This window comes from Desmodus rotundus, chromosome 7 (genome assembly GCF_022682495.2).
Source record: "Desmodus rotundus isolate HL8 chromosome 7, HLdesRot8A.1, whole genome shotgun sequence".
In the NCBI taxonomy this organism is placed as follows: Eukaryota; Metazoa; Chordata; class Mammalia; order Chiroptera; family Phyllostomidae; genus Desmodus; species Desmodus rotundus.
In genome coordinates, this window is record NC_071393.1 from 19,194,053 (window position 1) to 19,315,948 (window position 121,896).

The 121,896-nt window shown below is 53.2% G+C and overlaps 5 protein-coding genes, 1 long non-coding RNA gene and 1 gene segment (V, D, J or C); 3 read left to right on the forward strand and 4 right to left on the reverse strand.

The window, feature by feature from the left end:
• Positions 1–1,334: 1,334 nt before the first annotated feature.
• On the reverse strand, positions 1,335–2,201 carry LOC112301958 (ras-related protein Ral-A). Its single transcript, XM_045192902.2, has one exon. It carries the CDS (start codon positions 1,953–1,955, stop codon positions 1,335–1,337), a length of 621 nt encoding a protein of 206 aa, XP_045048837.1. The 5' UTR covers positions 1,956–2,201.
• A 3,097-nt stretch (positions 2,202–5,298) lies between these two features.
• Positions 5,299–13,588, reverse strand: LOC112301931 (immunoglobulin lambda constant 1-like). The segment is given in 3 exon segments: positions 5,299–5,709; positions 7,148–7,263; positions 13,229–13,588. Coding segments are annotated over 3 exon segments (639 nt in total).
• Positions 13,589–19,529: 5,941 nt separating this feature from the next.
• LOC112301748 (immunoglobulin iota chain) lies at positions 19,530–20,127 on the reverse strand. The gene is made up of 2 exons (XM_024557215.3): positions 20,027–20,127; positions 19,530–19,942 (listed from the first exon to the last, which is right to left on the reverse strand). Exons 1-2 carry the CDS (start codon positions 20,070–20,072, stop codon positions 19,530–19,532), a joined length of 459 nt encoding a protein of 152 aa, XP_024412983.2. The 5' UTR covers positions 20,073–20,127.
• A 6,558-nt stretch (positions 20,128–26,685) lies between these two features.
• On the forward strand, positions 26,686–60,572 carry TOP3B (DNA topoisomerase III beta). 9 transcript variants are annotated; one of them, XM_071221905.1, is made up of 24 exons: positions 26,747–26,861; positions 32,101–32,198; positions 32,686–32,847; positions 34,060–34,191; positions 35,508–35,614; positions 36,222–36,296; positions 37,681–37,877; positions 38,340–38,496; positions 39,262–39,375; positions 41,096–41,186; positions 42,565–42,719; positions 42,876–42,981; positions 43,688–43,834; positions 43,949–44,122; positions 45,857–45,985; positions 46,460–46,609; positions 46,992–47,092; positions 47,793–47,994; positions 49,020–49,385; positions 57,959–58,076; positions 58,448–58,562; positions 59,012–59,196; positions 59,599–59,643; positions 60,244–60,572. In XM_071221905.1, exons 3-22 carry the CDS (start codon positions 32,778–32,780, stop codon positions 59,027–59,029), a joined length of 2,724 nt encoding a protein of 907 aa, XP_071078006.1. In that variant the 5' UTR covers positions 26,747–26,861; positions 32,101–32,198; positions 32,686–32,777; the 3' UTR covers positions 59,030–59,196; positions 59,599–59,643; positions 60,244–60,572. The 9 variants fall into 9 exon arrangements, with proteins under 9 accessions (XP_045048805.2, XP_053784590.1, XP_071078008.1 ...); XM_071221906.1 differs by lacking the exon at positions 26,747–26,861 and adding an exon at positions 27,147–27,259; XM_045192870.2 differs by lacking the exon at positions 32,101–32,198 and having other exon boundaries at positions 26,686–26,822.
• Positions 60,573–80,575: 20,003 nt separating this feature from the next.
• PPM1F (protein phosphatase, Mg2+/Mn2+ dependent 1F) lies at positions 80,576–111,045 on the forward strand. 3 transcript variants are annotated; one of them, XM_053928321.1, is made up of 8 exons: positions 80,576–80,702; positions 86,655–86,902; positions 92,134–92,282; positions 100,534–100,736; positions 101,325–101,513; positions 103,227–103,370; positions 105,713–105,806; positions 107,024–111,045. In XM_053928321.1, exons 2-8 carry the CDS (start codon positions 86,706–86,708, stop codon positions 107,431–107,433), a joined length of 1,386 nt encoding a protein of 461 aa, XP_053784296.1. In that variant the 5' UTR covers positions 80,576–80,702; positions 86,655–86,705; the 3' UTR covers positions 107,434–111,045. The 3 variants fall into 3 exon arrangements, with proteins under 3 accessions (XP_053784296.1, XP_053784297.1, XP_024413215.2); XM_024557447.4 differs by lacking the exon at positions 80,576–80,702 and adding an exon at positions 81,525–81,731; XM_053928322.1 differs by lacking the exons at positions 86,655–86,902; positions 92,134–92,282 and having other exon boundaries at positions 80,586–80,702.
• On the reverse strand, positions 89,456–94,063 carry LOC123479429 (uncharacterized). The gene is made up of 3 exons (XR_006655043.2): positions 93,736–94,063; positions 93,378–93,506; positions 89,456–91,569 (listed from the first exon to the last, which is right to left on the reverse strand). It is a non-coding gene; the product is annotated as an uncharacterized lncRNA (long non-coding RNA).
• Positions 96,119–97,342, forward strand: LOC112301670 (cardiolipin synthase (CMP-forming)). Its single transcript, XM_045192772.3, has one exon. The coding sequence runs from the start codon at positions 96,337–96,339 to the stop codon at positions 97,048–97,050; it is 714 nt and encodes a 237-aa protein (XP_045048707.2). The 5' UTR covers positions 96,119–96,336; the 3' UTR covers positions 97,051–97,342.
• Positions 111,046–121,896: the final 10,851 nt, after the last annotated feature.

Here is a 121,896-nt window from a genome sequence, read left to right on the forward strand (position 1 = left end):
TAGTCAGTGAACATGTTCTCAGGGGAGGATCAAGAACTAAAAAATAAAAATAAAAAAGAACCAGAGTATGGCACACACTTTATATTTGGACAGCCTCCTAACAGACAGATATTTCTCAAGAACCTTCTACACAGAAGTTGTACTCCATCCTAGACATATGTGGCCAGCACGCGCTGGGCGATGGCCATGGAGCCAGTGAGGACACACCCAGAATGCTGCCCCGGAGTGTTTTTCGGTCTCTACATGAAGGCTTGTTCAAAAATTTCCATGTAAGTTTCACTGCTTCTCTGAATCAGTCACCAGGTAATTAATGCAGGTTCACAGGTGACTTGCTCTCAATTGAACTCTATGCAACAATCATACTAATAACTTTTCTTCAATATTTTGCATGATAATCATTTTAAAAGGGGGTAGAGTTTAACTATCGTGTTCACAATTGTCACTTTCAAGGCAGTAGAAGACCAAGACATTTAAAAATGATGTAAACTTTCAGCTTTACAGTAAACCTGAAGAAGTAGGCTTTCCCGCCCTTCCCCACCGCCCTTCCCCACCGCCCTTCCCCACCGCCCTTCCCCACCGCCCTTCCCCACCGCCCTTCCCCACCGCCAGCTCACCTCCTTAATAGTTTAAGACTGCTCTCGAAATACAAACTCCTATGTTAGGTTTATGACTGTGATAGGCCATTATGAAAGAAGTTTTTTTTCTTTGTATTTTATTTTGCTTTTTTTTAAGTATTTTATTTCTTTATTTTTAGACAGACGGGGAGGGGGAGGGGAAAGTGGGACAGAAATATCAATGTGTGGCTGCCTCTCATGCTCACCCAACTGGGGATCTGGACCTCAACCCAGGCATGTGCCCTGGCTGGGAATCAAACCGGTGACCCTTTGGTTCACAGGCTGGCTCTCAATCCACTGAGCCACACCAGCCAGGGCAAACTTTGCTTCTTGACGAAGGCTTATTAATTTTTTTTTAAGTGAATTTGAGTCCTGGCCAGGTGGCTCAGCTGGTTGGAGCACTGACCCATACCCAAAAGTTTGCGGGTTGATCCCTGGTCGGCTGTCCAGGTGCTTATCAGAGGTAGTGGGTGAATGTTTCTCTCTCTCCCTTCCTCTCTCTTAAAAAAAAAAAAATCAATAAAGATATCCTCAAGCAAGGATTAAAAAGGGAAAAAAGTGAATTTGACTTTCAGTGCAGTTCCAATTCCTGCTTTCAGTGATACATAACAATTTTCTAAATGTTAAAATAATTTCAGTCGATGGAGACTTCAAAGGCGATGCTTATCAATTATATTTATTAGTATGGTCAAGATAACAAAGTAGTTTGGGCTTTGATTATTAAATGCAGAATTTTTCTATTATTTTCTTGACTAAACTTTTCCTCTCCTTTTTCCCTTTCTTTTCTCTGCTGTCTTCCATCTTTCTGGCTCGAATTTCCCTCATCAAATCAAAAAATATCTTGTCAACGTTAGTACGCGTTTCTGCAGATGCTTCAACGTAATTAACATTCCACTGATTGGCTCTGGCTGTCGCCTCTTGTACAGAAACCTGCCTTTCATCTTCTAAATCTGATCTGTTACCAACCAACAGAAACGGAACATTCTCATCTTCTTTAACTCTTAAAATCAGCTCCCTGAGGTCAGCGGTGGCTGCAAAGGATTGCATTTCGGTAACGGAGAAGACACAGAGGAAGCCTTCCCGGGTGCGGATGTAGCTGTCTTTAATTGCCGCGTAGTCCTCCTGCCCAATTGGATCCACGATATCGATCTGCACTTCCTCCCCATCCAGCACCACGTTCTTCCGATAGCTCAGGGCTCGGGTGGGCTCGTAGTCCTGCACGGACTCCCCGTACAGGAACCGGAGAGTCAGAGCGGCCCGGTTCCCACAGCTGCTGCCCGCCACCAAGACTTTGTGTAGGGCCACGGGTTTCTTCCGACCTTTGGACTTTTTGGGGGCCATCCTGAATCACAGAGTTTTCACCAAAGGCTACGCCACCCCGAGCGCCGCCGCGCAGGCTTCGGCCGGAGAGTGCTCGGTCCTGGGCAGCGGGAGCAGGCGGAAGACTCGGGGCGTCCCGCTCACGGGGGTTCTCTCTGTTTTATTTTAAAAGAATCTTTGTATATCTTGTCATAATCAGGAAAAAAATTAAGCTGGCTCCATCTTCGAAAACCAAGCGAAGGGAAACAATGCGTTGCACAAACGCAGGGCGTTGGAGAGACCGTCACTCCAAGCTGCAGGCGGCGCTGCTGGACCCGCTCCTGGCCGACCTGCCGGCGACTCGGCGCGCAGCTGGGTGTGGTCCCTCCGCCAGCGCGCGTGGGTATCCAAGACGCAGCCTAACAACCTGTGTGACGTTCAACAGGTGAGGCTTAAGGGCGCACACAGAGGGGGTAAAACTGTCAGGAAGAATGAAGAGGAGAACTCAGGGACTCCTGAGGACTTGACCACGTTCTGATTCTTAGGTGGTGCATAACGGTTGTTTTGTTACTACTTTTTAAAAATAACTTTACAAATACATTTTTATGGTTATAACTCACAATGAACACAGAAGTGCATTAAAATATTAGCAGTGGCTCTTCTGGGTGAGTATGAGGGGTGAATTTCCCCCCATTTGTTTTTCTGTACTTTCTCCATTATTTACAGTGAGTTGTTATTACTTTAGACAGAAGACCAAGATGAATAAACTATTTAAAAGCAACTCAGAAGACAAGGTGATTCTCCTTCACATTGAGCTGACACCTGTGTCCACAGAGCTTATTTACACCCTCTTGCCTCCGCCTGGGCCTGGAATTTGGGGGCCCTGGAGGCACCCCAAACCTTCCTGCCAGAGCGGCTCAGAGATAGAAGAGAAATCTGTCCCAGGCCTAGATCTTTCCTTCCTGGATTAGCCCCTTCAGGTCCTTTGGCTTACAAACTATTGAGTATACAGCACTGAGTGAACCCTAATACAGACCATGACCTTCAGGAGACAATGTGTGCTGTTCACCAAGTGTAACAAACGCACCACTCCTGGGGGAGACTGATAACAGGGGGGCTGTGCATCGGTGAGGGGCGCAGGGCGTGCATGGGAACTCATCATGTTCCTCTCAATTTTGCTGCAAACCCAAACTGCTCTAAAAAAAAAAAAGTGTTTAAAAAATCAACTGAGCCCTGGCCGGGTGACTCGGTTGGGGCATCGTCCTGTAGACCAAAAGGTTGTGAGTTCAATCCCTGGTCAGGGCACATACCTAGGTTGCAGGTTTGATCCCTGGTTGGGGTGTGAACAGTGTCTGTCTGTCTCCCTTCCTCACTAAAATCAATAAAAATATGTCCTTGAGTGAGGATTAAAAAAAATCAATTGACTATAAATCTATGGGTTTTTTTTTCCTGGACCCTCAAGTTTATTATGTTGATAGGTTTTTAAATTGAGAAGTGTGAGTCCTCCAAGTTTGTTCTTTTTCAAGATTTTTTGGGCTATTCAGGGCTTTTTCGGCTACTTCCATATAAAATTTAGGATCAGCGTGGAGACTGGGCAGAAATAAGCCCCTTTTGGGTCCAGCCAGTTCATGACCTTACGAGGACAAAAAAGAACAGCTCCCGTGGCTCTGACAGCAATAGCAAAACAAAGGGGCAGGTGACAGGACATCCCATGGCTGAGGAGCCTGGCCCCTGCTGCACCTGTGTCCTAGGGGCTGAGACACAAAACCTTGCTCTTCATCCTAACCAGTGACGCTGAGAAGCTGCCACCTGACAGCCTCCCAGGGAGGCTGCAGACAGGAGCGAGGGGGAGATGCCTGGAGCATCTCAGACCTCCGATTCCCAGACCTGTAAGAGAATAAATAAATGTGTGTTGTTTTGAGCCGCTTCGTTTTCGCCGCGATATGTTAACATTAGGTGCAGGAAACTGAGGAAGGAGTCAAGGGAGAGACTCACCCAGGACCTCAGCGTGGTCCCTCCATAGCCCTCACCCACAGTAACATGTGCCTGACCGGCTTCCACTGCCCCAACCCCCTTCAACCCCCCCCCCCCCCGCAGAGTGTTGTAGAGAAGCCCAGGGACCCAGCATGAGGGCTGGGGTGACACCCTTCATTCTCAGAGAGATACCGGGAACCTCACAGCCTCACAAAGTCACCATAGGGGACCTGGTTTCCCCCCTGACGTCCACAATCAGATGGACATGGTTTCCGATGATTAACGCCCCAAGGTAGATGGTAGGTGCCTTTCTGGGCCGCATACCTGAGGTATCCCACCTCCCTTTGCTCCGATGTGACAGAGCTGGGCCATGAGTGGGGGAGCAGCTCAGGGGTCCCAGGATACCCAAGGGGGTTCCAGAAGGGGTGGAGTGTCCTCAGATGTGTGATGGGTGCAGGATGGTGTGATTTTGTGGGTCCCCGTTGGGTCCAGGGGGAAAGGTTACCTGGCTAGGTCACCCTGAAGCAAATTAGAGGACTTTCACTATGTAACACCCCCTCCCCCGGTGGTGGTGACCTGGTGGTGAAGAAGACTGTGACATGGAGGGCTCCCTGTGCAGTGGCAGCTGTAGCCAGCTCATGCTCATTGCCATGTCCTGAGGCTGCAGAGCAAGTCACCTGTGTGTGTGTCAGAGCCCGATTCCTGTCAATGCTGACGACTTAGGGAAAACTCATGCCCACTTTTAATTGTGATGCAAGATGCCTGAGACACCAATTTTCCTCCAGCAAAGGCTTTGTTTAATCTCAGAGACATTATGAGGCACCTCCTTCCCTCCTTGCTTTGGTTCCTGGGGAGCTCAGAACTTGACTGTGTCAGAGTTTATCTCAGCCTCCCAGCGGGCATTTCCTGTCTTCCTCCTAGTCCTCTCACACCTCTGAACCTGACCTTGGGTGAGGAATTGAGGTAGGTCCCGGATTGAAGAGCCTTCAAAACTGATCCTGCTGCAGTGTCCTGGACCCTGTGGGTGGTCCAGCCTGAGAGAGTGACAGGGAGTTGGGGGTGGGGGGTGAGGTCCTGGAGCAGAGGGATTCCCAACCAGGGCAGGGAGGTAGGGCTTATCTGGAGGTCACCGGCCATGCCAGCTCCAACCAGGAAGGAGGGACATTGTGGGCTGGAGGAGGAACTGGTGGAAGGAGAGGGCAGGGGGACTGAATGGTGACTAGACTCCTTATGTCCTGGCCACTTTCCTGGGAGGTGTCTCGGGAAACTTTCCTGCCGGGCACCGAGGATTCTCCCATCCCACCCTGTGACCCAGGAGAGGTCACAAATGAAATATGAGACGAGAAAAAAATGAGCAGAGAGCATGATTTCTGATCGACAATGAGAACATTTTTGAGAGTTGGTAGGGTGCAGGGAGCAGGGCTAGAGATGACTAAGGTGGGAGGGTCTTCCCTCCCAGAGGTCCTCAGGCTCTAACCCCCGAGGGTGGGCGGCTTAGGGTCCTAGGAACACTCTGAGGGGACCACTGTCTTCTCCACGGTGCTGCCTTCGTGCGTCACGTGGCAGCTGTACTGGCTGGCAGATTTCCACTTGCTGGCCGACATGCTCAGGTAGCTGCTGGCCGCATACTTGTTGTTGCTCTGTTTGGAGGGCTTGGTGGTCTCCACGCCCTGGAAGACGGGGCTGCCATTTTCCTTCCAGGCCACCGTCACGGCTCCGGGGTAGAAGTTGCTGATGAGGCACACCAGTGTGGCCTTGTTGGTGCTGAGCTCCTCAGAGGAGGGCGGGAACAGAGTGACCGAGGGTGTGGACTTGGGCTGACCTGTGGGCGTGAGATGCAGAGGGAGAATCTGAGTGTTGGGCAGCCCCCACCAATCTATAGCTTGTGGCTGGTCCCATGCTGAGCATGCTTGTTCACCTAAGAAACCCTCCCTCCTTTGTCTCCTCCTTTCCACTCACCCACTGGACAGCAGACAGCCCCCAACCTCCCAGAAGCCCTTCCACGTCACCTCTCCCAGGTGACCTGGTCAAGCCCCTCCACCTGTAGCCTCAGTTTTCCCAAGAGGAACCAGGGCAGGCTGTTCCTTCCTTCTCCTGCTCTCCAGAGTGTGAGCGTGGAGTCTGGCCCCAAACCCCCAGGCCCTCAGCCCAGAGCCCGGCCCCCACCTCACCTCATTCTCCTGGAGCCCAGGGCCTCCTCCGTGATCCCGGCCTGACAGCGTGTGCAGAGGCTCTGAGCCCACGCCCAGCACACAGTGGGGCCTGGAGCCCCTGTTGCCCTTGGGCACCCACTTTGCCTCAGCCCGGCCTTAGTTCTCCAAGGGAAAGCTGGGGTCAAATCCTGGGGGCCAAAGCCCGAGGGCCCCTTGTGGCTCTGCCTGCCTCCCTATCCCTCACGCCCTGATCCCGGACCCTTCCCCTCGGCTGCATTTTTGGTTCTGCTCCCTCGGACAATGGACACAGTGGCCACATGGCCACCCCAGCACCTCTGACGACGTCTGACATTGTGGGGCAGCTGTGTAGCTCTGAGCCACCCGTCATTCACTCTCCCTTTATCACCTGAGTCTAATGCACCCTTTGAAGAAGGTACGTGGCTGACCCTTGGACAGGGGTTATGGGCTCCAGGGACAGATGAGTCTCTGCCCTGCGGGACTTGCTCCTTTCTGACCACCCACCTGAGAGGGCCGGGCTTCTGGCCACCTCACCCTGTCACACCTGCGTCTTTGCATCCCCATGTCCTCATGGCCCGGCAGAGGCCCTGAGAGCTTCAGCTGAGAGTGAGCAGGACCCCACTTTCCATGGGCCTCCTCTCAGGCTGACCCTGTGTCTCTGGAGGTTGGGGTCACAGCCCCAGCCTGTCCTCAGCCTCCTGTATGGCTCTCCCAGCTTGGATGAGCACCGAGCCCTCAGCCCAGACACCAGGGGCTCTGGACTGTCCAAGGCCGGGTACATTCAGGACTGGTGGAGAGATATCTGTCCTGGAAGAGAGAAAAGAGCCCCGTTCCTAGGCCAACCTCCCACCCAGGCCCCCGGGACCCAGCTGCATCAAACTGTCAGACTGGAGGTGGCTACTCCTGCCATTGGGTCCTTCTTGCTGGTCACCCCGAGACCAGCCCACCTCCCATGGAGAAAGTGGGGGTCGGTGTGTAAGGCTGGAGGGCAGAGAGAAGCAGCCCACAGAGAGAGAAGAGTGACTTTCCTGAGACAGCAGGCGGGGGGGGGGGGGGGATGTGATAGAAAAGGTGGTGAGAGCCACTTACCTAGGATGATGAGCTCGGTCCCATTGCTGAAGACGTACCATGGTGACTGAGAATTGGACCAAAACCCAGGCCAGCACCTGGGGCCTGCCCCCTGGGAGCCAGTCCTGAGCAGGAACCTGCTGGGCGTGACAGGCGGAGGGAGGGCTGCAGCAGGCAGGACTGTGTCCTGGGGTGGCGCGGGTGGGCGGCCAGGCGCCGAAAGGCCAGGGCATACCTGGGTGAGCTCACACCCAGAGGTGCCCCTGTGTCTGACCCCCTTTCCAAGGCAAGCACCACCCATGCTTTGGAGTCACCTGGTGTGTGACCCCCGAGGTTGTCCTAGTCACCATCAGACCCTCAGTGCTGATGGAGACCCTGAGTCCTGGGTCCCCTCACATGGCCATGTGCTATGGCAGAATGAGTCCCATGGCAGAATGAGTCCTGGGCTAGCTCGGATCTGCCTGACCTCTCCTGGCCTCATTTTAGAGCCTCTGAGGGTTTCTTCCCCGCAGTTTCCCACTGTGCAGCCAGGTGGGCTGCCTCCCTGGGTCCATGGGCACTAGGACATCCCCAAGTCACGGGGGAGATCCCCTCCTCCTTTGTCTCCTCCCCCTTTGTCTCCAGACACACTTTAGTTCTCTCTGTGAAGCCATCTCTGACCTCTCAGACCACTGTCTTTCTGTCCATCCATCCATTCACCCCTCCCTTCATGCACCCATCCATCCCTCCATCCATCCATTTCACCATGGCTCCCTAGCAAGTGTCTGGCAGTAACTGTTTCATGTGCTGAGATGTGGTAGGGCCCCCGGTTCTCATCTCCATCTCTCACCAAAACCTCTCAGTTAAGGCCAACAAGACCCTCTTCACTGTCAAGTGCGAACTTCCCTCCCCAGTCCCTGCTGTCCCTCACGTTTTTGCCGGGTGCAACACAGAGTTGGCTCTCCTTTCCGGTGACTTTCTTCCCCTTGGCACCTGAGACCTCCCGCTCTCTTCCTCCTCCGATTTCCCTGTCTCTGCAGCCCGCACATGGCGGCCGAGCCCTTCTTTGCCATCTTCCCGGACTGAGGGTTCCCACTACTGCCCACGTGGGGAAGCTCGAGTCTATCCAGCTCCAACCAGGCCTTCTCCCTGGCTCAGCCTAAGTTGCCCAGTGACCGTCTGCAGCTGGATGGCCAACAGGAGCCTCAAACTCACCGCGTCCAAATGAGGCTGGCCACCTTTCTCCCACCCCAGCTCTTTTTCTGTCTTCACCTTGTCACATGCAATCCTGAGAGCTTTCACCCCCAGGCACGAGGACAGGCCCATAGGTCGATGAAGTGAAAAGGAGAAACCCTCGCATCTATTATCAGTTGATCTTCTGACGAAGGGGCTAAGGCGGTTCAGAGGGGGCAGTCCTAGTCTCTTCAACAAATGGCACTGGGACACCCGGATGCCCACATACAAGAGCTGGACCTCGACTTCCTACTATATACAAAATTCGCTCAAGATTGATCAAAGACCTAAATGTAAGAGCTAAAACGGTAAAACTCTTAGAAGAAAACTCTTAGAAGATAGGTGTAACTCTTTGTGACCTTCGGTTAGGCAACTGATTCTTAGCTGTGGCACTAACAGTACAAGTAAAAGAAACTCAGATGCATTGGGCTTCACCAGATTCAAAGCTCTGATGCATCAAAGGGCACTAGCAAGAAAGTGAAAAGCCACCCCGCAGAATGGAAGAGATTATTTGCCAATCGTGTCCTACCGGCCACTTCAGAGCTGGTAGGATGGCTACAATTTAAGGAAAAAAGCAAAATAAAAAGCGCTGGAAATGAGGTGGAGAATTGTAACCTTTGTGCATTACTGGTGGGATTGTCAAATGGTGCAGCCGCTGCACAAAAACAGTTTGACCATCCTCAAAATGTTCAACTTACAGTTACCACGTGGCCCAGAAAATCCAGTTAGGCATATGGAAAGTAACCGAAAACAGGTATTCCAACAGAAACTTGTACATGAATTTGATAACAGTACTCTCACAGTAACCCAAAGGTGGAGACAACCCCAGTGTCTATCCGCTGTGAATGGGTGAACAAAATGTGGTCCGTCCATACAGCGGGGAGTTACCCGGTCTTAAAGGGAATACAGTACTGACACGCGCTACAGCATGAACGAACCTAGAAACATGACGCTGTGTTAGGTAAGGCGGACACAGAAGGCTGCGTATTGTGGATCCATGTATATGAAATGTCCAAAATGGGCAAACCCACAGAGACAGAAAGCAGACTCCATGCTTGCCAGGAGCTGGGAGAGGAGGGAATGACGAGTCACAGTTTTGGGGTTTCCTTTTGGGGTGATGAATATATTTTGGAACTAGATAGTGGGGATGGTCATACCACCTTGTCAACGCACTGAATGCCACTGGATCACACACTTTAAAATGGTTGAAATGGCAAATTTTATGTTAAATAAATTTAATCTCAATTCTAAAAAAAACTGAGTGCTGGTGAGGATGCGGGGGAACAAGAACACATTGCTTAAGGGAACGTAAAAGGTACAGCCACTCTGGAAAGCTGTTTGGTAGTTTCTTACAAACTTACGTTTGCCCTGTACTCAATCAAATCCTACCCCTAGGTATTTATCCAAGTGAATAAAAATTTATGTGCAAAAAAACCCCCCAAGAATATAAACATTTACACCAGCTTTATCCATCACTGGGAAGACTGGAAACAACCCAACCAGGCCTCAGTTGGTGATCGGCTCAACAAACTGTGGCCTTCGTCAATGAGACGACACTCGGCGATAAGGAGAAAGAAGCTATTGACAGATGGGACAATTCAAACTAGCCACAAAGGCGCTACACTGAACTAAAGAAGCCAGACTCAAAAGTTCCCACTTGGGATATAAAAGAGGAACAAGCTACGTTACATCCAGCAGTCTGAGAGAACATCCGTAAAATTCTGCTGCGGGGAAAAAAGTGAGTCCCAAAACGTTATACACTGTGCGATCCATTTGTAGAACAATCTCGAAATGACAAGATCAGAAACAAAGACCAAACTGGTAGTTGCCAGAGGATCAGGAGGGGTTGGGAGGGAGGGAAGAGAGCGTGGCTATAAAAAAAGAAGTGGGGGGGCCCTGGCCAGGTGGCTCAGTTGGTTGGAGCGTTGTCCTGTGCACCGGAAATTTTGGGTTCGATCCCTGGTCAGGGCACATACCTAGGTTGCACGTTCAATTTCCGTTTGGGGCATGATGTTTCTCTCTCATGTCAATGTTTACCTCCCTCTCTCTTCTTTCCTCTCTCTCTAAAATCAATGGACATATTCTTGGGTGAGGATGTGAAAAAAAAAAAAAGGAAGTGAGGAGTCTTTGTGCTGAGGGAAAGGTTTTGTACTTTGATGGGATGCATCGATGCCAATGTCCTGGTTGTGATATGTGACTATAGTTTTCTAAGACACTCCCAGTGGGGAAAACTGGGAGAAGGGTACATGGGACCCCCTGTGTTATTACTTACAACTACTCACGTGAATCTACTATGACCTTAAAATAAAAAGTTTAGTTTACAAAAAGGTTATATCCTGCATGATTCCACTTACATGATATTCCGGAGACGGTGAAAATACAGGGTCAGAAAGAGGTCAGTGGGTGCCATAGTTGGGTGGGGAAAGGGATGGACTACGAAGGATCTTAGGGAGATTTAGAGCGGTGGGGGGAGATTTGGGGCGTGGTGGTAGTTACACAACTCTGTGATTTTATAAAACTTGTATAACTTCTACACAAAAAGAGTACATTTTACTGTGTAAATTAAAATAAAATAAAAGTAGAAAAAATGGATAGTATGACATTTGGAACCTGATTTCAAAAAATCTTTGTCTGCCCTGACCAGTGTGGTTCAGTTGGTTGGGCGTCTTCCTACAAAGCGAAATGTCACGGGTTTGATTCCCTGTCAGGACACGTGCTTAGGCTATGGGCCAGGTCCCCAGTAGGGGACATGAGAGAGGCAACTGATCGAAGTTTCTCTGGCACATCGATGTTTCTCTCCCTCTCCCTCCCTTGCCCTCTCTCTAAAAATAAATTTTTTTAAATCTTTAAAAAGTTAATATTGAATGTCCTTAATATCCCCTATCACAAGTATACCATAGATGACTTTACAGTCCCTTATTGTTGGACATTTGGGTTGTCACCACTTCTTCCCACGAACACAAGTATTCAGTTGAAGTTCTGATAATTTCCTCAACATAAATTTCCAAAAGTGGAACTACTTGATTAAAAGGAATGCACATTTTTATGAATCTTGGTACAAGGCACTATTGGTTCTAGAAATTCAGTCTGCCCTGACTGTCCATGAGAGTGCCCATTTGTTCCTGGTCAGCCCTCAGGTAGTCACTTTATACTCATTTGCCAAAATCATAGGATACCTTGCTACCGCATAGACAGCTCCCTCTGCTCCTCTAATCCAGCCTCAAAAAACCCAGAGCCATTTTCCAAGACACAAATTTGACTCTGAGAGTCCCCGGACACGGGACATACTACCCCCAACCCCAACCCCAACCCCACCTCTTCTCCTGGGTCTTCCTCTGCATCCCTCCCTCCAACTCCCAGCCTCGTCTGCATCTGCGCACCTCACTCTCCTCTCGGCTGATGCTGCTCTCTTTGCCTGGTCCCACGACCCACCCGCTTCAGCCCTGTGGGCCACCAGCAGCTTTGTGAGGTGGGTTGCTCTCTCTGTACCCCCTCCTCAGAGGGGCCTCCTCGGCCCTTTCCTGTATGTGCCTCTGTCCTGCAGGCCTCAGGCTGGGTGTGGTTGTCGCTTCACCTGTCCCCCTCTCTGGGGGGACCTTGAGTTGGGGCCAAATCTCGGTCCCCTGGGATCGCAGCCTCAGCCTAAGGCCTGACCCTGACAGGAGCTGCACCTCTCCGTGTGCTTTCCCGGGCCCCAGCCTTGTCCAGCAGTCCCTGAGGGACACTGAGATGCCAGTCCTGACCTGGCACCCACAAGTGCTCACCCACCTCCCTGCTGGACTACTGGTGAACAGAGGATGAGCCCCTCCCACTCCGGCCCTTCATCATGGCAGCCCCAGTATGGCTGGGGCAGGTGCCAGGCTGCAAGGCCCTCATCCAATTGGGGACCCTCACTTTGCGGAAGAGGAAACTGAGGCTGAGAGGTGGACTTGTCAGCCCAGTTTAGGGGCTGGAGATGGGGATCACTGAAGGCCATTGAGCTTGGGCACTGGAGTCTGCACCAGCTGTGTGACCTTGGGCAGTTCGCCTCACCTCTCTGGGCTACTCTCCCCAACTGTAAGTTGGGGATGACAGTGGCACCTGACCTGTGGGGCCATCGAGAGGGAGGTTCTGCTCCTAAAATGATTACTGCCCACAGTGAATGTGCTGTTACATCACTGATTAACATCAATGGTCCAAGATGCTCAGCACTTGGTCCAGGGACGTCCCACCACACACAGAGAGGAGGTGCTGGGGTCACACATCAAGGAGGGACAGGCCAGGGCCCTTGAAAACCCTTGCCCTGGGCTTTTGCCACAGAGGTGTCTGTATCCTGGGTGGGCTCAGACTCTTGGGGGGCCAGTCCCAGGAGGTAGCCCTGCTGAGGAACCTTGGCTCAGGGGCTGGTGACCCGAGGACACCAGGGAAGGAGCCCCCACCACAATTCATCAGCAGAAGAGCATGTGCCCTCGTGCTCCAGAGGGTGATGCCCACTCAGCACAGGGAAGAGTGAGGACGTGTTCTTCAGCTAAGAGAAGGAGGCCTGGACACCCTGGGGCAATAGCACCCGCCATCCATGGGGACGTCCTGCCCCTGCCTCTGTTTCTGCCCCACCCGGAGGACCAGGGGGAGGCACTAGTGTTGGGTGCAAAATTGAAGGGGTGCCAAAAACTCAGTGACTAAGGTGAGTGATATTTTAATACAGTATTAAAGAGCAAGAATCAATGAAAACAGATCCACACTGGACAAAATGCCAGCTCTTTAAATAAAGCCAGAGTCCGCCCAGGGCCCTGCCCTCTGGCAGACTCTCCCTTCTCGTCCCTTTGCCCTCACTGCCACTCCCTGTCCCCCACTTCCAGTTTTGGCTGCAGGGACCCTCCCATCGCCCATATGACTCACTCAGCCCCTTACCTTTCCCACAGGCTCCAAGGGCTGCTGCTTCTTGTTGGGGTTCCAGAGCCTGGAGCCCCGCTCCGAGGTGCTGTCGTAGAGAGCAGGAGGCCATGGGAGGCCACGGCCAGGCCTAGCAGCAGCAGCGGCAGCCAGCACTGCCTGAGGCCGGCGTTCTGGCCCCCACGGGCCTCCTGGCCCACTTGTCCTGTCCTGGGCCTCATCTGCCCTCAGAGTCAAAGGCACCTCTGACTGACCTGCTGGCGTGAGCTTATAGGGTGGGGTTAGGTCAGCAGGTGTCCCTGGTCCCTCTCACTAGCAGTGACTGTCCCAGTGCGCCCAAGCTATGGCCCTGCCATCTCCCGGGGCCTTCTCTGGTCCCTGCCCCCAGTGCCCCGCCCTCTCCAAGGCCATGGTCCTTATTCCTGGGGGTCTCTCCCAGCGGGGCATCTGCCAACTGCCGTGCTGTGGTCTGGATCCAGGGTTCAACTGCTTCCACCACAGCTGCCAGCCTGGCCCTGCCCCTGGGGACCTGTGTCGGGTACACCTGCTCCCACCAAGCGTCCAGTGGGCCAGGCGTCACCTGAGTTCAGCGATGTGGGGCTGGGGCCTCTCTTCTGGCCAGATCTGGGGCCGTAGTGGTGACAGGGGAGGAAGCAGGTGTTAGTTTACCAAAAAGCCAATGTTCAAGTCGTGGAATTGTGATAAAATCATAAAAACGGTGTTCAACGTGCCGTGTCCAGCCCCTCATGGGTCTCCTTTCTCTCTCTCTCTTTCTCCCCACCCTTCACTCTCTCTCTCACACACACACTCATACCCTCACACCCTCACCGATTTTATCCAGCGGTCACCACCACAAGCCCAGTGTCTGGCGCACAGCAGTGGGCCCTGTGCTGTAGTGCGGGGTGGGCAGGGCCAGCGAGGAGGGACTGAATGACCCCATTGGGTGGTGGGTGGTTTGGGGAGGGCCTGGCTCTGCACTGACTTCCCAGGCTTCCTGCCCTCCTCCTGAGGTGGGGCTAGGAGCGCTCGCTGCCTGGCTGCACCGCTCACTCCCAGTACCCTGGTGAGGCTGAAGGTGGGAGATATGGGTGTGAAAGTGCTTTTTAAAATTTTTTTTCTTTTTAGTTTTCTTTGGTTAAAAAAGCGGTGGCCTATTACACATAACATAAAATTTACCGTCTTCATTATTTTTAAGCGTCAGGTCGGCAATTTGAAGCGCATTGCGTTGCTGCGTGACCCTCACCACCGTCTGTCTCCAGAACATGGTCGTCTTGCAAAACTGGAACTCTGCCCCCATTGAACAGCAGCGCCCACCCGCTCTTCCCGCCCCAGCCCCACTCCCCACAACCTGGGGTCTACTTTCTCCACAAGTTTGACCGTTCTGGGGACCTCACATAGGGGAATCATACGATATGTGTCCTTTGAAAATACTTTTTAAACTGGGAAGGGCCCCACACAGAACACATATGGAAAATAACTGTTGTTATTACATTTATGACTGCAATCACCACCAGCAGCAGCTGGCCTATCTGGCGTGGCTTGGGAGAAATCAGTAGCCGTTAAGAAATAAATGAATCCCTGATGATATTTTAACTTCCACTTTTCAAACCTTGAGTTGCAACTCACAGAGGGCTGTGAAATCGATGCAGTCGGTTGCAATCAGCATTTGGCAACAGTGGAGTAGCCCAGGCAGACCGGAGAACGGGGAGGGACGGTGGTGGTTCGTGAGGGTGCGTCACTTATCTGAATACGCAGATATGCTCTGGACGGTGATGGGAAATGTATTTCTTACTGGGAGTGTTGATGGGAACAACTTTTGGAAAATGCCTTGGGACACAGTGGTCCAGGTGTGCATAAGAGCAAAGCTCATGGGCAAACCCACCCTTGCACTTCACAGTTGGATGACCTGAAGCCGATGTTTGACACTACCCTTTGCTTTTACGTCCTCCGCGTCCCTGTCCACACAGGCCCAGTATGTCCCGGGCAGTGCCATCCCATGGCTCGTCCGTCTCTGTGAGGCTCTTCCCAGGGTCCCCTAGAGCGAATTCATGGATGCCACGTGCCCTAGTAGAGGTGGGCCGTCCCAGACATCTCACTGGCATCTATCTAACCCCAGTCATGGGACGCGATAACAGATCAGCTTCCGAATATCGCAGGGTATGGAGGAGCCCCTGGGAGGCCCCTAATCCAGTCCAGGTTCTCCCTCTCGAGGTGCTTAGCCCACTCCTGCCTCTGACTTGGGCTCCTCAAAACTGGGGGCCTGGTGCAGGGTCCATCACAGGGGTCCAAGCTGAGGCCGCTCCATCCCAGAACCCCTGTGTGACATTCACCCGATGCCCAGGGCCTAGAAGCGGTGGTTCCTCTGGGGCGGCCTCAGGTCTTGGAGAGGAGAAGGTGCTGTCTCTAAACTCAGTGACTCCAGCTGCTCCCACCTCCTTGGCCCCTACACCTGCCTCAGTCCCTGGGCAACGGCTGCTGTAGACCACATCCTCCTGTGGTGGCCACAGTCAGAAATCAGTTCTGGCTGGACCCTGGGGACCCTGGAGAGATGGGCTGGGCCTTCCCCGGAGGTACAGCTGCAGCTCTGGCCCGCGCAGGCCTGCTTCCTCTAACCCCCGCACTGAGATGTGCTGAAGGCTGGATTCAGGCCAGGCCAGAGAAGTCTGGGCCTAGCTGTCCCTGGCTCCTCTGTGCCGGGCCCTGGCTCTTCTCTCCTGGAACAGAAGACTGTATCCCTGTCCAGTCACTTCTGCCCTACAGCATGTGGAAGGGCACCCTCACCTCCGCCGCCTGCTGGTCAGTCCCGTGCCCGCTCTCCGTCCCACAGGCTTCAGAGTCTCTGCCTCCAACCACCATGGACCTTCTCTCCCAGGCCATCCCCACAGCAGGCATGTGAACCACCTTCACAAGGTTCCAGGTGCACATTTTCTAGAAAATTCCCGGATCTCAGGGACCTGCTGTATGGCTCCCAAGCCCTCTCTGGGGTAGTTTCTGCAATTTCGGAAGACTCATAACATTCTACAAAGCCCGGAGGTTTCATTTGACGTGAGGGCGGTAGTGGAGCTGCTGTTGTTTCCTGAAGGCCAGTGTGACGGTTAATTTTACGTGTCCCCTTGGCTGGCCACAGCTCCCGTGTTCTGGATGTTTCTGTGAGGGTGTTTTTGGATGGTATTAACATTTCAGTTGGTGGATAGATTAACATTAAGTCAATGCTTTCAGTAAAGCAGATCAGTCTTCCTAACACGGGTGGGCCTTATCCAATCAGTTGAGAGCCTGAGTAGAATAAAGACTGACCTCTCCCCAGCTAGAAGGAATTCAGCAAGCAGACAAACTTAGAGGCTACTTCTGAGTCTCCGCCCTGCAGATATTGGACCCGCACCTCTACAACCACAGGAGCCAGTCCCTTAAAGTACATTTCTCTCTTCCTAAGTACACGTTCACGCACACATGTTATATTGGTTCAGTTTCTCGGGAGAGTCCTGACTCACGCAGCCAGCGACACCATCTTTATACTACGAACACTCCATGGCGTGGCCATCACGATCCTCATTTCACATATGGGGACACTGAAGCTTAGGGCCTTATTTAGTTGTAGTGACTTGCCCATGGTCACAGAGCTGGGAAGGCATAGGAGCCTCCAAAACCAAGGACGTGGAGCATTTTATGGGCTGCAGACATCTTTGTGAATGTAACAGAAGCCACGGGATTTCTCCCCATAAAATTGCTCGCTGTCCCACTCACATGCAATGTTGCCCCTGATTCCTGGGCCCCACAGTTGAGAATACTTGCCTTAGACTTGGAACTTGGAGAGTGGAGGGTGCTTCCCCCAATCCCTGTGGGTCGCTGATGGCTGGCACTGAGCCTGACACACCGCGGCTGCTCAGTAGGGCTTTGGAGAGAGTGTAGGAAGTGCGACCCAGAATTACATCCCAGGCCGGTCTGCCTCCTAGCTTCTTCCCTCCCTCTGTGTCAGTGGCCCCAGCATGAAAAGCTTATAGGCTTCAGGGCTCCTTGGGCTGAAGGTGGCCATGCCTATTATTAGGGGTCTCCAGCCCAGGTCCCTGAGTGTCCTGTTCTAAGGTAAAAGGAACCCCAGGGTGTCAGCTCACCATGACATCACCTACCCTTGATATGGGCCTTGAGGTCCCCCACCTAAGTAACAATAGAACTTCCCTTCCTATGGCTGTCTCCCCTGATGATGGGAGGACCCTTCAAGGCCCAGCACCCAGGCATGGTCAGAGAGGTGTGTCTCCTGCTTTGTCTTCATCAGAAACTGGCGGTGGCCAGACATTTTGCACCATTGATTCGGCGCATGCCTCTGTCTCCACCTGGCTGTCTTAGTCTGCGTTCCCAGCTGCTTTCCAGCTGGTGCTGTGCCCAGGCCTGCGTGGTCTGCTGCTAGGGCCACGTGGGTGCTATGGCGAGAAAACATGGGAGTGAATGGGGCAAGTATATGTTACCAGGCGAGAGAGAGAGAGAGACAGAGAGAGAGAGAGAGAGCTCTTTGTTAGGCTTAGGTTATAGAATCTTGGGCTTGGGAAGGACCAGGAACACTTTCTTTCTTTTAATTGTATTTTTTGTATTACCATTTAACCCCTGTATACTCCCCTCCCCACCAGGCACCCTTTCAAGCCAACCAATCAACTTCTCAAGCTTTCACTGGCTGGTGCTGGATCCTCCCCTAACCAATCCATTTTCTAGCTCTTTCGGGGCTCTGTGTCCCTTGTCCAGTATGATCCTTTTCCCAGTCTAGGTAGCCAGGTCTTCATGGTCCCCATCGTAGTTCTTACCATGCTTGAGCTTATAGTAGAAACACCCCCTCCTCCCCGTACCATTATGGCTTCTACTGGGAGTGTGCCCAGCAGAGGAATTTCCCCTTTATTGTCCTATCCCTCCCCTCAGTAATCTGTAGGGAAGGAACTGGTGGTTCCCTGGGGAGCATGTGAAGCTATAGCGTCCTAGTGAAGCAGGCCCAATATTAGATTCAGCCACTGATGATGGTCAGAGCCCATCAGCAAGCCCAATTTATTAGGCTTGATGTCTGATTCTTTTTGCTCCCATCCTTTGCTAATATCTAGCTACCTATGCTAACAATGGTTTGCCTGGCACCTCTCTGTTTATAGTGTGGCCCACCACCCAGAGGCTCAGGGTGCTGAGCTGTGGGCCAGGGTTGCAGGAACTCGCCTGTTCCCTCTTCACCGAACAAACTGGTGAGGCCACACCCCTCCTGCCTCCAGGTCTTTCCATGGATCCAGAGGTTTAGCATCCCTGGGACCACCAGGCAGGAGGACTTCAGGGTGACCTTGATCACCTCAACAAGCATGGCTTGGTTGAAACCTGGAGGCAGGAACTGAGGTGTTCTCTGGAGCAGAGGTTGAAAAACTGTGGCCCAAGTGCCACATTTGATCCAATCCCATCTGTTTCTATGAATGAAGCTGAAAAGGAATGGCTGTGCGCATTGGTTTACGTATTGTCTGCGGCTGCGTTCATACTGTGAGGACAGAATTCAGTAGTTGAGATGATGATTATATGGCCCAGAAAGACAAATATGTATTCTCTGGCCCTTTACAGAGAATTTATTTGCCAGGTCCGCTCTTCTCCAGCGTGGAAGAGTAAATGCATTTCTCTCACCTAGACCAGTGGTTCTCAGTTAGGGTGATTTTGCCACCCTGGGGACATCTGGCAACACCTGGAGACATTTTCATTGTCGTAACTAGGGGTGGAAAGTTACAGGTATTGGCATTTAGGAGGTATAGGCCAGGGATGCTGCTCAACTTCCTACAGTACCCAGGACAGCACCCCCCCACCACCACAAAAAAAGACCTGTTGGACTCCAAAAATCAAAAGTACCGAGGTGGAGCATCTGCTTTAGACCAATTGCTCGGCTTCCACTCTGCCCCAGAGCCCCAATAAAGGCATTTCTAAGCTGTTTACTCTGGAACTCCTGCAAATAACCAGGTGACAGCAGAGGGTCCTGTTCTTGGCCAGAGCATCTCCCCAAGGTGCTTATGTCAGCCCCCTGCCCGCATAATCCACAAGAGTGAGGCTCCAGCCAGGCAGACCAGGACTGATCAGTCTATTGGGACCTTTGCCCTAGGTTGTCCTACCCATTTTGACCTCACACAGCACAGCTGGGGCCTCCTTGGTATAATTCAGCACACCAGGCAGCCAAGCAACTTCCCAGGACACAAGCAGCTTTAATTCCCCCATCCAACCTCCAACAGGGCCTTGCTGGACACAGAGTGCCCCTTCACTCCGCACAGCCCACAACCCACCCTCCCCCTCCCCCTCTCCGTGGGGATGCAAGCCCTTTCTGTCTTCAGTTCATGGTAAGCGTGTCCTGGGGTTCCTGGGACACCGAAGCAGCAGGCTTCTTTTCTTCCTCCCGTTCCATCTCCATCTTCTCCCTCTCCATGTTCTGGGTCCCCACGGCACAGAAATATATAGCCTCATCCTCAGGCTGAAGCTCGGAGATGCTCAAATACCCTGTGTTCTGGGTCACATCTTTGGATCCAGAGAAGCGTGGGGGAACCTTGGGGCCCCGATTCTTCTCTGAATTGGAGAAGTATCTCAGCAAGAATCTTGGAGGGTGGCCTGGCCTCTGCTGGTACCAGTAGATGCTGTATAAGGTGACGTCATGGTCCCTGCTCAAGGTGCAGGCCAGACGGATTGTGGTTCCGAGGGACGAGGACACAGAAGGTGGCTGATTCAGCACTGGCTGAGGACCACCACCTGGGGACACAGAAGAACATGGACAGCTGGGGTGGGGCGGAGCATGGGGAGAGGCCAGGGGATGCAACTCGGGGGCGTTCTCACCTGTGCAGTGAGTGAGGAGTGCCAGCAGGACAGGAGCCCAGGACATGGTGCGGATGGTCGTGCGGAGCTCTGCCTCCTGAACTGTGCAGCCACAGGTCCTGGGGCTCTCTGGGATCTGGACAGCATCCTCCTCTTCCTCCCTCCCAGGGGTGGAGCCATTGTACACCCAGTTCCAGCCACCACCCTCCCAAACTTCCTTGGGTTCCCAGCATCAGTTAGGGGCTCTTGTCTCGGCCCCATAGAAGCGTTCAGGGAGGAAACACCTGCTGGGAGCTCACAGCCCTGTGCCCAGGAGGCCAGCCTGCCAGCGTGGGTCCCTGAGGGAGAGTGACCTCAGTGTCCCCTTAGGAAACCAAGTCCCACATAAATAAGATTCTTGCCCAAACATACATGCCTGGTGAGCCGGGAAGAGCGGACACACCCTGAGAGTGGGGAAACACCTGCTCGCACAGCAGGACATGCGGGGTCCTGGAGGCGAGTGGGACACTCTGTGCCCTTCCACACTGCTAGCACTCCCCACCTCCACACCTGGAGCAGCCCCCCCCTCCCAGCGTCCTGCGGCCCTACCCCAGCCGCTTTGACCACTCCTCTTCACGAGGGTCTACCAGCCAGGGCGGGGGGAACGGTCGTGGCAGAGATCTGGGGCCCCTCTGGGCCAGACCCTGTGCCTGCAGAGGTTCTGTTTGCCCCACCCCAGCTGCACCCTGCCTGGGTCAGAGCCCATCAGCAAGCACTTCCAGGTGGCCCAGGGCCTGCTCCCTGCTCAGTGCTGCCCACGCTTGGATGGAGACTCCTGCATTTGTCAGGGTTCTCCAGAGAAGCAGAACCAATAGGAGATACATATATACGATACATATAATATTATATAATATATTCTATATTATACAGAATATACTATGCTATAATAATATATTCTATATTACATATATTATAATCCATTATTATATTATCTATAATATAGATACATAAGGAGATATATTATGCACATATGATGAGGCACTGGCTCACATGTGATTATAGGGGCCGAGGAATCCCCTGATTGGCTGTCTGCAGCCTGCAGACCCAGGAAGCCGGCAGTGTACTTCAGGCTGAGTCTGAAGGCCAGGGAACCAAGGAGCCTGTGTTGTCAATCCCAGTCCAAGGGTGGGGGATGACATGGATGTCCCAGCTCAGCAGGCAGACCCAGGGCAAAAAGAGGAGAATTCCTTCTTCCTTCCCCTTTCTGTCTGTTCTTTTCAGGCCTCGCTGGACCACGTGGGGGAGGGCCATCTGCTTTACTGAGTCCACCAGTTCAAATGCTAATCTCATCCCAACACACCCTCACAGACATGCCCGCAGGTTATGTTTAATCTGACCCAATTAATGCAATTAGCCATCATACTCCATTAGCAGGGCCTTCTTCATCACATTCTAGAATTTTCTCACTAAAGCACAGACACACAAGGAAGCCCAGGGAGTCAAGTGGGCCCTCAGATTTCAGGAGGCTCTAAGGCAAGGCCTCTCTGCAGGTGGAGGTAACAAAACAAAACAAAACAAAACAAAGAGCAGTCACTTTAGGATGGGTCAACTGAGCTGCTGTTTCTACTGAGGAGGCATAAACGGAGGCAGCCACGGAGATGAGACTGTGCCTTTAATCATAGACGAGATCCACACCTGCAATATTTCCAGGACAGAGGGTGGGAAAACACCTGGCCGTGACTCAGTCTCCACATGGGGCTGGCGAGTGCCGGCTGGCTTCCTCTGGTGTCTTTGCTGAAGGTCCTTTGGGTCACCAACAGGAGGGACACAATGAGCTCCCAGCCCAAGTGAAGGAAACCCTCTTCCAGGGCAAGAAGTGGAGAAGAAGGGAGTGCCCACCAGCCTCGTGCCCATCCACACCCCGCAGTCACAGAGAAGATATCTTCCATTTGAAAGCAAGACTCCCAGGTGATCTGGGACCATTGCCTCTGCAGGCTGGACCTTGTCCCAGGCTCCTAGGTGGTGGCTGACACTTCACCTGAGCTGCAGAAGTGACCAGTGTGAAGCCATCCTCAGTACCATAGACGGGGTGCTGTGTAGGGAGCAAGAGTGTTATATAACAAACATTCTGGCTGGTCTTCACCCTGGTTGCTAGGAGGGTACCTCTAAAACCTTGGAATTTCCAGAGTGATAGGGGTGTCTATTATTCATCTCAATAGAGGTAGAAAAAGAATTTAGTATCATTTAACACCTAGTGTTTGTAGTAAGAGACGATGTCATTCTCCCCAAATTCATCTACAACAGATTCAATGCAATGCCTATCTATGTCCCAGCTGGCTTCTTTGCAGAAATTAACAAGCTGATCCTAAAATTCTTATGCAAATCTGAGAAACTCAGAATACCCAAAACAGCTTTGGAAAGAAAAAAAAAAAGAACAAAACTGGAAGACTCACTTCCCAGTTTCAAAGTTTACTACATAACTGGAGTAATCAGGTCTGACTAGTATGCCAGTATATCTCTGCTGGTTGGGTTTTTGTCTTTTGTCCTGCAAAGCAAAAAGTCACAGGTTCGATTCTTGGTAGGGGTTAGGTTCCTGGCTGGGGCACATACAAGAGGCAACCAACCAATATTTCTCTCCTCTTTTTCTTCCCTCCGTTCCCCTCTCTCTAAAAATAAATAAAATCTTAAAAAGAAAAGAAAAAGAAAGCTAGAGTAATCAGCCCTGGCCAAGTGGCTCAGTTGGTTGGGGTTCGATCCTCGGTCAGGGTGTATATGGGAGACATCGATGTTTTTTTCTCTCTCCTCTCTCTCCCTTCCTCTCTCTCTAAAATCAACAAAACATATCCTTGGGTGAGGATTAAAATAAAAGAAGAAAGTTAGAGTAAGCAAGACAGTATGGCATAAGGATAGACATTTAGATCAGCGAATAAGATCAAATTAAGAAGAGTCCAGAAACAAATCCTCCCATTCACGATCAGTAGATTTTCAACAAAGTTGCCAAGACAACTCAGTGGGGGAAAGAATACCATTAACATGCATTTCTGGAATGAACCTAACCTGATCGTGACATGTTGTCCTTTTAACATGCTGTTGGATGTGGTTTGCCGAAGTTTAGTTTTGGACTCGGTATATATGTTCATTAGGTGATATAGCTAATCAGTACAGCTGCATTAATTGTCCGCCATGATGGGCAGAGGGGATAAGTAGGGGGATTGGGCAACAGGCTGGAGACTGGACAGGTGGTTGCATTCCCATGCATGTGACCTGAGAAGACTAGAGGGCTGCAGGAGGTGTATTTTGTACAAGGGCAAAGACAGAAATATAAATGTTCAGCTATGAGGAAAAGCCTGAACCTGATAAGTATTTGGAAATCCTCACTACACCTGAGGTCTTGTAAGCTGTTTCTGCCTTCCTGGGTTCTTCAGCCGTATTTGCTTTGATTTTTTTTTTCCCTGCTAGTTTCTTCTCCCTCATTTCTCAGCATCACGGCACAGGGTCAGTGAATCACCTCGGCGCCTACTTCTTCTTACCTCCCAAGTCTGTGTCTTGCAGGCCCCCAGAGACTCCAACCCTCCATTCTCCAAATCCTGGGAGGATGGGGTCCTCTCTGTACCCTAGCACCCCCACAACATGGTCTGAGGAGGGGAATCCCCCTACCCCACCCCTGCCTCCCGCACCCTGGAAGACACAGCTTTGGTCACTGGGAACTCTGAGTGCTCAGGAAGCCAGGAGTTCGTGGTTCAGTTGCCAAACCCTCCGCATCTCTCAGGGACATGCCCACAGCGCCCCCTGCTGCTTCTGAGGAGATGTTATTGAAGCTGCCCACCGACTCCAGCCTTACCCAGCTCGAATCCGCACACAGAGACACACACACCACACAGGGCAAATTCAACACTTGACAGAATAGTTTGAGAGGCAGTACATACTGCGAGGGCAACAGCGGTGCCTGCTGGAGTGTTGGAACTCTTCCTTGTCTTGACCTGAACAATGATAACATGGGTGTTTGCATATGAATGGATCATCAAGTGTGCGTTTGTGATCCTTGCACTTTACCGTTTATAAGTTTTACATCCGCTCTTCCCTCCCCTCCACGGGATTGTGCGTGATAAATGAAGAAAATACTTACATTTTTGGTTCAGTTTTCTGGCCATCTTGGAGAACCTTAGCTTAGAATCACTGTTGTGTATGATTTTAATGGGGGGGGGGGGGAGCCGCTAAAAATCTAGGAAAAGAATGGTCCGTTTTTTGATTGTAGAAAAGCAGAGTCTGAGTCCCGTTAAGGAGCCTGCTGCCTAAGGAAACATCTTTCCTCGTTTCTGGGGAGTACAGACAAAATAAACATAATGAGGAAAGTAATGGACAGCAGCAGAAGCCAGAAGAATGTGAGGGAGGAGCTGAAGCTTGTTTTATGCACCATTCATTGAAAATAGTTTTCTTTACTCTATTGAATTGACTTGGGGCCTTTGTCAGAAATCAACTGCTTTTGTACAGGGTCTGGCACAAATAATGCCCCTTTTTAATTACAAAAAAAAATCACGAGCATGTAATTCTGTAACATAAGAATATCGCACTCAAGCACATCATATGGCATTTTAGGTGAAATGTTCAAATTAAAACTATATACTATTACACCCATATTATTACCCTTGCAACCACACTCAAGCAAGCCTTCCTTCTGCTGGACCCTGTATACGCCTGTCCTTAACTGAAAGTTCTGTTACGTTTTTTCCATCTCTGTCTTTCTCCATATGCCGGCACCACACTGTTCAATGACTGCATTACAGGAAGGGTTGAGATCAGGTCATGTAAGTCTTTCAACTTTGTTCTTCTCTTTTAAATATATAGAATAAACACAGAGAGGGAAAAAACAGATCTGGGGTAAAATTACAAGTCTAGAAGCTAGGTAAAAATAATCTAACACATATGAAAACAAGAGAATAGCCCAAAGTCAAGTACAAATAGTACAGAGTCAAGGAAAATTTCCCACAATTAGAAAAAAACATTAAACCATATACTTGGAGGGAAGCTGTGAACCTGAGAAAACTGATCACAATAACCAACACCAAGATGTAGTTTGGTAAAATTACTGAATTTCAACGGTAGAGAAATATACTATGGGCATCCAGGCAAAAAACAAATCACTTACAAGCGAAAGAATGTCAGATTATCAGACTTTTTGAGAGCAACACTTTACATCAGCAGAAAGTGGAATGACACATTTAAGATATTCAAGGGAAGAATTTGTGAGCCAAGGATTTTAGGTCCAGCCAAAACGATTTCCAAGTATAAAGGCCACAGATGAACTGATACCAACACACCATAGTCAGCCGTGAAGCAGAGATACACAGGGAGCCAGTGTAAATAGCATGTGAGTACAGGAAACACAAAAATGCCAGAATTGGTTTATAAACCATCTTGCTGACAAGAGAGTAAAATTTACCCAGCAGATGATGTGCCATCGCTGTGCTGGAGGAACTGAGGGGTGTGTGCCCCACTTCCCCGGGAGCCTGGAGCTCTGAGCCATGCAGGTTTGACTGCAAGGTCATACGGGTGACAGTTAACAACTAGCCTCGTCCTCGTCTCATCTGGAGCCCAGCAATTGTCAGAAAGGCTGTGTTGCCCAACCTGGAGCCAGAGAACCAAGTCAGGACCCCTGAGAACTGACTATTGCTCTTGTAGATGAGGATTTGCGGGACCAGTCTGGGCACAGCCCCTGATGCTGCTACTGTTTCCTGTGCAGGATATGGTGACAATGTCCTTCCAGGGACCTAACACTGAGGCGGTTGAGGCAGCTGGGGCAGCTGGGTCCTGGAGCTTGGAAAAATAAAGAGAATGAGAAAGCAGTGAGAGGCTCTGTAGCAGTGGTTGAGAACTTGGCTTCTGGAACCAAGCTGCCTAATTTTGAAACCTGGCTCTGCCATTTACATCTGTGTGACCTGTTTCCTTGTGTATCAAATAAGAATGATGATGATGATGATGATGATGATGATGATGATGATGATGATATCTAATTCCTAGTGTTGTAATGAGAATTAAATCTGTTAATAGTAGAAAAGTGCCTAGGCCCTGATGGGTAGCTCATGTGATTAGAGCATCATCTCAATATGCTAAGGTTGCGGGTTCAATGCCCAGTCAGGGCACATACAGGAAGCAACCAATAAATGCATAAATAAATGGAACAACAAAATTGATGTCTCTCTCTCTCACTCCCTCCCCCCTTTCTCTCTTATATCAATTTTTTTTTTAAACAAAAGGAAAATGCCTAGAACCGAGTAAGCACTGGGTGGGTGTTAACTATTAACAAAACCATGGTCCAGTCAATACCCAACCAGACTGAAGAGAGATCCGGGAGCTCTCAGGTGTCTCATGTACCACAACGAGGCACCTGTGCAGACAGTGATAGAAATTATTTCAATTTTCCCATAGCCCTAACGCTGTAACACAAAAAACTACTTTTATTTTCCAATTCATCTTCCAGATATTTAAACCATTCATTCATTCCACAGATGTTTACAGCACTGAAAGAAGCCTGCTATACACATATCTGTAGTTTTAATTATTAACAGCATATACGTTTGCATGCTTATCATCCAGTATTTTCATAATCATTGTACTGATCATTGTCATTATTGCCTCCCCGCGACGGGGTAGAATGCTGAGCACCGCCGGCCCGGAACTGCGCTGCCGGAACGCGCAAATCCAGGAACCCGTGGAGGGAGACGTGCGGGAGCCGGAGGGCAGACGCGGGGACACCAGCAGCTGCAGGACCCGGAAGTAGGGGTTGCCAGTGGCCGCCACGGGAACGCGAGCTGTAGCGGGAGTCGCTGTGGGGCTGAGGGTGAGAGGAAGACGGCGGGTCCCGCGCTGCGCAGCTCAGGCATGTGGGAAGCACGGGCCTTCCTTGGGCATGTTTCCTGAATGCTGCCGCGGGGGGGCGGGGGGGGGGCGGCGGTCCCTGCCACGCTGCTGGGGTTCGAGTCCCGGGCCGGGCTGTTTGAATTCTCTCCGCCTCGTCCCTAGAGGGAATGGACCCTCTACTACCTAGACCCGGGGCTTGTTGTGGGAATCCGGGGAGGTGGTGATGGGCCAGCGTTTAGCCAGGTGTCTGGGCAGAACAGGAGCTGCAGTTAATACTCTTCTTCATCAATCCTCCTGTAGTTCTTTAAGATGGGTGTGTTGTTCGAATCTTGTCACAGGTGAGGACACAGAGGCTCAGGGAGGCCGTCCAGCGGTCGGGCCCGGGTGGAGCCCAGGCCGGCAGGACTCCGCTTCAAGGCAGGTGCCACTCGCACAGCGGAGCCCCCGCTCAGTCTTGAGGGCGTCCAGGCGTTCTCTGAGGTGTCGATGTAGATGAAGGAGAGTACCTTACCTTGAACAAATCGTCTAGACTCCAGGGGCAGTTGTTTCTCGCAGAGGCCTTGTCTTACCTTTTTATCACTCGGCCTTCAGGAACAGGCCGTGGGAAATCAGACCAACGTGGACTTGATGGCCAGTGAGCCCCGGGTTCCGAGAACCTTTGCAAAGGTCATCTGACACTGGTCTGAACCTCATTTTACTCATAGTTTAAAAAATGACCACACTGGCCTTGTAGGGTTGTTGGCAAGACTCAATAAAGTGTTTGTAGCAATAATGCGCCTAGTACAGAGGAGGAGCTTAAGAAATGGTTGTTTCTTTCCCCCTTTTCCGGACTCTACAGGTATTTGGTGAAGTTACCAAGGTGGGAAGTCCTGGGGCTCTAAATGCTGTTCAGACCTTGGCTAGGCCTTCACTGCCCCGGGGTTGTAATCCACGGGGCAAGTCCATGGGGTTGTAAGCACTGGCATGAAAAGACCTTCCCTACAAGCAGCCCCTCCCAGACATGGCATTCCCTTGTGGCGCTGCTGGTGAAAGTTGACGGAGTAATAACAGGCTGGCTAACCTGCCACTCCCTTGCACTTTTGGGCCTTCTAATTACAGCCGCAGTTTGGAGTGTTTGCTGCCAGCACCCCCTTAGCACTTGCTAGGCCCCCTGTTTGATAGGAGGACCAACCTCAGGCTCGGAGCTTTGGCAGGCAACAGAGCAGGACTTGATACACCGTGTAGTTTACCGGAAGGAACCTAGTTCTGGACATTGATTCCGGCCTTTTAGTTCTTCTGAGGCTATACGATTTTCGTTTTTTATAGATATGTAAACTTTTTTTAAAAAAGCAAAACTTGAGTGCATAATAATGTTTCGCCAGTAGGGCATTAGGATGGCATGTAAATGAAATTTACAAGACATTGCTTTCAGCTTTTGTTTCTATTGGCTTCTGTTTTGAGATTGGAGATGTGCCTTAATGGAAAAGCAGAGAAGCCCTAAGATGAATCACAGAAAATTAATCACAGTTAGGACTGCAGAAGTCTTTTAAGAGATGGAAAGAACCTGATGCAGTTTTTTTTTTAAATGTAGCCAGCCCTAGCTGCTGTGGCTCAGTGGATTGAGCCCCAGCCTGTGAACCAAAAGGTTGCCGGTTCGATTCCCAGTCAGGGCACAAGCCTGGGTTGTGAGCCAGGTCCCCAGTTGGGGGCATGCAAGAGGAAACTGATTGATGTATGGCTTACACATCGATGTTTCTCTCCCTCTCTCTCCTTTCCCCCTCTCTAAAAATAAATAAAATCTTTAAAAAAAGTATTCAGCTGGAAGTAAGGAAGCATGAGTTTTACCCCAACTTAATCAACTTCCAGGGTACCTTTGGATAATCCTTCCTGAGCCTTGGTTTGTTTTTCTCCTTGAAATGATTGTACCGGATCATCACCAAGGCCCTTTTCTCAGGATTTCATGATTCTGTATCCTTAAAAGAAGTGATATTTCTCCCTAGTAAAACAGTGATACTCAGACCATTACAAAGTACTTACGCAGTATTGAGGTGTAAACTATTGAACTAGAACATGTGTTTCTTTAGAGCCAGCGCTGCTGAAGACCAGCTTGTGTCAAATGTGAGTTAGAGCTGCACAGTCCGACAGGTGAACAGGTGATCTGAAGTCAGGACCCATGCCGGTGTGCCTTGCTGTGACTGTCCAGGTGTGTCCCTGGTTCCAGATAAATGAGCTCCTTCCTTTGAAGATGCTAGAGCAAAATGCTTCTCCCTAAAGGGCTCTTTAGAGAAGAACCATAGTGATTTACCGAAAAGGGGTTTAGGGTCCTTAGGTATGAGGGGGAATAGTGGAGATATAAGATTTCTAGAACCTTTACTGTATGGGAAAAAAAGAACATTAAGAAGAAGTGTTTGCAATTCTCTTAGAGATCGAAAGCCACTCTTTACTTTTTAGACATCTAAAAGAGTATTTTTTACTATTCACTTTGCAGGTAAAATTACTCATTACTCATATATTCAGTCATTCATTCCGTCAGTATTTTGCCCGTCATTTACTACCGACCATTAGAATGAACAAATAAAACCCCTGTTCTCCTGGAGCTTACTTAAACTCTAGGAAGTGTAAGACACGAACCAACTGAGTGGATGGAGACTGTCAGGTACAGCGCTAAGTGCTAGAGGGAGGTAAAGCAGGGCCGCTCCCCACTGTGGGCTGCCCACAGAGACAGGACAGGGTGAAGGCCTCGTGTGTGGGTTCTAGAACAAACGGGCCTGGGTTCGTTTCCAAGTTCTGCCTGGTCTCTTGAGCTCCAGTGTCCCTGGCCCTTCAGTTCCCCCGTGGTCAGCACAGTGACAGTGCCCACACCTGAGAACACCGGCAGGTGTGTTTTTTTAGGGGGTGGTCAGCGCTATTAGATGTCTGGGGAAAGTGACCCAGGTGGAGGCCTGACGGCAGGAGCAGCCCTGGCGCGCCGGGAGGAAGGGTGGTGTTTGGGGGGATGAGAGGGGGGCTGCGCAGCTGGCAGTGGGCGATGCGGCCTGAGTGGTCCTCAGGTCAGTGAGCTCCTCTGCAGACTCTCCGTGGTGTCCTTCCAGCAGTTTTCAACTTGTTTGTCTCTGGGATGGTGGTGTATTTAAGGGGAGACATCCAAGTGTTTATTTTTAGGAAAAAAGCAAATTGTTGTTTTATTTGGGGCAGCTTTCTTACAAAGAATACTGATTTCACTGAGGTCGTCCAGTGTCTTAGAGCAGGGGCTGGGTTGACAGCCCAAGGTTGACCTTGGGCTGCTTCCCACAGATAGCGAAGGTGTTTTCCTTGGCATCCTTTCTTTCTCTTCCTGGTTTTCTTGTGTCTTTAGTTTTAAATCCATTGTCTTAGTTCTTTTGACCAGTCCCATGTGTCCACAGCACTCAGTGCAGAAGACTCTAGAGGCAGTGTGGTGAGCAGGAGCCCACCCCCCAGGCGAATGCTCTCACCATTTGTGTCCTTCAACTAGTATGGGACCCCCAGATGTACGGCCGCACTCCGTATGCACTGTCATGCACCCAGTTTTCTTCATGTCACTTGCACGGTGACCTGACCCCTATTAGTATTTACCGAGCAGATGCATCCTTCCTGGCCACCCCATGGTGCTCCACTACACGCCATACTTTTGTTTAACGCCTCCCTGTGGGCCTCCACTAGACTGTGTCTAACCTTCTGTTATGAATGATAACGCTGCAGAGAACTCCGCAGCAGTGGTTTCCGACTCAGGTGCTACCAGCCATGCCCTGCCCCTGGGGGCTCAGTGTTCACTGTGGATCATCTTATCAGTGCTGGATCATCTTATCAGTGCCTGCTGCTTGCCAGAAGTTTGCATATTCCTGACTCGCCTTGCTTTCCCCCCTCTCAGGCCTGTTGACTCTACCTTCAGAATCTGCCCAGACTCCAGATGGACCTCGCTACCTCTGCGGCTGCCACTCAAAGCCCAGTCACTCCCTTCTGGCAGAGCTGCCAGAAGGGTTCCTTTAAAACCTGAAGTCAGGTCATCTCCTTCTGTGCTGCCTCCCAGCTCCTTCAGAGCAAACCCCCAGTCTATGGCCGATGCCTGTATTCTACACGCCTGCTCCCTCTTGGCACCGCAGGTCTCCTTGCTCCCCCTCAGGGCTCTGCCCTGGTCCTTCTACTCTTCCCCCAGACACCAAAGGTCTCACTCCTGCCCTGTGCCTCCCACGCCCTGCACTGCTGTGTCCCGCGTGGCCCATAGAGATCCTGCACAAAGGACCAACACGGTGCCGTGTTCCCCGCACCCAGGATGGGGCTGAGCATGTAGTAGGGGCTCAGTAAACACCTGTAGGATAATTGATTTTATTTCTGGAAGGGCAGTTGCTGGGGACGTGCGCTCAGTCTGAGAGCTATCATAGAGGTGGCTCTGACCGATCTTCCACTACCTACGTTTGAGTTTGCCCGTCCCATGCCCTCGCCCATGTGTGTGGCCAGACCTGTGGTCTTTGCTGGTGAGCGGAGCAGAAGCTCATCCTAGCTCTGATGCTTTGATGAGCCTTGTTGGACGTCATATTACAAAGGGCTAATTTCCTCATCACGTGAACAAGTCCTAAAAATAAAACAGCAATCTAGTTGGCAAAAATCAGTAAAAAGTATAAATCAACAGATCACAGAAAAGGAAACCAAATGCTTTTAAACGTGAAGAGGTGTGCTCATGGGCTTTGAAGCCCTTAGGAGTTCTTTTTGAAATACCAAAGTTCATGTTTTCTTTGAGTGTTTTTCTGGTTTCATTTTTTTTACTTAAGTCTTTGCTAGATCTAGAATTTGATTTGGTGAAAATTATAAAGCAAGAGTCTTAACTTTATTTTTCTTCCCAGAAGGTTGCCTAGTTGTGTCAACGAAAGCCTTTTTTTTAAAAATACGTTATTTATCAATGTCAGTGCCATATTTATAATGATTAAAAAGGCAGGGTTCATATGTTTCTTTTCTTCGGCCAACAGGCACTAAATGTCCTGTATGAGGCCCCACTCCAGCTGTTTCAATTGCCAAGAGTGAGCCACTGGTGTGCTAGCAGGGGGAGATGAGGCCGTAACTGACTGTGGCACGGTGTGCAGCGGGCCTTGAGGAGCCGGGGTCAGGAGGACAGGGTTCATCCAGCCAGTGGGAGTGGGAAGAGCTCTTTAAGGAAGAGTTACTGCTTGAACTGGGTCTTTGGGTGGTTGAGCAGCATTCTCCAGGCTTGGAGAAACATCCCAAGCAAAAGGGACAGAAACCTGAAAGTGTGTTTTTTTCTTTAGGTAATGGGGTTCAGTTTAATTGGCCAGAGCATGGCCTGCCAAGCAAGAGGGCTGTGGGGCAGGCGGGAAGGTAACCTGGAACCTGTTGTGAAGGACTGGTGAGCTCTGCTGGGAACTGGAGCCTCTGGTTGTGGGTCAGAAGGCCCTGGGGAGCCCGGCCTGGATGTCTGCCTTTTGAAAGTGTCCCAGGGCTCAGCCAAGGTGGAGGTGCCACTCTCGGTCCCAAGGCGGACACAGAACCATAGCATGGGAGGAGGGCCAAGCATCTTCCCTGCCCTGGCTCTGACCCAGACCCAAAGGCCCCAACATCTTCCTGGCCTGGATTTGGGGAGAAAATTGACCTGAGGTTATAGAGTCACTTCAGCTTCTCCCAGATGAAGCCAAATTCCCAATGTCATCTCTGAGCCAGATCAGTTGTCCTGGGCAGTTATGTGTCTGTCAGATGTGTTCAAGTTTCCTTAATTTATTTTTCTTGCCTGGGCTTTGCCCCCCCCCCCGCCCCCCTGCAGTGAGTTTCCTTGTTAGCAAGTGCGCAGGTTCCATTGGAAGCATTGCTATTTTCTGTGTGTCTCATCCTCTCTTTAGGAGTCGGCGCCGATAGTGGTGTGGGCTGCTGAAAGCCACTCCGGGACTCCTTCCCTGCCTTTTCCCTGCGCCAGAGCCAGCTGTAAGATAAGATGAAGACTGTGCTCATGGTCGCAGAAAAGCCGTCCCTGGCCCAGTCCATCGCCAAAATCCTCTCTCGAGGTAGGGAAGACTGACCCTGGCATCTCTCTGGCTTTGATCTGCAGCCACGGTCATTCCTGTTTCACACATGATTTCTTTCTTTTCCCAAAGTGCGACTCTGGCCCGCTGGGGTAGATGCGGTTCAGGAGAGCAGGCATTCATTGCCTGCTCGTTGGTATTGGTCACTGTGGAATGCGTTTACTGCCCCAGCCAGCATGAGCCAGGGCAGGGCTCCCAGGAGGCGTAGGCACTGTTCATAGCAGAGCAGCAGGTGCAGACAGGCCCCTGTTAGAGTGCGGCGCCGGTCAGGGTTGGTGGTTGCAAACAGCAGCAGCCAGCCCGGTAACTTACACGGAAAGGGAGTTTACTGGAAGGAGGGAGTCACAGCCAGGACCACACCCTGGCCTCAGTCTTACGAGGCCATGCTGCAGGTGTCATCGCCACAAGCACAAGACCCTGGCCCCTACCCTTGACCCCTGACTGCTACAGCTTCTGCCCACAAGCCTCGTGTCACTCAACAGCAGCCACTAAGCTAAGCCTTGGCCATGGCCCTCCCAAGACACCAGAGCCCTGGGGAATGGAACGTCTGCCCCCACCTCCACTCTGGCCACTGGAGTGCTTGGTGCCGCTTGCCTTCCTTTCTCTGAGTTCCCTCCAAATAGGAAGGGTATTTGGATGCTGGGGACCCAGAAATGGGAAAAGTTCACCCTGACCTCCCCTTGGTCCCGAGGGTGAAGGAGGAAGAGATCCTGAGACAAGTGGGCTAAGAAGTCTTGAAGGAGAGGGGAGACCCCAGAAGTGGTGCTTGGTCCCAGGAGCTGAGAACGTTGGGCTGAGGAGCCATCTGTAGGGAGCGTGAGATGACACTGTTGGACTCAGTAGTTAGGGCCTTCCTGGGGACCTCTGAGTAAAGTCGGAGAGAAGGTAGGCAGAAACCAAACTCAGGAGCCAACACAGAAATGCAGAGAAAGAGCCCAAGAGCTTCTTCTCTTGCGAGTTCAGAGGGGGCGCCCCTGGCCCCCAGCCGACGCAGGGCTCTACGAGGTGAGCACACTGTGCTGGCTGGTTACCAGCGGTGTTTCCCTGTGAACCGTGAGACGTCTCAGCACCCAGTTCCCCGCAGTGACCTGAGGATGTCACCACTGACTTCTGTGGGAAGGGGCATTCCGGCCCTCCCAGAGGCAGTGTTGGGCCTGCCGGAGCAGCTGCCACTGTGCTTCCTTCCCCCCGCAGGGAGCATGTCCTCACACAAAGGGCTGAACGGGACGTGCTCGGTACACGAGTACACGGGGACCTTCGCTGGCCAGACGGTCCGCTTCAAGATGACGTCTGTCTGCGGTCACGTGATGACCCTGGATTTCCTGGGTGAGCCCCCCACCCGCCCACCCACCCATCCCATTGAAGGAAGCCCTGCACGGTGCTTCCCAGGGTCCAGCTGGAACTGGGAGCGGGGGGCTCCAGGCAGAAATGTCCAAACCCGTGAGTCCTGACACCAGCAGGTTGGAGAAGTCACTCAGGGTCTCTGGATGAGGCACCCAGACCTCAGGCTTTGGAGGTCACCACCCATGGGCCCCCCTCCCAATGGCACCCTTAGTCACTGCATGCCCCGTGTGCCTTGCTGTGCAGACTGGAGAGGGTGCCCACTGGGTCGGGGCGGCGGGGGAGCTGGTCTGAACAGGTGCTTGGGGGAAGACTGCTGCTCCTGCTGAGTGTCGCTGTTGTCTAGCAGTCACTTGGTGGCTGTCATCATCATCCTCATTTTGTTACTGTCATCCATCACCCTGGAATGGCCAGCATTAGTGACACACTGGGGCGAGGTGCAGGGCAGCGTGGTCAACAAGAATCCGGCCTGGGCTCCGAACCACACTCTGCTGGCTCGCAGGCTGGGGCTGGGCCCGTGACTGGGCCTCCATGCGTCTCTGCTCCTCGGGTGCGGAATGGGTCTTACGACAGTGCCATTCACTTCCCAGGACTGCCTGTGGACTCAGTGGGACGGTGATGGTAGAGTGCGTAGCACAGGGCCAGGCACATAGCAAAGCCCCAGGACTTCCTGCTGCTCAGTGGCAACAGTGACATCGACTCACTTGTGTGTCTGAGCATTCGGACCCTGAGTTTTACCACTAGCCCACAGGTGGGGAGCTGGGATTTGAACTTGGCTCTATCTGACCCGAGTCTTTCAGGCTGCAGGAAATCAGGCCTAAAAGAAAGACAGAGTGCTGAGCATGTGAGCACGAAGTCCTAAGTAGTGAAGTAGGTGGATGTGTCCAACCTGAGGCTCAGAAAGATGGATTCTCCACGGATGTCACCTGAGTGCCTATCACGTGCCCCATCAGGTGCTGGGTCTGGGGAGAGGGTTATGGAATCCAGGCTGGGAGAGAAGACGAAGGCGTGTGTTGTGTGGCTCGGTGCTCAGGCAAAGCGAGCCAGCCCAGGATGGTACTTCTAGCCCCAGGGACCGTCCTGGAAGCAAGGCTAGAGCAGCAGCCCTGCCCCGTGGTGGCTCCCACGGTGGCCGAGGTGTGGTGTCAGCTCCCAGGCCTCTGCTCGCAGGAGGGCTGCTGAAGGGAGGCTGTCTTTGATGGTGGAGGTTGCCCACTACTTGCAAGACAGGACCACAATATGATAGCCACAGGCCACGCTCTGAAGTGCCATTCAGGTGTCATTGTGCCTGGGGTTTACAGGCAAGTACAACAAATGGGACAAAGTGGACCCCGCAGAGCTGTTCAGTCAAGCCCCCACGGAGAAGAAGGAGGCGAACCCCAAGTTGAACATGGTGAAGTTCCTGCAGGTGCGTGGGGCAGGCGGGGCAGAAGCAGGCAGGGAGGCCTTGCTCCAGCCCAACCCTCGGGCAGCCCTCTCAGCCCTCTCTGTGAGCACCCCCAGCTGGCCCACGAGGCACCCTTCAGGCCTGCTCCTCCCTCCCCACTCCCCCACTACACTGTTAGCCCCCAGAATTCTTTTAAAGTAGTTTGGCGGTGGCGGTTCTTTCTAATTTTAAAACAAATGCATGTACATTATGGAAAATTAGGATATATAAATAAGTATAAAGAAGGAAGATTATTTATAATCACAGTACCCAAGACAACCACTATTATTAACATGTAGGGTTATTTTATTTCAGTCCTTTTTCTGTGCAATTTTTGGGATTAAGATCTTACTGCATTTTTAACAGTTTTTTGTCCACAAAACAATACATCTGAACTAAATTCTTCTCTGAGTGGCTAAGCCAGTCTACCTAGATAGTTCCTCTGCTTAGCCTGGCCCCTTCTCTGGGCACCAGGCTTCCTAAACAGCAGGGGGTATGGGGGGGCTGGCTGCTCTGTGGGAGTGCTGTGGGTGGGGACAGCAGGGCGTAGGGCTGTGGCAGGTACGAGTCACCCTGTGCTTTGTGGCAGGTGGAGGGCAAAGGCTGCGACTACATCGTGCTGTGGCTGGACTGCGACAAGGAAGGGGAGAACATCTGCTTCGAGGTGGGGGTGGACCCCACTGTGGTCCTCACTGTTGGCCTTTGCTGCCACCTGCCCCACACCACGCCTGAGCCCAGAGTAGGGAATCAACTACGTTGGATTAAAAGTGCCTTTTATTTTCCTTTATTTTAGAAATTTTCTAGACACTTTAAAATGCGTAGACTGTACTAAGGGCGATGGAGTGTCGCTTCACCTTCTGGGGCACGTTGTGTGGGCGACAGTACGAGGGCAGAATTTGCCAGGTGGATTTGCGTTTCAGAATGGGGCTTTGTCAAGTTGGTTCTCAGCATTTCAGGTCACTCAGCACCTCCCGGGGCCTTAGATCATGCCGGTTGACTCCCAGGAACCTTCCTCATTCCTTTCACTCACCTCATGCTTCTCAGCTTCCGCCTCACGTGTTCTCTCCCCACCCAGGAGGCCCTCCCATACCTGCCTTGGCCTGGGTGCCCTCGCACTGGTTGTGACTACCAGTGTCACCTGGCGCCCCTCAGGCTGTGACTCTATACAGGTCGCCCTCCTGTCTCTGCACCCCTAGCTCCTCACCTGAGGACCGGCATGCCTCCGGGCTCAGGAAGTGCTTCCAGCACAACAGGGGAGCTCAGGGCACCCGGCATTCCAGCACAGCACCCTCAGCAACCTGATTATACTCCATCCCTTCCCCTGCAGGGCCCCCCTCTGCAGGGGGTCTCTGCAGCTGAGGGTGAAGAAGGGTGGTAGCTCATGGAGCTTTCTCCCTTCAGAATCGAAGCCACTTCTTCCCTGTAAAGAAGCTGCATGGCCAGGCTCCAGCATGACTCCCCTCCCACTGCACGGCCTTCTTAGTGAGTCTTGACTCCAGGACCCCTGCTGTGCTTTATCCACGCCCCCCCCCCAGCTACCTGAGCCCCCACAGTGGGGGTCATAGGGCCTTCCCCCTCCTGCCTGTTGCCTTTGCCTCTTCATCCTTTTCCCTGTCTTTTCTCCAGTCTCTTAAAAGTTCCACCCACCCTTCCCAGCACTCTGTCCTCTAGAAGAAAGGGAAATGGATCAAATGGGGTGGATTTGGTGACTCGAGTTCCCTTGTGTCCTTGGCAATAGTATTTCTTGGTTTGGTGAGAATGGAAGGAAGTAGGAGAGAGGGTGGCAGCTCGCAGGGTGGTATAAGAAGGGGGTGTTTGAGTGAATTGGTGGACAAAAGGAAGGAAGCCATGTGGCAGGAGTATGTGGAGAGCCTGAGGCTTCTGGAAGGGGAGAGAGACAGAGGAGGGTCTGGCAATAGTAGAGAGGGGATCACACACACAGCTGGGGAGGCTCGGCCCTGGAGAGGAGTTGGGCCCACAGGTGGGGTGTAGAACGGGAGCTAGAGACCTCGGGAGTCGGAGGGGTCACAGCCAGCCATCTCCCTCAGGTCCTGGATGCCGTGCTACCCGTCATGAATCCCGCCCATGGGGGTGACAAGACAGTGTTCCGGGCCAGGTTCAGCTCCATCACGGACACAGACATCTGCAATGCCATGGCTCGCCTGGGCGAGCCTGACCATAACGAGGCGCTCTCAGTGGATGCCCGGCAGGAGCTGGACCTGCGCATTGGCTGTGCCTTCACCAGGTGCTGGCTGCCCTCCCTTTGGCCAGAGTCCCCGCCCTTGCTGGTCCCCATCCTCGGTCCCCAGCCTGATCAGCATCCTGCAGTTTTCAACATTTTAAAAACCCTGAAGAAAACTGTCTCAACAGACCAGTGCTGAAAAAGCAGTGCGTCTGCCCACACTGCATGCATCTCGAGGAGAGGGCAGAGTGGTGGGGTGTAACAGGGGCTCCTGGCCCAGGATGGTCAGAATGCTCCTTTCCCACTTTCTCTGTTATGTGACACACACACCTCCCTGGCCCCCACGCTGAGCATGTCCTCTGGTCCTGTCTTCTGAGCGGGGAGCAGCCAGCCACCTTGGCCTCCCCGCTGTACCCACCAGCTGGGCCGTCCCGCACTCCCAGCAGCGGTTGACCGTGGTGTCTTGAGCAAACACCTGACTGAAGTGTCTTTCTCTCCCCGCCCCCACCCCACCCCTCCTTCTAGGTTCCAGACTAAGTACTTTCAGGGGAAATACGGTGATTTAGACAGCTCTCTCATCTCCTTCGGGCCGTGTCAAACCCCTACCCTGGGGTTCTGCGTGGAGAGACATGACAGAATCCAGTCCTTCAAGCCGGAGACCTACTGGGTGCTGCAGGCCAAGGTTCTCTTGCCTTCTCTGTTCCCACTGGGTCTCTCCAGGTTTGGGTGTGGGTCTGAGAGTTCCCACCACCACCACCACCATCATCATCATCGCCCTCTAGGCCCCAGAGGCCAAGGGCACAACTGTGGACAGAAGTACGAGAGGGAGGCCAGAGAAGGGTCTGCAGGGTGCCTAGAGAAGGGACCCCAGCTTTTGAGAAGAGGCTAAGGCTCAGCTAGATACATTGAATTTGGATAAACAGGAAGGAACTCAGCTTTGGTGTGTGGGGTGAGGTCATGGCTTGGGGCCATCAGCTGCCACAGTCAGGTCCGAGGACTGCCTTTCAAAACGTTTAAGGTTTTAGAACCCCTTCTCCAATAAAAGTCTCCATGTAAGCTTCTCGTAAAATTTAGAACATAATACAGAGCTGCTTCAGTTGACATAGAGCTGGGGACCCCAGGGTGAGGCCACACCCATTGCTGGTCAGGTGTTAGGATGTGGACAGCGATGGCGTGAGGGACGGAGGCTCTGACACTCCTTAAGGACACATCAGCCTCAGCGTTGGGCTCCTCTCACGAGACCATCTGCCTAATTTCAGGGGGAGACCAGCTGTCAGAGCAGCCTTTGCGGGTGGAGGGGCTGCGTAAGTAAGGCTCTGAGACGTTAGAGCCGAGGCCATTTTCCTCCCAGACAAGGCCCAGCTCCATCTGCCCCAGTTCTCCGCTGGCAACAAATTGACCTGGATACTTTCTCTCCTCCATGCTCCTTTTGTCCTTCTTCCTGCAGGTGAACGCTGATAAAGACAGATCCCTCCTTTTGGACTGGGACCGAGTGCGAGTGTTTGATCGCGAGATTGCGCAGATGTTTTTAAACATGACCAAGCTGGAGAAGGAAGCCCAGGTGGGCCTGCTCCACCCACATCTGTCACCCCTGCCTGGGCTGGGGTAGGAGTGGGATGCTTCTGGCTGGAGGAATAGCTTGTGACCTAGGGTCACATCTTTCTCCTCCTTTCTGAAACACATCTTTTGGAAGGGGCACTCACACACACACACACACACACTCCTACTGAAATAGCTGTGCCCGCCGCAGTAACCGTAGCATGCTGTGTATCTTCTGCGCATCGTGCACCATCCCACTCCCACGACCTACCGGGCTCTTTCCGCGCTTCCGTGTGGCCTTGTGGGCATCATCTCCTTTTGACAGGACTTCATTTCACACAAATGCCCCTTTTCTGTGACGTCCAAAGCTGACAGCTGCAGAGGGCTCTGTGCACAGCCACGACCCACCCAGGGTCACACAGCTAACACAGACGGGTCTGGGACCCCAGCTCCAGTCAGCTTTCGTGGTCTGTGTGGTGCTGCGTTTCTTACTCGGGGTTTTCTGAGTTGGAAGGACGTGCTGCCTGGCCGTTAGGAAGATGGTGACGCCACCTGGCAAGGAGCTGGCTGTGGGAGGATCAGGAGGGTTGGGGGTTGGGTGGCAGGCCCACGGACATTGCAGCAAATGCCATGAGCGGTGACAGCTACCAAAACCACAGAGGTGCCTTCTCTTGTCCCTCTTGAGCCTTCCTTGGGTGCCTTCTTACTCACCTATGCAGTTGACTTGGGCTTCCAGAACTTTCTAAAGCCGCTCCTTGTTGTTATCCTTCACGTTCCTACGGAGATGCCATTGCTACTTCCTCCAGCTCTCACCCTGGCGATCCAGCCTTCTCGGCTGTACGCACACAATTTGGCCTCAGTGTGCAGCCCACATTCGTCTGGCATCGGAAGGCCCTGCCCTGGCCAGGCCTACATGGGATTGGCAGGGGCGAGCTGTTGGAGACGAGCTGTTTGAGTTGTTTCCACCACAGGCAAAGCAGAGTCATCTCTTCTGACAGCTGCCTAATTTAGAGGTTGAAAGAGGTAGCTCACCAGTATTTTATTTAAACCGTGTGGTATTCATAAAAGTTTCAATATAGTTACCAACACTTAAGAATTATGAGATTTCCCATTAAAATCTCGATTTCCAGCTTCTCTTGATGAGGGAGCAGATGCAGCACCACCAGCAGGGCCTGGTGGAGCACTCAGGCCCCCTGGGGGCCAGCCACCCACGGAGATAGCCTGCATCTGGGGCCCGCCTGGCCCACTGCTGTCCCCCGGGCCTCGCTGACACTGGCTCCTGTCTGGTTTTGAATTTGCAACCCATTTTCTCTCTAGATGTATTTTTAATACTGATTTGAGAGAGAGAGAAAAAACATCGCTTTGTTGTTCCACTTATCTCTGCATTCATTGGTTCATTCTTATATGCACCCTGGTTGGGGATCGAACCTACAACCTTGACGAATCAGGACCATGCTCTAACCGACTGAGCAACCAGGCCAGGGCCGCAACCCTTTCTTGCCTCTTCCCCGTTCCTCCAGTTTTTCTGTCTCCCTAGAAAATTCTTTAGGAAATTATCTTTTTTCCTTCCTGGGCCTGAATATTCATTAAGATCTTGAGAGCACTGTGAGGAGTGACTTTGAGAAGCACAGAGACCAAGTCAATGGAAGCAGACCCTTTGCCCATCTGTCCTAATTCTCTCTATTTTGCTGTCTCTCCCCTCCCCCCAACCCCCAAATCACTGAATCTGTTCTGTCTTCTAGGTCGAAGCCACAAGCAGGAAAGAGAAGGCGAAGCAGAGGCCCCTGGCCCTGAACACTGTGGAGATGCTGCGTGTGGCCAGCTCTTCTCTGGGTATGAGAGCGTTTCCCTAAAACCCCCAACAACTTCTTGGAGCAGTCACACCGCACCCCCGTTCAACCCCAGTGTAGTGCCTGGGAGTGCAGGACAACGCTGGCCTTCTTATCTCCGCTAGCATTCTCCCTCTGTGCTTATCTGTGCTACTCGCCCACCTTCTGCGCTCACCTGTGCCAGCACCTCCTCTCCATGCAGTGTCACCTGAGGCTTAGGGGGAATCTGAGCCTTGTACAGATGTAATTTCTCTTAAAATTCCAGTGTGGCAGCAAGTGAAAAACAGGAGAGCGGATTCTATTTCACAAGATTATTGGTTAATACTTAACAGCTTCCTTGAGTTTATGTAGGGAAAACACAGACTATGTCATTTAAAAAAATGTCTGAGGAGCCCCTGCCAGGATTGAACACGTGGAAAGCCATCAGCAGGGCCACCCGCAAGGCAGGCTGTCACGTGCCCCTCAGAGGCATTAAACCATGGAGTTTAATCTCCAGGCACAAACTCTGGTCCAAATCCCAGCTCAGCCCATCTTTCCTTGTCCCGGAGCCTCAATTTCCTCACGAGAAAAGAGGGTGACCATAATTAGTACCATCCCTCTGGGATGTAAGGGTTAAATGGCTGAAATAGCACATCCTAACAATAGCACTGCTAATGATTGTCACTACCCAAGAGGGACATCTGACATCAGGGTCCCAGAGTAGCTTCCCTGCTGCAGCAATGAGGTCAAGACCCATCTCTCCCGCCTGGGACAGGTGAGCCGTAGTCTCTCTGAGCCTTGTTTCTATAATAGCGAGAAGGAGGTTGGGCTGGATAGTTGGTGGCCTCCAGGCATTGGTGGCCCCTCAGTGGCCTTGGGAAACCATGAGCAGTATCTGGACATCATCCAGGGATCCTCAGAGGCAACAATGACATTGAGTGACCAATGGCTGGTGCCAGCCTCTGCTGGTCACAGAGGAGCAGGAAGACGAGCCTGCTCTCAGTGCCCCTGGAATGCTGTGAGGACAGAAATACTCAAGAGGCTCCAAACGGAGGGCATGTGCTAATTCTGCTGCATAGCACACGTCAGCAGGCCCTGAGGCACGGTTATACTTCCATGGCAGAGGGTGAGAAGGCCATGTTCAGTCAGTACAGCTACCAGCATCGTGTGGGTGACGCGGAGCATCCCTGTCCTAGGTCCAGCCTCATAGGTTGAGGACCTCAGCCTTGGATAAGGCACAGGCACTTGGTCAGCAGCTCTGCTCTGGGCCTTGCCTGCTCAGATTCACCGTCACCCTGAAGGAGGCCCTGTTTGCCTTTGGGGGAGCCTGAGGGCCCAGGCCCTGGGCAGGCACCTGGCCGACCCTGGCATTCTGGGCCGGCTGAGCCTCCTGTCTCTCACAGGCATGGGGCCACAACATGCCATGCAGACCGCCGAGCGGCTCTACACCCAAGGCTACATCAGCTACCCACGAACCGAGACTACCCACTACCCCGAGAACTTTGACCTGAAGGGCCCTCTCCGGCAGCAGGCCAACCATCCCTACTGGGCCGAAACGGTGAGCAGAGCCAGGCCCTGGCCCCCTGTACACACCTGTTACCAAGGCTTGGGACCCAGCTCAGGACTGGCCATGTCCAGGACCTGCAGCAGCTCCCTGTAGGTGGGAGGGCAGCCATGCTCATACTTACCCTCGGCTTTGTCTTCTCTCTCTCAGGTGAAGCGGTTGTTAGCAGAAGGTATCAACCGCCCACGGAAAGGTCACGATGCTGGTGACCATCCCCCCATCACCCCCATGAGGTCTGCCACAGAGGCTGAATTAGGTATCAGGTGATCCCCCCACCATTCTCACACTTACACACTCATATTTAAACATACACACTTTAAGCCTGTGGCGAGGGAAGGGCAAGAAGCCACAGTGACGTGGGACCTTTGCATGGCGTCTGGCCCTGTGGGCAATGGGGAGACTCCCTCCAGCCCCAACTGCCCCCGGCTGTGGCAAAGGAGGTCACCTGAACGTTGTGCTCCCTCACCATGGGACAGGACAAGAGTGAAGCTGTGATGGCAGGTGTGCCTGAGTGCAGCATGCAGGCAGCTGCTCGTGGGGACCCTAGAACAGAGGAGATCAGGCGGGAGGTGGGAGGATGAGTTGAGTGGGCAGGTGACTGTGGGCAGAACGGGATGAGACCGAGACAGAGTGACGAGCTCAGTCATTGGGCCGAGGCAGTGCTGGTGGCCATGTGCCGGGAGCAGGCAGAGAAAGGGAGAGCTGTGCAGGTGGAGGCGGGAGGTGGTGGTGGCACACCACTAGAGAGGGTCAGGCCCAGTGCCTGGGTCACAGTCCCACCTGGAAGCAGGGCAGGAGATGGGAGCCATGGCTGTGGGGAACCACCGGGGCACAAGAGACTCTCTTTCCTTGCCATGAGTTTCCTCCTCTGGGGCGCCCTGTGGCTCTGCTACTTGAGCAGGAGCCAGGGGGTCCTCTGAGTCACAGTCCTGGCTGGTGACCCGCATCTGTGCTTACCGCAGGGAGCGAGGCGTGGCGGCTGTATGAGTACATCACCAGGCACTTCATTGCCACGGTTAGCTATGACTGCAAGTACCTGCAGAATACCATTTCCTTCAGGATCGGGCCCGAGCACTTCACCTGCACGGTGAAGACCGTCATCTCCCCAGGTAAGACTGCGGGGCCCAGCTTTGCTCCTCTCCTCCATTCCATAGACGGGCGGCACGCTCTCCACCCGACCGGGGGTGGAGGCCCCGAGTCTGAGGTGGCCCCTGTCTCTCCAGGCTTTACAGAAATCATGCCCTGGCAGAGTGTGCCCCTGGAGGAGAGCCTGCCCCCCTGCCAGCGGGGCGACACCTTCCCTGTGGCCGAGGTGAAGTTGCTGGAGAAGCAGACGAGTCCACCTGACTACCTGACGGAGGCTGAGCTCATCACCCTCATGGAGAAGCACGGCATTGGTAGGTGTGCCCGCCCGGGCCTGAGGGTTCCCATCCCAACCCCGGAGCCCAGGAGGCAGTGCTTCCAGAGCTGCTCAGTGACCCTTCCAGGCCCAGCACCTGGTGACTGGGACCCAGGGAGTGACCGGCTGAGCCAGGCAGGGTGGCAGCAGGCAGTACCGCACCAAGGCATCCGTGTCGGGACCAAGGCTTGCCTATGAAGGCCAAGATGTGCCCTTATGCACACTGACACCCAGGAAGCCAAATGATCCTTTTACAGGAAAAGCACGAAGGTCAGATCAGAGTCCTCCTCAGTCCACACAGCCAACCCGAGTCTGTCCTGGAATCCAGCGACAAGGAAACCAAAATTCATAGGCACTGCTTCCCTGTGAGGGAAGCTTAGAGCCCACCAAGGGCTGGAAGCTCCTGCCCAGCAACCAGGTTTCCGAGCGAAGTCGGCAGCCCAGGGCCGCTTGCCGGCTCAGAGGATAGTTGCTGATGCACGCACCTCACGGGCGAGGTGGTCTCACCCAGTGCCCAGGCCTAGGGGCTGTGACCTGTGTCCTCGCACACTCGAGGCCTTCTCCCCAGGCAGTGTTCATGCTGATGGGCACTGCCCAGTTGCTGATGTGCTATCCCGGGTGACCAGACCCCTCCCAATCGACAGGCTTTGGCGGGTCCTGGGACAATCCAGGTCTCTGTACCTGGGCCTGGCTCCATCACTGACAGTCCTACAGGAGACTGCCAGGGACAGCGTGACCCTTGCAGGAGAGCTAAGCCTACTTCTCCCCAGGGCCTAGGGGCCTATGTGGGTTGTGTCTCGGCAGTCCTCAGCCTAGTGGGAGGTGCGGGCACTGCTTCCTCAGCATTCTCTGCCCCTTCCTATTGACCAAATTGAGTCTGTAGGAGTGAAGAGGGCTCTTGTGACCTTCTGAACCATACAGTGGTCGGGGCTGGTCCTGTCAACCAGGGCCCCCACGGCTCTATAAAAGGGCCTGGCGAGAGCTGCCCCTCAAACCATGGCAAGAATGCAGCAGGGAGCTGGGGAACCCACTGAGCCATGCAGGGGTCCTGGCAGACAGGCAGCAGCAGGCACAGCACCACTCAAAGCGCACCACACAGGGCTCAGTCCCGTCCCCACCTCATCCTGTGAACATGGGACCTCAGCAGGCTCTTTAGCCTCCAAGCATCAGCTCGGGAGGCTCCTCGGCCAGGGGAGCAGTAATGGTATCATCTGGCAGTGCCAGGTACCATCGAAGTCCTTTAGGGAGGTGTGGCCCAGAAATTTGAGCCTGTCCTGGGGCCACAGCACCAGGAAGTGGGCAAAGTAGAGCAGGCTTTGAAGGGGACAATTTGGCAGTGAGTATGTGATCTCCACATTCAGGGGGCTGGGGCTCTGGCTCCAGAATAGGGTTATTGCCACAAGATAGAGGCTGGAGAAGCCAAGGAGGTCTTACTAGATGCGAGGGGCAGGTCGGATGAGCTCTCTGCCCTTGGCAGAGTTCCTTAACTTCTCTGAGCCTCTGTAGAGTGGGAATTAGCACCGGCACGGGGAGCACCACTCTGGGATTTGTATGGCGATTCGCGAATGGTGAATGGCACATGGCACGGTGCCAAGCACAGTGCTGGCCAGAAGCAGCACAGGAGAGGCTAAGAGCCAGGGGCCCATGACTGGAGGGGGTAAAAGGGAGTCCACATTCTGATGAAGAGTGTCGGGCAGGCCAAGAGACACCAGGGCCTTACTGTGCATTGCAGGGACAGACGCCAGCATCCCCGTGCACATCAACAACATCTGTCAGCGCAACTATGTGGTCGTGGAGAGTGGACGTCGGCTCAAGCCCACCAACCTTGGCATTGTCTTGGTGCACGGCTACTATAAGATCGGTGAGTTCAGCCAGCTGGCCAATGCTCCCTGGGCTGCAGCTCCGCCTTTGTCAGTGCAGAGCCTCCCCTAGCAGACCCTGTGGTGAGCCCCAGCTCCCCCTGCAAGGGTGCTGCACTGGCCACCCTAGGACCAGCCCCAGCAGGGGCTTGGAGTGGTGGATGATGTACAGACAAGTGCAAAGGATCCAAAAGGGGAGACAAGGGCTCTTCCCTGCAGACCAGCTACCAGCTAGGCCTGGATCCGTACTGCAGGGCTTGTCTGCTCTGTCCCCTCAAAGCCCCGAGGAGCACAGACATGGCCCCAGGACTGCCAGGAGCAATTGTCCCTGGTGACTCCACCCAGGATTCTTCAGGGTGGGAGATCAGGAAAGGTCTGGGGATTTGGGGTCCAGCCTGGTGCCTTCCAACTCCAGCTGGAGCAACCAGGACCCCTCGGTGGGAACGCTCACAGTGGCGCCCCCCCCCCACCTGCAGATGCGGAGCTGGTGCTCCCCACCATCCGCAGTGCCGTGGAGAAGCAGCTGAACCTGATCGCCCAGGGCAAGGCTGACTACCGCCAGGTCCTAGGCCACACCCTGGATGTCTTCAAACGGAAGTTCCACTACTTCGTTGACTCCATCGCAGGTGAGGTCTGCCTCTTCCCTGCCCCTGGGTCAGAGCTGCCACCACTCAGGGTGCCCAGGGTCTCCAGGTGAGACCAGCCCCCAGATGTGGGCTCCAGGCCTCTGCTGGATGATGGGTCATCACTGGGCTTGTATCAGGACTACAGAGCTAGTGTATTAATACCACACGCAGGGCCCCTGGCTCATCTGACAGACGAGGCTGCAGCTCTGCTCTTCCCATTTCGGACTGGGGCACCCCACCACCCTCAGGGCAGGGGTATATTCCCGCACAGGCCCTCTCCCTCCTGTGGTGGGCTCCCCTCCAGCCCACCCGTTTGCACCTGCCTGGGAGGGGGCTGCTGCAGGCCGGGAGGATGCGACTCTCCTGCACTGCTTGCTTTCAGGCATGGATGAGTTGATGGAGGTGTCCTTTTCACCTCTGGCAGCCACAGGCAAGCCCCTGTCCCGCTGCGGGAAGTGCCACCGTTTCATGAAGTACATTCAGGTAGGTGGTCAGTGAAGGTCTGCCCCTTCTGGCCCATGGTGCCCTTGTGCACAGACACGGGCAAGTCTTGTCCCCTCTGTAGGCCTCCACCTTATCCTCTGTCATACAGTATTCTTTGTTCCAGTTGTCACACAAGCGTGGCTAAGAGGCCTAAGGCAGCCTTGCCAACAAACACCCAGAGTCCCCATGACCCCAAGCACACATAAACTGTCAGGCCACTTACACGCATGTTGCCCACTGTTTCCTATCGGCACATCCCTTGCTGTCACAGGCATTAACATATGTGCTGGGGTTTTAGAGCTGCCTTTATGTGCAGAGCAAGTGTCCTGAGACGGGGCCTGGATCCTCGCCCAAGAGGTTCTTGCCTGGCAGCATGTTACGTGTTATCTATTGCATGTCACGTGACGTGTATCACACATTGCATGTTATATATTCCGTGCATGTGTTGAACAGCATATGCATATGGCACATTACATATTACGTGTCCTGTGTTATATGTGTATTATATGTTAGTATACATTCTCATTATGCATTAGCGTATCTAATTATCTATTACATATTATGTGTTACGTAGGACTTACTGTGTGTTACGTTATCACTCATTGCACTGCATGTATTCTGTGTCATGGGGAGGATGAGGGTGGGCAGGAGGACCCCATGGCCCCAGCAATCCTGTGGCTCTCCCCTGGCATTGCCGCAGGCCAAGCCAAGTCGCCTGCACTGCTCCCACTGTGATGAGACCTACACCCTCCCCCAGAATGGCACCATCAAGCTCTACAAGGAGCTCCGGTGCCCGCTGGATGACTTCGAGCTGGTTCTGTGGTCGTCAGGCTCTCGGGGCAAAAGCTACCCGCTGTGCCCCTATTGCTACAACCACCCGCCCTTCCGGGACATGAAGAAAGGTGAGAACACCTCGCCCCTGGGCCTCAGCTCTCCCTCCCAAGCTGGGCTGCCCTTGTCCCCCTGGGTATCTGTGGTTTCTATCAACACCAGCCCCTGCCTTACATCACACTCGGTATCCCTACCCTGGGCCTTCCCATGCTCCTGGCGCTGAGATAGGAGACCCCCGGTGTCCCTGGGCACTGCTGAGGCGTGAGCCTTACCCTCCACCACTCTCTGTGTTGTCATAGTTGTACAGCTGACTATGGTAAACTCACTCAGGATCAGGGCAGTGGGCATGCTGTGCCCCATTCTGGGCTGTGGCAAGTGAGGACGAGCAGGTGGGAGTGGGCCTTCAGCCGGCACCCACCAGTGCTCTCCATCCTCATGCTTATTCTGGCGAAAGGAGAGCACGTATCCTGGTGGGGCTGAGAGACCGAGCCTGGAGTCTGAAGGGGGTCCAGGACCCAGAGTGCTCACCCTTAGCTGTGCTGTCTCCTTTACACCCCGCACAAGCCTTGGGATGGCATCACCCCATACTACAGACAGGAATAAGACAGCAAGAGTGAGGCATCCACCCACATTCTCAGGGGGCCTGGGAGCCCTCAGGGGTCTCAGTTTATCCCTCCTGACTCAAGCCTCGCCTGTGGGGCAGGCACTGAGACCCTTCCCTGCCTTCCAGCAGCTTCCAGGGCAGCTGATAGCCCCATGTGACCCACGCAAATGAGGTCTACACAGAGCTGCCTGTAACAAGCTGTGGAAGCAAAGTGAAAGGCAGAGGGACTTGCCTGGAGGCCACCGGAAGGCCTTTGGGAAATGATGTGAGCCCAGGGAGCAGGGTGCTCAAAGGGTGAGGGGAGGGGAGTTCAGACAATCAGAGAATGGGAGTGAGCCCAGGCCAGTGCGAGCAACGCCAGGAGGAGCCCTTTCTGCTGGGACGAGGGACACTGGACTGTGAAGCACTGAGGGAGGCCCAGGGTGGAGCTGTGGGGCTGCAGCATGGGGTGAGCAGGGCAGGCGTGCCTCACGGCGGCCCTCTCTCTGCCAGGCATGGGCTGCAATGAGTGCACGCACCCCACCTGCCAGCACTCGCTGAGCATGCTGGGCATCGGCCAGTGTGTGGAGTGCGAGAGCGGTGTGCTGGTGCTGGACCCCACCTCGGGCCCGAAGTGGAAGGTGGCCTGCAACAAGTGCAACGTGGTGGCCCACTGCTTCGAGAACGCCCACCGCGTGCGGGTGTCCTCCGAGACCTGCGGCTCCTGTGAGGCTGCCCTGCTCGACGTGGACTTCAACAAGGCCAAGTCCCCTCTCCTGGGCGACGAGACGCAGCACATGGGCTGTGTCTTCTGCGACCCCGTCTTCCAGGAGCTGGTGGAGCTGAGGCATGCGGCCTCCTGCCACCCCATGCACCGAGGTGGGCCGGGGAGGAGGCAAGGCCGAGGGCGGGGCCGGGGCCGGCGGCCTGCGGGGAAGCCTAGTGCAAGGCGACCAAAGGACAAGATGTCAGCCCTGGCTGCCTACTTCGTATGATGGCCCATCATTCCTCACCCAGGCTCCAAATGGTTGTCCTTCGGGCCACAGATCATTAAAATGCATTTTGGCTTCTCCAGAGCAAGCAGCTGGGGACCTTTTGCTGGTGTCAGGGTTACTGTGTCCTCTCCACCCATCTCCTCATCGCTCCTCCTGTCCCTGTCCCCTTGCCTCTCCCTCCATTCTGCACACCTCCTCCTAGAGGCCTGCTCTTCCCACACCCCAGCAGTGCCTTCAGGGAGGATACCAAGTGTGGAAATGGTAGCTGCGTGCACGGTAGGAGGTGTCCCTGATGCCTGTCAGGAGGGAGGGTGCCACCAGCCTGTCACCCCAGGCAGGTGTCGCGGGAGGGAGACCCGGTGGAGGAGATGGGGCTGGGAGAAGTGCTCTCTGGACCTGGCCCTCGATGCAGCCCACCACTCGGGCTCAGACCCCACGCTCCTGGGTCAGCGGCTCTGAGCAGGGCTGTGTGTGCTGCCTCAGGTGACCCTGACAGTCTCCAGGGCCTGTTGCAGTTTCCGTTGTCAAACAAGCCCTGATTGTCTCAGACGGTACCTTACAGGGGGCAGGGGTGCCAGATGTTGAAAATCGCCTGTAAGCCTTAGTGACCTGTGGCAGCTGGGTGCAAGCGGTAGGCTGCTCGCCCGCCCGCCTGCCTTCCTGCCTGTGCCCCAGCCCGGCCCCGAGAGGAACACTGCTTTGGACAACCACGAGTCCTCTGAGCTTCAGGAATGCCACCCCTGACCTCGTGGTGGTAGGAGCTTGGTAACAGGGCTCTCCAGGCTGTTCGGGAGAGGGACGTTCGCACCAGGCACAGATGAATGTTTCACACAGGGCCACCTGTCTTGGTAGTACGTTCACAGTCACACTAGGACATTAGAGGCTCTGAGAAGAGTCTCCGTGAAGAAACCTGTGGCCCTACCTGTCATTCCACAAAGAGCCGCACCCCCAGGCTGCCTCTCCCTGGAGGCTTCAACGGGCCAACACAGAGTTCCCTGGAACACAGTTCGGGAAACCCCAGACGGTCTCTTGCGAGCAGTCTCCCTGGGAAGCTGAGCTGCAGCACCCTGATCCCGGAGCACTGACGAGGCCACGTCTGCGAGGGGGCCGGGCCCCTGGCACAGGGCTGTGAGTGCTCGGCCGCCCACTTAGGCCCTGTCCCACTGCAGGCTCAGGGCTTTCCCTCCTGGTGTTCCGGCCCCTTGCGGTGAGGCAGCCAGGGTAGAGGCTGGGTGTGGGCTGAGACGGCACACACTGTGCATTAGGCCTCAAGCCCAAACCACCCGTTCTTACCAGGACTCCACGCTGAGGTTTCAGCCTGGGGGCCGGGAGTTCAGTGAAGGATCAAGGTGGTAGCCCTGAAGGTAGAGGGAAGCAGGGCAATTTATTTTTTTGTTGTAAAAATTTCAAACATAAAAGGAGCGTCTGTATACCATTACCCAGCTTCAACCTTGTATTATTCAGATGTGGACCCTAAACACCCTAGCATTTCACTGGTTGTATTTTGACCATAAAGCAGGGAGTTCTTGCCAATGGATAGAGTATGATGGGGTAAAAAAATCAAGAGTTAAGGCCCAGGTCAAGACCTTTCCCTTGACAGTTGGGAGCATGGAGTTGTCCTTAACTGAAACAGGAAAGACTGGCGAAGGGCAAGTGTAGGCAAGAGGCCGAGGGGCTGAGTTTTGGAACTGAAGTATGAGGTGTCTGTCAGAGATGCACGTGGAGTAGCGGGTTGGATGTATGAGTCTGGATTTCAGGGAAGAAGGCTGGGCGTGAGGTACAAATCTAAGGATCACCAGCACAGAAATATTTAAAGCCACAAGACTGGATGAGCTGACCGAGGGAGTGAGTGTAGAGCAAGAAGAGGGAAGGACCAAGGACTCAGCCCTGCATGTATTAATGTGAGAACGTCGGGGAATTGCAAGAATCCAGCAAAGAAGAATGAGGAGTAGCATGAGAGGCAGAAGGAAAATCAAGAGTGCTGTATTAGGGATGGGGAGAAAAAGCATACAACTGTAATTGAATAACAATTTAAAAAAAAAAAAAAACAGTGCTGTATTGGAAGCCAAGTGGAGACATCATCCTAAGACCTGATCCACTGGGTCAGACGCGGGTGAGTCTGCTCGGACGTTCTCCTGACGGCAGTGGCGAATCAGGAGAGACCAGTGGTGACGTTGGCATTCTGGGAAAGTTGGTCTGGATGCTTCTGTGGTGAGGATGGATTGCAGGAGGCAAGAGTAGGCACAAGGAGGCGTGCCAGGACACTGTACCGTGGTCCAGGTGAGAGGCGATGCTGGCCTGGACTTGGATGGAAGCAGTGGAGGTAGAGAGAAGGGGCTGGATTCTAAGTCTCTTTTGGAGGAAGGGTAGACACAGAACTTGGTGACTACAGGTTGGAGATAAGGGACAGGGAGAACACAGGGATGGCTATCAGCTCTCTGGCGTGGGTCCTTGAGTAACTGGTAGAGGGCACCCTTAACAAAGGGGGGAAGATTGAAGGAGAAATGGAACGAGGGGAGATTGAGAAGTGTAATTTTGAATGATGACTTGGAGGTACCCGTGGGTGGTAAGGGAGGTAAGCAGCTCCATGTGAAGACAAATTAGGTTTTCCTCAGCATACAGATGGACCATTGGTGCCTTAGGGAAGGATGATTGTTACCGAGATTAAATGATGGGCGAAGAAAGTGAAACTTAGAGCACCAGATGGGGTGGCCAAAGAGATGGGACAACGCCAGAGAACTTAAAAACCTTGTCCATACTGCCTAATGCTTCTGATAAGTTGAGAAATGTAGATCTGAAAAATACCCAAGACGCCACTCGTGACTAGGGCACATGGGGTCTTACTGGAGAGATGGGAGCGGAAACCAGATTAGGGTAGGTTGGGGAGTAGGTGGGGTCAGAGAAACGGAGACCAGGAGTGCAGCTACCCTTGTACGAAGTTTGTCTTGAAAGGAAGGAGAAAGACAGGGTGTGAGCTAGAGGGGGGTGTAGGATGGGGGGAGTTTATTGTTTGAAATATCGTTTTGAGAAAAACCCGCAACATAACACACTTCAATTTAAACGTGCACACTGACTACCCCCAAATGTAAAGCATTTCTTTTATTTCATAAATTTGCCACTGTTTGGCAGTAGTGCCTGGCCGTCAAGCGGTCCCATATTGCAATGGTTTGAAGAGCCGTGGCAGTTTTGCAAACCCCAGTCCTCCATGACATACGGATCCAAACGCTTGCCATGTGTTTGTGAAGACAGACAGTGAACTTCAGGACGACGCAAAAGTTACTCAGACAATAAGCATTCAGGCCTTCTGTACTGGTTTTTGTTCAGCTTCATGAGCGAGAGTCGAGCAGCTTTCACTTGTTTGATCGCTAATACAGTGGATGGCATTCGCGGGTTTAAAAAGGGAACAGTGAGTTGGTAACATTGGCTTTATGGTTTGTCAACATGTCTCCCAGTTGAGCACGTTTCTATAGGGAGGGAGAAGAGCCAGTGGACAGGAAGGGCTAGGTCTGCAACAGACACACTGTGTCAAGGATACTGTGCATTTTCTTTCTCACCATTATTCCATCTTGTCCAAGGAAAGTATTTTTCTCCTTGATACAAAGTTTGAAAACTTATACATCCACAGCCTTCCATGCTGGCTGTCAGAGATACAGAGCAGGCGGTGAGGACGCAGAGACAACTGATGAATATTTGGAGGCCTACCAGTGAATGGTGAGTTCTGAAAGAGGCTGCGTCCTCTAGCTCACCTTGGGGTCTCCACCCCGAGCTCCATGCTGCACGTATCTCTACAGAGCTCTGAGCAGTCAGTGATAGGTCCAGCAGGGTCACGAGGCCTGAGTCTCCCAGGGGGCCACCCAGCTGAGGCTGTGAGTGTAGCCCCTCGTCCTGTGGGCTGTCTGATCAATAATTGCCCCTGCGTCAGGGGGCTGGGGACGGCAGAGGGGGCTCGCTGCGTGGTGTCAGAAAGAGACTGAGCTGTGGCGCCACAGTCTTGGGCAAGCTTCTCTGAGCTTTAATTTCCTCGTCCTCGGAGTAGAAGGTAAAGGCTCTGTATCCCTTATGTACTGCAGTGTAACAAACCGCCTCAAAGTATTAGTGGTTTAAAACAACACTGTTCAGCTCACCTCTTTGGCGGCAGGCTTGGCTGTGTGTTTGCTCTGCATCTGTGGTCGACTGGAAGGTCATCTCCTCGCTTGGTGATCCAGGATGTCCTCCCTCACGTGTCTGGGGGCTGACGGCTGCTGGCCGGGGTGATGAGGTGCTACTGGGCCCTGAGACTGTCAGCATCCAGCAGGCTAGCCAGGGTTCAACATGGTGGCTGGGCCCCAAGTGCAGCAAGAGAGAACAACCTCTGGCACTTTCCAAGCTTCCGTGTGTGTCACGTGGGCCAACCTCCCAGTGGGCAGAGTAAGTCCCGTGGTCAAGGCTGGAGTCAATGTAGGGGGTGGGACACCACCACAAGGCATAGCTAGATGAAGCAGAATAATTTGCAGGCATTTTGGGGGATATTGCAAAGAGCAATAAGTGACTAAGCAGTCATAAAAAATAATAGCAAACAGTTATTTACACAGAGTGGGGCTGAAAAATATGTTAACGGAGCAATTCTCATATAGAAAGGTGAGGTTCAGAGAACTTCAGTAACTCCAACGGGGTCACACAGCCAACTGGGGGAAGAGCTAAAATGTGCACCCAGGGCCGTCTGATTCCAAAGCTCATGGTCACGGCTGTCATCCTCTGCAGGCTTGCCAGCACATGTTATCCAGTTCCATCTTAATAGGGACTAATCGGAGCTTTAACCTAGGCTGGAAGCCCTGTTTCTCCCTTCTCACCTTTCCCCTGATTGTTCTCAGACAATGAGACTCTGGCCTCATTTTAAGAAGCCAGCTGTCTGCTCAGCTCCTCGTCTGTGTCACAGGGTCAGGGCGATGAAGCCAGGCACAAAGTAGAAACCAGAGATCATTTGTTTAAAAAAATCACCCACTCAGGCCCACAGAGACGGAGTGGAGAGTCTCGACTTCCACCCTCACCAAGCTGTGGTAAGGCACCTCGACCCCTTTGCGGTGGGGAGGCGGCTGGTGGAAGTGTCAAGGCAAAGCGGAGTGGGGGTTGGGACTTTCATCCCTCTCAGATACTCAGCAAATCAGGCCTCCACTCCCTGGTGTCAGCAGAGATCGGGGAGAGCCTGCTTTTGCACCCCGCTTCCAGCAGTGAAGAGGAGGTCCACCCTCTCCCCACTGGGGTGGTGTCAGAGGGGGATTTCTCCACCACCCAATGGCAATGAGGCCATCTCCCTACGGGTGGGGGCAGTGAGGTCACGGGGTTCACTAATAGTGCACGCATACTGTTACCCTTCCCCACCCCCAAGATAGAAATCAAGAGAGGAGACAAAACAGATGCAAGAAGGGTGTTTACTGAAAACAGAGTGGTGGGTGAGGAGGAAGGGAGAGAGCTCCGTGCACCAACGGAGCACACACACTAGTAAAGAACGTGGCTCCCTGGGATGCTACCAGCATCGGGCTGACGTACAGCTCAGTTCCTCACGCAGGCCCAGAGTAGTTTTCCCTGCTTAACACCTTCCCGGCCCAAAGCTGCGACCCCAGTCATGACCCCACTGCAGGTGCGGAGCTCTTTACTTTTCAGGTTCCAGCTGTGGGTTGGTATCCGCTGCGCAAGTGCAGAGCTGAGCTTTTTGCTTTCCAGGAAATCTTTGCTAGCGCCGGCCGGCAGGTGCATGCGAACCAGAGCATGCACAGGGTGGAGCTCTTTGGGGAGTGCCCGAAGAGAACCCTTAAACATATCTAGGAGAGGCTCAAAATAATAAGAATAAGGATAATAACGGCAACAATAATAATTGAACAGCATTCTCCTTCATTTAAGAGAGACTGAGCCTGTTCCAGTTCTGGTCCCTACCATGGATGGGTCACTAGAGACTTTATGGGGAGCTGGAACTCACCCACCCCTCCAATACCAAAGAGACCCTCAGCCCTCAGGGGTTAATAAAGGCCAAATGGGAAACCTAGATATCCATACTCACCTGGCATTGATGAGGCAGGACCCCCTCCCCTTGACCAGTGTTTAAATATGACCCAGAGTCTCCTAACATAATACCCCCAAATGTGCAGGTTTCAGTAAAAATTACTCATCACGCCCTGGCTGGTGTGGCTCAGTTGGTTGGCGCGCCATCCTGTAAACCGAAAAGGCCGCGGGTTTGATTCCCAGCCAGGGCGCATTGACAGGAAATCCAGGCCGGACTCTGCGGCTCACAGTCCGGTCTCCACTGCCCACTGGGCATTTACTGAGTGAATGGTTGTTGATGGTAACCGGGAAAGTCCCGGGTTCAGTGGGTTTCTCTGGCTCTCATCACGGCTTTGTTGCCTATGTTAGAATAACGTGAAGGGCAGAGCTAATTCCCATCTGCCTTTCTGACATCCAGGTCTGCCTCTCACCAACAAATTGCTCAGGCTGTGTAACCCAGTGTCTGAAACGTTTTCCTGAGGGCAGCTCATTATCGTCCAGGTTCTTTCCCCGTAATGAACAGAAATGACTGGCCCACAGTCCTTTCAGCAGGGCCGATGGCCAGGGGACACGTCTGGTTTGGAGCATTCAGCCCCATCAAGGGCAGCAGGCTGGCCCTGGGGGCATCGCGTCGTCAGCTCTGGAGTGACTCCCCGACCCCGTTAGCTGGGCCACAGGAAACTTGAAATAGTTAGGCCTGGCCTCCCACAGGACTGTGAACACTAGACAGCGCTTTCTCACACTTGGTCCATAGACACACGAGATCTTCGCGGGAAAATGAGAACGAGGTTTTACTGCAAAGCATGAGCAAGACAAAAGGGTTACAAGAGGAAAATGGGGAGGAGGGGAGTTGACCTTAAGTGGAGGGGGTGGGGGTCCCACCTGCTCCACTGAACGCAAACTGGCCAAGCGCCTCCATTGTCTTGAGGCCTCTGACCGCTGGGCTTGGACAGCAGTCTCACACCCACCAGCTTTGGGAAGAGGTGCCCGGGCAGGGCTGGGAGTGGGAGGGTATACCTCTGGGCGCCCAGCTGGCAGAGGTCAGGGCTAGAATGTGCTGCACGTAAGCTGGGGCCCAAACGCGGTCCAGCCTGGGAGGAGGGACAGGCACTCCGGCTGCTCCTGGTGGAAGCTGTTCTTTCATGCCGGCATGTGCCTCCTAGACCCCAAGGCAGTGGACTCCCAGCTGAAGGAAAGTGGCTTGGTTGATGGCCCAATAGTTTTCTGTCCAAACAGGTCCTGAGCAAGGACTGAGGGGGCCCTAATGGCAAGGCTCTTCCTCAGAGGCAGAGCAGCGGAGGGTGGAGGCCAGGACGCACGCCCCACTAAAGGCACCCTTGCTGGCAGCGGTGCTGGGCCCTCAAATGGAAGGCAGAGGAGCTCTGCAGGCCTTGGGTGAGACTCAGATGGGGGCTGCGGTGCCTCCAAACACACGGTTGTTCTTAGCGCTGGGCCCCTGGTCCCCACTGGGGTGTTCTGGCAAGGAGGGCTGCAGGCATTCGGGCTCAGTCTTCTCTCGTACAAGTGGTGGGTGCCATGAACCCCACATGTTCCTGCTGCAGTGCTGAGGTCTCCGAGGCGCAGCTGAGATCTGGGGTAGTGGCTGTGCTCCCAAAGCCTGCAGGTGCTGCTGAAACCCAGCCCGAAGTGGGAGGCGCTTGTGCTGCCAAATGTTGAGCAGTCATGCCACCGTTGACTCAGCATCGGTCACAGCCCTGTGTGTCCCAGCGGCTGCTAGGGCACCTGGCAGAACAAAGGCTGTTTTCTGGTTTGGTTTTGTTTTAGAGAAAGAGGAAAGGAGGGAGAGAGAAGCATCGATGTGAAGGAGAAACAACCATCTGCTGTCTCCCATTCCTGCCCCGACCAGGGATCGAACCTGCAACCTTTGGGTGTTTGGGACAACTGTCCAACCAACCGAGCCACACGGCCAGGGCAAGAGTGTTTTTAACACATTCTGAGACTTGGGGCAACAGTGTCCCCAGCAAGCCTCTGGGCCTCCCTTTGTGATCCAGGAATGCACTTTCGGACCAATCCGTGTGATGCCACGAAGGTGTCGCTGATAGTTCTGCCGGTGTTCTTGCTTCTTTCTTGCTTCTGTTGAGCGGCAGTGGACTGTCCAGGTCACTGACCTAACTCAGCTGCTTTTGATGAGCAAGGGTGAACGGAAAAACGGCCAATAGAGCACAGCACGCACACCTCTGCGGCCGGTTCCGGAGCTCTGCTCGCTGACAGGTGCTGTGGGTTTAGGCTGTCTCCAGGGAAGACAAGCCCCCTTTAGAGTGCAGGTGTGGACTTTAAATACAGACATTATGATGTAGAAGTGCAGGACCCATGGCTGTGTTCTCCCCATTGGTTCTTGCCCTTCCAGATCCAACAGTTAAATCTTCTCTGATAACGATCTCTTCTTGCCTGTCCAGCTGTATCTTTTGGAATTTGTTAAAGGTCTCACCGATGCCCCGTGTGAAGACTGCATGGTGGTGAGAGAGTTGGCTCTTCGTATGAGGCTGGATCCAGGAAAAAGGCGGCAAGATTTGCAAAAGTTCATGGACACTGTGCAGGAGTAAGTGCTACTCACTGTCTTTCACCCTCTCTCCTGAAGTCGAGACCTTTGCAGGCCCCTTGGCATCTGTCTCAGATTCTTCAGTTACAAAATGGCAACTGGGGAGAAAATGATATTTGGGGGACAACTCGTTTTGTCATTGCTACCTGAGGGGAGGCGTAGAGAGGGGAGACTCCAAGTGCCTGCACAAGTGTGAGAACAAAGACAAGATTATCTCAGGGTTTTGGGGAGCCTGTCTGTGGCTTCTCCACACTGCGGATGAGCAGTGAGGGAACTTAGATTAGAGGGAAGTTGTCCTGTGTTTTGCAAATGGTTCATTGCTTTTGTTTATTTTCTTGGGTCGCATCATGGGGAAATATTTTAACTTTCAGAGATAAAAATACGCAAAAAGAGCTTCAACTCTGGGCTATCAAATCGGAAACCAAATATTTGTCCTTCTCAGGAAGAATTTTGAAAGAAGGGAGAATTTTCCAGGGAAAAAGAACGGTAAGACAGTTTCACATTATTATGTCGTAGTTGAGTCAAACAAATAGCATGCAAAAAGAAACTAGCTCAGTCGTGCCTAAAACCGTGACTGTTCTCTCTTCTTAGGCTGCTTGGTCTGTCTGAGAGAACAAGCAAAGTTCCCCTAAGAATGCCTGTAAAGTGCTTGGCATGTAGTAAACTCGGCATTACATCACTCTTTGCCTGGCCAAATGACCTTCCAAGTGCACCCTTAAGGGTCAAGTACCTAGAGTCAAAGTCACCCAGAGTAACCCATGATAGAATCCAGGGGTTGTTAAACTATCCTTTAAGGAAAAATATCAAAGTCAGTCATGACGGAAGTTTAAAATTATAATATTTCAGAGGGAAAATAGCACACACTTATAGTGGGAAGCATCTTCGATGATTTTTTTAAGTGATTTTTCATACCATGACTTGGAATTCTTCTCCAGTTTGACTCCCATCCATGATCAGCAAAATGGGCGAGAGAAACAGGAAGCGGACCTTACTCGGTGTGAAGTCACGGCACCGTTGGCTGATCCGCTGTACTAAGAGAAATCATGGAGCGGCCTTTTCCTTAACGCAGCCTTTGGAAAGTCACACCTACCATGGGCGTAGCTGTGGGAGATGCAGAAATGTAAGTAGAGCGGAAATCGCTCCTGATTTAAAAGTCCACAGTGGGACGTTGTCAGCAATGGGAAGGTGGAATAGCGGAAAATACTAATTTGTAGGAATCAGTTGCTCTGTCAAACCTCTGAGAGTCTATACACAAAGTAGTCGAATCTACTCCAGTCAACAACTATGAAAACAGGCTTTTGTGGTTTACGGTCGGTGGCTCTTGGGTCGCAAGATGAGGAAGACGTGACAATTAGGGACTTGATGTGAGGGGTTGGGGTGATACTAAGAACTAGTTCCCAAACGTGTTCCCAAACACCGGACTTGTTTTAAAAATAACCCTTCAACGGAAATGCCTGCCTTGGCACGTGATCTTGTCTTGCTTGGTGTCATGTGTATAAAGTGTTTCCTACATGTTTCACAGCTCACTGCCCTTCGAATATAGACGGTCTGCTTTTCCAGGCTTGAAGTAAGTGATCCAGTCAAATCCCACGTAAGCACCTTAGAAAAGCATGACTCGTCAAGTACACAGATGGTATCTATTTGATGTATGCACAGTCCTCCTTTCTGTTTCTAAAACTGAATTTGGACTTATCTTAGAATTTGAAATGTTGCCATTGGTTTCCTCAACTAGCCAACGAATACAGATTTACCCCTGTACCGAGCTGAATACAGACTTTGCGGTTTTAGCTACTGCTTAATAGCATCATAATATGCTGATTCTTTCCAGTTCGAGGACTTGGGGTTATAGACAAATGTAGGGTAATACGGGTTGTGGGGATGACCACCTTCACCATTTCTCTCCCACTTGTAACCTGCGAAGCCTGCAATCTGTACCTTCCACCATGTGCTCTTCCCTATGCTCAGTATTTTTCTTGGGATTTTTTCCTTTCCTTTCTCCCATCCATTGTCTTTAGCCAAGTTGTGATTATGTTGTATCTGAATCACTAAAGCAATTTCTTTTTTCTTCCTTCTTTGGGTTCTTTCCCCTACTTTGTCTCATATCTAGTTCATCTCACATTCTCCCTTCTTCCTCGAGGATGATCTTTTTTTTAAATTTTATTTTTAGAGAGATGGGAAGAGAAGGAGAAAGAGAGGGAGAGAAACATCAATGTGTGGTTGCCTCTCCTGCACACCCTACTGGGGACCTGGCCTGCAATCCAAGCATGTGTCCTGACTGGGAATCAAACCAGCGACCCCTTGGTTCGCAGGCCCGTGCTCAGTCCATTGAGCTACACCAGCCAGGGCTCCTCAAGGATGATCTTGAAAAGGATCTTTGTTTCTTAATCATGAAACAAGGATATTTCTCCTATTGTCTTCTCCATAAAGCCTAACCTGTCCTCTCCTTGTAGTTTCCACTCAGAAACCTTTGAGACTACTCTGAGGGGTACCTTCTGGGGGCCATACTCATTCACAAATGAAATGTGTTATGTTTGAAATCCTGTTGTACTTACATTTGTGTCTTGCCTTCTGTTACTTGATCAGTGCCTCTCTTCCTTCTCTGGTGGTGTCGCCTTCAACGCTCGGCCAGATCGGGAGGCGTCCCTGGGAATCAGCAGAGTGGCACATTTTAGGGTATTGGGATCAGAGTTGAAGGGACTTGGTAGTTGTTTGAATCATAACCCATTCTCACAACGGGAATTTCTTTTGCTCATTTAGCAGGTCTGCCTGAAAAGCTAAAGATTGCCTTTTTACTTATGGGAATTTCTTTTAAAAAGAAGTCCTTTAACTCGTGAATGAGAATTCGTCCCACTTTTGCTCATTTATTCTAGTTGCACTTTTTAGAACAGTATCTCCTTTTACTCAAGGCAGCCCCTTAAATATTTTATTAATGTTTATTCATTGACTTTTAGAGAAGGAGGGAGGAAGAGGGGGAGAGAGGAAGAAACACCGACTTGTTGCTCCCCTTATTTGTGCACTCATTGGTCGATTCTGGTGTGTGCCCTGACTGGGGATCAAACCCACAACCTTGTCACAGTGGGACGATATCTAACTGACTTACTCGACGATGGCTGATATTCTTGATGTAAGACAAATTTTATGACAAATTTTTTCCCCAGAGCATACACGGACATTTATAAGGACAAAAGTTTCCATCCTTCGAGGAGGTAATTATATACATTTTCCAATTAACAAGTGATCTCCAAAATACACGAAGCAAACCAACAGAACTGAGAAGAGACACAAACCCGTCAACAATAATAGCTGGATGCTTTAATGCTCAATTTTCATTAGTGGAGAGAATCTGTTCTTTCTTGTGATGCTCACACCAGCCCTATGGGATGGGCAGAGTGGGGGGCCATGACCCACATTTTATGGTGCAAGACACTGAAACTTCAATCCGGTGACTTGCCCAGAGTTGTAACCACAGAATTAATCTAAATCGGCCTTGTCCTGTTCCTAATGAGATACTAAGTTGTTTTTCAGAACTAGCAGAACAAGCCCGCCAATCAAGCAATGGGGCAATTAGGCATGCACACTGGAGAAGGAATTCATGGTAGAATTACCTTTGAAGTCACTGAGACAAAATCCAGCAGGACTACATACGAACACCCCTCCACCCCCAATTCAAACATGCCACTCATGAAAAAACATGACTCCCAGGCGCCCGTGCACTAAGCTCTCATTATGTTGAAACAATGTAACTCTGTAGAACATGCACAACCTCCCCAGCTTCTTCCTTTAAATATAGCTCAAAACCCCTCTCTGCGGGAGACAGATTTCAGCCTTGCCTCCTGTCTCCTTGCTGTTCGACTTCGCAGTAGAAACCTTTTTTCAAAATCCAGGGCTAGAGTACTGTCCTCTATATGTGTTGTGCTTGAGGACCTCGCTCGCCATCAGCCACAGCACTGCTGTGGGACGGATCTGAAGCAGGGGCTGTAGGTGGTGCCCTGGGGGCAGAGGGCCCTGAACACCTGGCCATAAGATCATGTCTTGGAGAGATCATGGGCTCTCCTCACTCCCTACATCCTCCTACACCCACGCAGGGTGACAGCGGGTGCCAGGAGCAGATGCCTGGCCCAGGAGAATGGCTCAAATCCTGACCCAACTCCTGCCTCTGTTTCAGTCCTTGGCAGGAGATACCATGCCTGTCCTCCAAATGAAGACTGCCCCCACCCCGCCTTGAAGGACAGGGCATCCAAACCTGTGTCCGTGTGCCCCTCACTAACCACCCTCTTGCCCCCATACTTGATTCTATCAACTGCCTTGCATCGAGACTTCCCATTGGTCAGGTGATCACCTTGAATGACCAGTCATCTGACTCAGAACCCAGGACATTCCAAACCAACCGCCCACGTGACCGTTGCACAAAGAATCAGCTTCGTCTTCAACTGACCAACCCTGGGCAGTGAGCAGTTAACATCAGTCCCTGGGAAAGGCGTCTGCTGGGCTGGCGCTTTGGTGGCTTCGTGGATGAGGTCCACACGCTCCCAGGGCCTCGGTGACGACAGAACTGAGCGGCCGGCACCGAGGCCTGGCTGCGAGGGGGCAGTGGCCGTGCTGGCTCTGAGTGTCCAGAGTCTGTTCTCATCGAAGCCCAGTCTCTGCTGGGCACACCTCAGTCTAACGACTGGCCCCCACTGGTGGTGTTTCCACAGCACCTTCAGTGGAGTGGGCGGTGGGGGATGTTTGTGCTTCTACCTGGTGTTGGGGCAGATGCCCACTTTCATGCTGCAGGGTCACTGCTGGGGACACCAGATTCTCTTAACTTACTCAGATTCTCTTAAATCGTCCTCTTAAACAATTTTCTACTGGACCCTTTGTATGAATCCCTTATGCTATCCTTCTTAAATTCTGAACTATGGTCCTGGACATTGAAAACAGGACAAACTATTGACGCGTTGCTGGCGGGAGGCCATGGCGGGGGGTATTAATTCATCCCCAGGTCATATTTCTGTTCTCCCTGTTCACCAGCTGACTCTGAGCTGGACTTAGAAGAGGGTTGTTAAAATACCCAGCCCCCAGGTTGCGTGGGGACATTAGTTCGATGTGACAATACGGAAAGTCAGCACAGCACAGTGACCGAGCATGGGAGCTGGTATCTGATCACTTGTATCAAATTGTCCTAGAAGCCACATAAACCTAGAAAAGTGCCTTAGCCCCCTCCGCCCTCGGTTCCCTGTTCTGTGACACGGGGCCTCCTTACCAGTATTATGAGGCTAAATACAACAAAATTCAGATAGAGCCTGAAGAAAAGTGTCTGGTTCTTCATAAGTGCTACCTAAGGGTTCAAATGTTAAATGTCTGGAAGAATAAGCATGAAATGTGGTGGCTGCCTCCAGAGAGGACACTCGGGTGGCTCCAGGGCAGGGGAGGGTGGGAAGTTACTTTTCAGTCTGTACATGAGTGTGGTGCTTTGTACCAGCTCATGGGGAGTGTCTGTTGGCTTCCCCTGTGAGCTCCACATGAGCCCTGGGGGCCAGGCAGAGAAGGGGCTGTGACCCATATCTTACGGTGCAGGGCACTAGAATTTAGAGGCATTAACTGACTTGCCTAGTAACACAACACTCATGATGAATGAGAGACAGGAATGTAGTCGGTTCCCTGGGGAAGGTGATCCCTGAACATCTGAGACCTCAAGATCATGCCTGAACCACGGACCCAAAAGCTCTCATCCCTCCCTTTACCACATCCTCCTGCCCCAAGGTTGCCTCCGGGAGGTGGCTGGTACCAGAGAGGTTACCAGACCCGAGAGAAGGGAACATGCCTCACCCACCTCCTGCTTCTACATTTGAATCCCTGACTCCCAGACTATGCAGCTTCCCCAGTCAAAGGCCCTCTAAGTGGTCCGAGCTGTCTAATCTGGTACCCTCCTCCCTCAGCATCTTCATTCTATCAGACGCTCCCTGGTGCTCAAATGACCACCATAAATGACCAGTCATCTGTTTAACTCCCAACTGACTCAGAACCCAGGACATTCCAAACCAACCGCCCACGTGACAGTTGCACAAAGAATTAGCTTCGTCTTCAACTGACCAAGCCTGGGCAGTGAGCAGTTAACATTAGTCCCTGGGAAAGGCGTCTGCCTGGCTGGTGCTTTGGCGGCTTTGTGGATGAGGTCCACACGCCCCCGGGGTCTTGCTGACTGCTGCACTGACCCACACTGCATGGTTCGTGGCAATATGAAATTGCCGTGACCACTGACACTCGGAGGTTTTAAGTGACTTTCCCAGAGTCACAGTGCTGCTGGCAGGTGGTCTGGGGGATGAATGTAGTCAGATCCCTGGGGCCCGAGAGCCCTGGACTTCCCAAGTCCTGTAGATCAAGTCCTGGACTCCTGAACCAAGGGCCACCCTCCCTCCGTTCCCCACACCCTCCTTCCCCAATGCTGCAGGAGGGAGACCGGAGGTGTCGGAGCCAATGGCAGGGCACGCGCCTTGCCCAGCTTCCACCCGTGTGTATTAACTCCAAACCCAAAAGCTATGAAGTTTCCTTAAAGTCCCCTTGAAGAACCAGGGGGTCCAATCTGTGTCCCTACTCCCCCACCACCCTCACACATCAGCACCTCAGGGTCCACGTCCTGGCCTTTCACGCCACTGTGCACAGGACAGCTGTCTAACGAATTCATTAGCTTGGCTTCAGTGACAAACCTTGATAAACAGTGAGTGCTAATTGAAGAGGAAGGCGAGCTGTTGGGCTGGTGCTTGGGTGGGTTCAGGGGTGAAGCTGGCCTGCCCCGCGGTCTGCTGACCACTGACGTGAGCGACCCTCCGAGCAGCCCGGGCTGAGGCCTGGCTGAGCGCAGGCAGCGCCTTTGCGGGACCATGACGGTGCCCCTTCCCTGCTCGCTCCTCCCTCACTGCAATCCAGCATTTACAGACTCCTCCTGCCTCCCCAGACGCTGCTGGGACAGGGGATAGAGACCCCTGTCTTCACAGAGGGACCCCTCCAGTCCCTCTCTGAGAATCATCCAGCCCTGCCAAGCCTCTGTCACCAAATGTTTATTCCACCTGCCCAACGGCACTGTCCCCACCACTCTCCCAGGCAGCACACTGCCACCGAGTGATCCCGCGCACTTGAACCCATAGAAATCCCACCACGGAATCCCGGTTCCTTTCTAACAGTCTCAGGATTTAGACTGCTGGTGTTTGGTTTCAGATTTTGACATTTATACTGGGAGGGTCGACCTGTCATTCCCCTTTCCTGTCAAGTCTATGCGGGTGGTACCCAGATGCCCCGGGTCCAGTGGAAGCAGTGTGGGAGTGCCCCTCTGTGTCTGCTCTCTGGAATACCGTGCCAGAGGCTGGCATTATTTCTGAACTGTTTGGTAGAAATCAGAGGAAGCCACCTGAGCCTGAAGTTGACTTTGGGGAAAAAAAATTTTTTTTTGCATTTCTTGTTTTTTAATTGATCTTTACTTTACTTATTGTAAAGTACCCAAATCTTAAGCATAAAGCTTTATGGCAGGGGTGTCCAACCTTTTGGCATCTCTGGGCCACATTGGAAGAAGGAGAGTTGTCTTGGACCACACATTAAATACCCAAACACTATCAAAAACTGATGAGTAAAAAAAAAGATCCATTCATAATTTTCATGATCACAGATAAGTGAAAAAGTCCTCACATAATAACCCAAATTATTCAATGGCCCTTTGGATAATCTTTAAAAATCCTTGAGCAGGTCCCAAGTTTGCGATCACTAACATAGAAAATGTACCTGTCTTGCCCTGGATGGTGTGGCTCAGCGGACTGAGTGCCAGCCTGCAAACCAAACGATCATTGGTTTGATTCCCAGCCAGGGCACATGCCTGGGTTGTGGGCCCAGCCCCCAGCTGGGGATGTGCAAGAGGCAACTGATCATCTTTCTGTACATCGATGTTTCTCTCCTTCTCTTTCTCCCTCCCCTTCCCTTTCTCTAAAAAATAAATATATATATTTTAAAAACCTATATTTAAAAAAGAAAAGAGGGCAACATAAAACTAGTGGGATGTTTGACTATGTATTTGAGAAACTAGCACATCGATATCTGGTTTGATGGAAGTAGCTGTGATTCTCAGCGAGTTCGCAAGGTGCTCATCAGACAGGTATTTTGGTTCTAATTTTACTCTGAAGGTGTTTCATTCTTAAAAATAGTTGCTCACAAATGCAGATGCTGCCAAATAGTGATGACACAGATAAGGTGTGATTGTGAAGCAAGGGATATTTGTCTCTGGGAAGACAGGACCTATAAAAGTCCAGTAAAGGAGAACCAAGATGGCAGCGTAGGTAGACACACGGCGCCTCCTCGCACAACCAGAACTGACAAAAAATTGAACGGCAAGGAAGTCCGACACCAAGTAGATAAAAAAGAAACATATATCCAGACTGGTAGGAGGGGCAGAGACGGGCACCGGGGTGGAGAGGACTCGCGTGGCCGTGGCGGGACTGAGACTGGCGGAGTGTGGGAAGAACGGGGCAGGCAGTCCGAGCACTAGCAGACCCTGCGGCCACACATTCGCGCAGATAAACCGAGAGGGCCGGACTCGGAGTGGCGGAGAGCGGGACAGGCAGAGTGCGGGTAGCACCCCGAGGCCCCACATTCACGCACAGATAAACTGGACAAACATCAGGGAGCGAAGCAGACCCCATAATTCAGGGCTCCAGCGCAGGGAAATAAAGCCTCAAACCTCTGATTGAAAACGCCCGTGGGGGTTGGGGCGGCAGCAGGAAAGACTCCCAGCCTCACAGGAGAGGTCGTTGGAGAGACCCACAGGGGCCTAGGGTGTGCACAAGCCCACCCACTCGGGAGCCAGCATCAGAGGGGCCCAATTTGACTGTGGGTAGCAGAGGGAGTGGCTGAAATCTGGTGGATAGGGGAGCAGGCGCCATTGCTCCCTCTCGGCCCCTCCCCCACGTACAGCCTCACAGAACAGCAACCAGCATTACCCCGCCCCGGGAACACCTAAGTCTCCGCCACTTTAAGTAACAGACGTGCCAAGACAAAAAAAAAAAAAAAAAAAAAAAAAAATGGCCCACATGACAGAACACTTCAAAGCTCCAGAAAAAATACAACTAAGCGAGAAAGAGAGAGCCAACCTATCGGATGCACAGTTCAAAACACTGATTATTAAGACTCTCACAGAATTGGTTGAATTTGGTCGAAAACTAGATGAAAAAATGAAGGCTATGCCAAGAGAAACAAAGGAAAATGTACAGGGAACCAAGAGTGATGCGAAGGAAACTGGGACTCAAATCAATGGTGTAGACCAGAAGGAAAAAAGAAACATCCAACCAGAAAAGAATGAAGAAACAAGAATTTGGAAAAATGAGGAGAGGCTTAGGAACCTCCAGGACATCTTGAAACATTCCAACATCCGAATTATAGGGGTGCCAGAAGGAGAAGAGGAAGAACAAAAAATTGAAAACTTATTTGAGCAAATAATGAAGGAGAACTTCCCCAGTCTGGCAAAGGAAATAGACTTCCAGGAAGTCCAGGAAGCTCAGAGAGTCCCAAAGAAGCTGGACCCAAGGAGGAACACACCAAGGCACATCCTAATTCCATTAGCCAAGATTAAAGAGAAGGAGAGAATCTTAGAAGCAGCAAGAGAAAAGGACACGGTTACCTACAAAGGGGTTCCCGTAAGACTGTCAGGTGATTTCTCCAAAGAGACCTTACAGGCAAGAAGGGACTGGCAAGAAGTATTCCAAGTCATGCAAGGCAAGGGCCTATATCCAAGATTACTGTATCCAGCAAAGCTATCATTTAGAATGCAAGGGAAGATAAAGTGCTTCTCAGATAAGGTCAAGTTAAAGGAGTTCATCATCACCAAGCCATTATTATATGAAATGTTAAAGGGACTTATCTGAGAAAAAGAAGATAAAAAATATGAACAGTAAAAATGACAGCAAACTCACAGTTATTAACAAACACACCTAAAACCAAAACAAAAGAAAACGAAGCAAACAACTAGAACAGAAACAGAACCACAGAAATGGAGATCACATGGAGGGTTATCAACAGGGGAGGGGGAGGGGGAGAGAGGGGGGAAAGGTACAGAGAATAAATAGCATAAATGATAGGTAGAAAATAGACAGGGGGAGGGTAAGAATAGTATAGGAAATGTAGAAGCCAAAGAACTTATAAGTATGACCCATGGACATGAACTATAGGGGGGGAATGTGGGAGGGAGGAGGTGGGCAGGATGGAGTTGAGTGGAGTGGGGGAAATGGGACAACTGTAATAGCATAAGCAATAAATATATCAAAAAAAGGGGGAAAAAAAGTCCAGTAAAAAGACACGATCAAATTTGTCTCTAAGTTAAATGTCAGGTTGCAGCTCTACACGTTCCATTTGAAAATTGGCAGGTAACATATTTATACCCACTGAAAATGGAGTCATAGATACAGCAAAATATTGATTATCTTCCCAGACATCTTGAAATATGTTTTCAAATTCTTGTATGAAATCACAAAGGAAGGCTGAATATTTTTCACTGTTCACGGGACTGTGTTTAGCCAACGTGTCAAAATGCATAAAATCATTTGCCCTAATTTGAGTTTTCCATAATTTCAGTTTCATTTGGAAACGCTGTTATGGTTTGAAACATGGTATCGATAAGTTGCTTTTCACCTCGAAGACACACATGTAATTCACTTAAATGAGCAGTTAAATCCAACTAAAAATGCTAAACCTTATAAGCCAGTTTTCACTGTGAAGTTCCGGCACAAATTTGCTTTTGGATACCGTAAACGACTTGATAACATGTCGCAAATCATAAAATCTTTTCAACGTTTGGCCTCGACTTAGCCATCTTACTTCGGAAAAGTAAATGAAGTCGCCACAGTCAGCATCACACTTTTAAAGAACTCCTGGAATTGGCGATGATTTAGTCCTTGGCTCTCGTGAAATTCGCAGTCTGGGTGAAGATTTGCGTGGCGTTATCCATTTTTAAAGCTTTTGTGCACACATTTTCTTGATGTTGCGCTAAGTAATAATACCTCATCACACGTGAGTTTGGGGCAGCAACTGCGTCGTCTTCTATTAATTTTGCAAGTCCCTCTCCTTTACCTGCCGTTGCCGGGGCGCCATCAGTAACTACACCAGATATGTTGATGATGGACAAAGGAAGTCACTTTAACATACTTCTCACTGCTTCATGTAAATCTCTTGATTTAGTTGTATCTTTTAATGGCACTTAAAGACGCCATGTCTTCAGTGACATCATATTCGTCACCAATACCTGTGATAAAAGTGGCAAGTTGAGCCATATCTGTAGCATCGGTGCCATCCTCCATCGCCAAAGCATAAAGTTTAAATCAGCAGCTTTTCTCTCCAAACTCCTTTCGATTTTCCAGTTTCTTCAATTCGCCTGGCTATCTTCTGGGGAGACAAGCTGATTTGAGAATATCCCCCTTTTTTCCAGGGCAAATTATATCTGCCACGCTTTCTATACATCACTTAATAAACTCACCATCAGTAAATGGTTTTGATTTTTTTGGCTACTAAATATTGCTACCACTTAAGTAACTTTTATAATGAATGGAATTCGCCTAAGGTGTAACTTTCTGAGAATATTTTTGTTGAGAAGACACTTTTTTCCAGTTCCGCTATTTTGCCCTTATGACACAGTCCTTCGTACACATTGAGTTTGACAGTGTGTTTTTGCACGTAACGCCTTTTCAAATTACACTCTTTGAACACTTGCACGAAATCTCTACAAAGTCAGCAGCGTGTCTTATTTGCCTTGACAAGGAAGGAGTCACCTGTCCACTTTTCATGGAACCGTCTTCCTCCACCTGTAATTTTCCTTTTTTCTCTCGAAACGTGATAGAAGCCATGCCTGGGATTAAAAACTAATAATAACATATAAGGAACTTTATTTACTTTTATTATGAAAGTTAATTGACAGAAAAATAGAAAGCAAGGCATGGGCCCTTCCACAGCCCTCTCTCGGCTGCCCTCGATGCAGGGCGAGGGGTGGGCCGACTGCCAAGAGTGGCAGGCGATGCGTGAGGTGCTACTGAGGTGTGGGAGTACCTTTAATAATCAAATGCGAATGCTTACCTGACTTCTAAATAACATGAAATGGCTAACGTCGCAACAGTAGGTTGAAACATTGTTGGTAAATCGCTGCCTCACTACATCCCCGCGAGCGCACATGGTGTCTGATGATGTCAGGTCTACTGTCTGTGCTGGGAGCCGCACGCCGCAGCAGAAGTGCAGCCACGCAGGCGTGCAGAGAGCAGGAGCGCACGTGCGTTTATTTTACGTGACGTTGAGACACGTCATCGCAAAAACAACTCATCATGTTTTCAGTAAATTTACGATTTTGTGTTGAGCTGCATTCGCAGCCATCCTGGGTTGCGTGCAGCCCATGGGCCGCGGGCTGGGCGCCCCTGCTTTATGGTTTCTTAGAAACATAAACACATTTTTTGCCCACACCCAGTTCAACATTCAGAATGTCTCTAGATTACACAGATAAAATCAGTTACCCCATGTGCATTCCAAGCACAACGATGGCACCTAACTCACTCAATATTAGTGTGACATGCCCCTCCAAGGTGGTGGACGCAGCCAGGGAGCTGGGGAAACCCAAGGAGGGCCTTAGGGGTTGACTGTGGGGGCGGGGCAAGGAAGCAGAGAAACTTCCCAGAAGCACTTGGACTTGGAGGGAAAAACTACTGCCACACAAAGTGTGTGGTTCACTGATGGCTGCCTTTGTTGAGGGTGCCTTCTACATTTGTGTTTTATTTTACATAAGTGTTTACAAAATAAAACTAGTAGGAGATAAACGTTTAACGTAAAAACCTGCAATATTAAATATAAAACATCTCTCTAAACCGAAATCTCTACAATACCACACACAAAATAACCGGCACCAAATTCCCCGACTTGGGAAAGGAGGAGCAGTGAGGCCGCCCCTGATTCTTGGCACATTATCCCATTTAAACTCCCTGACAACGTGTACGCTCCATCCCCGAGATGCCCCAGCTGAGGCCTCCGCCAGCTCACAGCATTCCCAGCTGTCAGGCAGACCCTGCAACATCAGTGCAGGGGGGAAATTGCTGGGCAGGCATAGAGACAGTTAAAGAAGGGCTCTCTGGAGTGGGGACCTTCCTCAGGTTCTAGAAGTGACCTTAGGCCCTGACATCCCCAGGGGTCAGATCCACAAGGCCCTGGAGTCTTTTGGTTGCTCTCAGCTGCAGGAGTTGCTGTCTGCTGAGTGTCTACAAGTGTCCTCCGGGAGCGAGTGAACCTGGGCATTGGCTGGGCAGCCTGCAGGTGGCTGGTTTCCTGGACAGTGGGACTAATGCAGAAAAAAAGGGGGGCTCTAGACTACAAGAAAAAAAATCTGAGCCTCCCCCCTGAGCTCTGTGAGGAGCGGGTCTGATGATACTGATGGGAGTGGCGGCAACGGCCCCTGCACCCCACCCTGGGAGACCCCATGGCGCTCTCCCAGTCAGTCAGGAGACCGTCTCAGTGAAAATGAACAGAGCCCCGGAGCACATGTGTTTTCCCCTGACATCCTCATCCTGCACCTGGGCCTTTCCACTTAAAACCCATTATGCGGTGGTAATAAAAAAAAGTTTTATGGTCTAATGTATTCCAATGTGGAAAGATCACAGAGGACAATGCTGTTTAAAGTGAAATGAAATCAATTATATTTGTTTTATTTACAAATTGGTTGAGATGTGCATCTGGGTGATTTACCCAAGACTTTCAGAACCCACAAAAAAGTAACAAATTGTTATGTTAGAGGAGCCCGGCTTGGGCGAGCGCGGGGTGCACCCCGCAGCGGGTGCAGCCCGCTCGGCTCTGCGATGCGGCTGGGAAGCAGCAGTGTTGTTGCAACAGGCCAGGGTGATCCTTCCTGTTTCCCCCTCCCTAGAGCCCCTTCAGTCCTGGGCTGTGTCGTCAAACTCAAAACACACTTTTCATATTTTGGCGTCTGTCCCTTTAGCCCTCGAGTTGTGCCGCCGCCCATTGCCCATTAGCTGGGCCACAGGACACTGCACGCAGTTGGGTCTGGCCTCCCACACTGCCAAGTGGACTGCTCAGTGCTCTTGTGCACTTGGCCTGCAGACACAGGCACAGGCACTGTATGCAAAGAAACGAGAGCAAGGCTTTATTACAACTTGGGAAGAAGACAAAATTGGGTTCTGGGCAGTACATGAGGAGAGGGGGCGTCCCACCTGCTCCAGGACTGCAGGGAAGCCGGCTGAGAGCCCCTGTACACGGTCCTGAGGCCCCGGACACTGTGATGGGGCACCAGCCTCGAACCACCCAGCTCTGGGGAGAACTGCAGGGCAGGGCCGGGGCTGTGATGCTCTATTTCCGGGCGCCCGGTTTGCTCCTGGATCTCAGAGATCAAGGCTAGGCTTGCATCGTACATCTCAACACCATCCAGCCTGGGAGGACGGTGGGCAGGGCTACTTCTGGAGAAAGCTGTTTTTTTCAGGCCAGCATTTGCTGCTTGGACCTGGAGGAAAATGACTTGGTTGATGGCTAAATGGTTTTGTGATCAGCCCACCCCTGGACAGTTAGGGGTAGGCTGATGCGCGGTGCGCGGGCCGTAACAGCCAGGACCTTGCTTGCTGTGCCCACGGTGGAGGCAGAGCGGCTGGGAGTGGAGGCCAGAAGGGACACACCGCTAGAGGCAGCCTTGCTGGCAGTAGTGCTGGGCCCTCCGCAAGCACCGGGGAAGGCTGCTCTTCTTGTGTGCACCTCTGAGGATGGAACTTTAGGCAGGGACAGCAGTGCCTCCAAACACAGGGTGGTTCTTACTATTGGGGCTCACGATCGCCACGGGGGTGCTCTGATGAGGGCAGCCACAGAGAGTTGTTTTTGCCCAAGCTTCCCCCAGGGCGGCAAGTGGCTGGGGGCCCCGCTTGTTTCTGCAGTCATGCTGAGCACTGCAAAGGCGCAGCTCAGATCTGGGGTAGCTGCTCTGCTTCCAGGGCCCACGGGTGCTGCCCTCACCTCCAACCTGAAGTGGGTGGAGTTTGTGCTGCCCAACTCTGGGTGGTGCTACTGACATTTGGTCCCAGCACTGGCCCCAGCACTGGGCTTGTGGGTGGCAGCTGCAAAGCCAGAGGTAGTGATTTTGCCAGAAGGGACTATAGCTGAGTTGGCAAGCAAAAGCCGGCCAGGTGCTGGCATGGGTACCCAAAGTGGAAGTTGTGGGTGATGAGCCTTCAAGAGTTGCTTGTTCGTTGTTGCCCGAGGCTGGCTGGCCTGGGGCAGAGGATGGGGCCTGGGCTGGGCTGGGGCTGGAGCTGCTTGTTTTCCTCCCTGGAGAGAGCTGTCAGAAGTGCTGGCTCCAAATTGCTGCCCGTCAAGGGCCCCAGCGTCGGTGGCTCCAGGGTTCACGGGAAGTTTCAAAATTGGGGTGGGGCTGCTGAAACTGAGCGCGGGCAGGCTGGTGGCCCCTGTGACAAACACTGAGCAGTTACTCAAAGGTGTCTGAAGGGCCTGTGCAGACGGGGAGCTTCCACTAGAGCTTAGGGGGAGCCCCCGCGAGGAGAGCCTGGGCAGGCAGGATAGCATCCATTAGTGTGACCTCATTGTCAGAGATGGGCTGCGGAAGCAAGCCTGCAGACGTGCTGGTTGAGGAGTCGGCACAGGACGCAGAAGAAACTGGCAGGCTGGTGTAGGGAGGGGCACCAGGAACAGTGCTGGGAGCGGCGTTTGGGAGGAGACAAGCGTATCTACAGACATGGGGTGGGGGACTCCATTCTGGAGGTGCTGGGAGCAGCGGGGAAGGTTAGGACTCTGGTACCTTGGGTTGCAAAGGGCCTCCTTCCCCACCCCCCCTGTTCAGAGGGGGCCCCTAGGTGGGCTTCAATGTGAAGTAGAGAGGGATGTCCAGCAGCTGGAGTGGGCCAGAGAGCAGCTGGGCTTCTGTTTCACTGTCCATGCCTGGTGTCAAGGAGGGAGCGTGGGCAGAGGGGTTTGGGCAGACAAGTCAGCCCTGCCTGATAGCTGGGAGGAAGCAAGGAGACTGGGCTTGGGGGCTCTGACAGGGAGGAGAGGGGGCCAGGTGGGTTGTGCTTCCTGGGAGACAAAGGATGCACAGAGGTGTCCCCTCTGGCAGATTCCAGGATGGCCGCTGGGCCTGGAGAGTCCTGCTTCCTCTTTTCTTTCACCAGCTGTGGATTCACACTGTGGGCTGGAGGGACAGCTGGGGCGGGAGCAGTCCTTGCAGCAGGCAGGGGGAGAACACGAAGGCGCTGGAGCACCACAGCCCGAGATGGCCTCCGTCTCACCCCGCAAAGCACTGTTGATGCGTTGGAACACTGCTTTCTTCGGCGTGTCTTGGACAGTGACTGGGAAACCTAGCTCAGGAGGCACTGGCAGCCTCAGAGGTTCCCCTCGCCTGCGTGGCACTAGAGGAACCCTATGTTTCAGGCCTGAAACTGGCAGAGGCAGATGAACATTTCCTCTCGGATCCTTTCTGCCCACTGGTTGCACCTTCGTCCTTTTCATGCTGGCTATTCCTTTGAGAAAGCTGAGGAAGGAGCCTGTGGGCCCTCCTGGCCCCGTCTTTGAGAACCTCTGAGGTAGCCTGACGTGGCAAGTGGCGCAACCCCTCCTCCTCTGCACTGGCAGGAAACCTCAGGTGAAGCTGTAGGAGCTGGTGATGGCATTTCTTTAGCGACAGGAGCTCGTCACGGAGACCTGGGATTTCTTGTTGCTTGCATCTTCTGGGCTCTGCGTGCAGAGGAATCTCTGCAGAGGCCCAGGTCTGGGCATGAAGAAAGAGGGGCCTCTGTGGATCCCCAAAAGCCTAAATGCTGATTGTGCATCCCAGAGCAATCAGGGCCTCTGCCCTGTGCAGCCTGCGTCTCTAAAACTGTGGGGTCTTCCTCCTGCTTGGCCGTCTCTTCCCCTCTCTCTCCGAGGGCTCTCAGGACGATCTCTTTTGTGCAGTCGTCTGAGAGATACCTTGGACTCATGAACGGCCTGGAGGTCACTGCCTGCTCCTGTGCCACACACAGAGGGTGACTTTGCCCCCTGCAGACATCTTTGAGTTGGGAGAAGAGAGCATCTTTTTCCTTGACGCCTGCAGATTGAGGTAGTAAGGATCCCCAGGAAAAAGCACAGGGTCTGTGGGGTCCTGGAACACAGTCTCAGGAAGGCTGTGACACAGCGTGGAGGCTTACTTGGTGGATGCTTGCAGGATGGGCTGCGAGTAGATGCCAGCCTGAGGACAGCTGGGTGCAGTGGGTGGACCAATGGGAGACTGGGTGGGCAGTGAGCATGATGCTGGCCCCCCATCCCAGGCCTTACCCAGGGCTGAAGGTAGAAGGCAGGGACAGAGCCTGCCCACATAACTGCCCACTGGGCACTTGGGTGACATCTGTGCTGAGGCAGCAAGCTTCCATTGAGCCCCTTCAGCTGCTAACAGGGCGGAAAGCCAAGAGCTCACTGTTGGGCCTGTTGCTGGGATACACTTGGAATGTGCCAGCGAACAATGGGCACCAGTGCTGGAAGCTAGAGGAGGGGGCACCCACAAGGACTCTGGGGGAAGGGCGCACACAAGAGGGCATGTGCAGAGGAGGCCCGAGGACCCAGGGCCAGCAAAGGTGCAGATCCTCTCCAGCCCCCATGGCTTGAGGGCCACGAACATGTTGGCAGAGGCCTCTGCTTCCCTGGGTGGCCCTGCAGCTCTAGCAGAAGTAACTGCAGCGTGAAAGGGCGGAGCAGTTATGTCAAGCTGAAGGGGAAGTCCTGGGAGCAGGGGTGCTTGCTAGCCCAGCCGCTTACACATAGGTGGCAGCTTTAGCATCAGCACCGTGAGTCCTCCTGCCCTCTCCCCTGGGGACACTGGAGGGGAGAAGCGGGGAGAGCCACTAAAATCCAAAAAGTGCTCATGCCACTCAGATCCTGCTTGGGTGACACCTGAAGGTTGGGGGCACACTTACCCCATGACCCTACGATTCCACTTCTAGGCAATTAACCACGAGGAATAAAAGTTCCGTTCTCACAAAAACCTGTGTGTGAATCTTTGAGCCGTTTCATCCACAACTACTAGACAGAGGACGCGAAGTTATCCAACTTGTCTTGAGAGAATTTGTCATTATTTTTCAGGTGTTCTGGGAAGAGCACTAAGTATACAAATTGTTTCGCTGTGTGATTGGAGCAAATATCTGATCCGTTAAGGGAAATGTAGGAGCCTCGCTGGCCATACAGATTCTTTTACCTCCCCCGGTGAATGTCCCCCTCCGAAGCGGTGGAATACTCCGTTTTCCCCCTTCAAGCCACCCGTGTATTCTGCAATGGAAGAGGACAAAATCGGCCATCACCATTTCTGTCACTCTTCCTCTTTGTTCCTGTGGTTCCCAGCTTCCGCGTCATAAAGTCAGGCGTTGCCTTAGCTGGGGTTTCCCTGAAAGAGCGGATGCGACAAGCGCTTGCCTGCGGGTCACCCTAAGGAACAGGTGTGGATGATTGACAAGAAGGAAACATTCCAAGAAATATCGTTAAACTGGGTTTGGTCCCACTGGGGACCCTCTGAGGGGCAGTGTAGAAGGTGCCCCCCTTGACAGCTGGGAGAGGGGAACACGCATTCACTGGCTCCTGTCTCTCCATTGGTCAAGAGTTGCTCCTTGGGGCATCAACTCCCTGGAACGTCCCTGCTTGCCCGAGTACACAATGGCTGAAGGGGTGCTCGCAGAGGTTTCTTACGGGGCGGCAGAGAATAATACCCTGGTGGAGAGCAGGGCTGTTTTCACTGCCGTGGGAAGCGAGATTATCCAAGAAAATGTAAAACATAGCTCTCGGATTTTTCCCATCGCACTGTGCACACCCCTCTGCCAACACTTTCGTGGCCCTCAAGCCCTGGGGGTTGGGGAGGACTTGCGGTTCCGCCCATCAAGAGGTGGGGCCTGGTGTTTCTTCCCCAGAAGCAGGGTGTGGGACTCGCTTGGACCAAGGAGGCATTCCCAAATAGGATGCAAGCAAAGGGTTAAAAAGGGTGTATCTACTGGGACTTGTCCTTTCTCCTGCTACTTTCAGAACCCAGTAACCATGGGCTGAACAAGCTCAGACCAGCCTGTGGGGTAACGAGAAAGACATGACTAAGGCATTTGATGTTCCCACTGATGTTGAGCCAATTGCCAGACATGTGAAAACGGTGCAGACCTCCAGCTTCAGGTGAGCCAGTCCAGACCAGAAAAAGTCCTCAGCCAATTCCCCGAACCAGGAGCAAGTAAACGGGTGCTTGGGGAAGGTTTGTTATGTTGTAAACTAACTGATCCAGCCCATGGCATCTTTTGGACTCCTGGATCCAGCTGTACCTGATGTTGGATATCCATGGGCTCTTCTAGATCATTACGTTCTTTTCATTTTTGCTTAAACTAATTTGAATTGGGTCTCTGTCACTGGCAACAGAAAGGGGCCTTGGTGATCCAAGATTGAATAGCCTGGGCAAACAACAAACAGGATAAATAAATAAAATTACAGTAAATAATACGGTGATAAGTTCTAAGCAGAACAATGAAGCAAGGAAAGAGGTTAAGAGGTGCCATATGTGTGTGGGTAGGTGCGGGGTGTGTCTGTGTGTTTGTAGGTGTTTTTAGGTGTTCAGTCTTAAATAAGGTGGTTAGAAACAGCCTGAAAAGGAGATGTGTAGAAAGGTGAAGGAGGTGAAGAGCGAGCCGTGTGTGTGGCAGAAGGGACGAGGGCAGAGGTCCATGGCGACAGTGTGCCCAGCGGGTTGGAGAAACACCAGCGTGACTGGAGCAGAGCGATAGCGGGGAGGAGGGCAGGGGGAGGTGAGGTCTGAGCGGCACAGGGGGGGCGACTACTGGTGTAAGACCTTTTCGAAGACTTTGACTCTGAATGATGAAATGGGGAGCCGTTGGGGCGTTTGGAGCAGAGGAGGGACATGGTCTGACTTGCGTTTGAGCAGGACCACACTGGCTGCCAGGAAAGACTGCTTTAAAAGCGGAGGGTGTGGGAGAAGGTGAAATGGGAGGTCAGCAGCTGCAAGCTGGCCTGCTCTGAGGGGGACACAGGGCAGAACCGCTGCAGAACCACAGGCCTCCCATCTTTGCAAATGGCTCAGAATGATAGGGCTTGTCTGGCCAGCTGAACTGGCTAGACACAGACAGTTGTCCTTGATAAACCCCATCCCTGTTACCTTCCAACCCTGGTACATGTCGAGACCAAGCGCCCCAGATGTGTTTGCTCAGGGGAATGTAGCCACCCTTCCAGGTCTGCCGGACAGGAGAACGTACCACACACCTGCAGATTTTAGCCCACCCCCCTTTTAACTCCATGCATCAGGCCCTTGAAGACTTGAAGACACCAGTGGCCGAGGGAGACCCCAGGGCCCCCATTAGAAGGCAGCAGTAGACAGGAAGCCAGATGGGCACTGAGATGCAAGTGTCCTGGGATGTTGGGGTGAGGTGTTGCACTTCCTTCCCAAGGTCACAGCTCAGTGATGGTCTGAAAGCCCAAGACCAACACGATGCCCTTTCCACAAGGAGTCTCACAGGGTGTGATGGCATGGGGACTGGGGGAGCTGGAGGAGGGAGGCGTTACAACCACCTGCAGGTGGGGGGGCAGAGTGCGCAGGGTGGGGTTCCGGAACAGGAGACATTTGGGGTGGCAGAGACAAGAGGAAAACCCAGCTCTTTGGGAGCCCCCCTGCTCCTCCACTGAGCAAGGGACACAGCTTTGTGAGAAGCAGAGAGGCTCTGGCTGGTGGGGGGAGGGTAACATTGAGAGATTCCTTTTACAAGTGTGCAAGTCAAGAGCCAGGAGCTGAGGTGTGATGGAATGCAGACAGGGAGGGGTTGGCAGAAACCACAGGGCAGGAGTAAGCTCACAGGCATGTCCTTGGCCCAGCGCCAGTAAGGGGCAAGCTCCTCCCCAAGTGGCAGTGCCTCGCTTTGCCTCATCACCAAGCTGCCAGCCTTGAAGGGAACCTGCTAAAATATGTGGGCCCCGGCCGAGGAGCCCTGTAGATCTGTCAGCTTTCACGGACACCGGACTTTCCAGTGCGGGAGGTCCTGTCCCATGCACCACCCACCTCACCTGCACTGTGGTTCTCAAACTTCACCCTGTGGTTATTCTGTTGCACGTGGTACACTTTGCACCATGGATACACTTTGAGAAACACTGATGCAGGTTCTCACAACAATCCTATGAGATAGGTTGGTTGCTATTGCCCCCATTTTTCTGGTAGGGAGACTGACGCTTGAGAACATTCAGGGTCGCAGTTTATAAGAAGTAGCCTTGGCCTTGCTGACAACAGGAACTAGGGAGGCGTGGGTAGAAGAGTGGGATGAGCCAGCACCCCTTCCACACTGCTTTATCTGCCCAGACACCCCTTCCTTCCAGACTCACCCCGTCCCAGATGGTTTCCTTTCAAATTGGCCAGCTGCTAGTCCTCCAGGTTCCTGGCTTCACCGAAACCTTCCTGTTAGTGAAGCATCCCAGAGACCTTAATTCCTAGGAAGGACACAGGCCGGCGTGTGGACCTGAAGGTCACTTGAGCGGGACCACCGTGGAACTTTTGAGGGCCCTTCCTTCATAAAACATTTTTTAAATAATACATTATAACTGTATTGATATAAAAATGAGTATATTAATATTATAGATTAAAATATTTTCTTTGACCTAAAAGTTCATTTGTTTCTTTTGGTGGTAAAACATCTTTGTGGGGCTCAGTGGTGGCAGACGAGTGGCCCCCAACGATATCTACCTCCTCCTGGCCCCTGTGTGGCAAGGGGGAATCAGGGTTGCAGATGGAATTAAGATTGCGCATCATCTGACTTTAAAATAGGGAGATTTTTGAACAACAGTAAAATAAAATAATAATTAAAAAATAAAATAGGGAGATCATCCCGGGTCCTTTGGGTGGCCCAATGCATCAGAAGGGTCTCCACGTTCCTGGCTCTGACGGTGGAACGGACCACCGGCAAGGAGAGGGGCGGTCTTTAGAAGCTGAAAAGGCGAGGGAACAGGCTCCCGCTGCCGTCAGAAAGGAACGCACCGCTGGCGCCCTGAACTTAGCCCATTGAGTCCTTGCGGACTTCTGACCTCCGAAACTGTTAATAAATTTGTGTGCTCTTCGTGGTAATTGTCAGAGCAGCAATCGGAAACTGATACAGTCCTTAAAAGTATGGTGGTCCGGGCCTCCTTGCCTGATGGATGGCGTGCCCTGGGCAGTCGGGGTGTGCATCCCTGCTCTACCACTTAATGCCTGTTGACTGCACAAGTTGCTTAATTTCTGGGCGCTGTGAGGTAGGGGTTGCTTTCCCCATGTACCCACCCACTCAAGGCTCAAAAAGTGAAGCAAGTCACCAGTAAGCAGGCAGAACCCAGGATGAGGGCCTCTTCTCCACCTGAAACGAAAGAGCCGAAGTCACGAGTCGCAAGGCCGCCAGGGGGCAGCAGAGGCCCGGCCCCACCCCCATACTCCACCCAGCTGAGCCCAACTGCGTCTGCGCGACAGCAGCGCCGGCTGGGGACGGGAAGTGGGCGGGGCCGGCCGGAGTGGCTCGCAGGGCGCTGAGCGGCGGAGTGGCACGTGAGGCCCGCGGGGACGTGGGGGTGCGGAAACCCTTGGAACGGGATTGCGGGGCTGACGGCGCTGGGGTGAGGCTCAAGTGGGGGTCGTGGTTGTTCGAGGGTGAAAAGGGCCGCTGAGGATCCAGAGGCGGCAGGATGGGGGGCTCCGGAGACAGGGAGGCCGGGATGGGGAGACTCAAAGGGTTAGGGGGCCGCGTCGTGGGCTGAAGAGCGGGAGGAGCTGCTGAGGAACCTGAGGCGGGGAATCGGGGGACTGAGGAGCCAAGGGTGCAGAACTGGGAGGCCATTAGCTTGGCGGGGGTGTGGCAGAGCCAAGACCAGGTGTGGACAGAGGGCTAGAGCACAGTGGGTTGCTAAGAGGTGAAGCGTCCCCATTTTCCGGAGTCCGGCCCCTCCCTACCCAGCTCCCCAGGAGCATCTGGGCCGGCCCCACAGCCCATACGCCCACCCCACCAGCCCCTGCACCTTTGCAGGACTGCGTCTCTGTCCAAGTGCCCCCAACCATGGCCCGTGGCCCTCCCCTGAGTGTATTCAAAGTGTTTTAGTTAAAGTCAGTGTGGGGGCTGCGGCAGCTTTAGCGAGACGTGTGTGTGAGATAGAACCTCAGACAGGGAGACCACGGGCTCCACCACTGCAATTGTGTGACCTCGGGCAAGCCCTTTAACCTCTCTGTGCAGTAGGGAGAAATGGCACCTGATTGTAGGGATTTTAATACAGGCCTGACATAGTGGATGGTGATGGACCCGCCCCCCCACCCCCTTCCACCCAGCCAGACCCAGGCCCAGGCCCAGGCCCTGGCTGACACTTATCCTCCTGGCAGTCAAGTTCTGTGGGTGGGGCTCTGCTCCCCTCTTGGGGGATGGACTGTGAGGGCCAGGGCTCTGAGGTCATTTTCGCTCGCTTCTGGCCTTTATGCTCATATCCCGTCTATTGTCAGAGTTCACAGCGGAGGTGGAGCTGATAAGGGCATCTGAAGATCCTGTTTGAGTCCAGCTTCTCCTTAGTGGCGTTGGTTGGGTTGCTCGCCGCCCTTGAGTCTGTTTCCTCATCTGCAGTGTGACTTAACAGCATGTGCTTTCCGCATCGTTGAAAGAGGTAGAGGAAAAGAATGTCGCTTTGAGGGTTGGAAACCTCCACACAAGTTCATGTGTAGAATTCCTTTGAGATAGCGCCTGAAGTCAGCCCTGTCTTTAAAACCTTTCTCTGCTGCCCACCATGTTCCACAGCGTGTTTTAGCTTCCTCTTTGAAGGTTGCAGACCTCGGGCCGCACATCTCAGCCCACACGACGCATGCACACACGCACGGGTGGGTGGAAGGAAGCCAGCACCTCCCCTTTGCCGTCTTGCTTGCCGGCCCGCCATGCACAAACGCCTTGTCAGAACTGGAGAGGACTGGGGTGGGCTCCCTGCCCTCAGGAAGCTTGCAACCTAGAGAGACAGTCAAGCTCGTAAAAAGTGGGCCTTGCACAATAGTGTACCTGTGCTTGATGCCACAAAACTGTGCACTTGAAAATGGGTAGAATGATAATTTGTACGTTATGTATATTTTACCGTAAAAATATATATGTGTTTATATGAGATCTGGAAGCAGTTACAAACTCTCCCAGTAGTTACTCAGAAATATTCCGTTTGCAGGAAGGTTTTTAACAATGAAGACAATACTTTTGTAACAGTGCTGTGGTTTCCTTTTCGAAGGATCACTGTTTTTTTCTTTGCGGGGCTCGCTGAAGATAAGCAGGGCTCAGCAAGTATTTTGTCCAGACCTAGAAAAACGCAGCTGTACAAATAAGCATTAGTTGAGCATATGAGTCAAAACTAGTCAACTAGAGGAAAATACATATTTTAAATGGAGAAAAATGGACTTTTTAAAAGGTGGGTGCCAGCAGAAGTGCACTAGAGCCACAGAAGACAGAGGGCGAGGCTCCAAAGGCGTTACGATTTCAGCAGAGCTTTGATTAAGAGAGGTCTCAGGGCACAATGGAATGCCACCTGTCGGTGAGGCCCAGGAATATGGAGGTGAGGGGCTGTGCCAGGGCAGGGGGCGCAGTAATGAGAAACGGCGCCATGAGAGAGGCCAAATGGGGGCTGGTGACACGTGCAGGGTGGGCGAGGTTTCTGGGCAAGGTTTCCAGCACAGGTAGGAGCCGGTCACTCAACCCTTCTGCTGCGGCCCCCACCTGTAAAGCAGGGATGCCCGCAGGTTGTGGGAGGTGGAAAGCAGTGATCCAGGAAGAGTGCCCAGAGCAGCGACGCACGCGGGGGCCCCTGGCAGATGTTGGCTGGCAGCACTATCCTTCGGCCCCCTGGTTGCCCGCTGATGAACAGTGCAGACGGGCATCATTCCAGGAGCCAGGTTTAGCCAGACTGGTCGAGGCAGGTGGCATTGGGGGCCAGGGGCTCAGTGTTCCTCCCTACTCACCCCAGGTCTTTGGTGACGTGTACAAACTCATGCACAAGTCCCTTACCATCATCCCCAGTTGGGACATCTCTGCACCAGACTCAGTGCCACCTCAACCTGCACCACTTGCTCCTGTTGCCTGCCTGCTGGCCACTGCACCGTTCCGGAGGCTGTCTCCTCAGTTGGTCCTGTGAGAGCTCAGGGCCACAGCACTGTCCCCCAGCCTTCCTGACAGTCTCAGGGCCACCTCTGAGTCCCCCTCTGGGGAATTCCTCCCTCTTGCTGTCTTCAGGCCTTTATCTCTAGGCCCTGGGCTCCCAAGGGCAGGGATTGTTTTGCTCATATCCGTGTGACTCCATCACAGAGTCGGGAGTTTGTTGAAAAAAGGAAGGGCAGGGAAGGAAATTAATCATAAGTCATGAAGCAGCTGGGCCCCAGAGAACGGAAGCTCTGTCCTGGTTCCTCTCCTTGCACCTCGCCGCCTCTAGGTGATGGCGGAAACCAGCCTACTTGGTCTTCAGCAGGCAGGGTGGCCCTGGACCACCCACCTGTCTAGTGAAGGAGGGTGGCGAGTGCAGGCCCTGAGAATACGCCAGCTTGCTCCCCAGGCTGCAGACCAAGCCTGCGCACAAGCACTTGTCACTCCTGTGCTGCCTCAACCCCCAGACCTCCCTCAGCACACATGTCCCACTGCAACTGCCATCCAGGCCCACACCAGACCCTGGACTTGGGGCAGTGGGCACATGACCTCAGCCCCCTGCGTGGTGAGCGGGGACCTGGGCTGCAGTGCAGAGAGGAGGGGCCCCCAACCCCCAGAGGAACTGGCCCACTTTGTGGAGAGGGCGCCCTGACACGGAAAACAGCATCCCAAGGCTGAGAGGCTAGGAGGCTGCCACGTTACAAAATGTCCAGCGGTGCCACCACCAGCAAGTGAGGTCGAAGGTGAAGGGCCTTGAACTCTCTTACTTTATTCTGTGGGCCACGGTTGTGCATTGTGGGGAGGTCAGTGAGCACACTGTCGTTTCACGTGGATCCTGAGATTTCGCTGCCTCTGGAGCATGTGTTTCTGGGCTCAGCATTTCCCAGCCCTACTGGGGCACTCAGTGTTGCTCGAGGCAGCTCTGCATTACTTACAGTTCTCTCCTCTAAGCAACAGGAGACCAGCATGCTTTGGGTTTGAAAGCAGAGGCAGAGGCGGGGAAAAGCGGAGGAGGCCTCTTTCTCTGCCCACGGTGTTCGGGCTTGCTGGGAAATTCTCGTTGTCAGCTTGTTGTTTTCCATGGCTCGATTCTTGTGTTTGTGGGCAGTGGTGCGGCCTCGCTGGCCTCCCCCGCAGCTGACCCTCACCGCCCCACGGGGCTCCCAGCCTTTCCTGATCTCCCCATTTCTCAGTCTCACCCTGGCAGTCATAATGCAATGAGTGGTCTCCCTTCTCTGTGGCACATTCTCGACCTTTTTTGACCTGTTGGCCGTCATGACCTGGGGCGGTGCTGTATTCACTCCTGCTGGTGAGCAAATGGAAGGATAACCATGGACTTAAGTCTGTCCCCCTGTTCTTCTATTACAAGTGGCCCCATTTCTGTATATTTTTGTCTGTGTGTCTACTTTTAAAAATTAACTTTAGATGCCTGTCTCTGCAAGAAGGGAGAGATTTTGTGTGTGTATGGTTTTTAATTGACCATTATTTGCCCTTGGCCCTCGAACCCTTTGCCACCCGACATTTAGCTCTCCCTGTCCCCTTCCCCCTCATGTTTCCATCTTTATTCTTTGAGAAGACTTGCACTAAGTTAGTGCTTGGCGAGGACAGCCCTTCCCCTGGCCGTGCTCTGCCCTGGGCTCTGCAAGCCGCCCTCACCCTCCAACTGCAGCCCCCTGCCTGCAGCTGCCCTTTGGGAAAGTGGACAGCTGTGGTCTTTAGGGACCTAAGACTGACAGTTCTGGAAGATTCTCTCCTGTGGTTCTGTCCTCTCCATTCACCCCTCAGAACCTAGAAGGCCTCAGGTAGGGATGGGCTATGAAAATGCTCCCCCAAATCTCCTAAAACTTGGGGCGTTGCTTGGGCTCTCAAGTCAGTTTGTTACCATCAAGAAACACTTTGTTTCTCGGTGGGATAAATGTGTGGGATTCATTCCTGAAGAAAGTTCCCAGCTGGCTGCTGTGGAGAGGAAGAGAGGAGGGACGAGAGTGAGGGGCCTGTCAGGGGCCCCTGGTGGTGGGAGGTGACTATGTAGGTGTGTGATGTGTGTGTGTTAGGAATGGGGCCTGGAGAGGGCCGGGCTACAGCCCCTGAGTGGAATTGAGGAAGGGTGGGGGGCAGAGGCTAACCCCGAGGGGCACCGAGTGGAAGACCTGTGGGACTGTTTGGGTCGGCAGGGCCGAGCAGGAGGTGGGAGTCCAGCGATGCTGGGGCTGTGAGGGTGTCTGACCGTCAGGGCCTTAGCTAGAGTACAAACTGAGACAGGCAGGCTGAGGAAAAGGGGGCAGGTGTGAGGTGGAGAGGGTGGTCCTGGGCTGGGAGAGAGGAGCTAGAGTCCCACCTTGGGGTGGAGGGTGTGGGTGAGTGACACCTTCTTCCAGTTGTGAGAGAAAGTGGGTTAGGGGAAGGGGGTGATAAGCTTGGGCTCCATAATCCCTCTATGACCTTATCGTCCTTTCTCCGGCAAAGGGCTGCCCCTCTGCAAGCCTCAGCGTTCCCATCTGTGAAATGGGGGCTCCTCCTGGCTCCCAGGGGTGTTTCAGGAAATGCTGAGGGGCTGACAGCAAGTAAGCCCTCTGCCTTCCTAAGCTTGCTGGGAGGAAGAGCCTTTGAGGCTGGAGCTGTGTGCGAGACAGTGGGGTCAGTGGCCTGTGCCATCCACAGTGCCTCTCCTCCAGCCAGGCCCTTGGAGGCCTGGACTCCTCCTGTGGGAGAGGACTTACTAGACTTGACCACATTCGAAACTCCCCTGACTGTTCCGAGTTCCCCCTCTGCTTCCTACTATCTCCACCTTGGGGTACCCCTTACCCTCTGGGGAGCCCTTGCTGCTCCCCCTCTGGTCCATCTCTGAAATAGCCCAGGGCCAGCCCTCTCCTGCACGTGGGCCCTGCCACCATCCTGTCCAGGCCGTTTTCTTCCTTTAACAGGTGACCCTTCTCCCCTCTGGGTACCACTTCTAGGCTCACAGACCTTGTGCCATCACTTCCTTACCTCTTGGATGCCCAGGTCCTGGGTCAAGTTGAGCCCCCTCACCTGCCTCAGTGGCCTGGTCCTAGTGTCTCTCTCCTGCCCACCACTGGCTGCACTGGCTATTACTGTGAGGACCTCACCCACCTTCAGGATATCTAGGCATTTATTTCCTCTCGCTCTGGCTCCTAAAGCCACTTCTCTAGCCTCCCCGACGTCCTCTCTCAGATCAGAACAGCCAGGGTTGTCCCTCTCACTTACTTGGGCCCCCTGAACTGTGTGTGAAGCTGGGTGGCCTTCTGCCCCCAGCCCCAGGCCTGTTGTGTGCCCTACCCTGGCATGTTTGAAGGTGCAGGAGATACCTAGGTGCCAGGCAGCCGGCACTGCAAGGCCCGAAGACCCCACATCAGGGTGCTGAGTGCTCCCTGTTTTTGCTGACCCTCGTGTCTCCCCCTAGTGCAAAGCCTGACTGGAACCCTGGCAGCAGGCCCCTCGGGATGCTCTGGGCATGGCCTCTGGAGCCCCTGAGCAGAGCAGCCAGATGGCAGAGGAGACCCCCAGCTTCCTGGACGAGTTCCTCCGCGACTTCCCAGCCCCACTGAGCCCAGAGAGCCCTTTGCCATGGAAGGTCCCAGGGACAGCGCTGAGCCAGGAGGAGGTGGAGGGCGAGCTGGCCGAGCTGGCGATGGGCTTCCTGAGCAGCAGGTAGGCCTTGTACCCACCGGGAGGGGACAGCACAGGACGGGAGGAAGAGGCATGGCATGTGCTACATGTTGACCTTGAACCTGGCATTTACCCCACACATCCTGCCCTGTGCGGTTTATGTCCACTGCGTGCATCTCTGTGGTAGCGCTGCGTTGGTTTCCCCGAGGTGGCCGCAACAAAGCACCACAGGCAGGGTGGCTTAGAGTCACAGAAAGGAATTGTCTCCGCCCTGGAGGCTGGAAGTCGGAGATCAGCTGTCAGCAGGACCCATTCTCAAACAAAGGCTGTCTAGAAGAATCTGTCCCAGACCTTCCTCTTAGCTTCTGATGTGTCACTGGCCTTCGTGTGCCTTAGCCTGGAGACACACCACTCCAGCCTGGCTTTCCTTGTCACACGGCATCTTCCCATGTGTCTGTCTTCACACAGCATCTGTCTTCCTTGTCTTTCTGTGTGTCTCCTCTTCTTGTAAGGACGCCAGTCCTGCTGGATATGGGGTGCCCCCCGTTCCTGCATTGTGACCTTGCAAAGACCCTAATTCGGAATAAGGTCCCACCGTGAACCACTCGGGTGAGAACTTCAGCGTATCATTTTGTGGGTTAGGAGATTGGCCAAGGCCTCCATTTTGGGGCAGGGCAGGGCCTGGCCATGTGCCCCGCGCACAGGCCACGCCGCCCCGCAAGGAGGTGGTGGTGCTTCCTCCATTTCACAGATGAGGAAGCTGAGACACAGCCGGGGGGAGCGTGACCAGCAGAGAAATTTAGTGAAAGAAAAGGGGAGGCTCATGGCGTGTGGGCTGGCAGGCCACATGGCATTCCTGTGAACCCCATCCTCCCCTGAGGGACCACACCCGTAGTCCCTAGTTACTGCATCACCCCTAAAACCAGGACAAGGCCCTGACCCTCAGTGTGCTTCCTTTTCCACAAGTCAGCTCCAGTCCCCCTCCCCCCAGGCAGAGCTACCCACTCTTTCTTGCCCATGCAGCTGCAGTGTGGGAGCTTGTGTCGCTGAGCACAAAGGCTTCTGGTTGTAGGCCTGCTCCGGGGCCACGTGCATCCCAGCATCCCCCACAGTCCCAGGGCGCCCAGGAGAAACTTCCCAGCAACCACGTCCCTCGGTGGCGATGGCATGTGTGGAGGGGCCTGCCAGCTTGTCTGGCTTTGAGGAAATAATTTCAGAGGCAGATGGCACAGAGCAGGCCTGGGACCTGACGACACTACTTTAGGGGTGCTGGTGGTGTGGGAGACGGGAGGGGAGGGCAAGAGAGGGCTTCCAGAGTTCTGCCTCCTGAGGCCCAGGAGCATGAAGGATGGGAGAGAGCGAGCCAGCCAGGCACAGCAGCCACACTCAGGGGAAAAGGGAACTTGAGGGGCCCAGGACTGCAGTGTCTATCCTCCCAGCAGCCACAGTACCTTCCATCGGGGCTCGGGTCACGGCAGGAAAGGCGGGCCCAGGAGCATTGGCGCTTGTACCAACCAGGGCTGGAGGAGAGTGAGAGCACCCAGCGGACTGCTGTGCCAAGGATGAGGTGTCCGCAGGGGCAGAGAGAAGCCAGATGGGAAAGCCAGCCTGGGCGACAGCAGAGCCCCAGGTGAGCCGGGCCTCCAGGCACGGGGCCCGGCCTAAGAAAGGGGAGTTGCCACCACGTGGGGCCGAGGAGGGGCACCAACTTGAGGGTCAATTCCTAGGTCAAGGAAGGAGAGGACTCAGAGAAGGGACGGGCAGGGAGGGGGAGGATCAAGGATGGTGGGGTAGTTTTGCTTCACAGCAGTGGAAATGGCAGGGAGTGAGGAAGAGGAAGGTAGTCGAGCAGGAGCTGGGGACTACACTCCTGCCCAGAGGGGGGCCTGAGCTGGAGAAGTCAGGAGTTGGTCCTTGGGGTCTGTGGCGTGCAGGGCCTTGGGGCAGGCCCCTCAAGCTCAGTGCAGGGAGAAGCAGGACTTGTTTGAGGTGGAGCGGGGCTTCTCGAGGCCCTGGCAACCTATTAATTAGCAGGATGACAGGGGGCCTGAGACTCTTAGTGACAGAAGAGACCAAGAGTCACAGCCCCAGGCCTCTGTGAGTCCACCTTGAAGTACCTTCAAATGTACCTTAAAGTGTAGTATTTTAAAGTCTTCTATTTGCCAGCCATCTTAGGGGATTTATTTTCAGTTATTTTTGTCCTTTTCCAGTTTTTCTTCCATATGTAGACACGGGTGTTCACGCGGTGTCTACACTGTGCGTGACAGTCGGAGCACCCCACACACACGTGCCTCCGGGCTCTTGCATGGCGGGGGCCCCGAGCATATCGATCCGTGGAGTTTTTTCAGATTGTAATTTTTTTTTAAGTTTTATTTATTTATTTATTTTTAGAGAGGGGAAGGGAGGGAGAAAGAGAGGGAGAGAAACATCAATGTGTGGTTGCCTCTGGCCCCCACTGGGGACCTGGCCCACAACCCAGGCACGTGCCCTGACTGGGAATCGAACCGGCGACCCTTTGGTCTGCAGTCTGCACTCAATCCCCTGAGCTACAGCAGCCAGGGCTGTAACTTGTATCTTTTATGAAACTGTCTGGAAGTCAGATCGCTGAGTTCAAGGGTGTGATGATTTATATCCTATCTCTTCCCTTGTTGTTTGCAGCTCCCTGTCACATCTCAGGTCCCCAAGCCGTGCCTGCCTTACTCTGTATTATTTATATGTGTTTTCATCTCTGCTGCTAAATTGGGAATTCCTTGAAAATCCCCGAGGTGTGTGGGACTAGAGCGTTTATCAGGCTCCCTGGCCTTGTGCACACACCTGTTCCCTTCCCTGCCTCTTCTGGCCACTTTAGGAGCCCTGACTGACGCAAGGCCTGAGTGCCGGGGCGGGGGGTTGGAGAAGGGGGTTGGGCGGTACCCTGGAAGGGGCGGGAGAGGCATCCAGGAAGCAAGCCTGTGGCCCGAAGCCAGGCATTGTGTGGGTCCCCCACAGCGGGAAGCTCGGTGGCCTCAGCAGTGGGACCTCGGAGGGCCTGCAGGAAGGCACAGCGCAACCTCCCCAGGAGCAAGCGGAACAGGTGCCCCTTGTTCCTGCTGTGAGAAGGGAAGACCCGGTGGTGGGCAGGAAATCCCTGAACAGCAGAGGAACTCACTTCTCATGTCTTGGCTGGTTGCTTTTCGAAGACATTCATCCCAGTGGATTCCTAAGACCACCTATAGACGCCACAAATGCCCGGCCCCAAAGGGACCCACCAGGCTCCTGGGCGGTCCTTGTCTTCAGGGCGAAGCCCAGTGTGTCAGCCCAGTGGAGAGGCATGGCCGCCCGCCCCGGGCCTTGGCCCCCAGCCCTCAGGGAAAGGCACATGCGGCTGAGCCCACCTCCCACTGCTGGGGAGGCAGATTTGGGGGTCAGGATCTATTCTAGAAGCCATAGGGGTGCCAGGGGTAACAACCTCTATGCCTAGGGGAGCCAGGGAGGGCTTCCCAGGGACACGGTGTGGGAGCCAGCCCCAAGGCTGCGTGCTGGGCAGGCAGGCCAGAGAGCCCATGGAAGAACACATCTGTGGCAGAATGTTTTTTAATTTAAAAAAAATTATTTAGTTTTTAGACAGAGGGGAAGGGAGGGAGAAAGAAAGGGAGAAAAACATCAATGTGTGGTTGCCTCTCACGTGCCCCTTCTTGGGACCTGGCCCGCAACCCAGGCATGTGCCCCAAAGGGAATCAAACCCGTGACCCTTTGGTTCGCAGGCCAGCGCTCAATCCACTGAGCCATGCCAGCCAGGGCAGTGGCAGAATTTTTTATAGTCCTTCCTCATGGGCCTTGGTCTGTTCACCCTATGACTTCCCAGGAGCTGCCACTTGTCCCTCCATTCCCTCACTCAAGATCCTCATTTCCTCCCTCCATCTGCTTTCCCATTCCTGCCTACGCCAGCCCCCCTGTTCTGCTCTGGGTGGCCTGGCTATGACTTTCAAAGCACTCAACCAAGTCTTGCTTCCCAGAATTGTGCCTGCACAGCCCTGGGCAGCCACCTGTCCAGCTGCTTCCCACCTCCCACCTGCTGTCCACCCAGGCGAGCTCCTTCAGGCTGTCGCCCTCACCCCCATGCATTAGAGGCCCCATCTCCAGACCACATGCCCGTCAGCCCGAGGCCTCTCGACACTCAGCCAGACCTGAGACTCACTAGGGACATGGAACCTGTCTGGTCTCCTGCCTGGCACCTGCTCTGCCCCCTCCTGTCCACCACCAGGCCCTGCCTAGCCAGGGCCTTGGCTTCCTCACAGCTCACCCTTCAATCCACCCTGAGTGGAGAGGCCAGAGAGAAGGCTCTCCCATCATGGCACATCCCTCTTTAAAACACACAGAGGTCAGGACTCCCCAGGGGCCTGACATCTGCACCCCTACCCCCAGCCAGCATCCCCGGTACAAGCTGCTCTGAGGGACCAGGGACCCCGTGGGCCATGCACAGCCCAGCCTTCCAAGTGCAGGCCAAGATTTGTTTCCTGGGGTGGCCATAATGAAGGATCACAGGCTGGGTGTCTTAAACAGCAAAACCGGATTGTCAGATTTCTGGAGGCCGGAAGTCCAAGATCAAGGTGTCAGTATGCCTGGTTCCTTCTGGGGGTCGCTGGCCACCTTTGCTGTAAGTTCATCACTCTCTCGTCTGCCTTCATTCTCCCAGTGTCCTCTGTGGGTGTGTCCATGTCCGAATTCCCCTTTTGAAAAGGAACCGACGTTACTAGGTTAGGGACCCACTCTGCTCTGTGGTGACTTCATCTTAACTAATTGTATCTGCAACCAGCCTGTTTCCAAACAAGGTCACGTCCTGAGGTACTGGGGATTAGAACTGCAACGTATGGGTTTTGAGGGACACAATTCAACCCATAAGCTCCCCCACACCAGAGGTCCCCAGCTGGCATTGGTGACCAGGCACCTGTCATCAGGCTGAACATTGCGCAGTCTGTCTGGCCTGGCCTTGGAGGCCAGTGGACACAACTGACAAGTCTGTGGCACCCCTCCCCACCAGCCTTAGCCCCTATCTGGTGCAGCAGCACCGGCCCCAGTAAATGGTGCCATGTGGACATCGGCTCCCCAAGGACCAGAGGCTGACCTCGTTACGGTCCCACAATGGGGTGCATGTGGTCGTTGCTACCTCCCGGGGGGGGGGTCTCCCTGGGTGGAGGAGGCCCAAGATCTCCCTCTGGAGGGCTCAGGCCAGTGCTGGAGTGTTGGCTTCTGCTGAGGAGCTGGCCCCAGTTCACTTATTATTCCCATCCCAGGAATGCTCCGCCACTACTTGCTTCATCTCTGGCCCATGAAGCAGTTTCCCAGCTGCTGCAGACAGACCTTTCTGAATTCAGGATGTTGCCCAGGCAGGAGGAGGAGGAGGACAACGAGGAAATGGAGGAGCAGAAGGCCCCTGTGACCTGTGAGTTCTCTTTCTTGGGACCCCAGGATTAGCAGGCCCCATACTTGCCAGGCCAGACAAAGGACAGGCCACCAGTGAGCACCAGCGTGGGAGAAGGCAGGGCTCAGCTGGCCTCCCTCTCCTTTCCTGTTTTGCTGGTGGGAAGACAGTTGTGGCAGCATGTGGCCAAGAACCTCAAGGGGGCAACACCATGCACATGTGCTCGTGACGGGCAGATTGAGATGCAATGAAAGCATACGTAGCCTGAAGTCAGCGAGGGGAGCATAGCAGTCACTCACTGGGCTTCAGAACACCCTGGAGGGAATAACGTGTGGCCTGTTTCACAAGGGAGGACCCCAGGCTCCAGACTCTCTGTCACACTTCTGTTCTGCCTCAGCCAACATTGCCGCCCCATGATGACGTTGGAGTTGGGTGGCTGACGTGGGAATGGGCTCCCAGGGCAGCCTTGATGTCCAGCTGGTAGAAAATGCTAGAGCTTGGCCCATGGCCTGGGCCGACCCAACCCCATCAGGTGGAGACTCTGGATTTCCACGAGAGCTTGGAGAGGCAGCCTGCTCCTGGGACGGTGGTCACGTGGCAAGAGGGACCCAGAAATGGAGTGAGCCTCATGCTAAAAAGGCAGGGCTCTCATTTTGCCTGTCTTCCTTTCACTTCCCCAGTAATTCCTTTCTCTCACATCTCATAGAAATGTCACTTCCTGTTGGACCAGAGCTCCATGAGGCAAGCCAGGGTCGCTCAGCTGTGGCCTGTGGCAGAGTGTGTGGTGGGCCCAGGCTAGGCACCAGCGTTCGGTTGCTCCTTGCCTCTGGTGAAAGGTGCAGCTCAGGCCGCACACAGGCAGGGCTGAGGGCCAGCTGGGGTGCAGAAGACAGGCTGGGTCCTGGGGCCCGGCCTGGTCAGCAGGGTAGTGGGAGCCTCGGCAGGTTCCCCTTCCTCTGCCATTTCCTATCTCACTGTGTTACTTTATTATTTTTTCACTGAGATATAATTGATGTATCACATTGTATAACTTTAAGGTATACAATGGGTTGATTTGGTTCATTTATATATTACTTTTGCTAACACCTCCCCTATGTCACTTAATTACAGACATACCTTCGAGATATTGGGGATTCAGTTCCAGGCCACCGCAGTAAAGCATCATAATCTTTTTGCTGGTGGTGGTGGTTGGATGGGGGCAGGGCAGGGGGGTGCCTTGCCTTCAGTTTACAAAAAATGCAGCATCTGTGAAGCACAATACAGTGAAGCATAATAAAACAAGATATTCCTGTATTTCCTACTATCTCAGCATTAGTGGGAGCATTGAAGGCAAAGCAATGAAGAGGCCGGCAAAAGAGGAGAAAAACAAGCAGCCTGCCCCTGCAGTAGGTGCCAGGCCCTTCTGTCCGCGACCCCTGCCCTTTTCCCGGGCTCCCTGTCCTCATTCCCGTATAGCACAGCCTCACGGCCCCACCTGCAAGCCGGAGACAGCAGCTCAGTGACAGGCAGCCCTTGCCTCCGCAAACTCCGCAGGCCTTCATCCCCGCAGGGTAGTGCCCGCCAGCCCCACCCAGCCGGCATCCGGGCAGAATGTTGGCGCCACCTGCTGGCGGGAAGGAGCAGTATAGCGGCAGTACATGGGGGCTCCTGCTCCTGCCCTCGGTGCAGGCCTGGATCAGCTGTCCGTCATGGGAGTGGGACTTAACTAAAGTCTGTCAGTGGGGTGTTACGAGAATCATCACCCAAGGGCAGAGATGTGACTAAGACCTCTGTGTGGCAGGATCAGGTGGAGCCATCAACGGCCCCTCCCCAGTGAGTAGTCCCTGTGGGAGCCAGGAGAGCAGGCGCGCCCTGTGAGCCGCATCAGGAGTGTGTGGGCCAGTGATCCCCCCCAGAGTTAATCATTCTCATTGGTAATTGCCCTTTGCTGGAGCCAGGATTCGAGTTTAAGCACGCCACAGAACAACAGGAGGATGACCTAAGAGAGTGAGGGTGCTCTGTGCCTCCCTGGTTTCTCAGACCTGATAAAACCCAGTTCTCAACAAACGCCTGCATGGCCGCCACATCCCAAGTGTGGTCGCAGCGGCACGTTCTCCACACCCCCGATGGGTGGGTTTCTTCGTAAGCATCTCCCGGGGCTTCCTGCACGCCCAGGCCCTCCATGCCTCCCCTGGCCTTCTTTTCTTCTGCAGCCACTTCCTTCGGCACCAGCTGTTTCTTCTCCAACTCTCCAAATCCTTGAAGGGTAGCCTGGGACACTCCTGAGTCTACCTCGTTTCTAGTTACTTGCCCTGGGCCCCCCCTTAGGTGACTAGCGCTGACTTACCTGTACCTCCACCAGCACCTGGGGCAGCAGGGGTCCTGGGAGGGGTTCGTGCATCAGAATGAACGGAGTCTCTGAGATGTGGCCCCTGAGGGTTCCTTCGGACCTCTTCCTTATTAGTGTTCTCTTTAGAGGCAGGCTTAGGTAGGATTTAAACTTTTTAAAATCTATGTCGCCAGCAGTATTACTTGTTGCTGCGTAACATTGGCCCAAAATTTAGTGGCTTAAAACAGTAAACACTTACCATCCCACAGTTTCTGTGGGTCTGGAATTTGGGAGCAGCTGAACAGGTGGTTCTTGCTCCAGGGTCTCATGACATCAGACAAAGGCCAGTGGGAGCAGAGGCTCCAGTTCCAAGATCGTTCAGTCACACAGCCGATAGCAGGACGCCTCAGTTCCACACCCTGTGGCCTCTCCACAGGGCTGCTCGAGCTTCCTTGTGACGTGTCAGGAGGCTTCCCTCAGAGCCAGCGGCTCACGAGAGGGAGAGAGGGGGGATGAGAAAGACAGGACACGCGAGGGGGAAGCCACAGTGCCTCTTAGGCCCTGGTGTCCAAAGCTGCTCACAGTCACTTTGGTTTTATTCATTAGAAGCAGGTCACCGAGGTACAAAGTTATGTGCTCAGGGGGGAGAATTGAGCTCCCGCCCTTGAAGGGGAAGTATCGAAGGGTGTGAGGACACATAATAAACCATCAGCGGGGCGGACACTTGCAGTGGCAAACTGGGCAGGCACTGAGGAAGTGGACATAAGAAAAGACTTCACCCACGAACCGCCGCCTGCCGGGAGAGAGCCCCCACTGACGTGGCAGCAGCTGCGTGCCTTCCCTGCCTCTTACCTGCCGGGTCCAGGTGGTCGAAAACTTTCTCCCAGACTCATGACTCAACTCTACGTGGAATTTTCATCCTTTTTTTAAACAACATTTTAAAATGATATCAGTGTTCTTCCTTAATGTCGTGGCATAGGCATTTTACACACAAGCTCTGTGAAAGTCCGTTTTCGTTTTTAATTAAACTTTGTTTGAGAGAACAATGGCCTCACATGCAGCTACGAGAAATAACACACTGGGATCCCAGGCACCCTTCACCCCGTTCCCCCCGATGGTGATGTCTCACACAACTGGGTGAAGTACCGTGACCAGGATCCTGCATAGTCAGGATGCAGAATGGTTTCATCCGGCGAGGGTCCCTCGTTCCCCTGTACGGCCACCCTAACACCCCCCACCCAAGCCCTGACAATCACCAGTCTTCTCTGTAATTTTATCACCTCAAAAATGCATATAAGGGAGCGTGCTGGGGTTTGAAAACAAGTATGGAAGTGTCCGAGGTCCTCGGAGGCTTGAGATAGTCGATGGAGAAGTGGCTCGTGGGTGCCCCAGGCTGCTAAGCTCTTGCTGCCTTCATTGCCTCAGCGTGGCCACAGGGCCATGCTCACTTCGCGCATGGTTCGTGGGGTGCCCTGCTCAGAGCCTCGTGGGCGCCGGGGGTGCGGCTGGGCAAGCAGCGCGCCCTCGGGCCCCTGCTGCCGCCCGCACCTGTCTGCCTGGGCTGCCTGGCGGAACGCCGGTGGCTGCGCCCCGCAGCGTTTGGCCAGTGGCTGCAGGGGGGCAGCCCCGAGGAGCCACTGCTCAGGCGTGGGGAAGGCGGGCCCCGGGCCCGCAGCTGGAGAGGGTGCCGCCGCCGAGGCCCAGGGCGGCCAGTGGGGCCCAGGGAGCGCTGCCAGCCTGTATGAAAACCCGTGGACAATCCCAAATATGTTGTCAGTGACGAGAATTGGCTTGGCCCCAGTTTTGGGCTATTTGATTATTGAAGAAGATTTTAGTATAGCACTAGGAGTTTTTGCTTTAGCTGGACTAACTGATTTGTTGGATGGATTTATTGCTCGAAACTGGGCCAATCAAAAATCAGCTTTGGGAAGTGCTCTTGATCCACTCGCTGATAAAATACTTATCAGTATCTTATATGTTAGCTTGACCTATGCAGATCTTATTCCAGTTCCACTTACTTATATGATAATTTCAAGAGATGTAATGTTGATTGCTGCTGTTTTTTATGTCAGATATCAAACTCTTCCACCACCGCGAACACTCTCTAAGTATCTCAGTCCTTGCTATGCCACTGCTAGGTTACAACCCACCTTCATTAGCGAGGTAAACACCACAGTCCAGTTAATCTTGGCGGCAGCTTCTTTGGCAGCTCCGGTTTTCAGTTATGCTGACAGCGTTTATCTTCAGATACTGTGGTGTTGCACGGCTTTCACCACGGCTGCGTCAGCTTACAGTTACTATCATGGTCGGAAAACGGTTCAGGTGATAAAAGACAGTGGAAGGTCACCCATTACGGTTAGCAAGGAAGCAGTATGCATCATCGGCGGCAGGGCAGGAGAAATCGATAGGAGTTGCCCTCTTTTGGTGTTCAGCTTGAAAAAGGACTTGTCACAACAAACCATGTCATCAATATTTAAGTAATGGCATTGAAAATAAGCTTGATCGAGAGAACCAAGATGGCAGCGTAGGTAGACACACTGCGCCTCCTCGCACAACCAGAACTGACAGAAAATCGAACGGCAAGGAAGTCCGACACCAAGTAGATAAAAAAGAAACATACATCCAGACTGGTAGGAGGGGCAGAGACGGGCACCGGGGCGGAGAGGACTCGCGTGGCAGTGGCAGGACAGAGACTGGCAGAGTGTGGGACGAACGGGGCAGGCAGTCTGACCACTAGCAGACCCTGCGGCCCCACATTTGCACAGATAAACCCAGAGGGCCGGACTCAAGAGTGGCGGAGAGCGGGGCAGGCTGAGCAGTGGGTAGCACCCCGCGGCCCCACATTCGTGCATAGAGAAACCGGGCGAACGGCGGGGACCAAAGCAGACTGTGCAACCCAGGGCTCCAGCGAGGGGAAATAAAGCCTCAAACCTCTGATTGAAAATGCCCGTGGGGGTTGGGGCGGCAGCAGGAGAGACTCCCAGCCTCACAGGAGAGGTTGTTGGAGAGACCCACAGGGGCCTAGAGTGTGCACAAGCCCACCCACTCAGGAACCAGCACCAGAGGGGCCCAATTGGACTGTGGGTAGCGGAGGGAGTGGCTGATATCCGGTGGAGAGTGGAGCGGGCGCCATTGCTCCCTCTCGGCCCCTCCCCCACGTACAGCCTCACAGAGCAGCAACCAACGTTACCCCGCCCCGGGAACACCTAAGGCTCCGCCCCTTTAAGTAACAGATGCACCAAGACCAAAAAAAAAAAAAAAAAAAAATGGCCCACATGACAGAACACTTCAAAGCTCCAGAAAAAATACAACTAAGCGAGGAAGAGATAGCCAACCTATCGGATGCACAGTTCAAAACACTGGTTATTAAGACGCTCACAGAATTGGTTGAATTTGGTCGAAAACTAGATGAAAAAATGAAGGCTATGCCAAGAGAAACAAAGGAAAATGTACAGGGAACCAATAGTGATGCGAAGGAAACTGGGACTCAAATCAATGGTGTAGACCAGAAGGAAAAAAGAAACATCCAACCAGAAAAGAATGAAGAAACAAGAATTTGGAAAAATGAGGAGAGGCTTAGGAACCTCCAGGACATCTTGAAACATTCCAACATCCGAATTATAGGGGTGCCAGAAGGAGAAGAGGAAGAGCAAAAAATTGAAAACTTATTGGAACAAATAATGAAGGAGAACTTCCCCAGTCTGGCAAAGGAAATAGACTTCCAGGAAGTCCAGGAAGCTCAGAGAGTCCCAAAGAAGCTGGACCCAAGGAGGAACACACCAAGGCACATCCTAATTCCATTAGCCAAGATTAAAGAGAAGGAGAGAATCTTAGAAGCAGCTAGAGAAAAGGACACAGTTACCTACAAAAGGGTTCCCATAAGACTGTCAGCTGATTTCTCCAAAGAGACCTTACAGGCAAGAAGGGACTGGCAAGAAGTATTCCAAGTCATGAAAGGCAAGGGCCTACATCCAAGATTACTGTATCCAGCAAAGCTATCATTTAGAATGCAAGGGAAGATAAAGTGCTTCTCAGATAAGGTCAAGTTAAAGGAGTTCATCATCACCAAGCCATTATTATATGAAATGTTAAAGGGACTTATCTAAGAAAAAGAAGATAAAAAATATGAACAGTAAAAATGACAGCAAACTCACAGTTATTAACAAACACACCTAAAACCAAAACAAAAGAAAACGAAGCAAACAACTAGAACAGAAACAGAACCACAGAAATGGAGATCACATGGAGGGTTATCAACAGGGGAGGGGGAGGGGGAGAGAGGGGGGAAAGGTACAGAGAATAAATAGCATAAATGATAGGTGGAAAATAGACAGGGGGAGGGTAAGAATAGGGTAGGAAATGTAGAAGCCAAAGAACTTATAAGTATGACCCATGGACATGAACTATAGGGGGGGAATGTGGGAGGGAGGAGGTGGGCAGGATGGAGTTGAGTGAAGGGGGGGAAATGGGACAACTGTAATAGCATAATCAATAAATATATCAAAAATTAAAAAATAAAAAGAAAATAAGCTTGATCATGGGCATATGCAGAATTTTCAATGTATTTTTAAATACAAATAAAACTATCATTTAGAATTTTTTAAGTTCCTTGATTAGCTTATAAGGAACCAATTAATTCCAATTATTGTCAGTCATTTTTTTTAATTTTTTAAAAAATATAGTCCAAAGCATGTAAATTTCTCTTTATTAATTTTTAGATTTCTCACAAAGCACTAGGGGATTGCCTGGATTTAAATATATAGGCTTCACAATTTTATGTTCAGTGTGATCGGTGTACATACTAACAGGTCATGTGGTTAATATTTGATCATTTAGGATGATGACAGTAAAGGTGGCTTAGTTGTGGATGGAGTAATCTTATAAAGAGATTTATAAAGATCAAAATATACGGTGTTGAAGGTCATCTTCAGTAGTCTTCCAGCCTCTCAGGTGCCTAATAGTTTTATGTATCAGGATAACAAGTAACCGAGGTAGGTGGGATATGAAGACGTATCCATGAGCCTGCACCATCCAGGAGGCAGTGGGTTACATCATGCCTTCCCACTGCATTTCTATCGTGGCGATGTTTGTATGATATTGGAACCTGTACTTACATGTTATGTAAATAGTACAACACTGTATTTTTTCAAATTTTTTAAACTTTGGGGAAATTTTTTTGTTGAGATGTTAAAAATAAAAAAGCTGGAAAAAAATGCATATAAGGGGAATCACACAGGATGTAATTTTTGGGGATCGGCTTTTCCCACTCAGCATAATTCCATGGAGACTCGTCCAGGTGTCTAGCTCCCTCCTGCTGCTGAGTGGCGTTCCGTCGCGTGATGTGCCCGAGTCTGGGTAACCATTCCTGCATCGAGGGACACCCCGGGCTGACCTGGGGTTTCACCTGTTACATGTAGAGCTGCTCTGAACAGTTGGGCACAAGTCTGTGTGTGAACGAAGTCCTCGTTTCTCTGCAATAAATGCCGAGGGGTGCAGTTGCTGGGCCAATGGCAGTTACGTGTTTGGTAGTAAAAATTATTTTTAGCAGCAGTTCAATTCTTTGTCAAAAGTATAAACCGTAATTTACTCTGTCATGGATATGTAGTGTTTCTAATTAATGCAGAATTATAAGTGACTCTGTACTGTGTCCTTAAATCACCAGTACATTTCCACTGTTCCCTTGGGGCGGGCTCCTGTGAGTGGAGGTGTTCCACGTGGGGCCGGAGGCTCTCGGTGCGTGTTGCCAAACCAGACACGTCTCAGTGCTGATGATGCAGCCTGCCACATGTAGTTTATTGGCTGGTGCGTCTGGGGTGGGCGGGCGGTGATGGCTGGAGGGGCTGTGCAGGCCTGTCATGGGGCTGTCTGGAGGCCATGGCAGGGGGGAGGGGGGCAGGGTGAGCCAGCGGAGCATCAGCTGGCCTGTACTGGTGCTTCCCTAACGACCCCCATCTTGCCCATCAGTGCTGGATGCCAAGGGCCTGGCGAGGAGCTTCTTTAACCGGCTCTGGGAAGCATGTAGCCAGTGGCAGAAGCAGATGCCCTTGACTGCCCGGGTTCCGCAGCGGCAGTGGCTGGTCTCCATTCACGCCATCCGGAACACCCGCCGCAAGATGGAGGACCGGCACGTGTGCCTTCCTGCCTTCAACCAGCTCTTCGGCCTGTCCGTGAGTGCTCCACCTCCCAGGCCCTAGGAAGGCCTCACCAGTGTCCCCAGTCAGGACAGCCGAGGAGGGCTTGACAAGGGGTAGGAAACCACTCCAGGGGCCAAGCAGAGCTTCCAGCCAGAGTCGAGGCAGAAGTGATGCCTACAGCTTCCATCTGAAGGCCAAGGTGCTGGACTTCTCTTAAAGCACTTCCAGGGAGTCTGGGAGGCCCAGTTCATTGTCCCAGCGCTTCTGGGCCAGGGCAGCCACCACCACCTTGCTTTCCCAGCTGAGGGACTGAGGCAGGGAATGGTTTTCCCGGGTCTGTCTTCAGGGGAGGCCCTGGGCACCAAGTTCACCTGCACTTGTGATTGCTGAGCCCTGCTCTGTCCGAGGCACTGGGGGCTGCCTGACACGGCTTATTGCCAGCAGCTCGGTGCAGAAGGGGGTCTGACACACTGGAAGGTTGTCCGGTGGCGGGGGCCAGGCTGATTCTTCCAGGCCCCTCCTGACCCTTCCTGCAGCGCTAATGAGAGCCTCTGGCTGGGTCACAGCCTCGGTCAGGCGTGAGGCCAGCCGGGCGGTGACTCCCACTGTGTTCCCCACCAGGACCCTGTGGACCGCGCCTACTTTGCAGTGTTTGACGGTCACGGAGGAGTGGATGCTGCACGGTACGCTGCTGTGCACGTACACCCCAACGCAGCTCGCCAGCCGGAGCTGCGCACAGACCCTGCGGGGGCCCTCAGAGAAGCTTTCCGGCGCACCGATGAGATGTTCCTCGGGAAAGCCAAGCGCGAGGTGAGAACAGGTAGACCGACCTCCTATGCAGTTTGGGGGCAAGGAGCCATTAGCGTCAGAGAGGCCCAGCCCCTGCAGAGGGAAGGTCCTCACTAAATGCTGCTGGCAGTCATGTCATTTCCTTCTCACAGCCCAGGGAGGCTTGTTTTTCATTCGAACAGAAGCATCATCAAGCCTGGCCCTGCCGCAGTGTGGACCCGCCCCCTGCAGAGGGTGTGCCGGCCTGACGGGGAGGGACAGGCTGGCTGTGTTAAGATGTGCCCAGGAGTTTGTCTTAATCAAGCTGGGTAAGATGACAGACACAGAGACGGACGCCCTGAAAGAGCAGTTTATTGCTTAGAGGTGTCTGTTACTTACGGTTCCCGAAAGGAGACACCATGGCACACAGTGCTGTGTGGGAAGCACCCCGTCACGGGTCAGGAGGCAGAAGGAGAGAGGAAAGCGTGGCCATAGCCTTCACTGTGGTCTCCGCCGGCAGGCGTGGGTGAGGCAGGGCCATCGAGTCGCAGCGAGTTTAGGATTGGCTCACTGGACTCAGTTCTATAGGCTCTGGGCTGCAGGGGCAGTCCCCAGCCCTCCGGGCCACGGGAACGTTGGCCCGGCATGGGAGACAGAGGATGTGGTTGAAGACATGGGCTCCCGACCTGCTGGTCTGTGCACGACAGGCTCTCTGGGGGGAGAGGTTTGCTATGTTTAGGAATTAGCTGGCCCGGCGGGTGAGGGTGGGGATTCTCTCCAGGGTTGGCAAGGCCCCTGATTTATTCAAGCATCATAAAATACAGAAAACAAAACACACGATTAGTACACAGCCTGTCCCCCTTGCTCTCCGGGTCAGGGTCTCAGCCGGAGCTGGTATCTCTGGGAGTGTTCCTTCCTCGGGAGTTCGAGCCGCACAGGCGTGAGGCATCTGCTACTGAAAGAAGGAAGGACGCGTCCGCTCCCACTGCACCCCCCCCCCCCCCCCCGAGCCTTACCTGCGTTCTCTTCAGTGGGTTGTCTCGCAGCCCTGTGGGGTGGATGCTGAGACCAGGTCCGTTTTAGACACTGGGAAGCTGAGGCCCAGTTGACACAGCTGGTGAGGAGACGTGGGCTGGGGGCCTGCACAGAGATCAGCACAGCCAGACCAGACAGGGAACTGTGAGGCATGTAACACGATGAGGCGGGAGCCAGTGAAACCCCGACTCGCCTCAGCCTCCTGGCCACCGTCACCCCTAGGAGGTAAGAAAAGTCTCCTAGCTCAGGGCTGCCACATTGTTGAGAAAGGATTCTCTGAAGCAGGTGTTTGGTTTTAGTTTATTATTTATGAACATCTTTATTGAGGTATAAGTGATGCATAATTAATTGCAATATTTAAAGTGTAGGATGTGACAGGTTTTGGTATATGTCTCCCCCTGTGAAACGCTCGCAGTGACGGACATATTGGACCCAGAAGTTTCTTCCTGCCCTGTTTTTCCGCCCTCCTCCTGCCCCCCACGCCTCTGCTTCCTGACACGACGCTCCGTATTTTCTGAGTTTGATATAAATGAGATCGCACGGGCTGTGTCCTCCTCCCACGCAGCGTCATCCTGTGACCTTCACTGCGCCTGTCTGCCTCAGCAGCCCTTTGCGTCTCTGGCTGAGCACTCCCCCGGCAGTCCCTCGGTCTGGACCACGGGTGCCTGCGGGGCGGGTGCCTGGCCCGCCCTCACCCCACTCGGCCTTCTCTTTTCACAGCGACTGCAGAGCGGGACCACAGGTGTGTGTGCGCTCATCGCAGGAAAGACCCTGCACGTCGCCTGGCTCGGGGACTCCCAGGTTATCCTGGTGCAGCAGGGACAGGTGGTGAAGCTGATGGAGCCACATAGACCCGAGCGACAGGTAAGGGCTCCCTCCACGCACACCTGGGACATCCCTGGCCCCACTGGCTGGGCCCATCAGGGAAGCAGATGGTCAGGGAGCCCTGGCCGAGAGTTGCTGAGACAGATCAGGAAGTAAAAGGGTCCATCTTCCCAGGAAACCCCTGATACTCCTCCACAGGGAGAGCTCCCCTGCTGGACCCCAGTGGCCAGGAGTCCCCTAAAGCTCAGGACACTAACAGCCAGCGGTCCCAAGTGAACCCTCCTGTCATGGTGGGGCGGTGCCCAGAGCTGCAGGGCAGAGCTGGGCTACCCACCCTGCACACAGCCCGGGGAACGGGGTCCGTGTGCAGGGCCTTAGCGTGCATGCCGGCAAGGGGTGGCCCATCTGGGCTATGGGGAGGGAGGGCTTCAGGGAGGAGGTGATGCTGGGCTGGAAGGAGCCAGGCTTGGGGCTTTGTTAGGCAGAAGCTTCGTTGAGACCCTGAGGTCAGTCACCCACCTGTGCCTCGGGATTCTCACCTGGAAAGGAAGATCACATTCACAGAGGTGTCCATTCTGTCTCCTGAGGTGGGAGAGCGAGAGTTTGCATATCTGGGGGATGCCCGTAGGCCCCACGTGCTGCTCGGCACTGGCTTTTCTCACCTCCCCGTGCGCCTGGTGGGTGTTCCACGTCAGCACAGACACTGCTCCCACCCTCCCCCAGGGCTGGCGGAGTTCCGTTCCTTTCTGTCTCTCCACGATGGATGTTTTCTTTTTCAATCTTTTGCTACTAGAAACAAGGCAGCAATAAATAACAGTCCAACATTTCCTTGTGACAGTGTAGATGTGCCTTGTTCAGGTACATCTACAGGGTGCAGACTTTCCAAACCACCCGCCCCCCAAGCTGTGTGGGGTCCTGCAGAGACAAGGCCTTTGTTTAGTTTGCCTTTCTGTTAAGGAACCAGCTCGAGCATCTTTTCAGACGCTGAAGATCATTTACGTCACCTTTCCTGGGAACACTCTGTTCCTGTCCTTCGCCCGTGTTTGTCCTGAACTGTTGCCCTTTTTCTTACCGATCTGTAGACATCTTATAAACATTGGGGAGCTTGGCTCCCTGTCTGCGCGGTGATTTGCAAATTCTTTTGTCTGTCTTTATGGGCTTTTCCACGTGTAAGTGTTGGCTTTATGTAATTGTGTGGAACTGTCTTTTTGTGGCTTCTAGAAAGCACTGCAAGGAATCAAAACAGCCAGGAATGACAGCCTGCCTTAGCCTCACGGTGGCTCCCAGCCTGTGCTCAGCCTCCTAGACACGCTCCCTCCGTTGTGTAGAGGAGAGACCTGAAGCCCAGAGAGGTTAAGTAACTTGCTCAAAGCACGGCGGGGAAGTGGCAGGCATTCTCTGTCACTTCCGGGCCTCCAGTGCCTGCTCTCCAGTGGGCCCTCCTACCCCAACACAAGCAGCCGGGCGAACTGCGGCCCAAGGTAGTAGTAGATACAAACCTCTGCTTGGGGTGCCGGTTCTGCAGCCTCTGGCTTCGCCCATGTAAGCCGGAGTCCCGCACCTCCTCTGAGGCCCACTGGGGGCTTTTTGCAGGCAGCACTTTCCAAACACTGCCTGAGCTTGGGGCGTGACACCGTGGCTAAGAGCAAGGACAGATGGCTGTGCTTCGCCCTGGCCCCACCCCTTCCAAGCCTCAGGCTCCTCATCTTGCAGCAGACACTGTCGTTACCCTCCCTGAGGCGTTACCCTCCCTGAGGCTGCAGACTCAGGTCTGGAAACCTCTCGTTTGGAGGCAGTTTGTAGGGCCAGAGGTTTGAGGACTCACGGCTGGGCTGGGCCTCTGTCCTGTCCTGTCCTCTCAGGCCTGGAGCGCCACAGTTCTCTGGGAGACGGGCAGGGCCTGCGAGTGCAGGAGAAGGATGGGGGTCTGGGCCGCAGGGCTTATCTGGGGTCTGGGTCAGGTCTCATCAAGCCCTCTCCCAGGGCCGCATGTGGCACGCGCTTGGTCTCCTCCCAGCAGCTTACCGAGAAGGGACTGTGTGCTGCATGAGAAGAGAGGCAGTTGGGGACCTGCCGTCTGACCCTGGGGCTCCTGCTCCTTCTGTTGCCTCGTGAGCACGTCCCTGACCCTGAAACGCTGCTCAGGGACGGGCTGCTGGTCAGTGGCTGTGAGTGGCCTGTGTATACTTGCACGATAACCTATTTAAGCATTCCTGCAACTGAAGGGCGGTGAGGTTATTCCCAATTTCTCACTGTGTGACTGAAGCCTCATTGGGGCATCTTTCAAGAGCTGTGGCTCCGAGCCCTGTCTTCGAAACCAGCTCCTCTCCTCTGGGTGGCAGTACTGGATGCCCTGCCCCTACTCTGGCTGTCTCCCGCAGGACGAGAAGGAGCGCATCGAAGCGCTGGGGGGCTTCGTGTCTCACATGGACTGCTGGAGAGTCAACGGGACCCTGGCCGTCTCCAGAGCCATTGGTAAGGAGGCGAGGGGCGCCCGTGTCAGTGGGGTTGTGCTAGCAATTTGACTGTGAAGGGAACGCAGAGCACGCAGGCACAGACGCCTTGGAAACTGCCATCTCGCACGGACCACTGTGGTTCAAGTTGCATGTCGTTACCTCTTTGTTGAACCGCTTCCTCAAACAATCTAGAAGGAAGCCTTTGGTTAGCCGGAATCTTAAATATTCCGTGAGCGAGGTCTGCTCCCCACCCTCATGCTGATGATTCTTCTTTTTTCCTGTCTTTGACAATCTGAAGTAAAAGCAGCCCTGCACCTACCCCACCCCATTTTCTCAGCATCCACCGCTGCCCAGCCTCCATCTGGGGCTCGACAGCCGCATCTCTTCTTCAGATACGGAGGAAGCACCTCCTTCCTGCTAATGCCTGTGATGGCGCACCTGTCCCTCCAGCCTCCTGAAACGCCTGTCCTTCTTGCCACACATGTTGCCTTTATAGCCCTTCCCCCTGTGGCTTCTGCTCTCAGGCCTCTGGACACGCCAGGGCAGGGAGGTGGGGGCCAGGCTCCCTTCCAGGGAGAGGGGAGTTCTGGGCAGCTCCATGTGAGGGACCACAGGGTCTGGTCACATGCCTTGGAGAAGTGACTGTCAGGGCAAGGGCAGAAGGAGGGGGCCGGCAGGCAGCCCTGGGGGGCCTGGGTGAGGTGAGCTGTGGGGACCAGGAGCGGAGGGGAATGTGAGCTGCATTTGAAGGTAAAGCCAGTAGGATTTGCCAGCAGGTTGGATGTGGGGTGTGAGAGAGAACAGAGGAAGAAACCCCCGAGATTTGGGCCTAAGAACCTGGGGATTGTGGTGCCGTTCTCCAAGCTGAGGAGCAGGTGTGAGGGAGGAAAAGTGAGCTTGGTTGAGCACCTGTCGGGTGTCTGGGGGGCGCTGCCGGGAGCTTGGGGGCCTGTGCAGTGTCCCGGGCTGCGCACTCTGGGCCCTGCCCCACGGGGAGTGAGAAAGCTGTTTTGTGGAGCTGAACTCCGCCCCTCCTGGGTTTTGATTCTTCCCTCAAGAACACCAGAATAAATCTGTCACGTCCCCTCCATGTGAAGTTATCTTCTTACCCTGTGTCCTTGCCTGTGAGCGTGGGTGTTGGAGGAGGGGTAGGCACAGCGAGGCCAGGCTGGCAAAATGGGCGGAGCAGCTGGCAGGCCATTTCTCTGACACCAGGCACCTCTCTCCCACGTACAGGGGATGTCTTCCAGAAGCCCTATGTGTCTGGAGAGGCAGACGTGGCCTCCCGGGAGCTGACCAGCTCTGAGGACTACCTGCTCCTGGCTTGTGATGGCTTCTTTGACGTAGTCCCCCACCAAGAGGTTGCTGGCCTTGTGCAGAGCCACCTGGTCCGGCAGCAGGGCAGCGGGCTGCGTGTTGCTGAGGAGCTGGTGGCTGCAGCCCGGGAGCGGGGCTCCCATGACAACATCACGGTCATGGTGGTCTTTCTCAGGGACCCCCGAGACCTGCTGGAGGGTGGGGCCCAGGGGGCTGGGGACTCCCAGGCAGATAGAAGCCGGGACGCGCCCTCTGACCTCTCAGAGTCAGAGAACAATGCTCCATGGAGAAGCGAGGATGCCCAGGCCCCCGGTGGTCCCCGCCTGTGACCCCACCCCTCAGATGTCCTAGGACCCAACAGGTAACAGTGGGCAGGCAGGCACCACCCAAGCAGTGCTTTCCCCTGGGCTTCCCGAGCCCCCTCGCTGCTCCCGCTGGCCCATCCTGACCACTGTGGAACTGCACGGGACAGTGGGTGTCACGCCTTGCTCGTGAAGGGCGGTACAACAAAGGAAGCCTCACCAAAGCAAAGATGACCCGGGAACTGGACTGGCTCTTGCTCCCCATGGGGCAGGGGCGGAACCAGAGGCCACAGTCACTGACTGCAGCCAGGCCAAAGACACCGCGCAGCGCGTGGGACAGCGGGACACTGTGTGGGCCCTTGGGCAGCCCCAGGGCGCCCGGCTCAGGTTTCTCACCCATTCCTCCTCTGCCGCAGCCGGGGGTTCGTGTCTGCAGGCACACCTGGGCCTGGCTGGTGGAGCTCACTCCCCAAACGGGAGAGGATTGGGGATCGCGTTCGCGTCTGCGGTGGTCACAAGGCAGCCGTGACGTGTGGCCCTGGCCTCACTGGTCCCTCTAATCTCCCATACCCCCAAGGAGGGGCGCACAGAGGTGCTGCACTTGTCCGCTGTGTGCCCACACCCCGGGGGAAAGTCCATTCAGAAGCAGTATTTCAGGTTTTGTCTTTGTCAGTGCCAAGGGGACCTGCTTGTCTAATAAGCAGAGCTTAGCATTTATTTTATTCCTTAGAACACGTAATGTATTGATATTTTTTAGGGGAAACTTCTTTTGCAGTATTACTGAGGTTTTTTTTCTTTTCTTAAATCAAGATTGAAACAAAAACCTTTCCAGGTAGTGTTAATAAGCCGTTCAAGTGCCTTAAGCAGTTTTAGGTGAGGCTGGACCTGCTGGGCCTGGGGTGGGCTCTCATAGGCACGTTTAAGTTTCCACAAAAGCGGATTGATTTTGTGACAGCAGACGGTTTAGGCTAGAATTCTTCCCAGGAGAGTTCTGTCTGCCTCTGTGAGATGCCACTGGCTGCGAAGTGGTCAGTCCCTAAGAGTGTGGGCTGTGCAACGTGGCCCCGGCCAGGCTGCAGGGCTCTGGGAGCTCAGGATGACTGTGGCGCCTGCCTGATCCCCACCTTTCTTGGCCCTGCCACTTGGCATCTGGCTGGACCCTAGACTGAGGGCTTGAGCCTCATGAGCAGGCAGATCCTTGCTGCTGTTTGGAATGCTCCAGAATGTCTTTGTGTTGGTAGTTGGATTGGTTTCATTCCGAAACACACGTAAGAGGCTCTGGCAAGTCTGACGTTGCTGGTGGGTCTGTTTGGAAGCAGTGGAAGTGCAGCTGGGAGTCTGTCCCACCCACTCAGCCCTTGCCCCTCTTTCTGCCAATAGCTGGCAGCCTCTGCTGCCTTGCTGTGCCTGCCCCCAGCCTCGCCTGTCTGTAAGAGCACGTGTCCAGGTCCCCTACTGCCCTGGGAAGGCGAAGCTCACATCAGGGGCGGTGATACAACCCTGTGTGGAGTAGAAAGTGGTGAGGGCTCCAGGTGGGACCTGGGCTTGCCGTGTGACCAGGGCTGCTGCAGGCAGAGTCTGGTGGTCTGGGAAGGGCAGTGGGTGGCTTAACCGAGGCCTTGGCAGGATGTTCCCCGGGGGCTGGGCAGTGGGAGGAAGCTTAGTGCCAGGGCCCCACGGCCAGGAGGTACAGGGGGAGCATTCTGAATCCACCCGCAGCAGCAGGGCCCCAGAAAGGTGTGTGCATGCAGGGAGCGCCCGATCCCAGCGGCACTGAGGGGAGTCCCGGTGAAGGGACAGATAGTGGAAGCCACCCCTCCTAAAGTGACTGGGCTGTGCAGAAGGAAGGGTAGGCGCCTTGGGGCACCACCGCCTATAGGCTGACTGTACCCCTCCCCTAGAGCAGGATGAAGACGCTGAGGCCGTGTGGTCAATGCCTGGCTTAGGGCCTTGTGATAAAAAGCATCTTGAACACGGGCACTGCCGTTCAGAGAACGTTGGGCAGCCAGCATGACCATTTGTTGCCCCATTTCAGTCGAAGGCCCTGCTGCCTTCTGGGGGCCAGAAGCCCCTTTGTCAGCCCCTTTCAGCACAAGGCTAGGTGTGGCCCCACCCTTCACTTCCAGCCTGACATCCTGAGGGCGTGGCCTTACTGGAGGGAGGGGGCAGTGAGCTTGTTTTTCTCTTCTTTGCTAACATTCCATCTATTGCTGCCCATAGAGAACCGTCACCGAGTGGGGTCTGGATTACACTGCTTGACGGTCTGCTTTGTGCCCTGGCTGGAGGCTCCACCAGGACATTTCTCCAGGCTTATCCTGAGGCCTCTCCAACCCCCAGCCAGGCTTCTGGGGTCAAGGCCCCAGCCCTAGCCCCCCCCCCGACCCCCACCAGGAGAGAGAGGTCTTTGCTGTCTGGCCAGCCTGTCAGCCCAGGGAGCCCGTGTTCTGCTGCTGCGCCCCTAAGCACAGAGCAGGTCTTTCCCATCGGAACCGGGCTGCAGGGGGAGTCACTGGGGGATCTTCAACCTCCGAGCAGCCTGGTCCACTTCCTCTTCAGGCCACAATCCCAAGAGGACCCCTAGCCCAGACACTGATCGAGAAACCTCGATCTTCCTCTCAAGTCCCAGCTTTGCCACTGGCTCCTTACGTGAGCTGAATATCATTGCACTTCCCTGGGCCTCAGTTTCCCCTTTTTCAGGCACAGTGTTGCACTGAGTCTGTGCAGCAGCTCCTGGAATTCTGGAGGTGCCGGGAGGCCCTGGAGCAAACCCAGCACATCCTGGAGAGATGCTGCAAGTGCTGAGGGCCCCTCCCCCACCGCCAGCAGGGAGGGGGTGATTAAGTATTACTAGTGTCTATTCTTAAAACTAAGTGGGTTGGAAAAGAATTGAGCTACTGATGCCAGGGCTTTATGTGGAATACAAAAGCAGGAGAACTCTAGCTCCGCTTTCACAGGTAGAGCCGACCCCACGCCAGCAGGGCTGGGAGGAGGGCAGGCACAGTGGGGCTCCCCAGAGTGGCTAGTCAAGCTACCCACCTGCAGAAATCCAGAGGTGAACACGTGACCTCCCCAGCCCAGCCTGTCCTCTGCACCCAGGGCTAGGAAATGGGCATGTTTTAGGGAGATAGCAATATGGTGCCGGGCACCAGCGGAAGCATGGGCTTGCTGAGGTCCTGGGTCAGCTTTTGGCTGCAGTCCTGTCTCCCACCCTCCCTGAACCCACTGCAGTCCCGGCCCTGCCCCTCCCCAGCTACCTCAGCAGTATTCCTAGGGCAGTGAGCACAGCACTGACAGGCCTGGCCTGACACCAGCCCCGTGGGAGCCGGGTGGGCTTGTACAGACTGGGCTGTCTGGCTCAATCCCGCCCATAGCCCGGAGGGGCAGCCCCTGGGGCCTGGGCTTTCCTCGGACCCCACAGCTTTGCCAAACTTGCCATGCTTTGCCATTCACACGCTGTGCCAGCCTTGCCGAGGGTTTATCTGTATGCATTTTGTGAGGTTCTGTCGGGATGGGGGTCCTTTCTAAGGCAGGGTGGCTATGTACCCTGCCTGCAGGGACAGCCCCAGAGTGAGAGGCCAGAAAGGCCTTCTCCTCCCAAGGCTGCTGTGCTCAAGTGTCAATAAACCACAAGTTTTGAAACCCATCTGAGTCCTGAGCCCTGCCTTGTCTTACCTCTGAATTCCTGGTTCCCCTGGGTGTCCAAGGTGTTTGGAAGCTCCTGGGGTGCAGGGGGACCTTCTATAAATCTCTCCGCAAGGGGGAGCAGATGAATTCTGGAGGGAGCCCTACCAGCCCCCAGCCCCTCCGGCTGGCCTGCCCAGCCTGGTTCACGTCCCTGGGCTCCCAGCCCACCCTCACCAACAGCAAGAAGCTGAGATCACAGTGAGCACGTGCAGGGCTCATGCACCTAGGCCAGGCCCCTGGGAACCCGCTGAGCCCTTGGTGCTCCTGGGCCGCTGAGGACGGAGGCCCTGCCCGCACAACACTCAGCCGGGAGTGAGCGGGTCGGCAGCCCCACAGGAGGTTCTTCCCCGTGCTCCTGGCTGAGTCCAGACCTCAAGGGAACGGGGACAACATCAGAATTGCCTCCTCCACACCCTGGCCGTGGTTCAGTTGGTAGGTTGTGGGCTCCATCCCATTGGGACCTAACCCTGGTCTGGGTGCATGCAGGAGGCAACCTATCAATGTTTCTCTTTCCCTTCCTCTCTCTCTAAAATCAGCTTTTTTAAAAAAAAACTCATATCCTCAGATGAGGATTAAAAAGAATGCCTCCTCCATGCAGAAGCTGCTGAGTCAGGGCCCCAAAATGCTGCCCGAACTCCCCAAAACATAGGGTGGGGCAGCTTGTGCTTTCAGGTTAGTTGGGGCCAGCCAGCCAGGGCTTGCTGCGTCGCGCCCTCCCTGTCAGCCCCTGCCCCAGCCTTTGCCCACTCTCCTTGCCTGTGGGACCCTCTTGCCCGCTTTTAGGCCTGGTTGGCTTCATTTTCCCTAGTCCTTCCTGAATCACCCCTGCGAGCTTCCAGGGCTCCCTCCCCTCCTGCTCCAGGCAGCTTGGGGCAGTGGTCTCCTGCCCTGCAGACCACACCACTGCTAGGGAGGCAGCTTGAGCTCTTCACCCTTCCACTGAGGGAGGGCTGGGGCTTCTACTCAGGCCCTGTCACCCCGCCCCCAGCCCCAGCGACTCACCCATCTGCCCTACCCCTCCCTTGCCCCCTCTTCCTCCTTCAAAGCTCCCGAAGAATCTGCCCAGCAGAATCCTCGGTCTTAAGTATATGCTGTCTGGATTGTTCCCTAATCAGTTGCCTCACGTGTCTGAATCTCATCACGGCAAGCCAGATGGTAGTTCTGCACTTCCTCCCACCACCACAGAGCGTGGAGCCCAGGACAGCATTCTCTCCGGGGCCACTGGCTGGGGACAGGGGGAAACCTGAGGGACAGGGCACTCTGGGCAGGCAGGAGCTAAGCGGCCCTGGGCTGGACAGGCCATCATGATGGCAGGTGGGTGTGGAGGCCAGGGACCAGCCCGGCTCCCTGCCAGCAAGAACACAATCTGCACGCAGAGGTCAAGTCCGGGGCAGGGTCTGCCTGGGGGAGGGGTAGGAGCTGGGGCCCCGGGGACTGGGTCTTAAGCAGTCAGCCAGGTTCCCAGAGGGCAGCTGTGGGGTGGGAAGAAGCAAGACACCCCGCTGGGAAAGCCGGTGAGTAGCCCACCCCCAGCGCTGCCCTCTGAGGGCCGTGATGGCTCCCCAGCGGCCCCTTCTGGTCCCACGCTGCCCTTCTGTCCTCATCAGGCTGGTGCGGGGCAGAGGCAAGTTCTGACCAGTCAAGGACAGGGCTCAGCCAAGCCCACACGTAAAGCCACACTTCATCTTGGGTCTGCTTCCTGGGAGTGGGCTGGGGACATCTGGGCCCAAGGCCAGGCAGTGGTCATGGCCTCCTCAGAGTAGCTTTGAGGATTGCTCCAGGTGCCGGCTCGGGGCACAGCACAGGGGCCCACAGGAGCTCCTCTACTCACCATAGGCAGGCCCCCCCTTAGACAGTCTGGCCACGGTAGGGGAGACTGCTTCCTCCGTCTCTCTTACCTCCTCCCCTTCTCCTCCTCCCTGCCCCCTCCACCTCCTTTCTTAAATTATAAAGCAATATGACAACGTGACAGAACTCGGACAAGAGAGACGAAGAAAAACAAGATTTGATTTTGGGTGTGAAGCAAAATAACCAAGGTGTTTGGACGTATAGTTTAAAAAATAAAACTTTCAACTGAAAGGCAACTTCTTGCCCAGAGACACTACTAAAATGATATCAAGCCACTGAAGACAAAACAGATTGAGAATAAGAGCCACACACTGGCGGAAACAGGCTGCACTTGGGCACGTGGAACGTCCGTTTGCATCATCACATTTGAGAAAGAAGCCTCACTTTACAAAGCTGGCTCTCAGCAGCCACCACTCCCTCCCAGGAGGGCCCGGCCTCTGCAGAACGGTCCCCTCTCCCAGCGGCTCTTCCCCTCCAGGCTCAGCCAGCATGACGGACTTGGGCTGCCGGGCCCTGCCGTGGCCCACTGTCCGCATCTCCATGCCTGAGCCCCACAGCGTGCACACCTGGGCCGCTTCTTCCATTTTTAAAATATGAAGTATTTGCCCTGGCTGGTGTGGCTCAGTGGATTGAGCACAGCCTGCGGGCCAAGGGGACAGCAGTTTGATTCCCAGTCAGGGTACATGGCTGGGTTGCGGGCCAGGTCCCCAGTAGGGGGCGTTCAAGAGGCAACTACACACTGGTGTTTCTCTCCCTCTCTCCCTTCCCCTCTCTAAAAATAAATAAATCTTTTTTTAAAAAATGAAGTATTTGACATAAACACATTGAGAATCAATGTCACAGATTAGCTGTGAAGCATAATAATTACAGACCCACCCACCCACCTCAAAACACCATCTTGCCAAGAGTGTGCACCTTCGAGAGCCCACCCTCTGCGTCATCTCTAAAGAGGATTTTCAAAATAGATTTTCACCACACGTGGATATCTCCCTATACAGTGTTATTTTATTTCGCTGCTTTTTGTTGTTGTTTATTTTGTATTGCTTGAGGTATACAGCTTAGTGATTAGACAAGTATATACTTCACCTCGTGTTCCCTCTGATATTCCTGGTCCCCCCCACAACTGGCGCCATACTTAGTTATCGCTATATTATCAACTACGTCCTCTGTGCTCCACTTAATCCCTATGACTCTTTGCAACTACCGATTTGTACTTCTTAATCCCTTTACCTCTCTCACCCAGCGCCCCCCCCCGCTTCTGGCAGCCGCCAGTCCGTTCTCTGTATCTGTGAGTCTGTTGCAATTTTGTTTCATTTGACTTTCTCTGACTGACCGATTTCATTGAGCCTAATACCCTCTAGATCTGTCCATGCTGTCGCACGTGGTAAGATTCCATCGTGTTGATGGCCGAGTAACATTCCGTCGTGCACACAGACCACAGCCTTTTTGCCCTCGTGACTCCCGATGGGCACTGGGTGGCTGCCATAACTCAGCCATACTGTAAACAGTGCTCGTTTTGCCTGTCTTTTTATGAAAAGATAGAAAAATGAAGGAAAACATGGAAAGTTTTTTAAAACTTTTTTGTATGTATTCTACTTCATGTTTTCATGACTCAGCATTGTTTCTCACATCGATCCATGCCGTGTGTGTTTCTGGTTTTTGCAGACGCAGAGCTGTGTGAATATCCTCAGCAGGTCTCCCACACCCATGTACCACGGAGTGAAGCTGCTGGGCTGGACTGGCCCGGGAACCTACAGGGCCCGGTGCAGATCAGAACGCAGGGTCCTGGATAAGATGACTGGGGTTTCAGGATGGCGCCGGTGGAGCCTTGTGCCAGGTGCAGGCCTATGACTGTACAGGTGCACACGACCAGGAGGCCCCCTGCCACTGCATCTTTGCCCACCTGATGGGGCCATGCAAAGTGCTTGTGCCACACACGTGGCAGTGCATAGGGTGTCCTCTGTTCCCCATCCTCACCAGCACCTGCTTCATCAGGCTTTTCAATGTGTGTCGAAGTGACGAGTGGAAAATGGCATCTCCTTGTGGTCTCAGTTTGCATTTCCGTGGTTACCCGAGAGGGTGAGCAGTTTATATAAGTGTGGACCATTGTGTGACTCTTTATCAAGGAACGGGGTACAGAGTTAGACTCTCATCCTGCTCTTGCCCCTCACTGACCACGTGGGCTTTGAGATCACGTCCCTCCTGGGGCCACATTGCTCTCATCTGAACAAGAGATGTGCTGCTTTGTAGTTCTGCCATTAGATTATAACCGCTCTCCATCTTTGTGTCTTCAGCCCAGAGCCTCTTCCAGACGTGGTGTCCACATGCATCCATCACATCTACTGAATGAAGGTTGTAAATCACCAGGTGACTATGTAAGTGACAACAAAGGCACACGGGCTAGGGACTTCCCTCTGGAAGCAGGCATGTGGCAGGTGGAGGGGCAGAAAGCAAAGACCCTGTTGAAAGCCAGCCTCTGCCAACCTCTGCCGCCTTGGGGAAGGGAACTTCACTTCTCTGAGCTTCCGGTTTTCACCCGCGGGTGGGGAGGATGGCATTACCTCTCCATCTGCAGGGTTACCTTGAGGATGGAATTGGATATGGAATTGGTGGTTATTCTTCTCAATCTGAGTTCTAGGATGCATTCCATAGGTCTGACCTTAAACTTGAGGGGTCACTCCTCTCTCTGGGCACCAGATCCTTTCTCTATCAGTGAGGAAAATGGGCCCATCACTGACTCCCCACCGATGGGCCCTGGAGCTACTGACAGAGACAGAGGCTGAAAGTTGGGGCAGTGAAACCCCAATAAGCTAGAGCTGTGGCTGAGATGGTCACCATGCCCCCACCTCCTTTTTGGACTGAGGTACAATTTTCAACAACACCGCATTTCATTGTGGACCATCTGAGACCTGTGTGTGTGATAAGCTTAGGGGCAAGATCGTGATGAATTGTCAAAAACAGTGAGCCCTTCTCTCCCCCACCCCCAGCTCACTGGTGCCCTAACACAGGTGTTGGTGAAACGTGTGGATGACTTCATCCTTCCCCCAAGCTGCTGAGTGACCTCAGCAAAGTAAGAGCAGGGGTCGCCAGTGCTGTCCCCCCACCAACCAAGTGACCTCGGGTGGGCAAGGATCGCATCTCCAGCAGCCCCTGGATGATGTCCCTGGAAAGTCAAGCTGGACACTTCTGACTCAAGGTGTCCAAAACTCGCTGCCCTCCCACCAACCTCCACCTCATCTCAGGGACTGGTGTCACCATCCTTCACCCAGGTCCCCACAACAGAACCCAGGAGCCACCTCCACCCGCCTCCCTCTCTCCTGCCCACTCCCGATCATCTCCAAGTGCCTCTGAGCTCTCTTAAGGAGGATCCACGTAATCGATTGTCAAAAGGTGACCTTCGAGAGTGAGCAAGGGCCCACAGGCAGATACCAGGGCATCTGGTCACCGTGCATAACAACGACATGCACGATGAATAACTAGCATAGTTACCCCGGCACTGCCACAGCGGCCCAAAATGGAACACAGCCTAGATCTCCACCAGCTGGGCTCCTTCGGAGGGTGGCATCTTACTCAGCATTTGAAAATGCTCTTCCTAAATAATCTTTTTTAAAGATTTTATTTATTTTTAGAGAGAGGGAGGGGAAGGAGAAAGAGAGGGAGGGAAACATAGATGTGTGACTGGTTGCTTCTCACACGCCCCCAACTGGGGGCCTGGCTCTCAACCCAGGCATGTGCCCTGACTGGGAATTGAACCGGTGACCTTTTGGTTTGCAGGCCAGTGCTCAATCCACTGAGCCACACCAGCCATGGCTAAGTAATTTTTAAAAAATTAAATAGAAAAATCAGGAAATATAAATAATTAGAAGAATATATAAATTAGGAGAAAAACAGGATAAATGATATTAAATGACAGTGTATGAAGTGCATGTCTGTGTACATAAGTGTACAGATCTGCGAAGGAACGCATATATTCCACACACAGAGAAAAGTTAAAAGGAATCACAGTAGAATTCGAGCATAATTACCTCTGGGTGGTTGGGTTTTTACTTTGGTTTTTGTATTTTTGTTTTTTCTAAATGTTTGATCATGAGTATGTTTTACTTTTAAAATCAGGATTAAAAAAAAAAAAAACTTTAGCATTCTTTTAAGATAGCAAAATGGTTCATTCCTTCACAAATCCTTGCTAGCCTCCTGGTCTGGACTTTGGGCTGGAGAACCCACAGATGGGAGGCCCCACCTCCATGGCTGGGCTGTTTGGCTCCACCTTCCGGTCTGGGGGAGGCGAGCCCAGGGAGACCTAGAGATGGGGTGGGGGTGGGAGGTTGCAAGTTCGGGGTCAATGGCTGGGTGACCATAGTGGGAAGCTCCACAGACCAGAAGGCCTGGTGGCCTGTGATGCTCTGAGTGTATCTGGAAGCTGCTGGACAGTCCAGGCCTAAGAGAGTAGCCAGAGTGATGCTTTTCCATGCTCCCTCTGGCTGCTACTGGAGAACAGGTTGGGAAGCCATGGACCACAGGACCTCGGAGGTCAGAGTGGCCCACTCACCGAGAGAGAGCCAGGGAGCCTGGCCCTGAGGGTAGGAGGTGGGACAGGTGCATTTAGGAGTCCCAGGTGGACTAGAGCCAGGGAGATTTCCCTTTTATCCACACATTTAACAAGCGTCTATTCACAGTGAATCTGTAGATAAGATACGAGACAGACACACAAACTAACGGATACAGGGCAGAACAAGGGGCCGGGCCACCATCGACGCACTTAACCATGGGCAAAAAAGGTGGGCACCTCATCACTGGAAAGGGAAGGAACAGCATTCTGGGTGGAGGGAACAGCAAGCCGAACTGAGTCCACATGGGGAGGAATTGCTTGCTGCCCTCCTGTTCTTTTGTGGTTGGGACAGCATGTGCTCTGCAGCCCGTGCTCAATTCCCCAGCAGCTGCTCAGCCTTCCCCCTGCCAGCCTGTGGGGTGGCGGGCACTCCAGGTGCCAGGCCAGACTGCAGAGAAGTCTGGAGCAATATACTGGGAGATTCCATCTATAGCGGGCTCAAGATCAGGTGGTAGTAATCTATAATCTTAGAGGCCAAATGGCTGGTTGCCTGCGGGTGGAGGATGCGGGGAAAGGAACACCTGGGGGTTACTGGGGTGATAGACATGGTCTACATTTTGATTTGGTTCTTGGTGACATGGATACATATTTTTGTCCAAATTCATTAGATCATGCCCACCCTTAAGATGGGTACAGTTCACTGTATGTAAGTTACACCTTGATAAAAGAATAAATAGACTCAGGTCAGACTCCGACTAACCCAGGGGGTGTGGTTGGTGGAATCATGAAAACTGAGAGGGAAGGCCACCTGGGGAGGTCCCCCAAAGCAGTGCCATGAGTGCACCCCTAAGGTGGCCACGCATGTGGATGATCAGCAGGCCGGTGGCCCAGGGTACAGTGGTGATTAGAGAGCATGGCCACCGACCACAGCCTGTGCTGGGGGATGATCACTGGGCCAAGAGAGCCACCAGGGAACCTGGGTGAGTCCTTGAGGAGTTGGAGAGGGAGTTAGCACTTACTGAGGGCCTCCTGTGTGCCAGGCCCTGGGCTTGAGAGGCTGAAGCTCACTAGGTTATAATTACAGCCCTGAAGGTTTTCATGAATGCTGGGCACAGGAGGAGGAGGAGGTTCAGGGCAGCCGGGAGGAGGCCAAACCCAGGCCGCCTTCTCCCAGAGTTAGAACTGAGCTTCCGCACATCTGGACATCACCTACTGTAGCGGGGGGACCACAGGACAGCCGTGTGGTTGTGTGTGTGTGTGTGAGAGAGAGAGAGAGAGAGAGAGAGAAAACACTACATGGCTGCCCATGTGGCTGAGTCAGAACAGAATAAATCTGTTAGAAATCAGAATTCTGTGTGTGCTGGCAATAAGTCTTAAACATGCTTTATTGAAATCTCATGATCTCAACTGATCAGTTGCTTCATTTAGAAGGTAAATATAGAATCAGCGCGGGTGGGAGACTGTGGGGCCTGCTCCTCCCGGTGCGGCTGGAGCGGAGGCTCTGGTGGCTGTAGACCTGTGGCAGAGCGGGGGTCTTAAATGCTGCACCTGAGAATTCCATCACGACTCTTCCACAGAAACAAGCCCTGATAGTCTGTGACGGTGAGGGCCGGGCAGTAATTGCGTCTGCGCTTGAAAGAGCCCTCCATGGTTGGTGCCACCGCTTGAGATGATGTGTGTGTGTGCCTTGCACACTAGACCGTACAGTGCTTGCCCGTGTGCAAGCGGAGGGCACAGGCAAACCAGACAGCCCGAGTTGCATAAAGGGACTCTGTACTAAAGTGTGGGAAAGACACAGGCATAGGGAAACCACAGGCATAGTGAGACAGGTTGGGGGCAGGGGTCTGTTGACCTCCTTAGGCCCCCTGGGTGAGAGGAGGAGCTGTGTGGACAGCGACCCCTGCAGGAGCCGTGAGGGTTGTGGCCAGCCAGGTGCTACCCTGTAGAGAAGGAAGGACCTAGGGAGTAAATACCCGGACTTACTCTTCTCCCTTCAAACTCCCACCACCCTCATCTTGCCAAGACTAGTCAGAAGCCTTCCTGCAGAGGCAGAACAGCATTCCCAGGGGAACAGTGGCTATGAAAGGCATCTGGCACAAACGAAAGTTACCCTTAAAAGCATAGTCTGTAGGTAAAAGGATACATTATGTACATTCTTACAATGGATTCCCATGTGTCTGTTTCAAAAATTGCAGTAGATTTATTCTGCTCAGGCCTAGGGGGAAAAAAGTAATGAAAAAATATAAAACCATCTTATTTCAATATTTAAAGTTGTATAAATATACATAAGTGTGGTCTTACAGAAGCCCGGTTACCTCTTGGGGGTGGGTTGTTATGCCTTGCTTTACACGCTTGGCTTTATTTGAATTTCTAAAAATGAGCATGAAATATTTTTATAATTGAAACAAATCATAAAACAAAAAGAAAGGAAAGAAACCCTTTGGAAGTCAGAAGGGGTGACTGGGCTGAGGCAGGGAGAGCCAAGAGGGCTGCGTGCCACAGAGGGGCCAGGGAAGCAGTGGTCAGGGCCAGCTGAGGGAAGGGAAGCAGGGAAGGAGCGGAGGACTGACTTACACAGTGTTGGAGACCCTCCTCCTCCTCTTCTCTCTCTTCTCTTCTCTTCCCTTCCCTTTCCTTTCCTTGGAGACGGAAACATGGCTGGAAGCCAAGGAGGCAGCTGGTGTGGTTGGAAAATGAGTTACATGGAAGGGAGTTGGGCAAATATATTGAGCATAGTGGTAGCTGGGTTTTTCACTGTTGGAGAAGAGAATCGGAAAGGGGGAAGGCTAGAAAGAACCCTGAGGAACTGGAGATAGTGGGAACTCTGTGTGTGTGTGTGTGTGTGTGTTCATTTACGTGTTTGTTTTAACTTGTCCACTGACAAGGCCCAGAAGCAACGTCATCCTGTTTGGAACAAGCACCTCCAGCACCCAGATCGTGGACACCACTGTACCCCAGAAAGAACTAGAGATTCTGGAAGAAATGACTGATTCCGGGGCTGGGGCACCGGGAACATAGCAAAATGTTCAAATAATGACGGTGACTGTCAAAGGGATGTAGGAGCCAATTGGAGTGGCTCCCACTGACCAAGTGTGGGGCAACTGGAGCATCAAAATACAAATGATAACAGACCACAACCCACTGCATAACATAGGAATCTGTGGGTCTGTATTGATTCAGGAGGAGGGAAATCTCTTTCTTATAGTACAAAGCCAACTAATAAACTTAGAAGGGGAAACAGAAACCATTATACTGGTGTGTTAATTCAGACACGAGACTTCATGGATGCTCTCAGGCTGGTGGGTAGAGATTTGATGAAGAACAGAATATTGCAAAATATAGGGTGTGTTTTTCCAAAATTGGTTTTAACAAAATCTCCCCCCCACACACACCCCATACATTCTTCTGCCACTGGAGACTCACCGATAACCAATAGAACATGGCAGGAGTGACCTGTGGCTTCAAGGCCAGGTTAGAAGACCTTGAAGCTTTTGCCTTTGTCTCTTGGAGCATTTCTTCTTGGAATGCTGCCTCTCAGAACCCTGCAGTCATGCTATAAAAATCCCAGGCTACACATGCAGAAATCACATGTTGGTGACTACCGTGACAATTATCCCTGCTGAGCCTGTCCATGAGCCATTCCAGCCCAGGTGACATCCTAGAATTGGATCCTCCAGCCACCAGCCATTTGAGGCACTTCTGGCAGTGCTCCGCCATCATGTGGAAGCAGAGATCAGCCAGACCTGCTGTTCCCTGTCTGAATTCCTGGCCCATAGAATCTATGAGCACAGTAAAATTGGCTTGTGTAACATCATTACATGTTAGGGTGGTTTATTAGTCAAGTATAGATAAGTGGGGCGTGGGTATAGTCTCAAATTTCTCCCCACAAAATACCTCCAACACAAAGGTGAAAATGCTAACTTTATGAAGAAAAAGTCTGGCAGACAGTAACGTTGACTGTGGAACCAAGTTTCCCATGACCAATCAAGGTTTCCATGACGACCAAGTCATAACCATCATACCCTGTGAACACAGCATAATAGCATCATTTAGTGGTATTCCGACCAGGAATACACAGAATTTGTGTAATCATGAGGAAACACGGAATAGATGGGAACAGTCCAACGTACCTATAATATTTTTAGAGACCCATAAAAATATTTAATCTTAATTTATTTGGAAATAAGAAAAATAGTGCAATATTAATGAACCCATCCCAGTTTATATTCATTTTTATACCAATGCTAACCAATGTCATTACATATTAGGGTGGTTTATTAGGCAAATAATTTAAAAATTATTTCAATTTTTAAATTTAAAATATAAAATTATTTAAATTTTCTGTGGAGGAAGGAGCCCACCTAATGCAAACATGCCAAGGACCCACAAACATCGTAATGCGTCTCTGGGCT

Coding starts and splice junctions, on each gene's coding strand:
- LOC112301958 (XM_045192902.2), bottom strand. CDS start 1,955: ATGGCCCCCAAAAAGTCCAAAGGTCGGAAGAAACCCGTGGCCCTACAC.
- LOC112301748 (XM_024557215.3), bottom strand. CDS start 20,072: ATGTCCTGGGCTCCTGTCCTGCTGGCACTCCTCACTCACTGCACAG. Junction 19,943..20,026: donor ACTCCTCACTCACTGCACAG/GTGAGAACGCCC, acceptor CTGTGTCCCCAG/GTGGTGGTCCTCAGCCAGTG.
- TOP3B (XM_045192870.2), top strand. CDS start 32,778: ATGAAGACTGTGCTCATGGTCGCAGAAAAGCCGTCCCTGGCCCAGTCC. Junction 32,848..34,059: donor CGCCAAAATCCTCTCTCGAG/GTAGGGAAGACT, acceptor TTCCCCCCGCAG/GGAGCATGTCCTCACACAAA. Junction 47,093..47,792: donor GTTTCATGAAGTACATTCAG/GTAGGTGGTCAG, acceptor GCATTGCCGCAG/GCCAAGCCAAGTCGCCTGCA.
- PPM1F (XM_053928321.1), top strand. CDS start 86,706: ATGGCCTCTGGAGCCCCTGAGCAGAGCAGCCAGATGGCAGAGGAGACC. Junction 86,903..92,133: donor ATGGGCTTCCTGAGCAGCAG/GTAGGCCTTGTA, acceptor TTCCCATCCCAG/GAATGCTCCGCCACTACTTG. Junction 103,371..105,712: donor CACATAGACCCGAGCGACAG/GTAAGGGCTCCC, acceptor TGTCTCCCGCAG/GACGAGAAGGAGCGCATCGA.
- LOC112301670 (XM_045192772.3), top strand. CDS start 96,337: ATGTTGTCAGTGACGAGAATTGGCTTGGCCCCAGTTTTGGGCTATTTG.